This window comes from Thalassophryne amazonica, chromosome 6 (genome assembly GCF_902500255.1).
Source record: "Thalassophryne amazonica chromosome 6, fThaAma1.1, whole genome shotgun sequence".
Lineage (NCBI taxonomy): Eukaryota > Metazoa > Chordata > Actinopteri > Batrachoidiformes > Batrachoididae > Thalassophryne > Thalassophryne amazonica.
This window is the reverse complement of record NC_047108.1, coordinates 102644984-102789162: the sequence shown is the minus strand read 5'-3', so window position 1 is coordinate 102789162 and position 144179 is coordinate 102644984. Positions and strand designations below refer to the sequence as shown.

The 144179-nt window shown below is 42.9% G+C and overlaps 2 protein-coding genes across 4 annotated transcripts; one reads left to right on the top strand and one right to left on the bottom strand.

Moving 5' to 3' along the window:
- The first annotated feature begins 43422 nt into the window (after positions 1-43422).
- nol4la (nucleolar protein 4-like a) lies at positions 43423-112476 on the top strand. The gene is made up of 11 exons (XM_034173016.1): positions 43423-44417; positions 82009-82164; positions 86650-86761; positions 91950-92059; positions 96008-96149; positions 96873-97165; positions 97992-98177; positions 103007-103195; positions 103289-103408; positions 103492-103681; positions 111969-112476. The coding sequence occupies exons 1-11, from the start codon at positions 44088-44090 to the stop codon at positions 112184-112186; spliced, it is 2046 nt and encodes a 681-aa protein (XP_034028907.1). The 5' UTR covers positions 43423-44087; the 3' UTR covers positions 112187-112476.
- A 20877-nt stretch (positions 112477-133353) lies between these two features.
- LOC117512795 (pancreatic progenitor cell differentiation and proliferation factor A-like) lies at positions 133354-141002 on the bottom strand. Of its 3 annotated transcripts, none has more exons than XM_034173014.1 (5): positions 140857-141002; positions 135226-135303; positions 135024-135101; positions 133883-133976; positions 133354-133784 (listed from the first exon to the last, which is right to left on the bottom strand). In XM_034173014.1, exons 2-5 carry the CDS (start codon positions 135278-135280, stop codon positions 133652-133654), a joined length of 360 nt encoding a protein of 119 aa, XP_034028905.1. In that variant the 5' UTR covers positions 135281-135303; positions 140857-141002; the 3' UTR covers positions 133354-133651. The 3 variants fall into 3 exon arrangements, with proteins under 3 accessions (XP_034028905.1, XP_034028906.1, XP_034028904.1); XM_034173015.1 differs by having other exon boundaries at positions 135226-135295; XM_034173013.1 differs by having other exon boundaries at positions 133355-133784; positions 135226-135323.
- Positions 141003-144179: the final 3177 nt, after the last annotated feature.

Sequence of the window (144179 nt, the reverse complement as noted above, 5' to 3'; positions counted from 1 at the left end):
TAAGCATCACATATCACAAGGCCATAATTTCACAATGGTCAAAACAACCTACAGTTCTTTTACTCCCAGTTCAGACTGACCCCAGCATGCTAAAACAAAGTTGAATAACAAATACATTCTCAGGGTTACTTTTAAGACAGGTGCATAACAGCACAATAACGTTTTCATAAGGAAGAAGACAAAGGTACAAATGTTTAACAGTGATAACATATATATATATATAACATAACATACATATATATAACACAGAGCAAAAAGAGAAAGAAACACTCAGTGCATCATGGGAACCCCCCAGCAGTCTAAGTCTATAGCAGCATAACTAAGGGATGGTTCAGGGTCACCTGATCCAGCCCTAACTATAAGCTTTAGCAAAAAGGAAAGTTTTAAGCCTAATCTTAAAAGTAGAGAGGGTGTCTGTCTCCCTGATCTGAATTGGGAGCTGGTTCCACAGGAGAGGAGCCTGAAAGCTGAAGGCTCTGCCTCCCATTCTACTCTTACAAACCCTAGGAACTACAAGTAAGCCTGCAGTCTGAGAGCGAAGCCCTCTATTGGGGTGATATGGTACTACGAGGTCCCTAAGATAAGATGGGACCTGATTATTCAAAACCTTATAAGTAAGAAGAAGAATTTTAAATTCTATTCTAGAATTAACAGGAAGCCAATGAAGAGAGGCCAATATGGGTGAGATATGCTCTCTCCTTCTAGTCCCCGTTAGTACTCTAGCTGCAGCATTTTGAATTAACTCAAGGCTTTTCAGGGAACTTTTAGGACAACCTGATAATAATGAATTACAATAGTCCAGCCTAGAGGAAATAAATGCATGAATTAGTTTTTCAGTATCACTCTGAGACAAGACCTTTCTAATTTTAGAGATATTGCGCAAATGCAAAAAAGCAGTCCTACATATTTGTTTAATATGCGCATTGAATGACATATCCTGATCAAAAATGACTCCAAGATTTCTCACAGTATTACTAGAGGTCAGGGTAATGCCATCCAGAGTAAGGATCTGGTTAGACACCATGCTTCTAAGATTTGTGGGGCCAAGTGCAATAACTTCAGTTTTATCTGAGTTTAAAAGCAGGAAATTAGAGGTCATCCATGTCTTTATGTCTGTAAGACAATCCTGCAGTTTAGCTAATTGGTGTGTGTCCTCTGGCTTCATGGATAGATAAAGCTGGTTATCATCTGTGTAACAATGCAAATTTAAGCAATGCCGTCTAATAATACTGCCTAAGGGAAACATGTATAAAGTGAATAAAATTGGTCCTAGCACAGAACCTTGTGGAACTCCATAATTAACCTTAGTCTGTGAAGAAGATTTCCCATTTACATGAACAAATTGTAATCTATTAGATAAATATGATTCAAACCACCGCAGGGCAGTGCCTTTAATACCTATGGCATGCTCTAATCTCTGTAATAAAATTTTATGGTCAACAGTATCAAAAGCAGCACTGAGGTCTAACAGAACAAGCACAGAGATGAGTCCACTGTCTGAGGCCATAAGAAGATCATTTGTAACCTTCACTAATGCTGTTTCTGTACTATGATGAATTCTAAAACCTGACTGAAACTCTTCAAATAGACCATTCCTCTGCAGATGATCAGTTAGCTGTTTTACAACTACCCTTTCAGGAATTTTTGAGAGAAAAGGAAGGTTGGAGATTGGCCTATAATTAGCTAAGATAGCTGGGTCAAGTGATGGCTTTTGAAGTAATGGTTTAATTACTGCCACCTTAAAAGCCTGTGGTACATAGCCAACTAATATAGATAGATTGATCATATTTAAGATCGAAGCATTAATTAATGGTAGGGCTTCCTTGAGCAGCCTGGTAGGAATGGGGTCTAATAAACATGTTGATGGTTTGGAGGAAGTAACTAATGAAAATAACTCAGACAGAACAATCTGAGAGAAAGAGTCTAACCAAATACCGGCATCACTGAAAGCAGCCAAAGATAACGATACGTCTTTGGGATGGTTATGAGTAATTTTTTCTCTAATAGTTAAAATTTTATTAGCAAAGAAAGTCATGAAGTCATTACTAGTTAAAGTTAAATGAATACTCGGCTCAATAGAGCTCTGACTCTTTGTCAGCCTGGCTACAGTGCTGAAAAGAAACCTGGGGTTGTTCTTATTTCTTCAATTAGTGATGAGTAGTAAGATGTCCTAGCTTTACGGAGGGCTTTTTTATAGAGCAACAGACTCTTTTTCCAGGCTAAGTGAAGATCTTCTAAATTAGTGAGACGCCATTTCCTCTCCAACTTACGGGTTATCTGCTTTAAGCTGCGAGTTTGTGAGTTATACCATGGAGTCAGGCACTTCTGATTTAAAGCTCTCTTTTTCAGAGGAGCTACAGCATCCAAAGTTGTCTTCAATGAGGATGTAAAACTATTGACGAGATACTCTATCTCACTTACAGAGTTTAGGTAGCTACTCTGCACTGTGTTGATATATGGCATTAGAGAACATAAAGAAGGAATCATATCCTTAAACCTAGTTACAGCGCTTTCTGAAAGACTTCTAGTGTAATGAAACTTATTCCCCACTGCTGGGTAGTCCATCAGAGTAAATGTAAATGTTATTAAGAAATGATCAGACAGAAGGGAGTTTTCAGGGAATACTGTTAAGTATGAACGGGTTGGCGGTGTACACGGGGCTTCTGTTTAGGGCTACGCTTCCTCCTTACAGTCACCCAGTCGGCCTGCTTTCCGGCTGCTCGGGATCTGCTGGAAGGGAACTAACGGCGGCTAAGCTACCTTGGTCCGCACCGACTACAGGGGCCTGGCTAGCTGTAGAATTTTCCACGGTGCAGAGCCGAGTCTCCAATTCGCCCAGCCTGGCCTCCAAAGCTACGAATAAGCTACACTTATTACAAGTACCATTACTGCTAAAGGAGGCCGAGGAATAACTAAACATTTCACACCCAAAGCGGAAAAGTGCAGGAGAGACAGGAGAAGCCGCCATGCTAAATCGGCTAAGAACTAGTAGCTGCGCTAAGCTAGCGGATTCCTAAAAACACACAAAGTGAATAATGTTTAAATAATTTAGAGGTGATTCAGCAGAGGGAGTGCTTTAGTTAAGGCACGTGAAGATTACACTGTGAAACAAATCGTTATCTAGATCAATCTAACTGCGCAGATTAAACAGCTAACAGATACAGCAAAACACCGCTGTGCTCCGGAACAGGAAGTGATACAATACCGCAGTGAGAGCCAACCACCAGTAGAGGCAAGCAAGAGGCCCTGTTTATGACACCTGTTTTAGAAAACAACAACAACCAGGACCAAATAAAGTCACAGTGTGCTTGAATAATTATCAATAGCTGCAACAAAACCATATAATAATAATAATAATAATAATAATAATGACAAGAAGCATAATTTTATATTGGTTAGCTAGACTGCTGGTTTGCGTGTGCAAAGATGGCGCCATTGTGTGTGGCTGCTCGTGTGTTGCTCTGTAGTCTGTTTGTTATTTTATTATTTTTAACTTGTGCTGTTTTTGAGTCACTGCGGATTTATGATCGCCAAACATTGCTGGATCTCCAGCCCCTGGTCCAGGGTGTGGTGCGTTTATTGGCGGGTGGACAGAAGTTTCTTCCCCCATTTTGATCGGAGGTTCCATTTTTTTTGTGCTGGGCTCCTGTGCTGCCTTTCGGCCAAAAGCACAGTCGCGGAAGATGAAGTGGGTGGCTGATGAAGTTGAAGTTCCGTTTGGCTCACTGTTTGGTGTCTGGACGTTCTGTGCACAGAATTTTGGTGGGATCTGTGCTGCCCTGGTGCCTTGTGAATCCGGTCAAAGCCTGCATGGTTCCGGTGGTTGGCTCCGAAGATTGTCGACCCAGCTGTCCACATCTTCGCCAGATTGATTTACACCAGCAGCGCTCTCGGAACCTGGGTTTACTTCGCTGGGTTCCTTGGCAGGCTGAAGTTGACGGTCCAGTTCCAGTCCCAGCTTTGGGACTGGAAATGGACAAATCTGGGTGTGGAATCCATTAGTTTAACAGGGAAATTGGTGCAGAAAAGCCACTGTGGTGATAATAGTTTTTCAGGGAGGGTTACTTATCATGTTGAGACTGTGGCGTATTTTCACAGATGTGTCCTTAGTTATCATAGACGGATATGTTTTGAAAACTTGGTACCCATTACTACACTGGATGACATTGAAATTGAGGATGGCCCGTTGGCTATTCCAGTAATATTAAATATTTTGTGTCTGCAACCTAAAATCCGTGCGAAATGTCTCAAACCTAAGCCCACTTCCAGGCACCTTGTGTATGTTACTCTGGAACCACCCTTAAATCCGAGCAGTCAGACTGTCAACCCCACTGAGGTCCTTACTTTGGGTCTCATTAACATCAGATCACTGTCCTCAAAATCTAATTATGGATCATCACTTGGATATGATTGGGTTATGTGAAACCTGGCTCAAACCCACAGCTGTCCTTCCTTTGAATGAATCCTGCTCACTGGCGTACACATTTAATCACATGTCTCCTGGTGCAAAGCAAGGTGGGGGTGTTGCTTTTATTTATAAATCTAGGTTTACCTTATTAGCTGTTGGGAGTCATAAATATAATTCGTTTGAGCATCTGATTCTCTGCTCTGCCCACGATGCTAAGTATTGTCAGGGTCAGAAGAATGGAAAGCAGTCGTGTTATTTTGTCACTGTTTATAGGCCTCCTGGCCCATATTCTGAATTCTTAGATTAATTTTGTGCATTCACCTCTAGCTTGTCAGCTAGTGCAGATAACATTTTGATTATTGGTGACTTTAACATTCATATAAATAAGCCCTCTGATCCCCTTTGCAAATCATTTATGGAACTTGTGGATGCATTAGGATACCAGCAATGCATTCGAGACTTGACACACATTAGTGGAAATACCCTGGATTTGGTTCTCGCATATGGCCCTGCTGTCACGAACATTGACATTTTGCCTCTTGCCTCGGTGGTCTCTGACCACTCATTAGGTTTACATTTATGTTGCTGCGTTTAGTGGAGCAACAACCTTGTCTACTACTGTGGCGACACATTAAACCCTCAACTATGACTGAACTCGAAGCTAGACTGCCTGAAATTTTAACTTCAAGTTTGGAGAATGCTCAACCAATAGACAGTATTGTGGATATAGCTTAAATTCAGCGCTCAAAACTACACTTGATAACATTCCGCCTCCTCTATTAAGACCAAGCCTTCCTAAGGCACAGTCGCCTTGGTTCAATGGTTACTTGCGTGACCTCAGGCAGAAGGCTAGAGGTTTGGAACGGAAATGGCGTAGTTCCAAATTAGAGGTGTTTCACCTTGCGTGGCGTGATGCTATCGTAGATTATAAGCAGGCACTACTGGCTACAAAGCAGGCCTATTATTCTGATTTGATCAGTAAAAACATGCATATCTCAAAGTTTTTCTTTGTCACAGTAGCATTTCTCATTCATGGACAGCCACCTGTTAGTCGTTCTCCCTTTTCAGCACAGGACTTATTGGATTATTTTGAGAAGAAAATAGAAGACATTAAAGGTTGAGCATATCTCAGCATGCCTTGGCCCAGCCACTGCACCCTGCTCTGGAGGTGGGTGCTACCACTGAGATGTTACTTAGATTTACAGAATTTGATAGTATTTCCCTCAGCATGCTGATGAAACTCGAGACGTCTACAAAAAGCACAACCTGCTTATTTGTTCCCATACCAACAAAACTGTTTAAGGCCCTATATGGCCCATTCTGTTATGTTTCGGACGCGGTCGGAGCACCGACCCAGCGTTTGAAAGGACCCAGCATAAAATAAGCAGAGCACAGTTCAAAGGATAACAGAATTTAATAAACATAACAGTGAGTGACGTGCTAAACAACTAAAAAGTCCACGGTCTGGTGAGGTGGAAACACGGTGCGCTCTCAACAGCGCAAACGGTCCGGAGCCACAGCAGTTCGGACCCAAGGACCCCGCCGACACCCCTCAGGTGGCCGCGACAAACCAAGTCTGTGAAGAAAGAAAACATGAGGTGAGTCCAACTCCACACAGAGAGACACAACTCAAAGGTGCACGCAATCAGCAAACACTTCCTGGCTTAAATCTATACATCAGCTTCTTACCCTGTAGGCACAGAACAACTCAGTTCAAATCTCCACTGCAGCAGAAGCTGATTAGACAATTAGCATAACGTGACAGCTCACTAACACAAGGTGTGAGGGACACCAAATCCACTGTCATTACTTCATAAAAGTCACCAAAAACCAAATTACCTCAGGAAGTGTGCTGAAGAGCGTGAGACCTCACCCAATCCTCCTTCACAGACTGTGGCGTCAAACCTGGAGCGATCTCTGCGTCCGTGATGTTGAGATTGTTCTCCTGACGTCGATCTCACACGTCTGCTCACAAGGTCGAGTCTCTGGCAATCACACACTGTGCATTCAAGGTTTAAATGCAGCAATCTCTGATTAAGACAAAATACACCACAGCTGTGAGTCCTGATGACCTGCATGTGAAAACAAGCCTCAGGTGTTCAGGGTGAGGTCCTAATGCTCAGCCACTCAGTCCTGAATGCATACCACCTGGTGGGAGAAACAGAAAACAAAAACCAAGCCAGCCAAACACCCCAGCCCACAACACATTCTTGGGCCGACTGTGCTGGAAATTGACTAATGTCTGGATCTGTTCCTAAATGTTTTAAATCTGCAGTGATTAAACCATTACTTAAGAAATCTAATCTTGACCCTAGTGTATTGAAAAATTATAGGCCGATATCAAATCTATAATTTTGTGCTAAAATTCTGGAAAAAGTGGTTTCACGGCAGCTCATGGATCACCTCACTGAGAATAATCTTTTTGAGCCATTGCAGTCTGCTTTTAGAAAATATCACTCCACAGAGACAGCACTCACTAAAATAGTGAATGACCTTCTGCGAGCAATGGACTCGGACACCACTACGGTTTCGGTGCTGTTAGATCTTAGTGCTGCGTTTGATACCATGGATCATCATATTTTTCTCAGTAGGCTGGAGAATTTTTTAGGGATTACTGGAAGTGCCCTTGCGTGGTTGACGTCATACCTGTCCAGTCGTTGTCAATGTGTTTTGTATAATAACGCTACCTCTAACCTTAGTGACATGAAATTTGGGGTTCCACTGGGATCCGTTTTTCACCCTGCTTTTCTCCCTTTATGTAGCACCCCTTGGGCATATACGGCAGCGTTTTGAGATTGCCTTTCATTGTTATGCTGATGATACTCTTGAGAATGATGATATACTTGTGCATGCCGATAGCTGCAGGAAAATCTCACTCCCATAAAATCTCTGGAGGACTGCCTTGCATCAGTGAGAGGCTGGATGTCTACTAACTTCTTACCTTTAAATTCTGATAACACTGAAATGATGGTTCTTGGTCCAGCGAGACATCGGAATCAATTTGACCAACTAGCGCTCAGCCTGGGTTTGTGTGTCATATATCATATGAACAAAGTGAGGAACCTTGGGGTAATTTTTAACCCCACATTGTCCTTTGACCTCCATATTAGGGATATTACCAGGACTGCTTTTTTCCATCTGCAAAATATAGTGAGGATTCACTCCATCCTATCTATGGGTAACGCTGAGACCCCGATTCATGCTTTTGTTTTTTCTAGATTGGATTATTGTAATGTCCTATTTTCAGGGTTGCTGCAGTCCAACATTAGGGGTCCAACTGGTTCAGAATGCTGCTGCCAGACTTTGGACACAACACAGAAGGTTTGAATATATTACATCCATTCTGACATCTTTGCACTGGCTTCCTGACTCTGTAAGAGCAGATTTTAAGGTCTCGCTGCTAACCTATAAAACTGTACATGGACTGGCGCTTTCTTACCTGGCCAGTTTGGTGAAACCCTACGTACCGGCCAGGGTTTTGCGGTCACAGGCTGTGGTTCCTAGGGTGAAGAAGAAGCCAGTGGGTCAAACAGCCTTCTCTTATCGTGTACCAGCCCTATGGAACAGTCTCCCTGCGACTGTGAGGCAGTCAGATTCAGTGGGCATTTTTAAGTCAAGACTAAAAATATATTTTTGCTCCCTTTCTTATGAATAGCTTTTGTTTTTTTTAATTTTGTTTTATACTTTTACTTGTGTCTTTTAATTGTGTATTCCAATCTTTTAATTTACTCACTCTTTTTAATTTTGATTTTGAACTGTTTTGTGTGAGGTGCCTTGAGGCAACTTTTGTTATGAGTTGGCACGTTATAAATTGAATAAATTGAAAAAAAAAAAGACTGCTAGCTTTAATTCAAGGTGTTCAAGGTGCCTACAAAGGGCATAACTAACTGGACAACTGAATACAACCTGGTTTCTTTTGATAAGTTAAAAGATGGATGAACCCAACACAGTCATGGAATTTATTTATATCCATCATTAATAACTACAAATGTGCTAAATCTGCCTGGAGTGTAGAAGAAGACTAGTGAGGGAAGCCAGCAAGAGACCTATAACAACTCTGAAGGACTTATTGTCTGTAGGTGTGATTGGAGAAATGACTAGTCGCCACTTTGTGGTGGGACAGAGAAGAATTTTCACAAAAGAGAACTGAATGTCTAGGCCTGAGTGTCTGTGTGTCTGCTGGTAAATTTTATTTAACCCATTGAGTCTTCTGGTAGAAATTCCTTCTCTGTGCAACTGCATGCTGAAGTTGTATAAGTAGTATATAAAAGATATACAGTTTCTGACATTATATCCTCAGAGGCCTATAACTCCTTCAGAGTTGCTGTGGGTGCCTTGGTGGCTTCCCTCACCTGTCTCCTTGCATCATCACTCTGTTTTAGAGAATTGCTCAGTCCAAGCAGATTTTCCATACACTCCCAAATATAATTTTTGCACTGTTGCCCACTGTGCATAGGTACAAATCTTTATTCAGTAGGACTTCCAACTATAAACAGTTGACAGAGAACTAAAATAACCCTTAAATGCAGTGCTAGTTAACAAGTCATCAGTAGATGACACATCCCCCCGTTTCCCAGAAATCAGTAACACAAAGTGTCGGGGGATCACCCAAGCACACACTTATGCTAAATATGAATGAAACTGGTCAACTGGTTATTGAAATATCACATGAACAAGGGTGGCAATAACAATATCTTGAATATCTCACTGTGACCTTGAAATTTACCCCAAGGTCACTGTAATCGACTGATGTTGGGGATCATCCAAATACCCGCTTATGCAAACTATGAATGAAACTCGCCAACTGGCCCTTGAAATATGTTGTTAGGTATTCAGGTAAGAAATGTTTCTAAAAATTGTTGCTTGTTGCAACTCCTGTTGAACTATGACTCAAATAAGAGAAACCATCACACACAGATTTTTAATTCTAACTTTTAAAATAGCTGAGTGTTCCATTTTGACATGAAAATTCAGTAAGTATATCTTATATATTATATTCCAGTTCTAAGGTGGAACTATGCTAGTATATAAAGGTATATCTAAATATCTAAAAAGGAAGAGTAAAATAGGAGAATAGAAAAGAGTAGAGTAGAGCCAAGCTTTTTTATCCCATGGGAACTCTTCCTACCCACCTAAGCGGCTCAAGAAAAAAGTATATATAATAGCATTTTTATAAAAGCATTTTTTTTATTACTTTGTAAATAAACCTTAGACTGGTGTTGCCCCATCTGCTACAAATTTTACTACAGGAACAGCAGCTTACAGAGGGGTCACAGGGGTCACAGGCTTTGTTTAACTGGAACTTCACGTGCCCCTCCTCCCAAAGAGGAGTGTTGTCAAAGTAGTGACGAAGAATGTCACAACAGATTTTCACTTTCTGCATGTGGCTGCGTAAAAAAAAAATGTAACAAGTAATAGCAATGTACTTATTGGTTGTAAATGTGTAGCCAAAGCAGAAAAAATGATCAGCATTCACTTACTTGAGTAGCGATGGCTAATATACAACAAAAACAGTTTTTCAAATGTTAACTCTTGACAAAGGTATCACATCAACTAAATGGGCAAGAATGTACACCTCCTTCATGGTCTAAAAACAATGCACTATCTGGCACTGTTTAAAAAACTTTAGCTTTTTTTGTGGCTCTGCCCTAGAATTCAATGGTTTATACTCCAGATTACTCAATGCTCAATTTTTCACCAAGTTATGTGAAAAGTAAAGCTTTTGTAAAACTAGTCATGTCTGGAAGCATGTACTGGTGCTGTGCTTTGCCGCCATGACACCCCACCCTGGGGTCCTAAATGGCAACCACCCAGGCACACAACTGGTCCATCTCCACATTCAGAAAATAATCATCTATCTGCCACAGCCAAGTGATAGATGGGTGTCCCCTTGGCCTTTTCCAGCCTCAATACTCAGGCACCTGTGTGTTTGGTCATGCACAGAGAAACACCCACATGGCCAAAATATTGAAGCTGGTGCTCCCTCATCTTAGCCTTCCTAACCACCAGTGTTGCCACAGTTACTTTGAAAAAGTAATCCAATTACTGATTACTGATTACTCCTTGAAAAAGTAACTTAGTTACTTTACTGATTACTCAATTGTATAAGTAACTAAGTTAGATTACTAGTTACTTTTTTAGTTACTTTTCCCAGCTGCCAACAACAACCCTCTGCCACCTCAACATGACAATGATACCTGTTTTGCCAAAACTCACTTTATAGTCACCCTTTCTTGACTTCAATGAAAACAAATACTTGTTTTATAAGAAGTAAAATAAAGACCTCTTTCTTGACCTCATATTTAACTGTTGACAGCACTGTAACAGTAAAACTTGCAATTTCAAACCTACATTGTTTATAAATGTAACTATTAAATTCTAACATTTTTCTAACATTTAAATTCTCTAAACATTTTACTTGTCGAAATTATTATTATTTTAAGCAGTATTAGTAGTTGTAGTACAAAACGGCTTCAAAACTGGACCTTTAATCTAGGGGTGTTGTGAGGGGGGCACATCCTTGCCCCATGCCCCCATTCCATCTGGATTCGCCCCTGCTTTGGCGTTTGAGCACAACGAATGGATAACATTTATTTATGCAGAAAACAGGACCAGATTTACAGGTAAGAAAGTTTTATTGCGTTTTCACATCATGTGGTCCTCAGAAAGAGAGTTTAGGTGCATTTGAGTGGAAAATAGTGTTAGTTGTTGACGCGTCGCGGAGGATCAGCTGTTTTTAACGAGACGATACGAAGCGGCTCAGCTCAGAATTCTAAATAAAGGAGGAAAAACAGTATAAAAATGTCTTTGTAAAGCTCAGTGCAGGTGTGCTGATCACCGCGCTTTAAGAGGTGAGGACGAGTCGAGCAGCTGCAAAAAAACGCGGATTAAAAGCTCACAGCTCACTTAAAGTGGGCAGTTCAGTCGAACCCCGACCTCCTGCCCACGGACCAAGTTTAATGCTGCTATCGACCCACAATGAAAAATAATAGTAAAGCACAGTGACATGGAGAAGTAACTTTAATCTGATTACTGATTTGGAAAGATTAACGCGTTAGATTACTCGTTACTAAAAAAAAGTGGTCAGATTAGAGTAATGCGTTACTTAGACCACTAATCTGACCCGGCATCACTGCTAACCACTCATAAGACACAAAGTCATTCCAATGGAACCCAAGGATCCTCCAAAGAGACCTAGTACCAAAGACATCCAAATGTTGCTTTAGGTCACTGGTTAACATCTTAAGCCTGATTTATGCTTCTGCAACTCTGTTACTTCATGGCCACGCAATCACGTAGACGTGGTTCTCTGTCATTTTGGTAGGTGTCACATTGCAGTTTACTGCCGGAATAGTAGAGAACAAGGCAGAGACTTTCTTTCCGCCTGTACCGCCACTGCTGCTGGTCATTCCCCCCCCCCCCCCCCCTTTTTTTTTCTGGTCCAATTTGTCCCTCAACAACCCCCACTTCTTAACACAATCCTCAACCTCCAAACGGTTACATACAATTTCCCTCCATGAATTGCAGGTCATTTGAGTGTCTTTGTAGTTTTTTGACTCAGTGTTGTATAGTTGGTCATATTTGCAGACTTCTTCTGACAAATGTTCCTCTGATTCATGAGTGAAATTTAATCGGCGTGTGGAAAAAACCTTTTAATCATGCTTTAAATATGACGGGAGAGGAAAGAGTGAAACCAGAAAAGAGATCAATCACAGCCCTTGCAGTCTCTGTTGTTTCGATGTGTAGTTTAAATTTTTGGGAGGTGCACGTCAGGCTACAGAGAGGCGCTCAGAGCCACAGAAACATAAATCAGGCTCATGTCTCACAACCATACACCAAGCCAGGCAGCGCCAGGACCTTAAAGACTTGGACCTTCGTTCTCCTGTAAAGATATCGGCATTGCCAAACATCTCTGTCCAGTGACCTCATGACTCCATAAGCTCTTCCTAAGTGTGTCTTATTCTCAAAGGCAGAGGACACAGAAGCATGAATGTCACTTTAGAGATAAGTGAATGTGTCTACAAGTTCATCACTTTCACCACACATAGAGACACACTTCTGATGGTTGAGTGCAGAAAATCATTAAAAGCCTGGATCTTAGATTTGATCCAGGACACACACAAACCCAGACAATATGACTTCTTACTCAGCTTCTCAAGTGCTGCAGTCAGGTATCCACTGATTCTGCAAAGATCACAGCATTGTCCCTAAAGTCATCCCTGGCATCCTGACAAACACCAGTCTTCTCTGGGATAAACTCTGAGTCTCTGCCTCCACTTTGTACAGTGCTCACAGTATCTGTATAGGCTGGCTATGATGTCCAGCAACCTCTTGAGGATCTCACAAATTCTCAGGCTTTCTAGTGGGCAGCCTGATCAACTGAATTGAATGCTTTGCAAAAATTAGGCTGTGAAGACGCGCTGCAGATATTTATGCTTGCGTTCTATGAGTAGACGAAGGACTGAAATGGGATCAGTGGTTGACTTCTTGGACGTGAAGCCAGACTGCTGTGGTCACAGCAGTAGCTGGAACGGAATCTTGTTAAGAATAAGTCTTACAAATACTGAAAGCATTATAGTTGTTGCAATCCATGCAATCACCCTTTCTTTTCCAGACTAGGACAACAAGTCTTTTCTTCCAGTCTGTAGCAATGAGACCCATCTTTTAATTTGAAACAAAGGCTATTTGCAATGTTGGGATAACACCACCTCCACCCACCTGGAGGAGCTAAAACTCCATTGCCACAGATCCATAGGGCTTTCTCTTCCCTCAGCTGTTTCCTGGCCTTTGTGATCTCACCAACATTTGGTGGTTGAAAACTGACTGGAGAATCAGCCACAAGGACCTGGCACTGCAGATGTCCAACATCCCAGCAGGAGGATCAGCCTTATACAACTGCTCAAAGTAGCTAGCTCAGTAAGACATTGTCAGGACCGAACCATCTTCTATGCATCTACAAAGTGCTTTGATTCCTCTATAACCAGGCCAAGGGTCACTAGACCACAGATGGTAAGTCACCTGTTCATAACTTCTTCTAACAAATGTCTTCTTGTCCTCTCAAATGGGTACAGTGTTTTACACATTCCTAAAATGCCTTATTTGAAATGTTATTTATTTCATTTTACCATATTTTATTTTTGAATTCTTCAGATGTAAATTTAGTTGGTCTATGTTGCACTTTTCACAGACCAGTGGTCACAAAGTGCTTTACAGTCAGGAATAAATAAAAGCAGTAGTTTAAAAAACAAACAAACCTAAAACAGATAAACACACAACAAAATAATTAAATAACAATTAAGTTGCATGTTTATTTACCTTTTCATGTTGGAACAAGATAATCTCTGGCAAAATATGTTGGTATGGATTCCAAAATAGACTTTAATTTGTAGTTGTATGGAAATGTATTGTCTTAATTTGCTGTAGTTTGGAATTAGAATTATTTAAAATTTTAATTTCCTTGCTTCTGTTCAAGACCAGATTTTCCACAAAGTTTTTGCAGAAATGTGATCATTAGTAAAAACCTTTCTGCAGTGGAACCTAAACAAAGTGAACAACCAGGCAGAAACCTCCCATATTTTGTGGAAATGGCTTCATTAGTTTTTTGAGCCATCCTGCTGCTGTCCAACTAAAAACAGAAAGCAGCCAAAAAGCATCATCTCCTCCTTGGAGGGAGAATTTTTAACCACTTTCTTGGGTGTTGTGTGGTGTAGAGGGAAGAATTACAAGTGGCCTAGGAAGAGGGACAAAAAGTCAGGAAAGGGGAAGAAAACAGACAAGGATCAGTAGCAGCATTTAGGGGATAAGGCTTAGAGGACGGAGCCTGACAGGTGCAATCAGATGTACAACACAGCCGTGGCAGAGAGCATGTCAGCGCAGCTGTGGGGGGGCTACTACAAGCATGTCGCCACCAATCAGGACTCTAAAACTCCAGCTGCAGAGTGGTTTGGGCAGTGGGGAGTGTTTGTGTGTCTCTGCAGTAAGCCCATTACAGCTGCCGAGCATGAATAGCATTGGCAAGATTGAGGAGATGATGCCGACATACACAGGTGGCACTGACATATGCCAGGCCTGCATCAAAATAGCACTGTGCAAATGAGCTAATTTTCAATAAACAGATGTGCTAAAATGGTAATGTTTGTTTGGAGTAACAGCGAGCTCTCTGTGGGCTTTTACTTTATTCCTTCTGTGGGATAATTGATACCTTCTTGTCGTACCTTCTGAACACTTCCGGTCCATGAGTGCGGTTTTGAACAGATGTTTAGTTCAAGATAAAAAAATTTTTTAGCTATGACTTGTGCTTAAGGCAGCAGGGACAGATACACAATCTGCCTTTGTGTGGGAATAATGGGTTTCCTCTGGGCCTCGGCATCTCGGGTTACAGCGGGTGTGGAGTGGAGGAGTGGCCAGTTAGGCGAGGAGTCGAACGGAAACAGTTTAGCCGCCTAGTAAAAAATCTAGTTAGCACAAGCGCTCTGAGAATTCTTATCATCTCGCCCCTAACCATCTCCCCACATGCGTGTTGTGATTATAGCAAGCGATGAAAGTGGCAGCGATGAAAAATTATTATGGGGCTGATCACAAAAAATCACATTGAAAAGAAGTGAGCAAATACTCTTTTTTATAAACAGACGTGTACATTCCACAATTAAACAGATAAGGTTTATTGGTCATTGGTCACTACACGCTAAAAATATTTTCAGGTTGAAAGAATAAGGTTTTTGCATGATAATTCAGTAAGGTATATGTTCTATTATACATTCCAAATCTAAGGTGGAACTCTACTAGTGTATGCTAAGGTACTCCAAATTATATAACCGCAATTTCAGTAGTGCTGGGTTGAAAAGATCGATTCGCCGATTCTTCTCATTTGAATTACCACAGACCGATTCATACATCCAAAGATCGATTTAATATATACGAGGTCTATTAGAAAAGAAACCAACCTTTTTATTTTTTCAAAAACTATATGGATTTGAATCACGTGTGATTACATCAGACAAGCTTGAACCCTCATGCACATGTGTGAATTTTTTCACGCCTGTCGGTTGAGTCATTCGCCTGTGGGCAGGCTTTGAGTGAGCACTGGTCCACCCCCCTCGTTGGAATTCCTTTGTCTGACTTCTTCCTGAGAGACTGGCGCTTTGCTTGATCAAAATTTTTTCAGAAACTGTAAGGCACATCCAAGTGGACACCATTCAAGAAATTCAGACGGTTTTCAGTGAAAATTTTAACAGCTGATGAGAGATTATGGAGTGTTACTGTCGCTTTAAGGACTGCCCACGAAGCCGGATGGCGCGCCGCGCCCCGAGGTGCCGTCGTCAGCCTGTTTCGAGCTGAAAACTTCCAAATTTAAGCCTCTGTTGACCCAGGACGTCGTGAGATAACAGAGAAGTTTCAGAAGAGGTCGGGATCAGCAGTTTATCCGGACATTCCACTGTTAAAGGAGATTTTGTAATGAAAGACGTGCGGACGGATTCGCGCGTCGGCACCCAGCCGCTCATCGTGCGGCGCCACAGCAAAACACCTCCGTAGGAAGCATTACAGGACAAGTTTGAACATGCCCAGCTGTTAAACAATTTCTCAGATACTCACTCGACTGAAAGCCATTGAAAACCGCCAGAATCTTACGAATGGTTATCAACACGGAGGTGTTTTTCTGTGGCGCTGCGCCATGAGCGGCTGGGTGCCGACGCGCAAATCTGTCCGCATGTCTTTCATTACAAAATCTCCTTTAACAGTGGAATGTCCAGATAAACTGCTGATCCTGACCTCTTCTGAAACTTCTCTGCTCTCTCACGACGTCCTGTGTCAACAGAGGCTTAAATTTGGAAGTTTTCAGCTCGAAACAGGCTGATGACGGCGGCTCGGGGCGCGGCGCGCCGTCCGGCTCTGTGGGCAGTCCTTAAAGTGACAGTAACACTCCATAATCTCTCATCAGCCGTTAAAATTTTCACCAAAAACCGTCTGAATTTCTTGAATGGTGTCCACTTGGATGTGCCTTACAGTTTCTGAAAAAACTTTGATCAAGCAAAGTGCCAGTCTCTCAGGAAGAAGTCAGACAAAGGAATTCCGACGAGGGGGGTGGACCAGTGCTCACTCAAAGCCTGCCCACAGGCGAATGACGCAACCGACAGGCGTGAAAAAACTCACGCATGCACACAAGGGTTCAAGCTTGTCTGACGTAATCGCACGTGATTCAAATCCATATAGTTTTTTAAAAAAATAAAAAGGTTAGTTTCTTTTCTAATAGACCTCGTATTGCCACCAATTCCAGTGAAGTTGGGAAGTTGTGTGAAATGTAAATAAAAACAGAATACAGTGATTTGCAAATCCTCTTCAACCTATATTCAACTGAATACACCACAAAGACAAGATACCTGCAACATGTTTAAAAAAAAAGTTGGGACAGTGGCAACAAAAGATTGGGAAAGTTGATGAATGCTCAAAGAACACCTGTTTGGAACATTCCACAGGTGAACAGGTTAACTGGAAACAGGTGAGTGTCACGATTGGGTATAAAAGGAGCATCCCCAAAAGGCTCAGCCGTTCACAAGCAAAGATGGAACAAGGATCACCACTTTGTGAACAACTGCTTGAAAAAATAGTCCAACAGTATAAGAACAATGTTTCTCAATGTTCAATTGCAAGGAATTTAGGGATTCCACCATCTACAGTCCATAATATAATCAGAAGATTCAGAGAATCTGGAGAATTTTCTACAGGTAAGCGGCAAGGCCGAAAACCAACACTGGATGCCCGTGACCTTGAATCCGTCAGGCGGCACTGCATCAAAAATCAACATCATTGTGTAAAGGATCTTACCACGTGGGCTCAGGAACACTTCAGAAAACCATTGTTAGTTAACACAGTTCGTCGCTACATCTACAAGTGCAAGTTAAAACTCTACCATGCAAAGCAAAGCCATACATCAACAACATCCAGAAACGTCACCGCCTTCTCTGGGCCCAAGCTCATTTGAAATGGACAGACATGAAGTGGAAAAGTGTGCTGTGGTCTGATGAGTCCACATTTCAACTTGTTTTTGGAAATCATGGACATCGTGTCCTCTGGACAAAAGAGGAGAAAGACCATCCAGATTGTTACCAGCGCAAAGTTTAAAAGCCAGCATCTGTGATGGTATGGAGGGTGTGTTAGTGCCCATGGCATGGGCACCTTACACATCTGTGATGGCACCATCAATGCTGAAAGGTACATCCAGGTTTTGGAGCAACACATGCTGCCATCCAAGCAATGTCTTTTTCAGAGACGTCCCTGCTTATTTCAGCAAGACAATGCCAAGCCACATTCTGCACGTTACAACAGCGTGGCTTCATAGTAAAAGAGTGCGGTTACTAGACTGGCCTGCCTGCAGTCCAGACCTGTCACCCATTGAAAATGTGTGACGCATTTTGAAGCGCAAAATACGACAACAGAGACCCCGGACTGTTGAACAGCTGAAGTCATACATCAAGCAAGAATGGGAAAGAATTCCACCTACAAAGCTTCAACAATTAGTGTCCTCAGTTTCCATACACTTATTGAGTGTTGTTAGAAAGAAAGGTGATGTAACACAGTGGTAAACATACCACTGTCCCAGCTTTTTTTGAAACGTGTTGCAGGTATCTATTTCTAAATGAGCAAATATTTGCACAAAAACAATAAAGTTTATCAGTTTGAACATTAAATATCTTGTCTTTGTGGTGTATTCAATTGAATCTAGGTTGAAGAGGATTTGCAAATCATTGTATTCTGTTTTTATTTACATTTTACACAACGTCCCAACTTCATTGGAATTGGGGTTGTATTAAAAAAGAGCAGAGCCACTTAGGTGCCTGGACTTGAGAACCAGGGATGGTAGGTTGAAAAGCTTTTTTACTCTCCCTACCCACTCAAGCGGCTCAAGAATATGGACAGCATGTATATAAGTGACATTTACACAATCAGTGCAACAATGTACGAGGTCTGTTAGAAAAGTATCAGACCTTTTTATTTTTTCAAAAACCTGATGGATTTGAATCACGTGTGCTTGCATGAGTCAACCTTGAACCTTTGTGCGCATGCGTGAATTTTTCCACCATTTTCCACATTTTCCACCATTCGGAAGATTCAGATGGCTTTCGGTGGCTTTTCAGTCGTGTGACTATCTGAGAAATTGTGGACGAGGTGGGCATGTCACAACATGTCCTGTGAGGCTTCAACACGAAGGCACTTTTGCTGTGCCATCAGCTTCGTGCCGATGAATTTCGCCGCCACTCTTTTCATGGCAAAATCTTCTGTCACAGTGGAATGTGCCGAAAAAGTGCTGATGTCCACCTCTTCTGCAATTTCTCGGATAGTCACACGACGGTCCCACATCACCACAGCATTCACTTTGGAAATGATCCGGTCATTTCAGCATGTTGATGGCTGCCCGGAGCGCGGCGCTCTCTCCATGGTTGTGCGGCCGTCTTTAAACCAGTTGTACCGCTCCGTAATCTGTGTGATGCCCAAAGCATTGTCACCGAAAGCTGTCTGAATAATCCAAATGGTTTCCACCTGGCTGTCGCCCAGTTTCTGGCAAAATTTGATGCAGTTGCGCTGCTCCAGTCGTTCCGCCATTTCCTTACAAAGAAAAAACGATGAGAGACTCCACCCATCCTCACACAAAGGCTGCTTACAAGCAAATAACGCAACCGACAGGCGTGAAAAAATTCACGCATGCACACGAAGGTTCAAGGTTGGCTCATGCAAGCACACGTGATTCAAATCCATCAGGTTTTTGAAAAAAATAAGAAGGTCTGATACTTTTCTAACAGACCTCGTATACAAGAAATATAGTTACTACATAATATTATAGGAATTAGCTCCTGAAACCTAAGTGTTCATACAGGAGAAGATTGTAGTGTACGTATACCTAGCCTGTAGACTTGTTGTAAAACTAAATTATAGCTAGTAGGCTAAGCTATAAATCTGATTATGTAATTATAGAAACAGAAGCTATGATGTAATATGTTTTAGGTTTCTATCTAAAGTTCACCCTGCTAGCTAGGTTATGGATTGCTACTATAGGAAGACAGATTCCGTACACTACATGCTTTCTAATGGAAACCCCAAAGTTAGATACAATTTATTGATATCTATTAAACCGTTTAAACTGAAGAACCATTAAAAATCTACACCATGTAAAATAAAAGTGTAAATCCCGAAAGTAGGCTAGCTATAACCAGATGAGCTACCGTTATGTAGTATGTTCACATTTTCGTAAGTTGATAACGTACTTGATTCCACACACTCTGATACAGTAGGTAGCGGTATGCCCCTCTATAGCTAGTTTGTGATCCACTGATAGACACAAAGGAGAAGTTTCATTTATCAATATGTAGGGCAGCACAGTCTCGTTTGAACCCCTGCGTGATATTGCGGGATTTGACTGCTTCGAGGAGACAGCCTGCTAGTGCACAACACAAACACAGCATCACTTCACACAGAAAAATGGAGTACTGTTTGTCTTACGAATGGTTATCAACACGGAGGTGTTTTTCTGTGGCGCTGCGCCATGAGCGGCTGGGTGCCGACGCGCAAATCTGTCCGCATGTCTTTCATTACAAAATCTCCTTTAACAGTGGAATGTCCAGATAAACTGCTGATCCTGACCTCTTCTGAAACTTCTCTGCTCTCTCACGACGTCCTGTGTCAACAGAGGCTTAAATTTGGAAGTTTTCAGCTCGAAACAGGCTGATGACGGCGGCTCGGGGCGCGGCGCGCCGTCCGGCTCTGTGGGCAGTCCTTAAAGTGACAGTAACACTCCATAATCTCTCATCAGCCGTTAAAATTTTCACCAAAAACCGTCTGAATTTCTTGAATGGTGTCCACTTGGATGTGCCTTACAGTTTCTGAAAAAATTTTGATCAAGCAAAGTGCCAGTCTCTCAGGAAGAAGTCAGACAAAGGAATTCCGACGAGGGGGGTGGACCAGTGCTCACTCAAAGCCTGCCCACAGGCGAATGACGCAACCGACAGGCGTGAAAAAACTCACGCATGCACACAAGGGTTCAAGCTTGTCTGACGTAATCGCACGTGATTCAAATCCATATAGTTTTTAAAAAAAATAAAAAGGTTAGTTTCTTTTCTAATAGACCTCGTATTGCCACCAATTCCAGTGAAGTTGGGAAGTTGTGTGAAATGTAAATAAAAACAGAATACAGTGATTTGCAAATCCTCTTCAACCTATATTCAACTGAATACACCACAAAGACAAGATACCTGCAACATGTTTCAAAAAAAGTTGGGACAGTGGCAACAAAAGATTGGGAAAGTTGATGAATGCTCAAAGAACACCTGTTTGGAACATTCCACAGGTGAACAGGTTAACTGGAAACAGGTGAGTGTCACGATTGGGTATAAAAGGAGCATCCCCAAAAGGCTCAGCCGTTCACAAGCAAAGATGGAACAAGGATCACCACTTTGTGAACAACTGCTTGAAAAAATAGTCCAGCAGTATAAGAACAATGTTTCTCAATGTTCAATTGCAAGGAATTTAGGGATTCCACCATCTACAGTCCATAATATAATCAGAAGATTCAGAGAATCTGGAGAATTTTCTACAGGTAAGCGGCAAGGCCGAAAACCAACACTGGATGCCCGTGACCTTGAATCCGTCAGGCGGCACTGCATCAAAAATCAACATCATTGTGTAAAGGATCTTACCACGTGGGCTCAGGAACACTTCAGAAAACCATTGTTAGTTAACACAGTTCGTCGCTACATCTACAAGTGCAAGTTAAAACTCTACCATGCAAAGCAAAGCCATACATCAACAACATCCAGAAACGTCACCGCCTTCTCTGGGCCCAAGCTCATTTGAAATGGACAGACATGAAGTGGAAAAGTGTGCTGTGGTCTGATGAGTCCACATTTCAACTTGTTTTTGGAAATCATGGACATCGTGTCCTCTGGACAAAAGAGGAGAAAGACCATCCAGATTGTTACCAGCGCAAAGTTTAAAAGCCAGCATCTGTGATGGTATGGAGGGTGTGTTAGTGCCCATGGCATGGGCACCTTACACATCTGTGATGGCACCATCAATGCTGAAAGGTACATCCAGGTTTTGGAGCAACACATGCTGCCATCCAAGCAATGTCTTTTTCAGAGACGTCCCTGCTTATTTCAGCAAGACAATGCCAAGCCACATTCTGCACGTTACAACAGCGTGGCTTCATAGTAAAAGAGTGCGGTTACTAGACTGGCCTGCCTGCAGTCCAGACCTGTCACCCATTGAAAATGTGTGACGCATTTTGAAGCGCAAAATACGACAACAGCGACCCCGGACTGTTGAACAGCTGAAGTCATACATCAAGCAAGAATGGGAAAGAATTCCACCTACAAAGCTTCAACAATTAGTGTCCTCAGTTTCCATACACTTATTGAGTGTTGTTAGAAAGAAAGGTGATGTAACACAGTGGTAAACATACCACTGTCCCAGCTTTTTTTGAAACGTGTTGCAGGTATCTATTTCTAAATGAGCAAATATTTGCACAAAAACAATAATGTTTATCAGTTTGAACATTAAATATCTTGTCTTTGTGGTGTATTCAATTGAATCTAGGTTGAAGAGGATTTGCAAATCATTGTATTCTGTTTTTATTTACATTTTACACAACGTCCCAACTTCATTGGAATTGGGGTTGTATTAAAAAAGAGCAGAGCCACTTAGGTGCCTGGACTTGAGAACCAGGGATGGTAGGTTGAAAAGCTTTTTTACTCTCCCTACCCACTCAAGCGGCTCAAGAATATGGACAGCATGTATATAAGTGACATTTACACAATCAGTGCAACAATGTACGAGGTCTGTTAGAAAAGTATCAGACCTTTTTATTTTTTCAAAAACCTGATGGATTTGAATCACGTGTGCTTGCATGAGTCAACCTTGAACCTTTGTGCGCATGCGTGAATTTTTCCACCATTTTCCACATTTTCCACCATTCGGAAGATTCAGATGGCTTTCGGTGGCTTTTCAGTCGTGTGACTATCTGAGAAATTGTGGACGAGGTGGGCATGTCACAACATGTCCTGTGAGGCTTCAACACAAAGGCACTTTTGCTGTGCCATCAGCTTCGTGCCGATGAATTTCGCCGCCACTCTTTTCATGGCAAAATCTTCTGTCACAGTGGAATGTGCCGAAAAAGTGCTGATGTCCACCTCTTCTGCAATTTCTCGGATAGTCACACGACGGTCCCACATCACCACAGCATTCACTTTGGAAATGATCCGGTCATTTCAGCATGTTGATGGCTGCCCGGAGCGCGGCGCTCTCTCCATGGTTGTGCGGCCGTCTTTAAACCAGTTGTACCGCTCCGTAATCTGTGTGATGCCCAAAGCATTGTCACCGAAAGCTGTCTGAATAATCCAAATGGTTTCCACCTGGCTGTCGCCCAGTTTCTGGCAAAATTTGGTGCAGTTGCGCTGCTCCAGTCGTTCCGCCATTTCCTTGCAAAGAAAAAACGATGAGAGACTCCACCCATCCTCACACAAAGGCTGCTTACAAGCAAATAACGCAACCGACAGGCGTGAAAAAATTCACGCATGCACACGAAGGTTCAAGGTTGGCTCATGCAAGCACACGTGATTCAAATCCATCAGGTTTTTGAAAAAAATAAGAAGGTCTGATACTTTTCTAACAGACCTCGTATACAAGAAATATAGTTACTACATAATATTATAGGAATTAGCTCCTGAAACCTAAGTGTTCATACAGGAGAAGATTGTAGTGTACGTATACCTAGCCTGTAGACTTGTTGTAAAACTAAATTATAGCTAGTAGGCTAAGCTATAAATCTGATTATGTAATTATAGAAACAGAAGCTATGATGTAATATGTTTTAGGTTTCTATCTAAAGTTCACCCTGCTAGCTAGGTTATGGATTGCTACTATAGGAAGACAGATTCCGTACACTACATGCTTTCTAATGGAAACCCCAAAGTTAGATACAATTTATTGATATCTATTAAACCGTTTAAACTGAAGAACCATTAAAAATCTACACCATGTAAAATAAAAGTGTAAATCCCGAAAGTAGGCTAGCTATAACCAGATGAGCTACCGTTATGTAGTATGTTCACATTTTCGTAAGTTGATAACGTACTTGATTCCACACACTCTGATACAGTAGGTAGCGGTATGCCCCTCTATAGCTAGTTTGTGATCCACTGATAGACACAAAGGAGAAGTTTCATTTATCAATATGTAGGGCAGCACAGTCTCGTTTGAACCCCTGCGTGATATTGCGGGATTTGACTGCTTCGAGGAGACAGCCTGCTAGTGCACAACACAAACACAGCATCACTTCACACAGAAAAATGGAGTACTGTTTTGTTTTCGTCTGCAATCACCAAAGCAGTCGCGAAAAGTGCAGTTCTTTCAGTTCCCAGTGGAGAAGGGAAGACAAGGCAAATGGGAGAGGTTGTGTCAGCACGTATTAGCGAGATTTAATATGATTGAAGCAGCAGGACCTTCGTGGCCTGGACGACAGTGGGGATCGAACCCACGCGACTCACACAAAAGACCGTTCCGCTACCAGGTCAGCCAAAGGGGAACTCCCCATTAGCCAAGCTAGCGGGAACGTCTTTTCAATTGGGACCTGGGACTTTCATCCTGCTACACATCTCCCCACCATTTTTGACTTTGTCCCGAAGTCACAGGTGCATGTTAGCATACTCTATGATCCACATCCTGTTTGTGACGCCAGATTGAAGCAGCAGGACCTTCGTGGCCGGGATGATGGTGGGGGATCGAACCCACGCGGCTCGCACCAAAAGACCGTTCCTCTACCAGGTCAGCCAAAGGGGAACTCCCCGTTAGCCAAGCTAGCGGGAACGTCTTTTTTTTCAATTGGGACCCGGGACTTTCATCCCGCTACATGAATAATGAGGAGTTGAAGGTGGACAGAGTAGCTGCGGTCTCTTGTTGATGCCTACACAATCGCCTCGACATGGTTGAGCTCCGGGTCATAAACAAACCGCAACACGTGTCCACTTTCCACCGCGTCGTCACTTTTTCTTTGCATTTTCACTTTGTTTTCCATGTAATTTATCCAAAAACTCAAAGAAAGTGCCATGTTTCTGACAGATGAATGAATCGGCGATAAAGAGGCTGTCCCCGGAATTATATTTTTTGCGTCATATCCTCTTTCATTTAGCCCCTTTATCTCCCACCCTCAAACGAGACTACAGTGCCCAATTAAAAGCCAAGTGGTCTCTGTGTAGGTGCAGCTTCAATCATGGAGAAACTGGGAGCAGCTGACATTTGCTGTTTGGTATTTCAGTCAAGGATGAACGCTGCGAAAACGGAAAGTTGATAGGATTAATATTTTTTGGAGAAATTAGCGATATTAGCTAACAACAGTGGAAAGGGGCATTGATAATTAAATTCTGGACTTGCACACCATTCCAATGAAAATAAATGAAGTTGGCATCATCACAGCAATCACTATGATTTTTAGCTCACTTTCACGCTGAACTTAAAGGCTTTACGCCTTTAAATATGTCGGCCCACTGGTTCCCGTGCTTATCTCTATATTATGTAGCATGAAGTGGAAGGCTGGTTCCCAGTTATAAGTGAGATAATGTAGATGAAGTGTCTTGTCATCAAGGGCGCAATTTAGAACTTGAAATTGGGGGGTCAAAGTGCGAGGCCCGCATGGTTTCTAGATAAGCTCAGATGCATTCTGAGCATCCAGAACAGTAATTTTAATGTTTTGAGAAGACCATAAAGTGGACACCATTTGACTTATGCAATTTGAAACTGTGGATATAAGTACTTTATTCTGAGAGTAGCCAGCATTGATTTTATTAACATCCTGGTGTAAATAAGGAATCACCACATGTTTGGAACTCAAAAAGAATGATAGGTTGCGTTCTCATTAAAAAAACAACTGCAATGTGGTAAAATGTATTCATAAATATGAAAGAACAGGCTCTTAATAATTATTAACTATCGCATACTGTATTTTTTTTCTCAAGATTTGTTTTTGCATAAGTTTGAAAAAACAACAGATCATAAGTTTAAGATAAATTACTTATCATGAATTTAATTTTCGAAGTGGCACTAATGACAACACTCATACTGAACATAATTTCACTTGCATAGACTGATTTTGGAGATCATGCAATAATTGCAGATGGGCTTTCTGAGGTCCTGGATAGCTTTTCTGATTTCCTTTTCTAACTTTCAGAATTTAGTAAATTAGCATATGTCCATTGATACTTATGTGTAGACACTAGTCCCTAGAGGCAACTATTTTTGGTTTCAAATCTGGGCAAATGCAGTCCCAGAAAATTCTGAATGTGACAAACAAGAAACAGGTGTTGTAAACAAGTCAATGCTGCTAAAAATACAAACTTGCAGAAACAAAGATACTATTCTGACATGGTTTGCACATAAGACTGACATGGTTTGCACATAAGACTGGCATAGCATGTTTCAAGCACACACATATATGTCAGAAGGTGGGGGGGGGGCATACCATATTCTGTCCCCCCTGGTTCAAAAGGTGAGGGGGGGCATGTCCCCCCTATCCCCCACCAAACTGCGCCCATGCTTGTCAACAAACATATACAGGTAAACATGACCAAGAATCAAACTTAGGTCTGCATTTTGGTAGGCCTTCTCTTTATCCCACTGACCAACCCTCTCTACAATACTGTTGTATGTTTTGCCTCCAGGTGTCATTTATTCTATGCTTGTACAGACCACAAAGGTAAGCGGTCTCTTCAGATATTCATTTCATCATAGATTATCTGTTCAAACCAATTTGAATTGTTCAGACTTTTATGGCAGAACAGATGACCAATCACTTTTCAACCGATTTGCTACCTGTATAGTCCAGGTCATTATAGGGAGCATAGATTGGCACAATAGTTCATCCAACCCAGTCTCACAGCATGTCATGATTCAGCAGCACACAATATACATTAATCTATTGGTTTGTGATATTGTCACGAAAAGTGCAAAATGTTCGTAGTGGGAGCACAAACTTATTCTAATACATTCTGTGATGGCTGTGGTTATAAGGTTAGGGTTGGAGTTAGGGGTAGGGTTACAGTGAGTAAAAAAAAAAAACCCCGTCACGAAAATTTTAATCATTTTGTGATGGGAGCATGAAAAAAAGGTGAGGATATGCTCACCGCAATTAAGGCAATCCAGTGCCTTAATTGGCAAACCACCAGTCTCTCCACACCATGCTGTCAGTAGTCCTCTACCTGCTGCTACAAAACATTGATGGATGAGGGCTCAGGACCCTTCAATACTTGGACATTCATTCTCCTGCAGAGATATCACCAAACACCTGTGTCCATTGACCTCATGACTCCATAAGTTGCTCCCAGATGTCTCTCAGCCTCCTAGGCTGAGGTCCCCAGAGACACAACTGTCACTGATAAGTGGATCTCTCAAGAAGTTTGACACTTTCACTACATAGAGATACACTGCTGATGGCCGAGTTCAGGATGTCATTGAAAGCCTGGGCCCTCATTTATCACTGCTGCTTGTACAGGATGTACAGACCCTGCACTGACTCCAGCCATTCAGTCACTTGTGTTTTATTATGTTTCAATGCCAGAGGGGAAAATATGTTTCAGATCAGGTGGTGACATGTGATATGTTTCTTTAGATATGGGCTCCAGTAATAAATTCCGAAGCACAGGCTAGAGGTGGGCGGATCGATCCTAATATCGATAATATCGATACCAGCTGGTATTGATATTGAACAATCCTCGTGTAAAAAGATCAATACCAAGTTTTTTTTCTTTCCCGCACGCACTGACTGCTGCGCACGCAAATTCATCAAAGTCTAGTCTCTGTCTGTAAGAGCAGCGCTGCGCTGTGTCACACAACACAGAGTAGCGCACCCTTGTATTGTGGTTTGTCAGCCCTCTACCTGTGATATTTTTTTAAACAAAAATGTTGATTGTGATAAAGTATTTTGTTGTCACGTACAATGTTGTTATTCATTCGGCTGCTCCCGGTTTTGTTCAGGGTCGCCACAGCGGATACAGCCAGATCCGCATTGGTAATTGGCACAAGTTTTACACCGGATGCTCTTCCTGACACAACTCCAGTTGTTCCAAAGAGGTCTCCCATCCAAGTACTAACCAGATCCTACTCTGCTTAGCTTCTGAGATCTGCAGCAGAACGACTGCTTTGTTGTCACGTACAATGTTTGGTGAAATTCTATCCTAGGTCTTTTGGATCCTTTGGATCTATGAAACTTAACTATGAAAAAGTATCGGTATCGATATCGGCAATACTGGGCCTCTGTTTACTTGGTATCAAATCAATACCAAAACTCCCGGTATCGCCCACCTCTTGCACAGGCATTCCAAAGGTTTCATTTGATAATAGTATTCTGCATTTGCCATCACTAATTTGCAGCACATGGTGTAAAACCTGTGTGAAATCCTGATGGTGAGCTGTGCTGGATCCACTGTGGTGACCCTGAATAAAATGCCACAAGGCCAACAACATCACTAATTTGCAGTACTGATGAGAAGTCTTGGTATCACCCCCAGCAATGAGTTTTATCCCTTCTTAGATTGCATTTGTACTTTACCATTCTGTTTTATATTTCACACCATATTTATCATATTTATCCCAGTGGTTTGTACTCATTAGCTGATGATGTGAAAACAGGCACTGGGGGTGGAGAGCACCAGTGAACACACAACGTGCCCAATGTTCAACAGGTGGCAGACAAACTACATGCAAGTTCAACCATAGCTGTTCATAGTTTTTAATTTTTTTATATAATACATTCCAGCATCCACTAACCATCCATTAGGTGGCAAACATGTCTGTGGGATGACAGACAAAATGATGTTGCTTTTTTCATGTGACCTACTGCAGTGTTTTGTCCTCATTCAATTTTTTATTTTTTGTTTTTAAATTAAAAAAAGAAAAAAGTTTTGTTTTCATTTAGTGACTTAAAACATGATAGCATTTATACTTTTAGAGTTATTAGGCGCACATCTGATAGACTAACTCACTTATCCACTCATCTACAACCCCAAATCAGGAAAATATGGACAATATGGAAAATGCAAATTAAAACAAAAGGATAGTGAATTCTTAAATTGACTTTGGTGTCTATTTAATTGCAGACTGTATCAAACAAAGATGTTTCATGTTTTGTGTGGTCAATTTCATTTCATTTGTTAATATATCCATTCCTGCATTTAAGTCCTGCAGCTTATATTATTATTATATATTATTGTACATTTTGATCATTTTATTTTTCATTTTATTGTTTATTGTATCAACTTTGAATAATCACTGCCATTATTCTACACACTCCGAAACAGTAGGTGGCAGTATGCACCTCTAAATCTAGTATGTATTCTGCTAAGAAACACACAGAAGAAGAAGCAGATTTATTTTTGTTATTAATTGATGTGTTCTGTTTACTTTCAGATTGTGGATGGTGTAAGACTGTCTGACTGTGATTGCTCCTTTCTGCAAAAAAAACCAAACAAAAACAAAAACAAAAAACCAAAACAAAACAAACAAACAACAACAACAACAACAACAAAAAAACTAGACATAAGTATGTCAACCATACTGATCACTCACGGTCCAGGAAACGTTAGCAGGGACCAAAACAATTGTAGCGGAACAGATGAGGCCTTAGAAATACATAACAGAAAGAAATCGAACCATGGTTGACAGTAGCACAAAATTTCAACTCGACAAGATCCAATCAGGAAGGGCGTGATAATAATCCACCCCATGACAGAGTGTCAGTGGAACTGTTGTTGGAATCTGTACAAACAACACAAACTATAGGTCGGATATGAGGAATAACTTATTAATTTTACAGCCAGTTTTCTTGAGACAGGCGATGAATACATGAACATTTCCAAGTCACTGAATATGTGCTGGACTTAATTTAAATCAATCATTAAGAAATAAAAACTCCTACACCCAACCAAGTCACAAGCCCCCCTTCACAGGAAGCTGGATCCACCCTTACTGGAGCAGTGTCAGGAAAGGCATGTGGCGAGAAACTTGTGCCAGATCATCATCATCTGGCACCGTAATGGAGCCACTATGGCAACCCTGAGCAAAACTTTAAATATTAACTGCATACAAATTGATATAAAAAAAAGTGAAAATTGAATAGGGGAAACCGGGGCACGGTGAATCAGTCTAGAAAGTGATTTACTAAGCCCCGGGATCAAGTGGATGACAAATATTACTTGCTGAAGCTTATATGAGTACATTTATTTTTCCATGAATTATTTCTAAACTACATATATTTTTGCAGCAGTTATACCATATTTTTTATCCATAAAGACATCCCCCTTATAAATGAGTGTTTTGTTTTTGGATACATTAAGGGTAAAACTAAGTGGCAAGTGAAGTCAGTTTTTTCCTATCAAAAGTAAATTTTGTGGATGTCAGTGTCTTTGTATTTATTTCTCACAACAGAGGAAAGGTGACCCAAAAAATTGTTATTAGTTAGAAGACTACAACCATCCAACTGATAAGCATGTGTTATGTCTTCTCCAGACTATCAGCTGTTTGATAACATGACTCATGTGTGTCACATGCACCCGGAGCACAGTGAATCAGTCTAGAAAGTGATTTACTAAGCCCCGGGATCAAGTGGATGACAAATATTACTTGCTGAAGCTTATATGAGTACATTTATTTTTCCATGAATTATTTCTATAACTTGTGTATACGAGGTCTGTCAATAAAGTATGAAAGATGTGCGGATGGATTGCAGCGTTGGCTCGCAGCCGCTGCGACGCTCCGCCACAGGAAAAACACCTCTGTTGGAAGCCTTAAGGACAAGTTGGAACATGTCCAGCTGTTAAACAATTTCTCAGATACTCACACCACTGAAAGCCATCAACAGCCGCCTGGATTTTACAAATGGTTATCAACACGGAGGTGTTTTTCCTGTGCCGCCGCACCGTGCCGGCTGCGTCCCGACGCGCGGACCCCTCCGCACGTCTTTCATTAAAAAAATCTCCTTTAACAGTGGAATATCCGGATAAAATGCTGAAACCGACTTCTTCTGAAACTTCTCTGTTCTCTCACGACGTCCTGGATCAATAGAGCCTGAAATGTGGAGATTTTCAGCTTGAAACAGGCTGACGACGGCGCCTGAGAGCGCTGCGCGACGTCTCACACTGTGGGAAGTCCTTAAAGCAACAGTATCACCTCAAAACCTCTCATCAGCCGTTAAAATTTTCACTGAAAACCAGCTTAATTTTTTGAACCGTGTCCACTTCGATGTGTCTCACAGGTTTAGAAAAAATTTTGATCAAACAAAGCGCCAGTCTCTCAGCAACTTCTCAGACAAAGGAATTCCGACGAGGGGCTGGACGACTCCTCCCACAAGGAGTGCTCACAGGCGAATGACGTCACCGACAGGCGTGGAAAAACTCACGCATGCGCAGGAGGGTTCAAGCATGTCTGACGTAAAAACATATGAATGAAATCCATATAGTTTTTGAAAAAAAATAAAAAGGACCTATACTTTATTGACAGCCCTCGTATAAATAACTGTTTTCACATTTGAACAGAAATGATAACAGTTTCTAAAGGACTCATATCACTATATAAGACACTCACACATTACATAGCTGGTTTGCTGGATTATAGTTTGTATATGCATCAGCATATATTTAATAATTTTGAAGAAATCTTTATAATCATGTGTTTTTTTTTTCTAATTCATGGGACATAGTGAATCAAAAATTTAAACACCTGTAAATTACACTTGGGGAGAAATAAATAACACACCCTTATAAACAATAACTTGCTGTATTAAATCCACAATAGAATGACCTCAACCTATGCACAATTTGTTCAAGGGCGCAATTTAGAACTAGAAATTGGGGGGACAAAGTGTGAGGCCCGCAGGGCGGAAGCCCATAGGCCGGGGGTCTAGGGGCCGCTTTAGGCACCCAGAAGCCAACGGTTTCTCGATAAGCTCAGATGCATTTTGAGCATCCAGAACAGTAATTTTAATGTTTTGAGAAGACCATAAAGTGGACAAAATTTTAAGTTATGTTTAAGTACTTTATTCTGAGAGTAGCCATCATTGATTTTATTAACATCCTGGTGTAAATAAGGTATCACCACATGTGTAGAACTCAAAAAAGAATGATAGGTTGAGTTCTCATTAAAAAAACAACTGCAATGTGGTAAAATGTATTCATAAATATGAAAGAACAGGCTCTTAATAATTATTAACTATCGCATACTGTATTTTTTTCTCTCAAGATTTGTTCTTGCATAAGTTTGAAAAAAACAACAGATCATAAGTTTAGGATAAATTACTTATCATGAATTTAATTTCTGAAGTGGCACTAATGACAACTCATACTGAACATAATTTCACTTGCATAGACTGATTTTGGAGATCAAGCAATAATTGCAGATGGGCTTTCTGAGGTCCTGGATAGCTTTTCTGATTTCCTTTTCTAACTTTCAGAATTTAGTAAATTAGCATATGGTCCATTGATACTTATGTGTAGACACTAGTCCCTAGAGGCAACTATTTTTGGTTTCAAATCTGGGCAAATGCAGTCCCAGAAAATTCAGAATGTGACAAACAAGAAACAGGTGTTGTAAACAAGTCAATGCTGCTAAAAATACAAACTTGCAGAAACAAAGATACTATTCTGACATGGTTTGCACATAAGACTGACATAACATGTTTCAAGTACACACATATATGTCAGAAGGTTGGGGGGGAGGAGGGGGGCATATCATATTCTGTCCCCCCTGGTTGAAAAGGTGGGAAGGGGACATTTCCCCCCCCCCCCCATCCCCCACCAAACTGTGCTCATGAATGTGTTTATGCTGCCACAAAACAATGTTTCTGATCCACTGTGCCCCGGCTTCCCCTACTGGTATGTTTAGATAAATTCCACTCAGAATATATTTTTGATCAAATCTCTAACTTTTTTGTCATGTTAACTGGGAAAATCAAACAAGCACAATGGCATATTTCTGTCTTTTCGATCACAGTTTGGTGATATATGATTGACGGGTCCCGTGTGGGCAGCAGGCCGGAACAAACTGGAGAGTTCATTGTGATGAACGTGTTTGAAGTACACTGTCACTAAAAGTGTTTCCTGAACATTACTTCCTTGTGGCTGTCAACGGTAGCTTCCTCTGTGTCGTGCTGTTGAGGCCACCCCAAACACACAGCTGAGCATGTAACATGGGCCCACGTGCACACGCACAGGCAGACACACAAAGGTTCGTTTTCATGGCTGCACTCCAGCTCGTACCCCCTCTCTTTGCAGTGTGTGTGCTCATTTACAAGGAAAAGAAGGGTGGAGGCTGCCTCTCCAGCTCATGCTGACATTAATCCGGTGTCAATTCATTACACGTGGGGAGTCAATGAGCTCACATTTTCGAGGCGAGAGGCGCTGCTGTGTGCCGCTGCTCTGGCCTGTACCCGTCGTCGCCGTCTCTCCATTCGATCTCCCTCCTCTTCGTGATTAACCAGACTCATCACCCTCTATGGTCTGTCGTTTCCTGTTACTTAGTTACCAGTTGCCACGATTTGCCTGGGCCGCTTGTGTTTCCATGGTGACTGTGCCCATTCTGTCGTCTCCTGGCTGCCTCTCAGCTGTGCCGTCCCAATGGTCTGTAGCCGCCCCGGACCCTGACCTACAGCTCTCTGCATCCCTGCCTCTGTGTGTCACGCTCCCATCAGGCTGTCAGTGTGGCTTCACATTGCGGCGTGATGCTGGACTGGAAGTTGAACTTCTGGCTGGTCCATTTTCTGTCAGATTGAGCAGACAAAGAAAGAGTTCATATGACACTAAAAATGTACTCAGTGTCACCATTTCAGCACACGTCAAACAGCAAGTTCATGAAATTTTCAACGCACACACCTCATCAAAACATACGCAGATTCTTTGGCGTTATGTGTGACATGTCTGCGTCCACATGAACACAGTGGATGTGAATGAAAAACATATTAGATTTGAAGGGCAAACATCTGTTGCAGAAACCATCCCCTGCTCAGGATCATTTACAGACGGCGCTGTGCACGTCTGCCAGTGGAATCATTTTCTTGAAAGAAAACCAGTAGTGGGACTAGGTTATGAAAAGTACATTAATCTACGTTTTGGGAGAGTACATACTTACGATATGGTTATGGTTAGAGTTAAGAGAAGAGGAAGATTATACATAGCAAAATAAAAAAAAAAACGTGTCATGAAAAAACGGGCGCTTATCGTGACGGGGGCATGAATACAAAATGTGAGACCGTTCTGGCTGACCATAGGTGGGATAAAATATGGGAAAAGTCTTGCATGAGCAAAGGTTGGTTGATGAATGCTGGTGCATGCAGCGCTCAGCTCACGTGACTGAAATCACTGTCCTCAGAAGACTGACAGTGTTCAGAACAATAGTAGAGATGCTTGAATCTTTGACTGGACTGGGTTGCTTGACGCAAGGATGTTTCACTTCAAATCGCAGAAGCTTCCTCAGCTAAAATTCTTGCTCTGATAGTCTGACTTCTGTCTTGACTCTTGTAGAGAAGAATGACAGAAGCCACAAAAGCTGGAGTTTTAAACCTAACCAGACCCCTCCTACCAAGAGGCAGACTGCTATAGACTAGTGACTAAACAAATTGCTCTAATTAGCACCTATTGTGCTCTAGTTAGCACCCTCCTAATGACAGGGTAGCTGTCCCTCCTAAGGATGGGACTGACGCCTCTCCTGATGGCTCTCCTGACGACTCTTTTGATGATATGTGAATGACTCATTACCATGAACAAAAGACTGAAACTGCTTTGACCTGAGTACCCCATTGTAAACAAGGGACAAAGTGTGTCTCAGACCCCCTCCCGGATTAAGGCTGGGTTTCAACTGTTTCACATACAATGCCTCCTTAAGTCCTCTCTCAAACCATTTCCTTTCTCTGGCTAAGATTTTAACTTCCTTGTCCTAAAATGTGTGGTTAGTGTCTTTAAGGTGGAGATGAACTGCAGACTGAGGTCCACTGGTGCCCTCTCTGCGGTGCTGGTATAGCTTTTGTGTAACAGCTGCTTAGTGTCACCTATGTATTGTTTAGTCACTAGACTATAGCAGTCTGCCTCTCGGTAGGAGGGGTCTGGTTAGGTTTAAAACTCTAGCTTTTGTGGCTTCTGTTATTCTTCTCTACAAGAGTCAAGACAGAAGTCAGACTACCAGAGCAAGAATTTTAGCCGAGGAAGCTTCTGCGATTTGAAGTGAAACAATGACTAGAGAGTCAGTCAGTACTTAGCTTCTCAGATTGCTTTAAGCCCTTCTCACGCAGAAAGCATGTGCATAGTGTGTTAGTGGCAACCACCGGTGTGCTATACTCACCAGCACTTTCCGACAAACCTGTGACTGCCAGTGTTGCCGACCGAACGGTCCGCCCTGCCTTCATTCTGCATGCGTCTGAGACTGACTCTCTGAGTCTGACTCTCTACAACGGAGGGCAACTTTTTCCAGAAAGGGCCAAGATGATGCAGGTTTTCTTTGCAGCCAATGATTCCACCAGGTGATATCACTGATTAATATCATTTTGAGCAGATGGAATCAGTTAATCAGTGAAATCACCTGGCAGTGGCTGCAACGTAAACTTGCACCATCTTGGCCCTTTCTGGACAAGTTGCCCTCCGCTGCTCTACACCTAAAGCGATCAAAGGGAATAATGTGATTATTAACCGTCATATGACAAATTAAAATCTCTTAAATCATTCTAAAGTCAGTTTTAAGCAGAAACGAGGTCATTTTAAGCAGAAATGGGGCGATAATGGGAGAATTGCTGCTGCTGCTCTGAAATGACGTAGGCGCAGCTGCACGTCAGACTCAGACGTGCTGCTGTGGCGCTCCAATCGCTTCCCCAATCTTTTGTTATGAAATAATGTTGAATTTATGTGGAAATGTTTTTTGTACAAAAGCTTCAGATATCTGTCGCTGAGATAGATGATGACTGGAGTGCAGTTTGAAGCAGAATTGTGGCTATAATCAGTGAATCGCTGCTGATGCTCAGAAATGACGCATGCACAGTGAAGGCAGGGGGACCAATTTTTAGGGTGGGCGTTCAGTCGGCGACATCGGGCGTGTGCATTTCATGTGAGTGGGGTTCAGTGGCATTTAACGCATGCATCATCTGCTGCTTCCTAGCCAGTGTTTTATCAAATTTGTCTATTTTATTTTTAAGCTTCACAGTCGGTCACACACACACATGGCGTGTTAGGGGTGTGTAGGGTGTGCCTGCACAAGTGAAGCTGAGTGGTGAGTGTTTTCAACATGACCAAAACCCTTGCCACACCCAGGTGAGTACCAGCAACTGTATGGTGTGATGTGTCTGTGGTGGATCGTGATGAGTTGCGTGGAGAGTCTCCTGCACCTCCAAATGCCACGGTCATGTTGTCTATGTCAGCGAAGCTTTAAAATGGAGGAAAAAGGCTCAATTTTTTTTTTTCGGGTAGAGGGGCGAGGAGGGCATCCCCTGCACACACACACACCCCCCCCCACCCCACCTCCACCACACACACACACACACACACACACACACACACACACACACACACACACACACACACACACACACACACACACACACACACACACACACACACACCTGCAGCTTGAATGACACCTTAAAACCCCAGTGACAAATAATGAGGTCTGTTAACTATAATGAGTATTTCAGGTATATTTTCTAGAAAGAGATGTTGGCAGATCAATTTCAAGGGAATATGTTACAAAAAAATCTAATCAATCCAAATATTTATGCCTGACTTTGTGGTACAAAGGATGAAATGTGCTTCTTCGTGTGGTTTGAGTTACGTTAGCTAATATACAAGAGAAACACATGCTGTAAAATGATTGTAATTCAGTATATGCAACCCTGCAGCCCTCCTGTTCTGTGCACCGGCAAAATTTCCTGTATATTTGTTTTGTAAATTGTTTTGTCAATTGTGCCGCTAGCATGGCCCAAGCAGAGGGTCACCTCTTTGAATCTGGTCTGCTTGAAGTTTCTTCCTCAAATCATCAGAGGGAGTTTTTCCTTACCACTGTCACCTGTGTGCTTGCTCTAGGGGTTGGTAAGGTTAGACTTTACCTGTGTGAAGCGCCTTGAGGCAACTTTGTTGTGATTTGACGCTATATAAATGAAAATAAATTGAAAAATTTAAATAAAGTGAAATTATGTCAGTATAACAATATAGATTCACACCTTTACTATTTAATCATTCCAAGAAAAAAGCTCCAATGATGTGTGCACCTGTGTAGTAGGACTGGTCCGGACAGGATGGGTGACACAAAGGAGGTGTAGTTTTCAGATCCACCATCAGGAGGCAGCACTGTTAAATTGATAATCAGACTTTATCACACATAAACCTCAAGAGTCGAGCAGGATGAAGTTGTCACTGACTGAGGCTGATTCACCATCACTCCCCCACAGTGTGTCTGCCTCTCGTACACTTATTCAGTCTAACACTCACTGCTCTGTCACTCTCACCCTTTCATCACCCCCCCCCCTTTCTGTTCACTGTCTGAACCCTGCTTCTTTACATGCCCCCACCCTTGAGCCTGTTTAAGTTTGTGCACCCCCCTCCAAGATATAGTTTGTTTGTTTTGCACAGATACAACCAGGATTCCCTTCTCGGAAGATCTGCACTTTCTGTTAGCAGCGTAAATATCCCACAGGTGAAACTTTGATTCTGGTTGCTACCATAAGAACATGTTCTGCACCTTATCAAGAGACAGATTTGCTCTGAGGCACAGAGATGATAGAATGTTTGGATAAGGAAGATGCTCCACTGTGAAGAAGAACTAAATCCTGTATAGGCCCTGAGGGCTTTGCTTGGTGCTGAATCATTGGATACAGTTGCATGAAGCAAATGAGAATCTACAATGCTCCCTGGATGGGACGCCAGTCCATCACAGGACACAGGTGATCTGACCAGGAATTGAACCTACAGTGCATCCGGAAAGTATTCACAGTGCTCCTCTTTTTCCACATTTTGCTATTTTTCAGCCTTATTCCAAAATGGAGTAAATACATTTTTTTCATCACAAACGTCTACTCACAACACCCCATAATGACAACATGAAAAAGTTTTTTTTTAACTTTTGCTCATTTATTAAAAAAAAAACAACAACAAAAAACTAAGAAATCACGCGTACATAAGTCTTCACACCCTTTGCTCAATACTTTGTTGATGCACCTTTGGCAGCAATTACAGCCTCACGTTTTCTCAAATATGATACCACAAGCTTGGTGCACCTATCTTTGGGCAGCTTTTCCTCTTTGCAGCACCTCTCAAGCTCCATCAGGTTGGAAGGTGAGCATCAGTGCACAGCTATTTTCAGATCTTTCCAAAGATGTTCAGTCAGAGTCAGGTCTGGACTCTTGCTGGGCCACTCAAGGACATTCACAGAGTTGTCCTGAAGCCACTCCTTTGATATCTTGGCTGTGTACATAGGGTCATTGTCCTGCTGAAAAATGAATCTTCACTCCAGTCTGAGGTCAAGAGCGCTCTGGAACAGTTTTTCATCCAGGATGTCTCTGTACATTGCTGCAGTCATCGTTCCCTCAATCCTGACTAGTCTCCCAGTTCCTGCCGCTGAAAAACATCCCCACAGCATGATGCTGCCTCCACCATGCTTCACTGTAGGGATGGTGCCTGGTTTCCTCCAAACATGACACTTGACATTCACGCCAAAGAGTTCAATCTTTGTCTCATCAGACCAGAGAATTTTGTTTCTCATGGTCTGAGAGTCCTTCATGTGCCTTTTGGCAAACTCCAGGTGGGCTGTCATGTACCTTTTACTAAGGAGTGGCTTTCGTCTGGCCACTCTACCATACAGGCTTGATTGGTGGATTGCTACAGAGATGTTTGTCCCTCTGGAAGGTTCTCCTCTCTCCACAGAGAAATGCTGGAGCTCTGAAAGAATGACCATCAGGTTCTTGGTCAACTCCCTGACTAAGGCCTTTCTCCCCTGATTGCTCAGTTTAGGTGGGTAGGAAGAGTCTTGGTGGATTTGAACTTTTTCCATTTGTGGATGATAGAGGCCACTGTGCTCATTTGGCTCTTCAAAGCAGCAGAAAAGTTTATGTACCCTTCCCCAGATTTGTGCCTTCAGACAATCCTGTCTCAGAGGTCTACAGACAATTCCTTTGACTTGGTTCGTTCTCTAACATGCACTGTCAACTGTGGGACCGTATATGTAGACAGGTGTATGCCTTTTCAAATGATGTCCAATCAACTGAATTTACCCTAGGTGGACTCCAGTTAAACTGTTGAACCATCCCAAGGATGATCAGTGGAAACAGGAGGCACCTGAGCTTAATTTTGAGCTTCATGGCAAAGGCTGTGAATGCTTATGTATGTGATTTCTTAGTTTTTTCTTTTTAATACATTTACAAAAAACAAAACAAAATAAAACTTGTTTCACATTGTCATTATGGGGTACTGTGTGTAGAATTTTGAGGAAAAATGAATTTACTCCATTTTGGAATAAGGCTGTCAAAACAAAATGTGGAAAAAGTGAAGTGCCATGAATACTTTAATGCACTGGAAGTCTACATATTGGTAGTCCAACTATAACTGATCTACCTCTTCTGAATATTGAGAACAAGGTAAAAATGGCTTCACCAAGTTTGTGTTTTGAAATGAATGGGTTTTATTTCTGATCATTGGACTTCTCCGCCTCACAGCAATACTTGAGTCCGGTCTTGATCTCTCAAGACCACCTTTTCACTTAGTTGCGTCTAGGAATTGAAAGCAGTACTGTTTAATCTGGGGTCTGTCTCGGACTACAATAAGTGTACACATTAATTAAACATGATGACAAAATGAATAAATAAATTCACACTGTGTTGATTGGCGTTATATTTGATTGTAGATTGCAAAGTGCAACAATCTCTTCAATCAGCTGGTCCCACTGAGTGCTGTTGTTAAATTTGTTTTCATCAATCACCACAACTTCATTTGCGCATGAATTTCCCAAAGAAGCAAAGTGCAGAGTGTATGTTTTGTAAATTCAGATTTTTGTTTTTTACGTCTCAATCTCAGCTCATTCTTGTCTCTTCCGCAGACTCTGTTTCGACCACTCCAAAGTCTTGGCCTGACTCTCACTCGACTCTTTCAGGTCTTGGTCTTGTCTCTGTCTCCACGTCACGGTGAAGGCATCACTCTCATTGTGAGTGTAATTACAACAGATTGCCTCATTAGGAAGGAGTTGGCGTGACCCTGCCTACAGGTCCAACAGCTGAACCTCACAGACGGTGCCACTGAATTGATTTAGTCACTTTGGACAGCGGTTGTGAGCGATCTCTGCAGTATGAGACAGCAAGCTTAGCATGTACTGGAATCGACATTTCAACAAACTGTGCATGAATAATTTTTTCTTTTTTTATCTGACAGCAGGATAAACCTGACACAGCGAGAGGCCTGAGATGTTTCCTCCTCTGAGGACTGGGCTGCCCATGAGCTCATCCTGCATGTAGGCCAGTCCTGAGTAGACACACAACAAGACCAAATGATGAAATAGATCGAAACAGTCTGCGAGACCCTTGGCCATTCACCATGCACGCCACACACACCAGACACACATACACGACACACGTGCGCGCTTGAGTTGTCTTTATTTGATGAGCTACTAATGGAGTGTTGAGCTGTTCATCATTCGGCCGGGGTGTGGCTTCTGTCCAGCATTCCTCTGTCTGAGTCAGGATGGAGAGATGAGGACGGGGCATCCCACTCACCCTCTGCACGGCCGGAGACACTGCTGCGCTGCTGTCATGGCAACAGCAGCAGTCACCACCACCATCACCACCACGGGCCTATAATGCACAGGCCAGGAGCAGTCAAACACAGGCTACAAACACACAACGAGAGGAGGCAGACAACTCCACGTTCAAGACCACCTTAAAGTCCAATCCGTGGGTTCCTATTCAGTCATCTGTGCATGGGACAGTTTTACATTTTGTTTCATGAATTGCGAATATTTATTTATTTATTTGAGTGTCTTGTCCTTGCTGCTTTTATACATAACTAATGGAGAAATACTCACAATCTGGCTTAGTGGTTAGTGGTTAGCACTGTTGCCTCCCAGCGAGAAGGTCATGGGTTCAATTCCCACCTGTGGCCTTTCTGTGTGGAGTTTGCATGTTCTCCCCGTGTTTGCGTGGGTTTCCTCCGGGTGCTCCAGTTTCCTCCCACATCCAAAGACATGTGGGTTAGGTGGACAGGGATTGGAATCTTTAAATTGTCTGTAGGTGTGCAAGTGAGTGTGACTGTGTTTCTTTGTCTATATGTGGCCCTGTGACAGACTGGCGTCCTGTGGTGTGCCCCGCCTCGCGCTCTATGACTGCTGGGATTGGCTCCAGCCCCCTGTGACCCTTAATTGGACTAAGCGGTTGACGATGAGTGAGTGTATTTCATGAGCACATATGTCATTAATATCTTAGAATTTATTGTCATGTCAGAACTGAGAGTTAGTTCTGAAGGGCAAGATGCTTAGAAAAAGTTGGTTTTAACGTGTTATTTTTCCAGAGTATAAATTACACCAGAGCATACCTTGTGTGTGTATGTGTGTGTGTGTGTGTGGAGCTCACTTTGTAGCAAATGTGCACTCCACAGCATGTGCTGTTACTTAACGCAACAATTTTAATCTTCCCAAAATAAACAGGATGGACAAACAAATGTGCGATGGACAACGTACAGTGACTGATGTTATTTGATGCAATTTGAACAACAGAAAACATCAAATGGACACGAATGGTAAAGTGAACAGTGGACTTATTTCAGGAAGCCTTCAGCTTGCGGTGTGTGTGTGTGTGTGTGTGTGTGTGCCAAAAGGACTTTAAAGGTTCAATAATAAGCAAGATGGGTGAATATACATGCGATGGACACCATAATTAATTTATGTTATTTAATGCAGTTAAACACAGATTGCTGACCCACACAAATGGAAATGCTACAATAAAATGGGAGTCCATTTTTTCAACATCTCTTTAATTTGGGATTTTTGTGCATTGTTGTAGCATATTTTTATTATTATTATTGATGTTTCTTTTGTTTAGTGTGTTGATTCCTGTGAAAGCCTTTTAGAAATCGTTATTGTTGTTATTATTATGAATGAATAAAAAAAAAAAAAAAAAAAAATTTCAGTATATAACTCACAGTGGAATATAACCTCTCAAACTAGTAAAAACCAAAAAGGGTCACCAGCTGCCTTGAAAACAGACATTTAAACCTGTTAGATTTAATGGAAAACAACTGCTGCTTCTTTTGAGGGGTGATCTCCATCTCAATTTCAATTAAATTTATTTCAGTTTATTTTCATTTATATACCACCAAATCACAAAAAGGTTGCCTCAAGGCGCTTCACACAAGTAAGGTCTAACCTTACCAACCCCCAGAGCAACAGTGGTAAGGAAAAACTCCTTCTGAGGAAGAAACCTCAAGCAGACCAGACTCAAAGAGGTGACCCTCTGCTTGGGCCATGCTACAGACACAAATGACAGAACAATTCACAAAACGAACATACAGGAAATGTTTCCGGTGCACAGGACGGTTTATGGAACAGACACCACACCCATCACTGGATGGAGCTAGAGGTGGGCGGATCAATCCTAATATTGATAATATCGATAGCAGCGCTCGTATTGTTATTGAACGATCCTCATGTAAAAAGATCAATACTCAAGCTTTTTTTCTCTCCTGCACGCACTGACTGCTGCGCACGCAGATTCATCAAAGTCTACTCTCTGTCTGTAAGAGCAGCGCTGCGCTGTGTCACACAACACGGAGCAGCGCACCCTTGTATTGTGGTTTGTCAGCCCTCTACCTGTGATATTTTTTTAAACAAAATTGTTGAGTGTGATAATAAATTATTTTGTTGTCACGTACGTTTGACAAAATTCTATCCTCTGTATTTGGATCCTTTGGATCTCTGAAGATTAAATATGAAAAAGTATCAGTATCGGTATCGATATTGGCAATACTGGGCCTGTATTTACTTGGTATCGAATCAATACCAAAACTCCCGGTATCGCCCACCTCTAGATGGAGCTGCACCTCAGACAGAGAGAAAAGAAAAAAGCAGAATCAAGCATCAGAAAGACAAAAACAGTGTAATTTGTCAGCATTAAGCAACAAGAAAAACAGAAGAAATACTATGGTGATCGTCGGCCACTAGCCCTAAGCTTCACTAAAAGACCCAGAATTTAGATAAAGTTGAGGCCGCGGCCTGTCTCCTATACATACCAGGTGGGCATGTTGCACAGACTGGATCAGCGGGTGTGCACATAACACTAATAAAAGTCCAGATATGGACTTCTGTGTCATGTGTCAGACAGATCTAAAACAAGCCATTTCAGTCCAACAGTGTGCTGACAGCAAAGTAACTTGAGAACAGTCAGAAAACTGTTGGAATTTAATGATATTTAACATGGAACTTCAACACATTTAACTGTAATTATGAGCTTAGATAAAAGAAAATTTGCACAGCATAGGATCATCCATCAAAGCTATTTTTGAACGCATAAATCTATCAAAATATAATGTTGTTTTTAAAGGACCTTTAAATAAAGTAAGTCCCTTCGGCTGCTTCCTTGTTTGCACTCGGGGTTGCCACAGCAAATCCAAGGTGGATCTGCATATTGAATTGGCACAGGTTTTACGCCGGATGCCCTTCCTGACGCAACTCCACATTACATGGAGAAATGTGGCAGGGGTGGGATTTGAACCCTGAGCCTTCTGAAACCAAGCATTTGGTTATTTATGCAAACAGGCAATCACGCGATTGACAGCGTTCAAACACAATTCAAATTGCAATAAATAAATAAATACACAAATAAATAAATAAATGGATCAGTGTTTGTTAATGTATTCTGTAAAACAGAATAAATTCTCCCTTCGCCAGCCTCACACCTTGTCTCCAAATCGGACAAACTCTCTCGACCGAGCAGCACACTGGATTATTTGGCGTTGTGATCCATAAAATTGCGTCTTTGCAGACGGGATAGGCCGCACAATGTACAGTGCAAGCGCAAATCCCATTCAAACAGGTGTGCGGAGCCCGAGCAGCATTCCCAGGTGGCGCATGTTGAGCGGATGTGTGGCCGCGCATCGGAGCAGACTGTCAGCATCTTTACGCCTTTTTTTCTTTTTTTTTTTTTTTTGAAGGCTCGAGCAACAACCCACACCCGAAAATAGTGATGGCTGTTAGAAAGTAGGTCGATAGGAACCGAGAGCAACGTTTTTGTTTCCACGCTTTTGTCTGTGTTCTTTGTTGTTAGCAGGGACTGTGGGCTTTTTCCCCCTCTGCCTCTATACCCTTTGGTGAGGAACGTTTTACGCACAGGTGGGAGAGACCCGCTCGGCGTGTAGGACAGCCCCCCCCCCCCCCCCCCCACCTCTCTGCTCCTCAACGGATGACGTGAGGAAGTGACATTTTTCACCGCTGCGGTTCGGGACAACGCTGCAAACAGGTGTGCTGCTGTCCGGATCACTTTTTATTATCATCATTTGGCGCGCTGGAAACAACAAGGAGGCGCCGTCCCAAATCCCGAACCGAGCCAACCTCGACGCGGGACAGAGAAAGGACCGTCGAAGTGTGTTCTTGATTAGCCTGGACTGTTTGAACGGCTTCAGACGGCGAGGAGCGGACAGAGGGCGCGATGGCAACGAAAAAGGCGTACGTGGATGCGCCCAAAAGGAGCCGGAGTCCGGTCGTGTTGGAGGCGGAGATGTTCAGTGAATTTCAAGACTGGTGCCTCCGGACTTATGGAGACTCCGGTAAAACAAAGACGGTCACCCGGCGAAAATATAACAAAATCATGCAGACACTGTTGCAGAACGACGACTCGGACGGCAACAGCCACATCAACGCCAAATTCAAATTCTGGGTCAAGTCCAAAGGATTCCAAGTCGGCACCAACGTTCTGGGAGAGCACAACAAGAAAGGAGCACCGGGGAAACCCGTTCTATATGTCCCGGTCAAGTCAACGGTAAAGAGTGTGCGTGTGTGTTTGTGTGCGCGCACGAGCTGTCCCGTTGTTCCAACCGTTTGCCACGGGGCGCACGCGCCTGTCACGCGAATGAAGTGACAAGTTTTTAATGTTGCCCCGGTTCGCGCTCATCCTTCTCCATTAAAGCTTCACTTTGTCCAGATCCCAGCCAGCGCAGCCCTACTCTCATCCCTGCTGCCATAGCAACGCCGGTGCCTCCTGGCGACTGTGGAAGGTATCATGCGTAGCCATCTCTCCAGCGAGGCTGAAGTCCCGTCAAGCTGCCGGCTTGCGAATCACAGGATCATTGATCGACAATATTTGCTTTGGATCGTGCAATCAGGTCTCGATCAGTGGTGATTTTTGCGCACACGCGTCATGCTCGCGGATCGGGCGGTTCTCCCATGCATGTGCCCCCCTGTGAGTGACTAAAACAGTATTAACACCCATCTTGAGGAGTCGGGTTCCGTCTGTCTGCGCGCGGGTGTGTTTGGATTCGTCTGAACACGTGCGCCCTCGTCCCAGCTCAGCGCTCGCTGCGTGGTTCGATTTATTTTATATGGACGTGCAAATGCAAAATTGTCTGGGTGAAATGTGGCCGCGAGTCTGAGTGTTTGCACCCCACTTTTCATTGTCCTGTGAAGAAGCTGGATGCGGATCAGCTCTCAGGCACCCGTTGCTCTGGCAACACCTGTGCAGTCCAGGATAGTCTGCATCTGCCGCAGCTTATTGTGCAGGTATACCGACAATGAACTGCACAGAAAAGCTTTTAAAAATAAATATTTTAGGGGGGGTGGCTGCTGTGCGTAACTGGTGACCACGCGAGGGGCCGTGGCGGAAACAAAAGAGTCTGTTTGGGACTGATAAGGACGCGCGCCCGCAGTTATAGCGCTCAGACTTCACTTCGAAATGTCTCCGGATGACGGGGCAGGGGAGTGATATTTCTTCAATAGAGTGGAAGTTCACGAGATCGCAATAGGACACGCGTGACGAGCCAACAGTGAGGTGCGCACGCATTCTGCCTTCTATTTTTATTGATTGCTATACGATCAAGACGCGCATCCACTGACTGATCACCAGTGCCCCGGCGAGTCTGCGCGTGTGCGCCCACGTCCAAGTATGGTCTGTGCCAGCAAGGAGACACACCACCATTTTAAATACATGCCTCTAGGGAATAAGATGCACCCCCATGCACCCCATCATGAGCTCTCAAAGAGCAGAAACATAAATTGTGCTAAACCGCTGCAGGTTTATTTTGCAGAGTTCTTTGGATTTTTTTCCCTTTCTTTTCACTGATCCCTCCACAGGTGTTATACCTGTGTGAATGCACAATTTAGATTTAGGCCAACTGCCCACAAAAGTGCTCTAATCTCCACTCGCTATCATGTTCCCCCTCTGGGCAAAAGGGCAGGTGTGATTTCTCTGGGCAGGTGCAGATGAGGTCTGAAATTTGCGTTTCTTTATACGACAGTAATGCGCTTATGTGGCCTGTTTTTAAATATATATATATATATATATATATATATATATATATATATATATATATATTGTCAGTCAGTCTTTGCTGCTGATTTTCTTTCAGTCAAAATGGTTAAGCCTATTTCTTGGAGACCATGTTCCACTATTCAGGCATAACATAAGGTTAAAGATACAGTGTGTAGGATTTAGTGTCATCTAGTGGTGGGATTGCAGATTGCATTATTGCATCACTAGTCACGATTTTGTTATCCCTTCATGTTTTCACCTCTTTGGTGACTGGGCTTCATGCTCCCTTACCTTCTCTTCTGATAAGCAATAGACTGTTTTGCAACATCCCATAACACCCTGCACACACACTGGTTCCGCAGATGAAGATGATCAGTTAAAAAAAAAAAAAAAAAAAAAAACAGATTTGAGAGAGGATAATAAAGAGAATATTAGAAATTGTTTTTAAAAAGTGACTTTTTTTTTTTTTTTTTTTGAACCAGTGCAGCATTTCACAAATTAAATGTTTCACATAAGGAAAGAAGGAAACTTTCTACAGATTTCCTGGTCATGAGCAACGAAACAAAGCAATGCATCCAAATCACATTTTATTTTTTAAAGAAGCAGCGATTACTCCTGTTTCAGACTCAGTAGAAAAAAAATTAAACTGACATACTGAATTTGAAATTAAATCAAACCAGGTTAAACAAGTTCAACAAAAAACATTTTGTGTCTAACTGTGTCTGAAAATGAAACAATGACACAAGTTTAACGGGTGTGTGTGGGGGGGATAACAGTACTAACTGTACTGACTGTAATATATATATATATATATATATATATATATATATATAACTGCTTATCTAAGATCAGATCGCAGGGGTTGGGGTTTATCCCAGCAGTCACAGGGCATGAGGCTGGGTGCACCCTGGACAGGACGCCATTCTGTTGCAGGGCCACACACACATTTGCACCTGCACAAACACATCCAGACCCGCACGCACACCTATGGACAATTAAAAGTTTCCAGTCCACCTAACCTGCATGTCTTTGGATGTGGGAGGAAGCTGGAGCACCAGAAGGGAACCCACGCAAACACGGCGAGAACATGCAAACACCACACAGAAAGGGCACAGGTGGGAATCGATCCCATCGTGTGTTACCTGTGCTGCTCCACAGCCTGTTCAGTGGATTTTTATTTTATTTTTTAGCACTGTTGTCGTGTGTTACCTGTGCTGCTCCACAGCCTGCCTAGTGGATTTTTATTTTATTTTAGCACTGTTGTCGTGTGTTACTTGTGCTGCTTCATGGCCTGTCTGGTGCCTTAACTAAAGCACTCCTTCTGCTGAATCACCTCTGGATTATTTGCACATTGTTCACTTTGCGTGTTTTTAGGAATCCACTAGGTTGCGTAGCTACTAGCTTTTAGCTGATTTAGCATGGCGGCTTCTCCTGTCTCTCCCGCACTTTTCTGCTCTGGTTGTGAAATGTTTAGTTATTCCTCGGCCTCCTTTAGCAGTAATGGTACTTGTAATAAGTGCAGCTTATTCGTAGCTTTGGAGGCCAGGCTGGGCGAATTGGAGACTCGGCTCCGCACCGTGGAAAATTCTACAGCTAACCAGGCCCCTGTAGTCGGTGCGGACCAAGGTGGCTTAGCCACCGTTAGTTCCCCCCTGGCGGATCCCGGGCAGTCGGGAAAGCAGGCTGACTGGGTGACTGTGAGGAGGAAGCGTAGCCCTAAACAGAAGCCCCGTGTACACCGTCAACCCGTGCACATCTCTAACCGTTTTTCCCCACTCGACGATACACTCGCCGAGGATCAAACTCTGGTTATTGGCGACTCTGTTTTGAGAAATGTGAAGTTAGCGACACCAGCAACCATTGTCAATTGTCTTCCGGGGGCCAGAGCAGGCGACATTGAAGGAAATTTGAAATTGCTGGCTAAGGCTAAGCGTAAATTTGGTAAGATTGTAATTCACGTCGGCAGTAATGACACTCGGTTACGCCAATCGGAGGTCACTAAAATTAACATTAAATCGGTGTGTAACTTTGCAAAAACAATGTCGGACTCTGTTGTTTTCTCTGGGCCCCTCCCCAATCAGACCGGGAGTGACATGTTTAGCCGCATGTTCTCCTTGAATTGCTGGCTGTCTGAGTGGTGTCCAAAAAATGAGGTGGGCTTCATTGATAATTGGCAAAGCTTCTGGGGAAAACCTGGTCTTGTTAGGAGAGACGGCATCCATCCCACTTTAGATGGAGCAGCTCTCATTTCTAGAAATCTGGCCAATTTTCTTGGATCCTCCAAACTGTGACTGTCTAGCGTTGGGACCAGGAGGCAGAGGTGTGGTCTTATACACCTCTCTGCAGCTTCTCTCCCCCTGCCATCCCCTCATTACCCCATCCCCGTAGAGACGGTGCCTGCTTCCAGACCACCAATAACCAGCAAAAATCTATTTAAGCAAAAAAATTCAAAAAGAAAAAATAATATAGCACCTTCAACTGCACCACAGACTAAAACAGTTAAATGTGGTCTATTAAACATTAGGTCTCTCTCTTCTAAGTCCCTGTTGGTAAATGATATAATAATTGATCAACGTATTGATTTATTCTGCCTAACAGAAACCTGGTTACAGCAGGATGAATATGTTAGTTTAAATGAGTCAACACCCCCGAGTCACACTAACTGTCAGAATGCTCGTAGTACGGGCCGGGGCGGAGGATTAGCAGCAATCTTCCATTCCAGCTTATTAATTAATCAAAAACCTAGACAGAGCTTTAATTCATTTGAAAGCTTGTCTCTTAGTCTTTTCCATCCAAATTGGAAGTCCCAAAAACCAGTTTTATTTGTTATTATCTATCGTCCACCTGGTCATTACTGTGAGTTTCTCTGTGAATTTTCAGACCTTCTGTCTGACTTAGTGCTTAGCTCAGATAAGATACTTATAGTGGGCGATTTTAACATCCACACAGATGCTGAGAATGACAGCCTCAACACTGCATTTAATCTATTATTAGACTCTATTGGCTTTGCTCAAAAAGTAAATGAGTCCACCCACCACTTTAATCATATCTTAGATCTTGTTTTGACTTATGGTATGGAAATAGAAGACTTAACAGTATTCCCTGAAAACTCCCTTCTGTCTGATCATTTTTTAATAACATTTACATTTACCCTGATGGACTACCCTGCAGTGGGGAATAAGTTTCATTACACTAGAAGTCTTTCAGAAAGCGCTGTAACTATGTTTAAGGATATGATTCCTTCTTTATGTTCTCTATTGTCATATACCAACACAGAGCAGAGTAGCTACCTAAACTCTGTAAGGGAGTTAGAGTATCTCGTCAATAGTTCTACATCCTCATTGAAGACAACTTTGGATGCTGTAGCTCCTCTGAAAAAGAGAGCTTTAAATCAGAAGTGTCTGACTCCGTGGTATAACTCACAAACTCGTAGCTTAAAGCAGATAACCCGTAAGTTGGAGAGGAAATGGCGTCTCACTAATTTAGAAGATCTTCACTTAGCCTGGAAAAAGAGTTTGTTGCTCTATAAAAAAGCCCTCCGTAAAGCTAGGACATCTTTCTACTCATCACTAATTGAAGAAAATAAGAACAACCCCAGGTTTCTTTTCAGCACTGTAGCCAGGCTGACAAAGAGTCAGAGCTCTATTGAGCTGAGTATTCCATTAACTTTAACTAGTAATGACTTCATGACTTTCTTTGCTAACAAAATTTTGACTATTAGAGAAAAAATTACTCATAACCATCCCAAAGATGTATCGTTATCTTTGGCTGCTTTCAGTGATGCCGGTATTTGGTTAGACTCTTTCTCTCCGATTGTTCTGTCTGAGTTATTTTCATTAGTTACTTCATCCAAACCATCAACATGTTTATTAGACCCCATTCCTGCCAGGCTACTCAAGGAAGTCCTACCATTATTTAATGCTTCAATCTTAAATATGATCAACTTATCTTTGTTAGTTGGCTATGTACCACAGGCTTTTAAGGTGGCAGTAATTAAACCATTACTTAAAAAGCCATCACTTGACCCAGCTATTTTAGCTAATTATAGGCCAATCTCCAACCTTCCTTTTCTCTCAAAGATTCTTGAGAGGGTAGTTGTAAAACAGCTAACTGATCACCTGCAGAGGAATGGTCTATTTGAAGAGGTTCAGTCAGGTTTTAGAATTCATCATAGTACAGAAACAGCATTAGTGAAGGTTACAAATGATCTTCTTATGGCTTCGGACAGTGGACTTATCTCTGTGCTTGTTCTGTTGGACCTCAGTGCTGCTTTTGATACTGTTGACCATAAAATTTTATTACAGAGATTAGAGCATGTCATAGGTATTAAAGGCACTGCGCTGCGGTGGTTTGAATCATATTTGTCTAATAGATTACAGTTTGTTCATGTAAATGGGGAATCTTCTTCACAGACTAAAGTTAATTATGGAGTTCCACAAGGTTCTGTGCTAGGACCAATTTTATTCACTTTATACATGCTTTCCTTAGGCAGTATTATTAGACGGTATTGCTTAAATTTTCATTGTTACGCAGATGATACCCAGCTTTATCTATCCATGAAGCCAGAGGACACACACCAATTAGCTAAACTGCAGGATTGTCTTACAGACATAAAGACATGGATGACCTCTAATTTCCTGCTTTTAAACTCAGATAAAACTGAAGTTATTGTACTTGGCCCCACAAATCTTAGAAGCATGGTGTCTAACCAGATCTTTACTCTGGATGGCATTTCCCTGACCTCTAGTAATACTGTGAGAAATCTTGGAGTCATTTTTGATCAGGATATGTCATTCAAAGCGCATATTAAACAAATATGTAGGACTGCCTTTTTGCATTTACGCAATATCTCTAAAATCAGAAAGGTCTTGTCTCAGAGTGATGCTGAAAAACTAATTCATGCATTTATTTCCTCTAGGCTGGACTATTGTAATTCTTTATTATCAGGTTGTCCTAAAAGTTCCCTAAAAAGCCTTCAGTTAATTCAAAATGCTGCAGCTAGAGTACTGACGGGGACTAGCAGGAGAGAGCATATCTCACCCGTGTTGGCCTCTCTTCATTGGCTTCCTGTTAATTCTAGAATAGAATTTAAAATTCTTCTTCTTACTTATAAGGTTTTGAATAATCAGGTCCCATCTTATCTTAGGGACCTCGTAGTACCATATCACCCTAATAGAGCGCTTCGCTCTCAGACTGCAGGCTTACTTGTAATTCCTGCTGCTTTAGACGTAGACTGTGGGGGGGTTCCCATGATGCACTGTTTCTTTCTCTTTTTGCTCTGTATGCATCACTCCGCATTTAATCATTGGTGATTGATCTCTGCCCCCCTCCACAGCATGTCTTTTTCCTGGTTCTTTCCCTCAGCCCCAACCAGTCTCAGCAGAAGACTGCCCCTCCCTGAGCCTGGTTCTGCTGGAGGTTTCTTCCTGTTAAGAGGGAGTTTTTCCTTCCCACTGTTGCCAAGTGCTTGCTCACAGGGGGTCGTTTTGACCGTTGGGGTTTTTCATAATTATTGTATGGCCTTGCCTTACAATATAAAGCGCCTTGGGGCAACTGTTTGTTGTGATTTGGCGCTATATAAAAAAAAAGTTGATTGATTGATTGATAAGCCACTTAACCTCAGTTCGGGTGTTTATTAAATCATATTTTTGGGGACTGCACAGTGGTTCTCCTAACAGTTTTCTTTGTTGTGGACATTAAAAGTTATGAGCGATGTATTTTCTCAATAATCATACATTAAGTGGACCTAACGAGTGAAGCTACCGATTTAATGACAGTTTTGCTCAGCGCAAATTATTAAAATATCTTAAACTAAGAAGTTAGAAAAAATTCGTCCCCTGCTGCCCCCTCTGTAACAGATGACATGGAGGAAGAAACTGTTGAAAGAGACCAAAACCATTTTTTGACCAGGCTGTAAACATGTTTATTTCTGCTCTAAAGTTGGACATTTTAACACAGAATCCTGTGGTAAAGTGCTCTGTTTTGGAGCCAGCCTCAAGTGGCCAGTCAAGGTACTACACTTCTGCATCAACCTCATTTCTAGCGGGCTCAGGCTGCCGCTTGGGTGCTAACTGTAATGCCGCAAAAAAAATAAAATAAAATAAATAAATAAATAAATAAATGACTGTAACTTACCTATATCATCACATTTCTTCACCATCCTTTTTGTTGCCATTTGTCTAACGTGGTGTCTTTTGTCCATCTGTTTAGGTTTTTCCACACTATCTGCTAGCTGTTTGACGCTGGCGGCAAATAGTGGACTTTTCAGGTTCTGCAGTCAGAAATAGAAATAGCACAATCTTGCATAAGAAGTTTTTCAACGTGTTAAATTCCATGTGATAAAGTAAACCGTAAGATTTTTCTCTCGAACCATAGGTTCAGAACTACTGCATGCGCAGAACATGATGAGAAGTTGTGGAATGACCTATATGTACTCGTATAATCCTTAATTTCAAAATTAGGGTTCCCACATTTGTTACCCTGCACAGGGTGTATGTTAGTTTGCCCCTTTTGGGCTCCTGTATCAACATGGCAGTGCAACATGGTGGTCTCCATGAGGGGGCCCACTCCCCTGTAGCTATTAAGTGCTCATTCTTTGCAGATGAAAACGCCTCTATTCATTGTTGCAGGTAATTATTATGCAAATAATGAATGTTTACAAGTTGAATGGTACAGATATTTCATGAGGTGAAAGATGGAACGTTCCATCTTTCACCTCATGAAATATTTGTAACATTGAAAAAAATGAAAAACATTCATTATTTGTTTTATATAACAGCTAAAATAGATCCTTTTCATTTGATATTTTATTAATTTATAAACAACAGAAAAGGGACTTGCATTTTGGTGTGTGTCACTGGTGCTTTGACATCAACAATCCAACACGAACTTTAAGTAGGAGTCCAAAATTGCTCTCAGTCAACTTGGAAAAACAGTTAGATAGTTCAAAAATAATTCGGATGATGTAATCCGTGATGTCGTATGCTAGTTGGTGTACTTAAAAAAAACAACAAAAAAAAAAAACATCATGAAAAATCATCAAAAATCACATCAAAGATTAGTCCAGCTCTTCATCCTAACTTCATCCTCTTCATCCTAACAGCTCTTCGTACCCCCAGACAGCTTACAGCATAGTGGATGTTTGTGTGTGTGTGTTCGAAGAATTAGCACCGTCAATTAGCTCCTTCAAATCATCGTCTGTCAGCAAAAAAACTATGCCATGTTTAGCTAAACTCTGCCCCCACTAGTGGGCGGTGGTTGCATCGTGCAATGGCATGAAACGTACAGGAACCAAATTTACACGCTATATGGAACCAAATTTGCACGCTATATGCAACATAACACAAATGGCAGGAATAATCCGTGTCACGTCACATACAAAGCACCAGTCAAATGACAAGGATCCACTCAGCCGTTATATACACACTAATAAACAGATGGTTATAAATTCTATATTCACACTGTAGCTTTAAGACAGACACAGTCTTCCTGTATTAGTTGTTAAGTTAATATCCTAATGCATTAAGAGAACCTCTCCTGACTCAGATCCACTTGGGAAATTTAAACAAGCAAAATATCAACCAAAAGGTCTTCTTCTAATGATGCTGGATAAGTAACAAATCAGACTATTGATACAAATTTGATTTTTAAAATACTAGACTTTGTATTCAGCTTTGCTTTATAAAAAAAAAAAAAAACTATCCTGTCCTGGGCCGTAGAAGTGACACATTATGCACATTGTGGTCATTGCCTCTCCGTATAAGCTGCAGGGCCCAGGGGGTGTGTCTGTGGAACTCCAGCTTTGGAAGCCCTGCTGCAGCTGCTCCCAGGGTGTGCCAAGTTTCTGTACAGAGGCAGGCATGGGGCTAAGTGACGGGAGGCTGGATGGGGGTAGGGATAGATGGTAGCTGATGTGCAGACAGAGAAGGTCTCTTCTGTCTGTCAGTGAAGCATACAAGGCCGCTACAGTGTTTGACGGGACAGAAAAGAAGAACACTGCAAAGACTCAGCTTCGACGCTCCTTTTGAAACAGTCAGCCAAGCACATGGAATTACTGTCGCTCTCTGTTTTCTGTCCATCTATGTCCTTCGCCCGATGTTGTCTCAAGCTCTTACTGCGCAACCCAGAGCTTGCCCAGTGCTCGGAGAATTCAGCGGCCTTCAGTGCAGAGATGCAACCTCGTTTAGCTCTCATTATGTTCTGATTAGAGGATGCTACAGAAAAGGAGGGGAACAGGAGCAGAAACAGACACTTCGATGCATCACACAATTGCACGCTATGTAAGCACAAGCATTTCCAGAGATGAAGAGTGCTCCCAATTTCAAAAGAGACACTTAAAAAGCCTCATGCATTTCCTTTTAGCTGACATGAGCATTGTACTGAAATTTGTTGCAATAAGACGAGCTGTTGCCTTTTGATACCCTGCAAACTGTAAACTCGGCACCTCTCTGTTCGTTTATTGTAAGTGGGCTTACTGGACTCTTGCAAACATGCACAGTTACACAAACATTTTAACAGTACTAACTGTGGATGCTTGGAAAAATGACATAAATTTTGAATACTATTAACATAATCTTGGTCAAACATTTATCTTTTTACCTGTCTGCTCAGTTGAAAATCGACAATGTAATTTACTCTGGTGAGAAAGGTTTTCCAAAATGTACATTTGAAGGTGTGGCCCTTTCTGATTGTTCAAAAAATTTTATTTGTGTTGAAATCTAATTTGATTAATTTGATTTATTTTATTTGTATAGCACCAAATCACAACAAAGCTGCCTCAAGGCACTTCACATGAGTAAGGTCTAACTTTACCAACCCCTGGAGCAAGCACACAGGTGACAGTGGTAAGGAAAAACACCTTCTTGTGATAATGAGGAAGAAACCTCAAGCAGACCAGACCCAGAGGGGTGACTCACTGCTTAGGCCAGTCTAACAGGTGCAAGGTTTTTACAATACTAAGTCTCTTCAGCTGCTCCCTTGTTTGCACTCCGGGTCTCCACAGCAAATCCAAGCTGGATCTGCATGTTGAACTGGCACAGGTTTTACACTGAATGCCCTTCCTGATGCAACTCCACATTACATGGAGAAAAGTGGCAGGGGTGGGATTTGAACCCGGAACCTTCTGAACTGAAACAAAGCGCATGAACCACTTGGCCACCACCTCCAGGTACAAGGTTTTTACAGATTATACAAATTTTGTTTACAAACAGACGAAACACAAGAGCAACAAAAACACAGTCCTTAATTGAAAATACAGTAGAGTCCATCTTGGGTCTCTAATATATAATGTCCAACACCGGTAGACTGCAGGCCAGGATCTTTAATCAGTGGTGGAAGAGCTGTGGCATCCCGAGGTTAGTCCGGCGCCTTGGTGGTGCTGGTCCAGGATCAGTCAGTGGTATTGTCAGTGCCCCGGACAGAGAGAAAAAGAGCAGAATCAGTCGGCTGGAAAAACTGCACTAAAGCTATGAATTCGCCAGCAGTAAACTGACAGGGAAGCAGAGAGAATACTGAGGTCATCACGGGCATCTAGCCCAGAACTTCACTAACAGACCCAGAATTTAGATGAAGTGAGGTCGAGCCCTGTTCTGCTGCTAATAAGATGAGTTAAAGGGATAGGAAGCATAGTTCCATACTGTGCGAGTATGCTAGCCACATGAGAGGGAGAATAGATGCGCCTTAAGTCTGGACATGAATGTCTCTACTGAATCTGTTTGATCTCTGCAGGGAGATCATTCCACAAAACAAAGGCATGATAAGAGAAGGCTCTGTGATCCATAGACTTTTTATTTACCATAGGGACACAAAGTAGTCTTGCGCCCTAAGGACGCAGAGCCCGGGTCGGTACGTAGGGTGTAATTAGGTCATCTAAGTAGGGACGTGCTACTTCGTGATTAGACTGGAAGCCAGTGAAGAGATACCAAAATCAGTTTAATGTGGTCAAACTTTCTGCTTCTTGTCAAAACTCTGGCAGCAGCATTTTGAACCAGCTGGAGACCCCTAATGCTGGACTGCGGTTGACCAGAGAACAGAACATTGCAGTAGTCCAATCTAGAAGAGACAAATGCATGGATCAGAGTCTCTGCATCAGCCATAGACTGGATGCTACGAATCTTCACTATGTTTTGTAGGTGGCAGAAAGCAGTCCTCATGATATCTCTAATGTGCAGGTCAAAGGACAGCATGACTGTATGAAATAGTGACCAAACCTGACTGCATCTTGAAAATGTGATGCACTTCATGATGGTATCATGAAAAAACAAGCAAATGTAAAACAGGGCTGACATGCCCCTATCTCAGATTTACCAAATCTTGTTATTTGAAAGTACTTCTGTTTCTATGGCATAGACATAGACTGTATATAAAGTGGAAAAATCTCCACGTCACCCAACAGTTTTCTGAAGACCTGGAAGAGTCCTTTAGAAGCTCAGAAACTGCTGCTCTCTGGGTGTCGCCATATTGGCAGTGCTTATTCCCGCCAACCAACTGAAAAAGAAGAGGAGCTTGGTGAGATTGCATGACCTGGGTGGGATGAATGAAGCCCGAACATGCCCTAACCCATTCATATGGCAACAACTTGATGGTGTCATGAAAATTGATTTAATGTAGTAGTTTGTGATACTGTGACGTATCACAAAATTTGGGGTGACATGGGGTGGCGGTGGCGTTGGGGCTATGGCTATGGTTAGGGTTAAAAATAGTGACCGAAACTTGACTGGATCTTGAAAATGTGACACATTTCTTGATGGTATCATGAAACAACAAACAAACGTGAAACAGGGCTGACATGCTCCAATCTCCGACTGACCAACCCAGCTATCTAACACACTAACCTTGGTTTGGGCGGTATATTACTGTAATTTCCGGACTATAAGCCGCTACTTTTTTCACACGCTGTAAACAATGATGTGACTAATTTATGGATTTTTACAGGCTTTCTCTTAGGTCAAAATACGTCAATTGATGCTGTCCATTAATTGGCTGAAAGCTGCGGTCCTAATGCTGCGTAAATTCACACACACAATAAATATAAAGTCTTACCTATTAATTTTAGTAGATTCATCAACACATCCTGAAGAAAACGACATCTGAAAATACTTTGATTCCTTGTCGTGACTGATGAAAAGTCTGTCTCGGGCACTTTGTGCCACAGTTGCGCCTCCATCAGATCAGTCAGCGGAAGCCGTCTCTCTCCCCCCACCCCCCCACTGGGTCTCTGTCTTTGCGCCACAAGTTGAAAAAGTCACAGCGCCTCATTAACGTCTCATTTACCACAGACACCAGGGGATCCTGGCTGCATGCAATGGAATTATCTCATGATCCACAAAGAAAAAAAAAGCAAAATTACTCAGTTCTCCGTGTGGAACAGAGAAGTCGTGTGACACAGTGTACACGTTGGATGACTTGCTCGTCAATATTTACATGTAACACCTTCAGGGGCTAAAAAAGCACTTATGGTACGTATTTAAATAAAAGTATATTTTTTTTTCTGTCTAACATCTTTCAGTGTAAATATCTCATGTTGCAACATGGAGACCTGCAGCCTATAGACAAGTGCAGCCTATTTATATACAATTTATTTATTTTTTTTTAATTGGTGGGTGTGGCTTATATTCAGGTGCACTCTATAGTCCAGAAATTATGGTAACTCATCTTTTTGTGGACTGAGTGGTGGTTTTTATAACAGGTGGCTTGGCTGTGGGTATTAAAAATTTTTATCAAAACTTTACTTCCTCAGTAATCATCAATTAATTGGTCCTAACATAATCAAGCTATTGATAGCTGCTAAAAGTGCTAATGTTGCTAACATATAAAATTAAATAACACAAAATTTTACTGGACAGAAATACTACAGCACAGATGTCATAAATGATGCCCTTGGACAATTAATCACACAGCAAAGCATATTATTACAGATATTTGTAATAAAATGCTCAGAAAGGCCAGATATGATCCTCCACAACAACTAGCAGCCACAGTGAGTGGCATCTGTGCTACCGGAGCTCTGAGTTCCGCTAAAACATCTTAAACCTATGAGTTATAAAAAAAAGAAATTACCCCTGTATAGTTGTCATGGAGGGGCAACAAGCTGTAGCCGACTAAAACCTTTTTGTACCAGGTTGCAAGCATGATTTTTTTTTAACTCTAAAGTTGGATATTTTAACATGGGCTTCTATGGCCCACTTTTGCAGGTTGCTTCATTTGTGACAGCTGGAGGTTGGGACATGGTGTATATAGTATAATTACAGCTACATTTACTGCTGAATTAGTATTTATACTGGGGGGATTCTGTGGCAGATATAGTGATTTACTTGGATGTTGACCCATTGGGAACCACAGGGTTCTAGATCTGGTCATTTGCACTATATACGGAGGGCAGCTGACTTTTGGGGAAAATCAGTTTTCAGTTATGCTACATTTTGTAAGTATTGACATAGAAAATTTCTTGGCCTTTATGAAAGTTTGGATCGAAGGTTTAATCTGTTTTCAGTTGTGTTCAGTTTTCTAAAATAAATTTTTGTCATCAATAAGCTTTTCTGAAGCTGCTTAATCAGTACAATATTCCATGTAAAGATATTAGGGATAACTGAAGTTTTATATTTGCACTGTGACTGTGTTCACATTAGATAAAAAAAATGTCTTTTATTATTATTATTATTATTATTATTATTATTATTATTATTATTATTATTATTATTATTATTATTATTATTATTATTATTATTATTATTTTGCCCGTGTCACTATCAAGACACAATTCTACTGTTTTGTCCGGAGTGTGAACATGTTAATTCTGGGTTTGGGGTCACATGCAAACAGAAAATGTCCAGATTTGAGTCTGCTGTCTGGGATGTTCGAGGATGGACACACTGATGAATTCTGTCAAGTCTGCAGCAACCTCACAGGCCTTTATTTTGAAATACAGGCTCTTATTGTGGAAGTGCGACATAAATAGGTTTGATTACTGAAAATGACTGATTTCTCAAAATATACTGGTCTGATCGCATTGCTCTTTTCACAATCCTCATGAAAAAAAAAACCACATAAGTATGCCAAAGGAGGAAAGTCACTTCTTTCTGGATTTCAATTGATGCTCCGGAAACAGAAGGAGGAAGTGTAGAAACATGAAAGAGGAAGTGCACGCACAAGGCCACGCTACTTTAGATGGAAATTGGGAACATGGAATTTCTCACTTACAACTAGGAAAAAGACTCCCGACTGATACATTTTGTTAAACTAAGCAAAAATGTTATTGAAATTAATGTTAGCATTGACAACTGACACCTACGAGTGTTGTCTTCTTTCCTGTTGTGTGGCTATCCAGCAAAAACTTTGCATGAAATTTGTCCAGCTTTCGTCTGGAGTTCTTCCCAGCAGGATCTCTAATGGTCTGTGTTTATCAGCTGTATCCTTTGATATCTTTCTCTTTTATATTTTAAAATTTTTTTGGCACTTTCAGTCAGAATTGAAGGTTGACTTCATTTCTGCTAACACTAGCGAATGTAGCGTAGCATGTTGAGAAAATGAGTTTTCCAGTTTGTGTGGCATTTTATTAACCCACATGTGTCAAAATCCTAAATTGTTCCAAGAAAAGGCATATCTTTTATCATATTGGCAATATAAGCTTGTGAATCATTTACGTAAAAAAAAAAAAAAGAAGTAAAAAACCCTGATGATTTAATAATACTAACAAAATTAAGGTCATTGTTTGGACGTCTCCTTCTCAAGACAAAATCTGGGATAAACCCTCATCCTCAATCTGTGCTTTAAAAATGGGCTCTAAATATTTGTGCCTCGCCTTTAGCTGGAAAGAGGAACATCATCATTATTATCTGATTAATTAGTCTGCATTTCCCCTGAGAGCTCCTCTTTTGTGAAAAGGCCACAGAGTCAAAAGAAAACTGCCCTTATTATTCTTATTCCATTTAAATTAATGCTATTTTATTTTTTCCCAGCGTTTTGTGTTTTTGTTTCCGCTCTCTCTCTCTCGCAGCACGTATGTTGGTCAACACATGGGTTCACACTCCTGAGTTCAGATATGAAAACCTCAGGAGCCTCTTCTAACATTTCGCTCTCATATTTAGTCATCACGGCTAAAGGTGTGTAAGAATTTAATCACAGGCTTACACTTACACCCAAATAAGCACTTTTATTTACGCTTTGTTATGCCAATATTTGTGTATTTCCTAATCTCTGATTTCAGCTTGTCAACAGATGATGTATTGTGAACAAGTGATGAAATACATACTACATGTACCGTACGTGGTAGCTCGTGCACGTGTTTGTACAAAGAGGGGGTCGCTGATCGCACGCTCTGTGTTTCCTCCCTTCAGCACCCTCTCTGTTGCCATGGAGAGACCGTTCTTTGCTTTCCCATAGGAGGAGAAATTAACACCATTTTTAACTGGCCCGGGGGCCTCCCCCCTGTGTGGGAGATAGACTGAGTTTCGTTGCACGTGTACGCAAAGTCTTTAAGAAGGCAATAATCTTCCTACCACACCGCCACTGTCATTTTAATACCTTTGCAAGGCCAATGTTTGTCAAAGCGGGACCGTATGCTAATAGCGTTAAAATGTTGGAATGGAATCTGCGATGAAATGATGTATGTGAGAGTCATTTGCATACTGTTTTGAGTCGGCGCCGCTCTTTGGGCCAGTCCATGTGGTGGACTCTTGGATATTGGGGATGTCAGACTCTCTACGGAATAATGCTCATCATGACGGAGGAGCACAGGCGTCGGACAGAGGGGTAGAGAACAGAGCACCTAATGTGGATTTAATGACGGGGCCTTTATGGATTGAGTCACAGAGGCGTAAAGAAAAGAGGGAGGGATCAAGGAACAGACAAGGATGGTCAAAAAACAGGGAACACTTAACAGTTAATAGGGCTTTTATTACAGATTTCCTCCCTATAAATAATGATCTTTGACAGTCAAATCCTCAGAATGCACATCAGCACACATGCACACACAGAAGCATTTTCCCTTTTACGTGTCCATTAGCCAGCTGATAGATTTACCAAGAGACAGCAGCGCTTGAAAAGATGACCTGTTGTCACATCTGCAGTGAGATAATCTGAGTCATGAGCAGTGTTGACATAGCCATCTTCACTCCCACTATGCCCTCCTTGCTGAGTGGACACAAACACACAAAATATCCCAGCATGCAGCACTGCTACCACAGTGTAGTATGCAAGCCCCAAGAATGGCAGCTTGAGGCTGTCTCCAAAAGTGAGCAGATTCCCACAGAAGCACATGTTAAAATGTTCAGCTTTAGAGCACTGACTCTGATCACTCACTTATTAGGTTTTCGCTGCTGTGTTTAGTGGAACAACAACCTTATTTATCACTGCGGCGACGCATCAACTCCTCAACTATGACTGAACTCGAAACTAGACTGACTGATATCTTAGCTTCACGTTTGGCACATGCCCAATCAGTAGACAGTCTTGTGAATAGTTTAAACTCAGTGCTCAAAACTACACTCGACATGATTGCACCACCTTTGTTAAAACCACACCCCCCCCCAAACCAAACACAGTCACCTTGGTTCAGTGATAACTTGCGTGACCTCATGTAGAAGGTTAGAGGTCTAGAATGGAAATGGCATAGTTCAAAATTAGAAGTATTCCACCTTGCGTGGTTGATGCTATCTTAGACTATAAGCATGCATTCCTGGCTACAAAGCGAACCTATTACTCTGATGTGATCAACAAAAACAAGCGTAACTCAAAGTTCTTGTTCAACACGGTGGCAACACTTGGGGCATACAATTGGGGCATACAACCCCAATTCTAATGAAGTTGGGACATTGTGTAAAATGTAAATAAAAACAGAATACAGTGATTTGCAAATCATCTTCAACCTATATTCAATTGAATACACCACAAACACAAGATATTTAATATTCAAACTTATAAATTTTGTTGTTTTGCTCATTTTGAAATGGATGCCTGCAACACATTTCAAAAAATTTGGGACAGGGCAACAAAAGACTGGGAAAGGTGATGAATGCTCAAAGAACACATAATTGGAAACAGGTGAGTGTCATGATTGGGTATAATAGGAGCATCCCCAAAAGGCTCAGCCGTTCACAAGCAAAGATGGGGTGAGGATCACCACTTTGTGAACAACTGTGTGAAAAAAATAGTTCAACAGTTTAAGAACAATGTTTCTCAACATTCAATTGCAAGGGATTCCATCATCTACAGTCCATAATATTAATTGAATGAATAGAAGATTCAGAGAATCTGGAGAACTTTCTACACATAAGCGGCAAGGCTGAAAGCTTGGCCCAAGCAGAGGGTCACCTGATTGAGTCTGGTCTGCTAGAGATTTCTTCTTCAGAAGGAGTTTTTCCTTACCACTGTCGCCTGTGTGCTTGCTCTGGGGGTTGGCAAGATTAGACCTTACTTGAGTGAAGTGCCTTGAGGCAACTTTGTTGTGATTTGGCTCTATACCCTGTTCCTGGAGGGCCGCTGCCCTGCATGTTTTCTATCTCTCCCTGTTACACTCTGGGGTAATTAACTCTATCAGGTGTGCTTAGCCAATCAAGAGCTGGAAGACACCACTTTTAAAAAATCAGGTGTGAGTAGGTAGACGTGGAAAACTTCCAGGGCAGCTGGCCTCCAAGAACAGGGTTGGGCAGAGCTTCATTTCATAATTACCAGCCAAAGTCCTCTGCTGTCCTTAGAGTTATGTACGAGTAAATGAAATGAAAATGAAAATAAATTAAATGAAAACGTAAATGAAAATAAATAGAGCAGCATGTTTATACAGCCTGATACAAAAAGTATAACTAGTTTCCTCTTCCATGACACCTGTGTGAGGGACGTTAAGAACTCATGAGTTAAAGACATTTGAAGACATGAATGGGACAGCGCAGTCTCCTTTGAACCTTGCGTGATATCGTGGGATTTGACCACTTTTGGGGACAGGTGCTCTCATTGCGCAATACTAAAACAGCATAACTTCACACATAAAAATGGTGTACTGTCTTGTTTTTGGCTGCAATCTATATATATGTTTATTTGAAATGGGACAATGCATATTAATGAACATTGTTACATGTAAATATGCCAGATTATAGCAGGATGCTAATTTCCATCCATAACCGAAGTAGTTGTGAAAAGTGCAGGTTTTTTCGGTTCCCAGTGGAGAAGGGAAGACAAGGCAAATGGGAGAGGTCATGTTGATAAGTGTTAGCCTACACAGCTAACCAGAGTAGCTCCGTTCTCTCACCTGCAGAACCGCCTCAACATGTTTGAGCTCCAGGTCATAAACAAACCATAGCACCATTTTCCACCACATCGTCACTTTTTCTTTGCATTTTCACTTTGTTTGCTGTGTAATTTGCCCAAAAACTCAGAGAGGGCTGATGGAGGATTATTGCATCATATGCGTCACATTTTAACCGTTTAGTGCCCACCCTCAAATGAGACTGCGCTGCCCAGTTTATACATAATTAGTGGCGTGGTCACTTTGACTGACTGTTAGTGTGCAGGGAAACATGATTCTTTACTGTGCATATGACAATAAAGCTTGACTTGAGTGTGTGCCTTCGCTAGCTGTGGCTGCTAATTGTTGTGGAGGACCGTGTCTGTCGTTTGTGAGCATTTTATAAGAAATATTTGTAATGATATGACTTGTGCAGTTAGCATCTATGCTTATTTATTTTTGTATGCTTACACTGTTCCTACTTTTAGCATCTATCGGTAACTTGATGACATTAGGTCCAGTTTATCCAATGCTAATTTTAATGCTCGAACCAAGGCTACTTGTTATGAAAACCATTTGATTTCATGAACACCAAAACCAAGGTTAGAGCCTGGTAGCTTAGCTTGTTTGGTAACTCGGGTGTAGTGGCTGCATTCTGCGTTGTGTTGTTATGTCTCCGCCCATTCGCTCCCCTCGGGACGCAAACTCACAATCTCCGGCATGGGAGTCGGACTCTCTAACCAGAAGGCTAAAACCCAGGGCTCTGGCCTTGTGACCAGAGAATCCTTTTGAGCTATTGGGAGTGAGGTTTACTAACTACATCTGCACAGCAACACTTGCTGGCCTCCGTTACACGGGCATATCTATATCTACTTATATATAAGTAGATATAGTATATCTTATACTTATACTTAGTATACAACCCCTGGCAAAAATTATGGAATCACCGGCCTCAGAGGATGTTCATTCAGTTGTTTAATTTTGTAGAAAAATAGCAGATCACAGACATGACACAAAACTAAAGTCATTTCAAATGGCAACTTTCTGGCTTTAAGAAACACTATAAGAATCAGGAAAAAAAGATTGTGGCAGTCAGTAACGGTTACCTTTTTTAGACCAAGCAGAGGAAAAAAATATGGAATCACTCAATTCTGAGGAAAAAATTATGGAATCACCCTGTAAATTTTCATCCCCCAAATTAACACCTGCATCAAATCAGATCTGCTCATTGACATTGACCCTATGTGTCTTTTTGCAAGGAATGTTTTTGCAGTTTTTGCTCTATGGCAAGATGCATTATCATCTTGAAAAATGATTTCATCATCCCCAAACATCCTTTCAATTGTCCAAATATCAACATAAACTTGTGCATTTATTGATGATGTAATGACAGCCATCTCCCCAGTGCCTTTACCTGACATGCAGCCCCATATCATCAATGACTGTGGAAATTTACATGTTCTCTTCAGGCAGTCATCTTTATAAATCTCATTGGAAAGGCACCAAACAAAAGTTCCAGCATCATCACCTTGCCCAATGCAGATTCGAGATTCATCACTGAATATGACTTTCATCCAGTCATCCACAGTCCACAATTGCTTTTCCTTAGCCCATTGTAACCTTGTTTTTTTCTGTTTAGGTGTTAATGATGCCTTTCGTTTAGCTTTTCTGTATGTAAATCCCATTTCCTTTAGGCGGTTTCTTACAGTTCGGTCACAGACGTTGACTCCAGTTTCCTCCCATTCGTTCGTCATTTGTTTTGTTGTACATTTTTCGATTTTTGAGACATATTGCTTTAAGTTTTCTGTCTTGACGCTTTGATGTCTTCCTTGGTCTACCAGTATGTTTGCCTTTAACAACCTTCCCACGTTGTTTGTATTTGGTCCAGAGTTTAGACACAGCTGACTGTGAACAACCAACATCTTTTGCAACATTGCGTGATGATTTACTCTCTTTTAAGAGTTTGATAATCCTCTCCTTTGTTTCAATTGACATCTCTCGTGTTGGAGCCATGATTCATGTCAGTCCACTTGGTGCAACAGCTCTCCAAGGTGTGATCACTCCTTTTTAGATGCAGACTAACGAGCAGATCTGATATGATGCAGGTGTTAGTTTTGGGGATGAAAATTTACAGGGTGATTCCATAATTTTTTCCTCAGAATTGAGTGATTCCATATTTTTTTCCTCTGCTTGGTCTAAAAAAGTAACCGTTACTGACTGCCACAATCTTTTTTTCTTGATTTCTTATAGTGTTTCTTAAAGCCAGAAAGTTGCCATTTGAAATGACTTTAGTTTTGTGTCATGTCTGTGATCTGCTTTTTTTCTACAAAATTAAACAACTGAATGAACATCCTCCGAGGCCGGTGATGCATCATGCAAGATATTAGCTATTAGCGCCACAGGTGAACACAGAAACATATATATATATATATATATATATATATATATATATACTTATACAACCCCTGGCAAAAATTATGGTCTTCGTGACCCAGCTGCTGCCCGTGAACTCCCCCTCCTGACCTGCCTGTGTGCAGTACCGATTCGGTCTCCCCACAGCGACTCCCTGCCAGTGTGTGTGTGTGTGTGTGTGTGTGTGTGTGTGTGTGTGTGTGGGAGACTGCCAGCGGGGGTGGGGGCAGCCGGCTTAACCCCTCCAGTCTCCTAGCAACAGAGCGGTTTGGTGCGGGACGGGGTGGAGGGTGTGAGTGTGCAGGCGATGGGGGCTGGCGTACAGTGGCTGGGGAGAGCAAAGTCCTTTAGGATTAGAAAGATAGAGAGAAGGAGAAAGAGGGATTGAGAGAGCAAAAAAAAAAGAAAAAAAAAGAAAGAGGGCAAGAGTTTTGTGGTGTAGCGTTCATGGTGTGTTGTTGCCAGTTAGGGATGCTGACATGTCTCCTTTGCTCTTTAAAACGCTATCCTGCTGAAGGGACAAAATATCTCCAGTCCTATTCAACAGCTGTTCTCCTCGGAGAAGCCTTTGCTACGAGCTCTGTGTTCTGCTTGGTAGACTAGTAGTGCACCTAAAGGCACACAAATACACACACTCAAAGCAAATTGTGTTGAGAGGTGAATGTTTAACTCCCTCTTGACTTGTGCGTGGAAGCTAAAGAGTGTATTTGGCAAACTACAGCTGCGCAGGGCGACCCAAGGCCTTCAGGCTGTGGGACATGATGTGACTAATTTCTGGAAGAATGAAAATGCAGCCTCAGCTCTCAACTCAACAAGTCAAGTTAAATCTGGGAGCATGTGCTGGTGTCACACATCCATGGCACCACAGAACCACCATGGGTCTTGGATGGCAACCATCCAGGCAGACATCCGCTAACACAACACAGTCACAAAAATCTTCCAAATGCCCATTTTTATTTGAGAATGTGAGCGGATGTAAGAACACTGTAAATATTGGTCTTAGATTCAAATTCCTGAGATACAATTATGCCCTAACCTCCAGGCATCAAAAACGAAGCCACCTGGAAGAAGGAATAAAGCAGCAATTGCGTGAATGTCTACTTCAGGCTTCCTCCAAAAGGTATCAGATTGCCGTTGAAGCCCATGTTAAAATGTGCAACTTTAGATGTGAAATAAACATGTTTACACCACTCCACAACAATAAATAAATAAATAAAAACAAAAAGGTTTTGGTCTTTGTCGCTCGTTTCACCATCCAGGCATAATTGGGGCGTGGTTGTTGTGAAGGTGTCGTAGCACGGACCCACAACAGGGGGCGCAAATGAACGGACAATGACTAAACCAAAAGGTAACAATTTAATGTTGTGACGCTACACAACGAAAAGACACAGAAAATATGCACAGTCAATTAGCACCAGGTGACGTGTGGCAGGCTCGAAGATAGGAGACCCCCCCCGACGAGAGAGAAGCCGTACTCCACACGGATTCCACCACCAACGGTCTGAAGAACACCGGAGCCGCCAAGTCCCGTGTCCCCAGGTGGCCTCTGTTCCCGGCTGTCGACCCTGGCACTGCTGGCAGAAAGCAAAAACAGGATGTGTGAGTGTGAGTCCGCACACTCAGTAATACACAGTCCAACACTGATGGGAGGGAGCACCTCCAATCATACACTCAAGCAGCTCCTGTCAGTCACTTATCTGGAGGGAGTGGGAGGCGAAGACGTCGCGGTTCCCACAACACGCCACTCCGACAAAACTGTCCCACAGGAATAAACGGCTGCAAACAGAGATCAAAACGTGGATTAATCCAAATACTGCAGAGAAGGATTACCTCAGGAATGGTAGTCGATTTCTCGGCGAGGAGGTGGAGTTGCAGTCCGGCTTTTATGGTGGTGATGATGATGAACGAGTGACAGCTGGGGCAGGGGATGAACAGCTGTCACTTCTTCTAGGTCTGGCGCCCTCTCGTGCTTGGAGCCCGCACTCCAAGCAGGGCGCCCTCTGGTGGTGGTGGGCCAGCAGTACCTCCTCTTCAGCGGCCCACACAACAGGACCCCCCCCTCAACGGGCGCCTCCTGGCGTCCGACCAGGCTTGTCCGGATGTCTTGCGTAGAAATCGGCCAGGAGGGCCGGGTCCAGGATGAAGCTCCTCTTCACCCAGGAGCGTTCCTCAGGTCCATACCCCTCCCAGTCCACCAGATATTGGAAACCCCGGCCCTTACGACGGACGTCCAGGAGCCTGCGCACTGTCCAAGCAGGCTCCCCGTCGATGAGCCGGGCAGGAGGCGGCGGTGGTCCCGGAGTACAGAGGGGCGAGGTGTGGTGTGGCTTGAGACGGGAAACATGAAAGACGGGGTGAATCCGCAGTGAAGCCGGGAGTCGAAGCTTCACTGCGGCCGGGTTGATGATCTTGAGGATCTTAAATGGTCCGATGAATCTGTCTTTCAATTTAGGGGAGGCGACAGACAGAGGGATGTCCTTGGTCGAAAGCCACACCTCCTGCCCAGGCTGGTATGTGGGGGCCGGGGAACGCCGGCGGTCCGCATGGGCCTTAGCCCTCGTCCGGGCCTTTACCAATGCAGAGCGGGCGGCCCGCCACACCCGGCGGCACCTCCTGAGGTGGGCCTGGACCGAGGGCACACCGACCTCTCCCTCCACCAACGGGAACAACGGGGGCTGGTACCCCAAACATGCCTCAAAAGGGGAGAGGCCGGTAGCAGACGAAACTTGGCTGTTGTGGGCATATTCGATCCAGGCCAGATGGTGACTCCAGGCCGCCGGATGCGCGGAGGTGACACATCGGAGGACTTGCTCTAACTCCTGATTAGCCCGCTCTGCCTGGCCGTTGGTCTGGGGGTGGTACCCGGACGAGAGACTTACGGTGGCCCCCAGCTCCTTACAGAAACTCTTCCACACCTGTGAAGAGAACTGGGGGCCCCGATCCGAGACGACGTCCGACGGTATCCCATGCAGCCGCATGACGTGGTGGACCAGGAGGTCTGCTGTCTCCTGGGCCGTCGGGAGCTTCGGGAGGGCCACGAAGTGGGCCGCCTTGGAGAACCGGTCCACTATCGTGAGAATCACGGTTTTGCCCTGGGACGTCGGGAGGCCCGTGATGAAGTCCAGGCTGATGTGAGACCAGGGGCGATGAGGCACTGGCAGGGGATGGAGGAGTCCCGTCATCCTCCGGTGGTCCGCCTTACCCCTGGCGCAGATGGTACAGGCCTGGACGTAGTCCCGGACGTCTGTTTCCAGGGACGCCCACCAGAAGCGCTGCTGGACTACTGCCACGGTCCTGCGTACTCCGGGATGACAGGACAGCTTGGACCCGTGACAGAAGTCCAAGACGGCAGCTCTTGCCTCTGGTGGGACGTAGAGTCTGTTCTTGGGGCCGGTCCCCGGGTCCGGGCTTCTTGTCAGGGCCTCCCGGACGGTCTTCTCCACGTCCAGGTGAGGGTCTGGCCACGACAGTGGACTCGGGGATGATGGTCTCGGTGGGGTTCAACAACTCTGCTTTGGCTTCTTCTTCATGCACCCGGGACAATGCATCTGGTTTTGGTTCTTGGTCCCGGGGCGGTACGGATCTGGAAGTCAAAGCGCCCGAAGAACAGAGACCAGCGGGTCTTGCCTGGGGTTCAGCCGCTTGGCGGTCCGGATGTACTCCAGGTTCTGATGGTCCGTGAAACCGTGAAGGGCAACGCGCCCCCTCCAGCAGGTGTCTCCACTCTTCAAGAGCCTCCTTCACCACGAGGAGTTCCTGATTGCCGACGTCACTAGTTTCCGTGTCAGCTGGGGTCAACCTGCGGGAAAAAAAGGCACAAGGATGGAGAACCTTATCAGCCTCCACGCTCTGGACAGCACGGCTCCTATCCCTGAGTCAGAGGCGTCCACTTCAAACTACGTACTGGCGATCAGGATCAGGCTGCACCAGAACTGGTGCAGTCGAGAACCGGCGTTTCAACTCCTGGAACGCGGCTTTGCACCGATCCGACCAGGTGAAGGGGACTTTGGTGGAGGTCAGGGCAGTCAGGGGGCTAACTACCTGACTGTAACCTTTGATGAACCTCCTATAGAAATTTGCAAAGCCGAGGAACTGCTGTAGTTTCCTACGGCTTATCGGTTGGGGCCAATCTCTCACCGCCGCAACCTTGGCCGGATCAGGGGCGACGGAGTTGGAGGAGATTATGAACCCCAAGAAAGACAAAGAAGTGCGGTGGAACTCGCACTTCTTGCCCTTCACAAACAGCCGATTCTCCAACAACCGCTGTAGGACCTGACGTACATGCTGGACATGGGTCTCAGGGTCCAGGGAGAAGATGAGTATATCGTCCAGATATACGAAGACGAACCGATGCAGGAAGTCCCGCAAGACGTCGTTTACCAAAGCTTGGAACGTCGCGGGGGCATTGGTGAGGCCGAACGGCATGACCAGGTACTCAAAGTGACCTAACGGGGTGTTAAACGCCGTCTTCCATTCGTCTCCCTCCCGGATCCGAACCAGGTGGTACGCGTTTCTAAGATCCAATTTAGTGAAAATTTGGGCTCCATGCAGGGGCGTAAACACAGAATCCAACAGGGGCAACGGGTATCGGTTGCGAACCGTGATCTCGTTCAGCCCTCTGTAATCAATGCATGGACGGAGTCCGCCGTCTTTCTTGCCCACAAAAAAGAAACCAGCACCCATCGGGGAGGTGGAGTTTCGGATCAGCCCGGCAGCTAAGGAGTCCCGGATGTAGGTCTCCATTGATTCGCGTTCCGGACGTGAGAGGTTGTACAGCCTGCTGGACGGGTACTCAGCGCCCGGGACCAAATCGATGGCACAATCATACGGTCGGTGCGGGGGAAGAGTGAGCGCCAGATCTTTGCTGAAAACGTCAGCAAGATCATGGTACTCCTTTGGCACCGCCGATAGATTGGGGGGGACTTTGACCTCCTCATTAGCCGTAGTGCCGGGAGGAACCGAGGATCCTAGGCACTCCCGGTGGCAGGTTTCGCTCCACTGCGTCACAACCCCAGACGGCCAATCAATCCGGGGATTGTGCTTCACCATCCATGGAAAGCCCAAAATCACTCGGGAAGTAGATGGTGTGACGTGGAACACTATCTCCTCCCTGTGATTCCCAGACACAACCAAAGTCATTGGTTGAGTCTGATGTGTGATTAATGGAAGCAGGGTGCCGTCTAGTGCTCGCACCTGCAATGGTGCCGGCAGAGCCACCAGGGGGAGCCCTACTTCCTTTGCCCATCTGCTGTCCAGCAGATTCCCTTCCGACCCTGTGTCTAATAGTGCTGGGGCATGAAGGGTTAAATCCCCACTCAGGATTGTTACTGGGATTCGTGCAGATTTGCGGGGTTTTCCTGCGTGCGTATTATGGCCCACCCTTAGCCCAGTTTCTAAGGACGGGCGTTGTAGTTTGACCGTTTAGGGCAGTCCCTCTGCATGTGCTCACATGAGCCGCAGATAAAACACTCCCCGCGGGCCAGTCTCCTTTGTCTGATGTTTGTTTTTACTTTGGCCCTGCTCGTGTCCATAGCCTCCTCAGCAGGGGGAGCTGTAGCCACACGGAGCTCTCTGGCAGTGAAGCGTGGGGACGACGTCACTTTGTCGGAACCGGAAGGAGGAGGGACGGCTCGTGCCCGGTCACGCCCCCCGGCCTGCTCCCGACGATGCTCGTTTAAGCGGTTGTCTAAGTGTATAACTAAATCAATAAGCCCGTCAAAATCCTGCGGTTCCTCCTTAGCCAGTAGGTGCTCCTTGAGGACCGGTGACAGTCCATTTACAAAGGCGGCGCGGAGCGCAATGTTATTCCAGCCGGACCTCGCTGCCGTGATGCGGAAGTCGACTGCATACTCGGCTGCGCTACGGCGCCCCTGTCTCATCGACAGCAGAACGTTCGAAGCGGTCTCGCCTCTGTTGGGATGATCAAACACTTGTTTGAACTCCGTACAAAACCCAGTATAAGACGTTAGGAGCCGTGAATTCTGCTCCCAAAGCGCCGTAGCCCATGCGCGTGCCTCTCCTCGAAGCAAATTGATCACATAAGCCACCCGGCTAGCGTCTGATGCGTACATGACAGGGTGCTGTGAAAAGACGAGCGAACACTGCATGAGGAAGTCCGCGCACGTCTCGACACAGCCCCCGTACGGTTCCCAGAGGCTTATGTATGCTTCAGGGTGACGGTGGGGGGGTTCGTTGAACGACCAGTGGAACGTCTGATACAGGCCCAGGACCAGCCAGAGGAGCGGCTGCAGCAGCGCCCTGCTCGTGCGCTTCCACCCTGGCGGTGAGAGCCTCCACCCTCCGATTAAGGAGGACATTCTGCTCGGTCACTAAGTCTAACCGAGCCGTGAAGGCGGTTAAGATCTGCTGCAGCTCACTCAACACGCCTCCTGCTGACGCCTGTGCTCCTGGTTCTTCCATTGGCCGTTCAAGCTCGGGTTGACGCCCCTCGGAGTCCATGACGATGGCCGAGAAATCCTGTTGTGAAGGTGTCGTAGCACGGACCCACAACAGGGGGCGCAAATGAACGGACAATGACTAAACCAAAAGGTAACAATTTAATGTTGTGACGCTACACAAGGAAAAGACACAGAAAATATGCACAGTCAATTAGCACCAGGTGACGTGTGGCAGGCTCGAAGATAGGAGACCCCCCCGACGAGAGAGAAGCCGTACTCCACACGGCTTCCACCACCAACGGTCTGAAGAACACCGGAGCCGCCAAGTCCCGAGTCCCCAGGTGGCCTCTGTTCCCGGCTGTCGACCCTGGCACTGCTGGCAGAAAGCAAAAACAGGATGTGTGAGTGTGAGTCCGCACACTCAGTAATACACAGTCCAACACTGATGGGAGGGAGCACCTCCACCTCCAATCATACACTCAAGCAGCTCCTGTCAGTCACTTATCTGGAGGGAGTGGGAGGCGAAGACGTCGCGGTTCCCACAACACGCCACTCCGACAAAACTGTCCCACAGGAATAAACGGCTGCAAACAGAGATCAAAACGTGGATTAATCCAAATACTGCAGAGAAGGATTACCTCAGGAATGGTAGTCGATTTCTCGGCGAGGAGGTGGAGTTGCAGTCCGGCTTTTATGGTGGTGATGATGATGAACGAGTGACAGCTGGGGCAGGGGATGAATGACAGCTGTCACTTCTTCTAGGTCTGGCGCCCTCTCGTGCTTGGAGCCCGCACTCCAAGCAGGGCGCCCTCTGGTGGTGGTGGGCCAGCAGTACCTCCTCTTCAGCGGCCCACACAACAGTGGTCACTTTAAGTGATAGCTAGTGCCTGCCATTGAGCAAAGTTCAGAGTCAGAGTCAGTGGCTACGTTTACATGCCGTTAATATTCAGGATAAGGTCGATATTCCTGAATCATTAGGCATAACCCGTTACATGCTTAAGCAGACAGAGTTACTCCTGTATACGTGGTCATTGGTATAATTTGGAATATCCCCATCTATACAGCGACGCACGTCTTCCACCGGTGCTTGATTTGGTCTGGCGTTTGTGCAAATCCTGCTTCGCATAACTTTTCGGCCACCTTCTTGTAAATGTCGCTATCGGTACTTTCTACCGTCAATAAAAGACATTATATTCATGTCTTTCATGATACTAATGAAGTACTCGGTTTCCTCCCTCGCTCCAAAAGTGTGGTCTGTGCTGCCACCTCTGGATTTCCCTATGCTTGTTTACCTCTGCTTCTGTGGTGTCCGGTGGGTTGCGCGCACCGCATACAGTAGTTGCTGTACTCAAAAGACCAAGATTCCTTGCAGATAGGACATGTGCAGAACACAAAATAATGTTCCTTTCTATGGGGATATCCAATGCGCGTTTATATGACCTGATATTCGGGTTAGAAAAGGAGTAACCCAGGGGTCATATTCGGGTTTTTAAAAACCGGAATATGAGCATATTCGGGTGTTTACATGGCCGTGCGCAACCGGGTTATTGCTAATATTCCGGTTATGAAAGGGTTATGAAAGGGTTATTGGCTGCATGTAAACGTAGTCTGCAGCAGACACCGCCAGCTGTAGCTGCTAGTTGTTGTGGAGGACTGTGTCTGTCCTTTCAGAACATTTTATTTCAATACCTAAAAAATATGGCTTATTGCACAGTTAATTGTGATATCAGATCATCTAAGAAGTCTGTACCCTGGTATTTGCATTGAGTGCAATGTTTGTGTTGTTTAATTTTGTATGCTAGCAACATTAGCACTTTTAGCAGCTATTGGTAGCTTGATGATGTTAGGTCCAGTATTCCACAATTACTGAGGAAATAAGATGTTCATAACTTTTAATATCCACTCACAAGCAAACTGTCTTGAAAGCCACCACCCAGTCCCACAAAAATATGCTTTAATAAAACACCCTAGTCATAGTTAACCTGTTAGCTTTTAGTTCAGTAACTCTGAGATGGAGGTGTGTTCAGGCTTCATTCATCCTGCCCAGGTCATGTGCAGGGTCTCGGCCATGGCCCACATCTTTACCGATTCATGGCTGGAATGTAGATGGAGTTTGCACTGCCAACATCACAACACCCAGAACAGCAGTTTATGAGCTTCTGAACAGCTCTTTCAGGTCTCTGTAGAAACCCTCTGAGTGACATCACAGAGGGCTTGTCCAGTATCTATCTATCTATCTATCTATCTATCTATCTATCTATCTATCTATCTATCTATCTATCTATCTATCTATCTATCTATCTATCTATCTATCTATCTATCTATCTATCTATCTATCTATCTATCTATCTATCTATCTATCTATCTATCTATCTATCTATCTATCTATCTATCTATCTATCTATCTATCTATCTATCTATCTATCTATCTATCTAATGAAAATCACTTGTACCATCAGGTACCATCAGTCATCAACTCGTCGACTAGTCGGCGACTAAATGTGACATTGAATGAATTAAGCCAATTTCATATCTTCATTGTGAAACTCAAATGTGACATTTGACATTTATTTTAACAAATATAAGCACAAAATCACAAATACAAAAACAAACAAAAAGCATTAGCATGAAGACAATACCTGCATTCATTTGCTCGGCACAGACAACCCGTTTGAGCTGAATATTTACCTGCTAAGGTTCACACACTTTCTTCATTGAGTGAGGGGAGTGGTGGCAGCTCCAGTAGACCTATTCTTTTAAGGGTTAAATGAACATAATGAATGGCTTTTTACTAGACTAGTCAACTAATAAAAAAATAGTTGACTAGTCAGATGTTAGCTAGTCATAGTCGACTATTAGGACTTGTCATCCCATCCCTAGTACGTATATATGTATGTATTTGAACATTCATTCATTCATTAATTTTCAGCCACTTAATCTGGGTCTGGGTCATGGTGGCAGCAGAGCAAGCAGCTCATCCCACACTTCCCTATCCTCAGCAAAGTCCTGTAAATCTTCTTGGAGGATCTCAAGGCGCTCCCAAGCCAGCTGGGAAATATAATCTCTCCAGCGTGTCCTGGGTCATCACTGGAACCTCCTCCTGGTTGAACATGCCTGGAAGACCTCTTTAGGGAAGTGACCAGGGGGCATCCTCATCAGATGGCCAAACCACCTGAAATGGCTCCTTTCGATGCGAAGATGTAGTGGCTCTACTCCGAGTCCCTCCCGGATAATCGGACTTCTCACCCTGTCCAGGAGTATAAACCCAGGTGCCCAGCAGAGGAATTTCATTTCTGCCGCTTGCATGCATGATCTTATTATTTCAGTCATTCTTATTCTTATTCTTACCCAAAGCTCATGACCATAGGTGAAGATAGGAGTGTAAAGTGATTGGTAAATTGAGAGCCTCACCTTCCAGCTCAGCTCCTTCTTTACCACGATGGTCTGGTATAACGTCTGTAAAATTTCAGATGCCACCCCAATCCGTCTATTGATCCCCCTGCTCCAATTTAACCTCACTCGTGAACAAGACCCCGAGATACTTAAACTCCTCCACTTGGGGCATTAACTCTCCCATGACCCATAGGGGACAATCCACTGTTTCCCAACAGAGGACCATAGTCTCAGATTAAGATGTGCTGATTCTCATCCCAGTTGCTTCACACTTGGCCTCAAACCTGCTCAGAGAGTATCAGAGGCCATCGCCTGATGAAGCCAACAGAACCACATCATCCGCAAAAAGCAGAAATGCAGCTCTGAGGTCATCAATCTGTACACCTTTGAGTCCCTGAATGTGGCTTGAAATCCTGTCTGTGAACATCACAAACAGGATTGGTGACAAGCAGCAGCCACTCACTGTATTTGAACAGTGAGCATTTTTGCAATGTTGCCACTTACATCATCATAACGAAGTTGACATGAAACAATCAAGATGTGTTTGTTGCGTTTCAGTTTTAGTTCTCTGGATTTAAAGGTCTCTTACACAGAACGGTGTCTTTTAAGAGTATCCTTGTGCATCTATAAAAACTGCCAGGTCACTCAAGGTACGCCAAAAACACCATTCCGCGTAAGTGTGCCAACATTCCTTGTGCATTATTTCAGCATTGTAAACACCAACTTTCTTGGCAAGCTATGCATTTACCGAGCATCCTCTGTGCTTCCTCTGTGCCTCCTCCGTGCGACCATCAGCGACCATGGAGTCTTGTGTGTCCACTGAGCTTTCTTTGTGCTTCCTCTATGCCACACTTCGGGGACCGAGATGCTCTTTGTGCATCTATTCAGCTATGGAATCCAGGTATAACCATCGGCACTAAGAGGCCTCAAGTCCTAAGGGCGAAGGGCATGGCCGGGCGTGAGCCGTCCCTCTTCCTTCCTGGTCCGAAAGGGTGCTGCCGTCCCCACGCTCCACAGTCGGAGAGCTCCGTGTGGCAACAGCTCCCCCTGCTGACGAAGCTATGGACACGAGCAGGGCTAAAGTAAAATCAAATGACAGACAACGGAGGCTGGCTCGCAGAGAATGTTTTTTCTGTGGCTCGAGTGAGCACATACAAAGAAACTGCCCCAAGCGGTTAAACTTCAACGCCCGCCCTTAGAGACTGGGTTAAGGGTGGGCCATAACATTCACGCGGGGAAATCCCGTAGATCCGCACGCATCCCAGTGACGATCCTGAGTGGGATCTTACCCTTCACGCCCCAGCACTGGTGGACACGGGGTCGGAAGGGAATCTGCTGGATAGCAGATGGGCTAGGGAGGTAGGGCTCCCTCTAGTGGCTCTACCTTCACCATTGAAGGTACGAGCACTAGATGGCACCCTTCTCCCGTTAATCACACACCAGACACCACCCATGACTTTGGTGGTGTCTGGGAATCACAGGGAGGAGATTGTGTTCTATGTAACACCCTCTACCTCCCGAGTGATTTTGGGATTTCCATGGATGGTTAAGCACAATCCCCGGATTGATTGGCCGTCTGGGGTAGTGATGCAGTGGAGCAAAACCTGCCACCGGGAATGCTTAGGATCCACGGTTCCACCCGGTGTGACAGCTAACGAGGAGGTTAAAGTTCCCCCCAATCTGTTGGCGGTGCCTGAGGAGTACCATGATCTTGCTGATGTCTTCAGCAAAGATCTGGCACTCACTCTTCCCCCACACCGTCCGTACGATTGTGCCATTGATTTGATCCCGGGCGCTGAGTACCCGTCCAGCAGGTTGTACAATCTCTCACGTCTTGAGCGCGAATCAATGGAGACCTACATCCGGGACTCCTTAGCTGCCGGGTTGATCCGGAACTCCGCCTCCCCGATGGGTGCAGGTTTCTTTTTTGTGGGAAAGAAGGACGGCGGACTCCGTCCATGCATTGACTACAGAGGGCTGAACGAAGTCACGGTTCGCAATCGATACCCGCTGCCTCTGTTAGATTCAGTGTTCACGCCCTTGCATGGAGCCCAAATTTTCACCAAGTTGGATCTTAGGAATGTGTATCACCTGGTTCGGATCCGGAAGGGAGACGAGTGGAAGATGGCGTTTAACACCCCGTTAGGTCACTTTGAGTACCTGGTCATGCCGTTCGGCCTCACCAATGCGCCCGCGACGTTCCAAGCGTTGGTTAATGATGTATTGCGGGACTTCCTGCACCGGTTCGTCTTTGTATACCTGGACGATATCCTCATCTTCTCCCCGGATCCTGAGACTCATGTGCAGCATGTACGTCAGGTCCTGCAGCGGATGTTGGAGAACCAGCTGTTTGTGAAGGGCGAGAAGTGCGAGTTCCACCGCACTTCTTTGTCCTTCCTGGGGTTCATAATCTCCTCCAACTCTGTCGCCCCTGATCCGGCCAAGGTTGCGGCGGTGAGAGATTGGCCCCAACCGACAAGCCGTAGGAAATTGCAGCAGTTCCTCGGCTTTGCAAATTTCTACCGGAGGTTCATAAAGGGCTATAGCCAGGTAGTTAGCCCCCTGACGGCCCTAACCTACACCAAAGTCCCCTTCACCTTGTCGGATCGGTGCGAAGCCGCGTTTAGGGAGTTGAAACGCCGGTTCTCGACTGCACCCGTTCTGGTGCAGCCCGATCCCAATCGCCAGTTTGTAGTCGAAGTGGATGCCTCTGACTCAGGGATAGGAGCCATGCTGTCCCAGAGCAGGGAGTCCGATAAGGTTCTCCACCCTTGTGCCTATTTTTCCCGTAGGTTGACCCCGGCAGAGCGGAACTATGACATCGGCAATTGGGAATTCCTAGCGGTGAAAGAGGCTCTTGAGGAGTGGAGACACCTGTTGGAGGGAGCGACGGTACCATTCACGGTTTTCACGGACCATCGGAACCTGGAGTACATCCGGACCACCAAGCGTCTGAACCCCAGGCAAGCCCGCTGGTCACTGTTCTTCTGGCGTTTTGACTTCCGGATCACCTACCGCCCTGGGACCAAGAACCAGCGATCACCCTGTCCCGGGTCCACGAAGAGGAAGTCAAGGCCGAGCTGTCAGATCCACCGGAATCCATCATCCCCGAGTCCACTATCTTGGCCACCCTCACCTGGGACATGGAGAAGACCGTCCGGGAGGCCCTGGCATGGAACCCGGACCCGGGGACCGGCCCAAAGAACAGACTTTACGTCCCACCAGAAGCCAGAGCTGCATTCCTGGACTTCTGTCATGGTTCCAAGCTCTCCTGTCACCCAGGGGTGCGAAGAACCGTGGCAGTGGTCTGGCAGCGCTTCTGGTGGGCGTCGATGGAAGCCGACATCCGGGAGTACGTCCAGGCCTGCACCACCTGCGCCAGGGGAAAAGCGGACCACCAACGGGCACAGCGACTCCTCCAGCCGTTACCTGTGCCTCACCGCCCCTGGTCCCACATCGGCCTGGACTTCGTCACGGGCCTCGCGCCATTCCAGGGCATGACCACCATCTTCACGACAGTGGACCGGTTGTCCAAGGCGGCCCACTTCGTGGCCCTCCGAAGCTCCCAACGGCCCAGGAGACCGCAGACCTCCTGGTCCACCATGTCGTACGTCTGCATGGGATTCCATCCGACATCATCTCAGACCATGGTCCCCAGTTCTCCTCGCAAGTCTGGAGGAGTTTTTGTAGAGAACTGGGGGCCACTGTGAGCCTCTCGTCCGGGTACCATCCCCAGACGAACGGACAGGCAGAGCGTGCCAACCAGGAATTGAAGCAGGCCCTCCGCTGCGTGACTTCTGCGCACCCGACAGCCTGGAGCAACCATCTGGCCTGGTTCGAGTACGCACACAACAGTCAAGTTTCATCTGCCACCGGCCTCTCCCCGTTTGAAGTATGTTTGGGGTACCAGCCCCCATTGTTTCCGCTTGTGGAGGGAGAGGTCGGGGTGCCCTTGGTCCAGGCCCATCTGAGGAGGTGCCGTCGGGTGTGGCGCACTGCCTGCTTTGCCCTACTCAAAGCCCGGACGAGGGCCAAGGCCCATGCAGACCGCCGGCGTTCCCCGGCCCCTGCATACCAGACCGGGCAGGAGGTTTGGCTGTCAACAAAGGACATCCCGTTACAGGTGGAATCCCAAAAACTGAAAGACCGTTACATTGGCCCATTCTCCATCCTCAAGGTCCTCAGCCCGGCCGCAGTGAAGCTGAAGCTGCCAGCTTCACTGCGGATTCACCCAGTCTTCCATGTCTCCCACATCAAGCCGTACCTCACCTCTTCCCTCTGCACTCCCGGACCGGCGCCGCCTCCTGTCCGGATCATTGATGGGGAGCCTGCTTGGACTGTGCGCAGGCTCCTGGACGTCCGTCGACGGGGCCGTGGTTTCCAGTATCTGGTGGACTGGGAGGGTTATGGACCCGAAGAGCGCTCCTGGGTGAAGAGGAGCTTCATCCTGGACCCGGCCCTCCTGGCCGACTTCTACACCCGTCACCCAGACAAGCCTGTTCGGGTGCCAGGAGGCGCCCATTGGGGGGGGGGTCCTGTTGTGTGGGCCGCTGAAGAGGAGGTACTGCTGGCCCACCACCAGAGGGCGCCCTGCCTGATGTGCGGGCTTCAGGCACGAGAGGGCGCCGGAGCAACCGGGAGTGACAGCTGTCACTCATCAACAGCACCAGCTGTCATTCATCTTCACCTCAAACCACTTCACCATAAAAGCCGGGCAGCATCTTCACCTCGTCTACCTGTCAGGTAAACCGCTCAGCCTGAGTAAACGCAACAGTAGTAACGTCTTTGCTTCTGTGTGTAACATTACTTTTGCAGACGAACCTGTTTGTACGTAAGGAGTAGTCGTGTGTTGGGGAGTTGGCGTACTCCGCTCCTCGGTTGGGGACTACTAAGTATACCAACAGGATCTGCACTTAATTCTGGAATATTGTGATTAAGAGGTGGAGGTGTTTCCCACCCCCTTCTGACTGTTTGCTGGGTGTTCACGCACCCACCATCACCTGTCTGTTCTTCCTGCCAGCAGTACCAGATCTGACAGCCGGAGGCAGTGGCCACCTGGGGACTCAGCGCTTGGTGGCTCCGGGGTGCTCCAGATCCGCTGGCAGTGGAAAGCGTGTGGGATCCTGCTCTTCTCTGGACAGGCGTCTTCTATCCTCGAGCCTGCCCACACGTCACCTTGAATTATTGACTGCTGTTCTAAATTGTGTTGTCTGTTGTGCACATTCACAACATTAAATTGTTGTATTTTGGCTTATTCCATTGTCCGTTCATTTACGCCCCCTGTTGTGGGTCCGTGTCCCTACACTTTCACAACAGTAAATCCAGCAGAATTCCCCAAGCACATGTACAGTACATGCGTTTCTTCTTGTTGGATTTGTGGTCCACAAACAAAAGCCATACTGATGACGGAATATCCTGCACGGCAGATGTTTTTTGGGGGCAGGATTCAGCGGAGGATGCAGCCCTGCAGTGGGTAGACTGCACACCCCACAGTTGTATGAGATTACTTAAATCCAGTGTGAATGGACCTGACACTCTTGTCCCGAGCGGCAGCGGGGATGTCACCGGGCAAATGATGACACCTCAAGCACCATAGATTTAAGCTGCCATGATGAGGTGGGGGGGGAATCACCATTATTTCATTTATTATCAATACATTTATCCCATCCTGACAGGGAGAGCGGAAAGACAGAGTGCGAGAGAAGGGCCGGATTAAAGCAAACCCGCTCAGTGAGCTGGTTTTAGTTGCCATGGCAACGATCATTACCTCGCACTTGGGAGAGCAGGAGCAAGGAAGAAGGAACGGGACGGAGGTAGGGTATGAAGACGGAGGCATGAGAGGGACACGGGAGAAAATTAAATGTCAGATCCCAGGAACGGTGTAGAAATGTCAGGAAGGGAGAAAAGTGTGACTCCTCAACACCAGGGGACAACTTCTTGAGCTTTGGACTTTCGTCACGTTCTCATAAGAAAATACCTTTTTTTTTTTTTTGTACCTAGAGACAAATCTCCAGGAAATGAAGAATTAGACTCATTTCATATGTGAAAAACCTAATTAAATGCCCCATGTGGTTTGTTCCAGTGAGGGCTGCTGGAACACTGATGTGCGTATTTAAACATCCGTGAGTGCAGAAATGAAGTGCAACGGGGCAGTGAAACAATGAGAGTCCAGCAGGAGGTGGAGGAGAGAAAGCCCCGTGTGGTACTGCAGAAGGCTGGTTGTTGTCCTGGCGATCACTTCTACAGTGTCACATGACCTTTTGCCCAGCACACCTGCCTGAGAGAAATCAGTTTCTATGGTGACAGGGTCAGCAGTACGGGAAGCAGAATGTCTGCCGGAGGTGGTGGTAGGATGGGACGGATCGTCTTGTACAGTATTATTTTTAAACCATGCAGAGATGAGGCTGTGGTTTGGCTGACCCTCAGACGAGGTCGCAGCATCTCCACCTGAAACTGCAGAAAGACATTTAAAGAGATCTGGCACAGGACTGACCCAAATGAGGCGGTGTGTTTGACAGTCTCTGTACACATGACTCACCTGCCTGGAAGATCTGTCCCGCTCACAGTCACGTCACGTGGCTGCAGCAATCTCAGCCAAGATTTTCCACTGAAGATGCATCATTCCCTTTACGTCTGTGATCCTGATGTGGGATATTAAAGTAAACTTGAGCCTCTGTTTCTGTTTCAGTGTTCAGATGGGGGTTCAGCCCAAGACAACTCCTCCCTGAAACGTGTAGCTGTGGTTGAAGATTTCTTTGACATCATTTACGCCATGCATGTGGAGATGGGTGCTGACCCTGGCAGAGCGCCCAAGCATGCAGGCCAAAAAAAGACCTACAAAGCGGTGAGTAAACTCAGCCACACACACACAAAAATAAACAGCAACCCAGCTCTCATGTTTTTAAAATGTAACATTGAATTGACATAACAAGAAGAAGAAGATATATGGATTTATTTACTTTTTTTTTTTTGTCAAACTTTAAAACACCAGTGTGAACCAAGTGGACAAAACAAAAACAACAACAAAAAAAAGAAAGCAAAAATAAACAAACAAAACATCCCCCTCCCCCCACACACACCAAAAGAATAAATTTCGGATTCATATCAATTCAGATTATGACAGGGCTAACAGTAACATTTTGCTTGGAAGAAGTGTAGAGGTCATAATTCAAAGTCAAGGATTCACAGCACTTCACTTTTTCCACATTTTATTATGTTACAGCCTTATTCCTAAATGGAGTGCATTCATTTTTTTCCCTCAAAATTCTACTTACAACATCCCATAATGACAACATTAATATTTTTTTAAATTTTTGCAAATTTATTTAAAATAAAAAAAAATCTAAGAAATCACATGTACGTTAGTATTCATTCAATACTTTGTTGATGCACCTTTGGCAGTAATTGGGCACCGCAGTCTCATTTGGGGGTGGGCACTAAGGGAGTAAAATATGACACATATGACGTAATTTCTCTACTTCCAGGGGAAAAATACAGCATTTTCTATGAGTTTTTGGACAGTTTACGTGCAAACAAAGTTAAAATGCAAAGAAAAAGTGACGATGCGGTGGGAAAGTGGACATGTGTTGTGGTTTGTTTATGACCTGGTATGTTTATGCTGTGTATACTGCACAACGAGAGTGGAGGTCCTGTAAGTGGTCAAATTCCACACTATCACACAGGGTTCAAACGAGACTGCAGTGTCCTATTACAGCCTCAAGTCTTCTTGAATATGATGCCACAAGCTTGGTGCACCTATATTTGGGCAGTTTTGTCCATTCCTCTTTGCAGCACCTCTCAAGCTCCAACAGGTTGGATGGGGAGCATCGGTGCACAGACATTTTCAGATCTCTCCAGAGATGTTCAATCAGATTCAGTTCTGGGTTCTGACTGCGCCACTCAAGAACATTCACAGAGTTGTCCTGAGGCCACTCCTTTGATATCTTGGCTGTGTGCTTAGGGTTAATGTCCTGCTGAAAGATGAACCGTTGCCCCAGTCAGAGGTCAAGAGCGCTCTGGAGCAGGTTTTCATCCAGGATGTCTCTGTATATTGCTGCATTCACCTTTCCCTCAATCCTGACTAGTCTCCCAGTTCCTGCCACTGAAAAACATCCCCACAGCATGATGCTGCCGCCATCATGCTTCACTGTAGGGATGGTGCCTGGTTTCCTCCAAACATGATGCCTGGCATTCACACCAAAGTATTCACCAAAGGTCCAAATCATGTCCAATCAACTGAATTTATCCCATGTGGACAATTAATCTGTAGAAACATCTCAAGGTTGATCAGTGGAAACAGGATGAACCTGAGCTCAATTTTGAGCTAAATGGCAAAGGCTGTGAATAAATATATATATACGTGATTTTTATAAATTTGAAAAAAAATATCAAAAAACCTTTTTTTTTTTCACATTGTAATTATGGGATTATTGTGTGCAGAATGTTGAGGGAAAATGAATTTCATCCATTTTGGAATAATGCTGTAACACACACACACACACACACATGAAAAAAGTAAAGCACTGTGAATACTTTTCAGATGCGCTGTACCAATACATTGTGTGCACTTGATACTTACACTGTAGGTAACCCCTGGGGAATGATTTTTAAAGTGACTTGTATGTGTGTGTGTGTGTGTGTGTGTGTGTGTGTGTGTGTGTGTGTGTGTGTGTGTGTGTGTGTGTGTGTGTGTGTGTGTGAACACAATAACCCATTGACTTACATCACCATCCTTATCACATTATTGGGAGGTGCAAAGTTGGGTAGGATTACTTTGAAAGAATACATGTGGATTACATGTACGTATGTACATACATTTGGATTACTTGTAATCTGATTACTTTTGGATTACATTTCAAAGTAATCCTCCCCAACCCTGGGGAGGTGATGGTCAAGTGGTTAGAGGTGGACTTGTGACCAGAGGATCCGAGTTACTCTCAGTGTGTAGTGAGAGCCTTACATGGCAGCATCCTGACATCAGTGTGTATGTGTGTGAATGGGTGAAAGTAAGGCATGGTTAAGTGCTTTGACCATGAAGGCAGTCCAATTACTGGTATATAGTCAGCCCTTGACACGTCCACCACAGATTGCGAGGAGAAAAATTTTGAAGTTATTTTTTTTCCCCTTGTAAACATGATAACTTACCACTTTCACCTACAGTATCTGTGGGGACTGATTTTCGAAGTGTTTTTTTTTTTTTTCTTGTGACTCCTCAATAACGCATTGAGTGCACATAAGCACTTGATACTTACCCCTTAGGTAACCGCTGGGGAGGGATATTTGAAATGATCTATTAAGTGATTTTTGTGCTTGTGCACATGTCAAACTTTGAAGCAGAAGTGTGAAAGCAGCAGCAGCAGCAGCAGCATTAGACCATTACAGGTGCCACCTATCAGTGAAGATCAGGAGCATGGACAATTGGAAAACATGGCAAGGTCACATGGGGGAGGTGATGGTCTAGTGGTTAAGGTGTTTGGCTTGAGACCAGAAGATCCTCGGTTCAAATTCCCGCCTGACTGGAAAATCACTTTAGGGCCCTTGGGCAAGGTCCTTAATCCCCTATTGCTCCCGGTGTGTAGTGAGTGCCTTGTATGGCAGCACCCTGACATTGGGGTGGATGTGAGGCATAATTGTAAAGCGCTTTGAGCGTCTGATGCAGATGGAAAAGCTCTCTATAAATGCAGTCCATTTACCATTTTATTTCACAATTTGGCATAGGCAACATAGAAGCATGCAACACATCCTGCGTTGCATCACATCAACAGTTCAGGCTGTTGGTGGGGATAATGATGATCTGCTATCATCTCACTACGGACCAAAATGTTGCAGAAACATTTTCAGAAGCTTGTTGAGTGTATGTCACAAAGAATGAAGCTAGTTCTAAAAGTAAAAGGTGTTCAAACCTGGTGCAGGTAAGGTGTTCCTAATAAAGTGGCCATTAAGTGTATTGCTACAATGCTTTATGATTCTCATCAGGTAAACACAGAACTTTCAGTAGAGATATATGTTCTGTACAGTGGTGGGCACAGCTAACATGAAAGTTAGCTTTGACAACCTCTATTCTGCTAAACAAATAAACTGCTAAATCATTTAGCTGAAGCTGCTGCTAACCACTAACTTTTACTATATGACTTTAGCTTTGCCTTGGTTGTTTTTGCTCTAAAACCTGGAAAAAACAGACCTAAAAAACTTAAATTTTTATACGATGAAACATACGTGGAGCTTGCTAAAAAGGTTTAGCATACCAAGCTAAGCTGATGGTCAAGATGCTAGCCAATAATTAAGTGAACAAATGAAATTAAGCAGTAGTTTCCATTCAACATAGTTTTTTTTTTTAACAGTACACTAAACTTTATTCAAAAAAATTTTAGCTGAAAATTTAGTGGAACTAAATTTTACGGAAGATAATTGGTCCGCTAATGGTTTTCAAAGGTTGCTGAAAAGCTAATCAGCTAAAAAAAAAAAAAGCTAGCATCAGTTAGCTGTTAGCTGAATAGTTAATTGTGCCTACCACTGGCATTGTATATTTGTTTTGATCATATGACGGGCATCTGAAGCAAACACCCGTTGGAGTTGATATTTTTAAAGTGAGGTGGGTTGAACTGATCAGTTGGAGCAGGATCGGCAATGAGTTCCGAGGCAGCGTGATGCTCCCCTGTGCGCTTTCCTCCCCCCAAGTACTGAAAAAACCCCATAAAAAACAAAAACATAGAGCCATTTCCTCCTTGTGCCCCTGCCCTGTAGGGAGGTCCTGTCACGTCTCATACAGCGAAGCATTTTGAGAAGACGGCATCATCATCGGGGCAGGGCATAATGTGGAACTGCCTCTGTGGCCTTCTGGGAGGTGCACATTCCCCTGTGTGGCCTTTCTCTCTCAGCTGCCTCAAGGGGGCATGAGGGGTGGGGTGGGGTGGGGGGTAGGCTGGGTTGGGCGACGGGGATGGGCCTTGGTGGGCGAGAGGGGGCGGGCACCCCTGCTGACTCTCCATGGTCACGTGAAGGTTGCCTTTACAGGGAAACGCCAGAGGGGGGTGAAGTGGGTAGGATGGCACAGCACTCGAAATAAATGGGGAAGGAAGGGTGAGAAGACAGAGGTTGCTGTACCTGGAGAGCAAGAGTGATGGACTCCATACATGGTTTCAAACATAAAAGTAGAAATTTGTACAAGTCTGTGAGCTTGAGAATGGGAATCGTATGCTGAGATAACGCATAATCACTAAGAGCCAGAAAAACACCTGCACACGGTCTGATTTCAGCCTGAGCACATCCCTCCCTGCCACGTTTGTTGTCGTCATGCCGTCGTCTCCTGTGCTCTCTCTCTCCGACACAGATAGCAGAGACCTACGCCTTCCTGCCCAGAGAGGCGGTGACTCGTTTCCTAATGAGCTGTGGAGAGTGCCAGAAGAGGATGCACATCAACCCCAACACTGCAGAGTTCAAAGGTAAACACACGCATCTGACCTGTGGCTGCTGTAATCTTTCTGAAGGTGATGGCATTTAAGAGACCGAATGCCGCTCAGAAATAGTTGTGGAGCGTCTCTAATCTCACCAGACATTGTGGCAAATCACTGGACACATCTCTGATATCACTTTATAATAAGACTCTATCTATCTATCTATCTATCTATCTATCTATCTATCTATCTATCTATCTATCTATCTATCTATCTATCTATCTATCTATCTATCTATCTATCTATCTGTCTGTCTGTCTGTCTGTCTGTCTGTCTGTCTGTCTGTCTGTCTGTCTGTCTGTCTGTCTGTCTATCTATCTACTGCTCAAAAAGTTAAAGGAACACTGAAAACACATCAGATGTTAATGGGGGGGGGGATCACGCTGTATATGTTTCCTGATATGGACTGGGTAATGTGTTAGGAATGAAAGGATGCCACATTGTTTGATGGAAATGAAAATTGTCAACCTACAGAGGGCAGAATTCAAAGACATTCCAAAAATCCAAGTGAAAAAATGATGCAGGCAGGTCCATTTTGCCAAATTTCATTGCACCAACTCAGTATGGTACTCAGTAGTTTATATGGCCCCCACGGGCTTGTATGAATGCCTGATGACATTGGGGCATGCTCCTAATGAGATGATGGATGGTGTCCTGTGGGATCTCCTCCCAAGTCTGGACCAGGACATCACTTAGCCAGGCCAGGTTGCACCTCAGATTGTCCAGGAGCTGGATGGACCAAAATATTAATGTCCCAGAGGTGTTCTACTGGATTTAGATCAGGCGAGCATGGGGGCCAGTCAATGGTACCAGTGCCTGCATACTCTTGCCACAGAGGTCGGGCATTGCTGTGCATCAGGATGAACCCAGGACCCACTGCACCAGTGTAGGGTCTGATAATGGGTGCAAGGATGTCATTCCGATACCTAATAGCAGTCAAGGTGCTGTTGTTTAGCCTGTATAGGTCTGTGCGTTCTTCCAGGGATATGCCTCCCCAGACCATCACTGACCCACCACCAAACCGGCCATGCTGAATGATGTTGCAGGCAGCATAATGTTCTCCACGGTGTCTCCAGGCCCTTTCACGTCTGTCACATGTGCTTGAGTCGAACATGCTGTCATCTGTGAAAAGTGAAGGGCAGCAGTGGTGGACCTGCCAATTCTGGTGTTCTATGGGAAGTGCCAATCGAGCTCCATGGTGCCAGCCGCTGACCACAGTGCCCACTACAGGACGTCGGGCCATCTGGCCACCCTCATGAAATCTGTTCCTAATTGTTTGGTCAGAGACATTGTGTAAGGCTCTGGCAGTGCTCATCCTATTATTCCTTGCACAAAGGAGCAGATACTGGTCCTGCTGATGGGTGAAGGACCTTCTACAGCCCTGTCTAGCTCTCGCTGAGCAACTGCCTGTCTCCTGGAATCTCCTCCATGTTCCTAAGACTGTGCTGGGAGACACAGCAAGCCTTCTGGCAAATGGCACATGTTGATGTGCCATCATGGAGGAGGACCAGGTACTGCTCCATTGAAAAATCAGTCAGAAAAGATTGTGAAGGAAAAAATGTCTGTGGCTTCCACCTGTAAAACCATTCTTGTTTTGGGTGCCGTGTCATTGCTGGCCCTCTAGTACACCTGTTATTAATTTCATTAACACGAAAGCACCTGAGACTGATTAACACCCCCCTCTGCTACTTATCTGATCAGATCAATATACCGGAAGTTGAATCGTTTTGATGCTATACTCTGATTCTGGACAGACACTTTAAATGTTGCCTCTTCTTTCTGCTGTAGCCATTCTCCCAGTGTGTAGGTCACAGCCCAGAGACCACCTAATGCCACTGGGATCACTGTGGCCTTTACCTTTTACATCTTTTCTAGTTCTTCCTTCAGTTCCTTCCTTCCTTACTTCCTTGTCGATGTCACTTGGACGTGGGACTTCTTGATCTTCGCATGCTCTTACTTTCTGATGTCACTATCCCTTGGAAATGCCACATCTGGACCCTCCCTCTTGCTGATTGTACAGATTGCTTGAATCTTACTTCTACTCCTGAGCTGGGTTCTTAGTACTTGCCTAACTCTCTGGAGGTATTTCGGTGTGGCTGTCCTCCTGGCTGTCATCATGGCTTTCATTAGCCTGTGGAATACCGCAGTATTTGTAATTGTCCTGTATACAGTGGGGCAAAAAAGTATTTAGTCAGTCTCTGATTGTGCAAGTTCTCCTACTTAGAAAGATGAGAGAGGTCTGTAATTTTCATCATAGGTACACTTCAACTATGAGAGACAAAATTAGAAAAAAAATGCAGGAAATCACATTGTAGGATTTTTAAATAATTTATTTGTAAATTATGGTGGAAAATAAGTATTTGGTCAATAACAAAAGTTCAACTCAATACTTTGTAACATAATCTTTGTTGGCAATGGCAGAGGTCAAACGTTTCCTGTAAGTCTTCACCAGGTCTGTACACAGTGTAGCTGGTATTTTGGCCCATTCCTCCATGCAGATCTCCTCTAGAGCAGTGATGTTTTGGGGCTGTCGCTGGGCAACATGGACTTTCAACTCCCTCAACAAATTTTCTATGGGGTTGAGGTCTGGAGACTGGCTCAGCCACTCCAGGACCTTGAAATGCTTTTTACGGAGCCACTCCTTCTTTGCCCGATCAGTGTGTTTGGGATCATTATCATGCTGGAAGACCCAGCCACGTTGCAGCTTCAGTGCTCTCACTGAAGGAAGGAGATTTTGGCTTAAAATCTCATGATACATGGCCATGTTCATTCTTCCCTTAACACGGATCAGTCGTCCTGTCCCCTTTGCAGATAAACAGCCGATGTTTCCACCCCCATGCTTCACAGTAGATATGGTGTTCTTGGAATGCAACTCAGCATTCTTCTTCCTCCAAACGCAATGAGTTGAGTTTTTACCAAAATGTTCTATTTTGGTTTCATTTGACCACAAGATATTCTCCCAATCCTCTTCTGGATCATCCATATGCTCTCTGGCAAACTTCAGACGGGCCTGGACACGTACTGGCTTAAGCAGGGGGACACGCCTAACACTACAGGATCTGAGTCCCTCTCTGCGTACTGTGTAGCCTTTGTTACTTTGGCCCCAGCTCTCTGCAGGTCATTCATCAGGTCCCTCTGTGTAGTTCTGGGATTTTTGCTCACTGTTCTCATGATCATTTTGACCAGACAGGATGAGATCATGCATGGAGCCCAGATCGAGGGAGATTATCAATGGTCTTGTATGTCTTCCATTTTCTTACAATTGCTCTCACAGTTGATTTATTCACACCAACCTGCTTGACTATTGTAGATTCACTCTTCCCAGCCTGGTGCACATCTACAATTTTCTTCCTTTTTGTCCTTCGACAGCTCTTTGGTCTTGGTCGTGGTTGGGTTTGGAGTCTGACTGTTTGAGGCTGTGGATAGGTGTCTTTTATACAAATAATGAGTTCCAGAAGATGCCATTAATACAGTTAACAGGTTGAGGACAGAAGAGCTTCTCAAAGAAGAAGTTACAGGTCTGTGAGAGCCAGAAATCTTGGTTGTTTGTGGGTGACCAAATACTTATTTTCCACCATAATTTACAAATAAATTATTTAAAAATCCTACAATGTGATTTTCTGGATTTTCTTTATCATTTTGTCTCTCATAGTTGAAGTGTACCTATGTTGAAAAATTACAGAACCTCTCTCATCTTTCTAAGTAGGAGAACTTGCACCATCAGGGGCGGACTAAATACGTTTTTACCCCACTGTATCTGCAATCCTGCCTTAAGGTAACTCCACTCCCTCTGTTTTAATCATCTTCCTCTGACTGATTGATTATTGATGATGGATTATACTTTGAATCATATAAATTCTGTCTTTTTGTTATGCACAAAATGTGGCATAATTTCATTTTAGTTCATAAATTAAACGTATGTATTTATGTCAGTGACATGATGTAACAAAGACTCAAGAGGGTCACATTTCTGGGATTGGACAGGTCTAACAAAAATGATCACAGAGTTCCTCTAGTGGCCAATTTGTAGACTGCAGATGCTCTTGGCCACATTGTTTTAACTCAGGTGTTACAAACTAGCTGAATTGAATTAAAACTGCCTTTTCAGATTAATTAAGACTATATGTGTTTCTCTAATGTCATCCTACTAAAAAAAAAAAAAAAAAAATTCCATAAGATTCCTCTAAGAATCCTATGAGGAAAGTCATTCCAATTTCTAACAGAGATACTATAGGATTCCTTTTTATTTTCTGAGTCCCATATAGACCCAGAGGCCTACTGATGCTAGTGCTTATCCATGGATACTGTGGTGTGAGGGAGATTCCAACATAAACCATTCTAACATAGATTACTTTCCCAGTCTGGGCCAGCAGTATGGACTGGGACATAGTGTCTTGTCCAAGGAGGACACTATGTTGAACCCAGGCTTCCATATTGGTAGGTCAACTCTTATCCCTGCAACTGTGTATAGGATTCCATACAACTGGATTATTGTTGAAAAACCCACATGGGATTCCTACAAGATACCTGTAGCACTTTCTGAGTAGTGCACAGACTTAAAGTATCTAATCATCCATCCATTTTCTATACCCACTTACTCCAGTTGAGTGTCATGGGTTGGGGGGGGGGGGGGGGGGGGGGCTGGGGCTGGGGCTGGAAGCCTATCCCAGCAGTCATGGGGTGTAAGGCGGGGTACACCCTGAACAGGACACCAGTCTGTCGCAGGGCCACATATAGACAAACAAACACATAGACAGACACATTCAAACCAAGCTGGTAACATCTCTGCACACTCCTCACACCCTGGACACACATTGTTTAAACCCCTCCCCTCTGGTCAACGTTACAGAGCTCTGTATGTCAAAACAATCAGACACAGGAACAGTTTCTTCCCACAGGCCATCACACTGATGAACAATTGAACCTGCTGGAATAACTCACAAATTCATATACCTCATGTACAACTTAACACGTTTATGCATTATTCTCTTATTGCACATTTTATTTTATTTTACTTGTAGGATTTATATATATATATAATATTATATATATATATATATATATATATATATATATATAATATATATATATATTATATATGTATATATATATATATATAGTTTCAGAATGCTGCAGTAATTTTGTTATTGATCTTTTTTCCTTTTTCCTCTTCCAGAAAATGACAGACCAACCTCACTGGTCCCAGACCTCATTGATTACAACATGCCTCTTACTGCCACCTACCTGAAACAAATGAAACTGCAGTGCATGACAGCCACTGAAAGGGTGAGTGTGTCCATGAATGAAAGGTGTCAGGGTGATTTAAATGAAAGCACATTATTATGATCTCATTATCTGCAATAATTTTATGAACCACGCTGAGGCCCCCTTGTTCACTTCATACGGTTCCCATCAGTTGAAGCTGTGGGGGAAAAACCTCTTTGTGCAGACAGAATAGGACACTTCCTCTTCACTATTAAAGCACCGCCCCCACTGGGAGGAGGAGCTGAGTGTGAAATGGGGATTAGCAAACCCAGTGATGAGAGTGACGTCATCTGGCAAACTGCGCCCATCACTCTGACAGAGACTGATGGAGAAACACACAGACAGAAGCCACCATCACTAAAGTGAAGGAGGCAGTACTGCTTGACCTCACGCATAATTAAGATTACCCAGAACAATGAGCGAGATTCGTGGGTGAGTACAAATCAAGCAAAGCTCAAGCGTGTTGGCATCATATGTTTGCAGCCTGAGAATGAGCAGGCTGACAGTTCTTGTGTTGGAGCAGACTGGTAGTAATTTGTTCCATATCTCTGATTCTGCAGAACTGCTTGAGAGCAGTTTGCTCAAGATTTACAGGCAGTTCAAAAATGCAGTAGGCTTTTGTAGCCCAGAAGATCAGAGCTTAAATCAGTTTGTGTTGCAGCAGCTTCGATTCCCTGCCTGCTATTTTAAGAAATTTTGCAGAACTTTTGGGGATTTGCTCATTATACAAACATGACTAGACTCTCTTTTGTTTTTGTGTGTGCATTGTGGGAAATGAACAAAACACTGTGCTTCTCATGACGAGTGATGAAACCTGTGTTTAGATTTATTTTCCTCACAGCTGCTCATTATCATTTAGCTAAAATCATCACTGCCCTTATATGCCTGTTATGATTTAAAAATATCTTGATAGTTAAAATGGGCACTTGGACTTAAAGCCCACTTTATCAATTATATATTTTCCTAAAGTATAGAAATTAATGATGCTGTATATTCAGCTGTTTCAAAGTGTAGTCTCCCGCTGTAATGATACACGGCTCACTTGGTACCTAATAGAGCTGTCACTGAGCATTTTGGTCTACCTCAATCCCCTCACAGAGGAGATGGATGTGCATTCCCATGAGAACAGGCCTACTTGTATGCTCATGTGGGGGCAATGAGATGATGCAAAGTAATTCAGCCCCGAGCTGTCATACAGAACTTTTCTCATTCAGCAAACGGACAGTGAGGTACCAAATGCGAACAAGCCATAGAGAAATCATCATGAACAGCATCATCACAGGAACTGCCAGATGTTGTCGGGAAAAAAAAATTGTTCACGCTTACACGATTTTTGACTATGACGCCACCATGACTATCAAATTTTTGTGGGTTCTGGGGATGGCTTGGTGGTTTCTTAGTGATTCTTAATAAGTCCTGATGGTACAAGATGCCACCACAACAGTTTTAAACACAATTGTGGAGGTTTTACAGATCCTCTTGCTGTTGTTGGACTGCAGTCTTACTTTGTCTTGGTGCCATTGGGAGGCATTTCTAGCTTTGTAGTACTATAAGCAACAGGTTAATTGTTGTGTCCCCATTGTCATGTACTCATTGTTCTTGAAATGGAGCAATATGTCCACCTGGTGGACACTTACCATTAATGCAGGTGTGACGGAGGCCAGCAGGAGTCGTAGTGCATGTGGTAGACATTAAATCTCACTCCCCAACAGCGAAAAAGGACTCTCTGGCCACAAGGCCAGAGACTGGGCTTTGGCTGACTGGTCACAGTGTCCACCTCAGATGACAGAGATCATGACTTCGTGTCCCAAGTGGAGCAAGTGGGAGGAGTCAATCACAACACAACACAATGCAGAAGCAAAGAGAGTCCAAGCCACTATGCAGGTACACCAACATTTCACCAAGAGCTCCAGTTCTTGGATATTCATCAGTCTTGATGGTAACTACCTTAATCAAACCAGGGGCCCAACCTGCCTGCCACAAGTTCAAGACCATCCAGCCCTTTGTGCTTCAGGACAAACTCATTTGGATCTGGTCATTTGGATCTCCAGCTACCGCAGTATGCCAGGCTGAGGGACACCACATCTGACACTGTGATCAGCAGCACTGGAGCACCCCAGGGCACCATGCTGGCCCCTCTTCTCTTCACTCTGTACACCTCGGACTTCTGCTACAACTCTGAGCTGTGTCAAATCCAGATGTTCGCAGATGACACAGCCATTATTGAATGCATCAAAGATGGTAGAGAGGAAGAATACAGGAGCCAAGTGAAGGACTTTGCTGTTTGGTGTCACACAAACCATCTACAGCTCAACACCTCAAAGACAAAGGAGCTGTTCATTGACTTTGGGAAGTCCAGACTAAGCCTGGGACCAGTTCTGATAGAGGGAGTTGAGGTGGAGGCTGTGGATTCCTACATTTACCTCAGGCTGTGGCTGGACAGCAAACTGGACTGGACAACCCACACCAACCACCTGTACAAGAAGGGACTGGCACAATTTTTTTCGGTGCAACGTCCCATCTCCTCACATTATGAATACTCATGACAGTGTGGCCTAGGTCTTATACAAACTTATTAGAGTCTTGATGGAGTCTTGAAGGTGCTGAACTAAATCATGGTAGTTTTTGATTCACTTGTGATGAATTGTGTCATACCTCGTAATTATGTTATGGTGTTGTATGTGATGGGAGATGGCCCAGATTCATCGTCGCAACTTTGAAGTCATGTATTCCCAGACAGTCAAGGTCACAATTGGGAGCGGGGCTTCAACAGTTGTTTTCATGTAGTTTGGACCTAAAGCTTAGAACAGATCGTGAGAGCATTTTTGGTTCTTAGCTCCATGGTTTACTCATGTTTGTTTGAGTTCTTTATGTAGCAGTTAAAAATAGCTCTGCTCTGAGAGACTTGCCATTTAAAAGAGACACTGTTTCTTCTTCCTGCTGCTGTCAATGACCAAATGAAGGAAAGGTGGATCTGAATGATGGAGATGAGGCAGTAGACATGATCTGACCTGGCAGAATTAATCAGCAAAAAAAGACAGCAAACATACATAAATACCTTTATGGAACATCTCATAAATTTTACTGTAGATGTTGTAATTTACAAACGTTTTTACATTTTAAAGCAGTAAATCCAACACCTTTTTTCTTCCTAATTTAACAGTACCATGTTGTTTATAAAGTAATTTTTTTCTGTAGAATTTAAACATTTTTCAATGGAATCCCATTCAATAGAACTGAATTTTGTTGTGCTGCACCCATTTTTGTCAGGGCCACCACAGGAGGTTTGTCATGGAAACCACATGTTAATCTGTTTTTTCCAACACAAGTCCAGCTGCATGAGATGAATGGGGCTTTGGTAGCCTTGAACCTGGGACATTTTGTTTTGGAGGCAAGCGTGCTAACTGTTTGTACCACTACACTGTCACACTATAGAAACTACTCTGAAAATATAATGAATCGTACATCATATTGCCATATTAACACATTTTTGCTGTGTTTGTACACAGTATGTTATATGAAGATTTCCACCAGAATCATAGCTGTTTAGAATTTAGTAGGTTATATATAATATGATAAAACACATTCTGCAGTTCATTACATTTTCAGACTAATTCATGTGACAGAATGGTGGAGCAAGCAGTTATTGTGCTTACCCTAGTCTCCTCTTAGGTTTTCTTTTCTGCAAATTACAACTATGTTGCACTGTAAAATTTCCAGTATTTTCTTTAAAGGTATTTATACATTTTATTATATATTTTACAAAATTATTCTGGCAACCACAGCTGCCAGTTTTCTGTCTGATTTTTTCCCCTCTCTATAAAAACAATGTTTTTGTTGTTTTTAATTTTTTATATATACACATTTTTACATATTCAGGTTTACATAATATCAGTTTTACATATTAAGGATTCCTCAAATTAATTCTATATTCTGGTTTAAACCTTCTCACGTACTGTGTCCCTTTAGGATGACACTTCAGTGAGTAGTGAGGACATGAACAGCACTGAGCCCACATGGGTTGCAGCTGAGCAGCCGCCAGCGCTGGAGTCCAGTCCACCTAATGGCGAGCGAGTCAGCAACCCAACAGCCACCATTAAAGAAGAGGATGGTGAGACTCCTCAAACCGTACACTGGGTGTTATTTGAATGATTTTGGTTGTACGTCTATTTTTTCACATTTAAGAAAAAAAACTCATGCCTCATTAGTACCTAATAGTATGTTTTATTTTATAGAACGAATACATAACAGGGTTGTCTTAGTGGAGTAATCCAAATAAATCCACTCCTCCACCCCGCCCCAATCCGCTGTGTACCCCTCTCACTCAAGATAGACGGCTTAGACAAGCCAGACAAAGGCCAACATTAACCTTCACAGATGAGACATTTACACAAAAAAGACTGCAATTGGGACAAACCATTGAAAGCCTAAATTGCTCTGCTTAGTTGTGCACGTGATACGTGTAGAAATCCTCACAATCATTAATGTACGCTAAACTGGGTTAAAAGCTGTCATTTGCACATGGAGAATGGAGCCTCCCCTCCTCCACTAGTCCCTCTTCATCCTCATCACATTCCCGTTTTGGTGTTAAAATTCTCAAGATTACCCTAACTTTGATTTATTCTGACAGCTGACCCCGAAACCCAATTCCTCAGTGAATTCATAAGGTGCAGCACAAGGCAGGAAGTCTCATCCTCCATTCATGAACATACACGCACAATAAAAGTATTGCTTACAGTCGTAAACAAGGATATTAATGTGGAACGCTGAGAAACATCCGTCCGCACAGCTCTCACCTCTTCCCTCTCTCCTCCTTTTCCTTCTCATCTGCCAGACGACGAGTCATCAGAGAGCGGTAGCGCCAATGGGCTGCCGGCCCTGACCTCCCCGGAAGCGTTGGCTGTGGGTGGGAACCCCCCAGATAGCGGGGTTCCTTTCGGGGAGGTGACAGAGAACGGGTTGAGTGCTCCACTGGATTTCAGCACCACATCATCGTCCTCCTCCTCAGAGGATCAACAGCCGGTCAGTCTGTGTGACAGACCGCTGCCTGTGGGGAGTTCACCTCTAAATTCTTACCCTGCTGACCCCAACAAGAGACACACCATCAAAATGGAGTACACCAACAAGGTAGGAATCACATTAATCAGCATTTTTGGTTGTTTTTACTGGCTTGTGTGCACATGTGTGTTTCTCTGGACAAGATAACTCAAAAATGGACAGATGGATTTCCTTTAAATTTGGTGGAAATAATACTTGGAGACATATCAAGAGGTGATTAGATTTTGGAGTAGTTTGTTCTAACATCAAGGTCAAGGAAAACATGGTCTAAAAAAAAACAAATTTTTTTGATAAGTCAACAATCAAAAAGTCTAGATCAGTGATCTAAAGTAGTTTTTCTCAAAGAGTGGTCTGCGGATCTCCGGTGGACCTCTGGTGGTCTGCGGACCTCTGGTGGTCCATGACCGAGTGGCCCGTGAGTATACTGGTAAAATATCACATTTGAAATTAATATGATATTGTAACTTAAATGTTTGTCAAACTGTTTTAAAATGACCCCAAAGTCTAATAGATAGAAATATACTGCTGGAGTGGTAAGCAGACCTATTGCTTTTGGATATTTGAGGAGTTAGATGGTATGCAAAAAGAAAAAAAATGGTTAAGAGATCCCTGATCACTGATCTAACGCACATACTGATCAGCAAAATGTCTGATTGATATGGTATGAATGAGAGAAGTCATATGATGAAGTCATACAATCAAAAACACTATTTCAGATATACTGTATGTATATTTACGTGTACATTTATATTGTGGTGTGTGCAGTATACAGGCTATGCATCAGACCTCTGATGCCTTTCGTATTATTTTTAAATAATTCTTATATTTAGAAAACCAGATTTCTGTGGTGTGTTGTGAACCATGATGGTGCTTTTGTGAATTTGTGTATCTGCAGTCCCCTCCTTACAGCTCAGGTAGCTACGATTCTGTGAAAACTGAGCTGAGCATTAATGCAGAGGACCTGACTTCCGCTCGGCCACAGATTATTGATGATGATGACGACGACCATGACGACCATGATGACAGTGATAAGATCAATGATGCTGAGGGTTTGGACCCTGAGAGACTCAAAGCCTTCAATGTAAGTAAAGGTGCCCTGACACTTGCACGACTTTGATCCGCGCACTTGCACACATGTCGTCGTGATGATCCCACCCGCTGCATTCCCAGTTGGACGCAGTGCTTTGTTCCACTGGCTGTCACGCGCTGTGCGCTGGACGCTGCGTCGCTAAAATAATTATTTTGTAGCGGATTAATCATTTTCTCTTCGAGTTGGTTGTTGAAAACAGCTTGACTCGCTTCCTGAATCACAGAGGAGTGCTCCAGCCGCAACTTTTCTCGTGTGCGCATGCTGAACAAGGGGGAGAATGCATTTGGAGTCGTCTAAAAAGGTAATTATTTGTCATGTTTACATTGTCATGGCTTGGTAAAACAGTTGCATGTTCTTTCCTTCTTGTGTGCAGCTGCAAAAGTATGTTTGTGATGCAACCCTCGCACTGTTCACTTCTTCTTTACTCGACTTGACGAGCTGCACGTAGTGTTGGCGAGTAGATCACATTCACTACCACTTCATGTTTGTTGTACAACATTTATGTGTGAAAGATTTTTTGAACATTTCAAAATTCTCTTTGCGCAATTGCACGTACCGGCGCCCCTCTCACGTTCAGTCTACACCCGGTAACGACGGGTTTACCCTCCTGCACGACACAGTGCGTGCAAGTGCGTGCATCAAAGTCGTGCAAGTGTCAGGGGGCCTTAACCTTCTTAACTGTGTGTTTTGGTCATTATATCATTATTATTTTAGTTACTTGTTTGAGGCCATTCACTGTTATTATTCATGTCTGTTGATAAATTCAGTTAAACTTATTTAAACAGTAAAAGTCGCCCCGAGGTGCTATACATATGCAAGGTTTAAACTTTTCCCACCCCATGTGCAAGCACATTGGCAACAGTGGTGTGGGGAAAACTCCCTCAGGTGTTTCTTGGATTATATGAAGAAACCTCAAGCAGACCAGACTCAGTGGGGTGACCATCTGCTTTGATTATGCTACCAAAATAAAATAAAACAACATAACACAGAATTGTCAGATCATGTAGTGATAGAAATGTTGAAGCTAAGCAGCCATATATCATCCAGCTCACTCTTCCCCACAAAACTCTGTCATAATTATGTTTAGAAACCAGTCACCATTTGTTTTATTATACATCTGTGTAGTTAATAAATAAAATAATCTTCACAGATGATTCGCTCGCCGCGCACGTAAAAAAGAAGAAGAAAGAAACTCCACTCCCCCTCCTGCGGGGCTGCTGCTCACTCCAAAAACTCTGTCATAATTGTGTTTAGAAACCAGTCACCATTTGTTTTATTATACATCTGTGTAGTTAATAAGTAAAATACTCTTCATGGACGATTTGCCCGCGCACGCACGTAATAAAAAAAAAGAAAGAAACTCCGCTCCCGCTGCTGTGGGGCTGCTGCTTGCTCCAAAAACTCTGTCATAATTGTGAAATAAAGGACAAAAGAGACATAAGTCCTGCTCACAGGCTGCTACCAGAGACAGGACATGTTCACATCTTCAGTCAAACTCCAGACATCTCCACGTCACTACATATTCAGTCCCTGATTGGTCATTGCGGCGCGACAAGACGAAAAAGTTCAGATTTTTCAACTTGGGGAGGAGGGCAACGCAACGTGACGTGACGCAATATCGCGCTACAAACGCGCCAATCGCTCAAAATCGCTTCACTCGCGTCGCTTCATTCGTGTCCATCGTGTCACGCTGCGTGACTTGGCACCAAAATGCCTTGTTCCATAGGGATTACATGGCAACCTGTCGCTGCTGTCACTCACATCGCGCCCGGTGTGAACGCGGCATAAGAGGTGGACTCCCCAAACTAAGTGGAAATACTTGGTTAAAAGACAAACACATTTGACGTCCTTCATGTAGACTTTGTTTTGCAATCAAATTTATAACAAAATTACACACAAAAGGTAGGTAACAGTAAATTTAAATATCAATGAATCAAAATTGAGGTAGTGGTGTATTTTACTGTTATTGCATTGCAATTTTACAAACATAAAATGAATGTATTCAGACAGGAAGGCAAACTGGGTTGTACGGGACAGTCAGGTGTTTAGCAGTTGAGAACATAAAGTTGCTGAAGAAAAGAATTAAATAAACAGAGATGGCCAACACATATACAGGGCTGGAAATTTGAATCTGCCTGGTCATACCCACAGCCTCAGCCTAAGCTTGTTGTTGTTTTGCTGATTATGCTGTGGCTGTGCTGTGCTGAGTGTGCTGTAGAAAAGGATTAAATAAAAAGAGATGGCCAACACATATACAGGGCTGGAAATTTGAATCTGCCTGGTCATACCCACAGTCTGCTATTTTGGGGGTAATTTTCAGTTCAACTTTTAAAAAACTGGTACCAGTTTGTTCCGCATGTCATGATGATTCAGAATATATATAGTTTTTAGGGCTACATATTATAGTTTGGGTGGGGTGGAATTAGAATTGACCACTTTATACTTTTTTGTACTCAGGCTTTCTTGATGATATCATCAGGATGGTGGTGGTGGTGGGGGGTAATTAGAATTCTGACCACTTTTTAATTGTTGCACTCAGGCTTTCTTGATGACATCATCAGGATGGTGGTGTGTGTGTGTGTGTGTGTGTGTGTGGGGTGGGGGGGGGGATTAGAATTCTGAGCGCTTTATAATTTATGTACTCAGGCTTTCTTGATGACAGCATGAGGATGTGGGTTACACAAAAGGCTATTTCTTACATAAAAGGCTATTTTGGGGGTAACTTTCAGTTCAACTTTAAAAAAAAATGTTACCAGTTTGTTCCCCGTGTCATGAGGATTCAGAATATATATAGTTTTTAGGGCTACATATTATAGTTTGGGAGTTTATCCCGGACAGACAGACAGACAGACAGAATTAACCCTTTATGTATATATACTCAACAAAAATATAAACGCAACACTTTTGGTTTTGCTCCCATTTTGTATGAGATGAACTCAAAGATCTAAAACTTTTTCCACATACACAATATCACCATTTCCCTCAAATATTGTTCACAAACCGGTCGAAATCTGTGATAGTGAGCACTTCTCCTTTGCTGAGATAATCCATCCCACCTCACAGGTGTGCCATACCAAGATGCTGATTAGACACCATGATTAGTACACAGGTGTGCCTTAGACTGCCCACAATAAAAGGCCACTCTGAAAGGTGCAGTTTTGTTTTATTGGGGGGGGGGGGGGGGATACCAGTCAGTATCTGGTGTGACCACCATTTGCCTCATGCAGTGCAACACATCTCCTTCGCATCATCCATGAAGAGAACACCTCTCCAATGTGCCAAACGCCAGCGAATGTGAGCATTTGCCCACTCAAGTTGGTTACGACGACGAACTGGAGTCAGGTCGAGACCCCGATGAGGACGACGAGCATGCAGATGAGCTTCCCTGAGACGGTTTCTGACAGTTTGTGCAGAAATTCTTTGGTTATGCAAACCGATTGTTTCAGCAGCTGTCCGAGTGGCTGGTCTCAGACGATCTTGGAGGTGAACATGCTGGATGTGGAGGTCCTGGGCTGGTGTGGTTACACGTGGTCTGCGGTTGTGAGGCTGGTTGGATGTACTGCCAAATTCTCTGAAACAACTTTGGAGACGGCTTATGGTAGAGACATGAACATTCAATACACGAGCAACAGCTCTGGTTGACATTCCTGCTGTCAGCATGCCAATTGCACGCTCCCTCAAATCTTGCGACATCTGTGGCATTGTGCTGTGTGATAAAACTGCACCTTTCAGAATGGCCTTTTATTGTGGGCAGTCTAAGGCACACCTGTGCACTAATCATGGTGTCTAATCAGCATCTTGGTATGGCACACCTGTGAGGTGGGATGGATTATCTCAGCAAAGGAGAAGTGCTCACTATCACAGATTTAGACTGGTTTGTGAACAATATTTGAGAGAAATGGTGATATTGTGTATGTGGAAAAAGTTTTAGATCTTTGAGTTCATCTCATACAAAATGGGAGCAAAACCAAAAGTGTTGCGTTTATATTTTTGTTGAGTGTATGTAGATGAAGGAATAACAGTATAGTGCAGGGGTAGGCAACCTGTTCCAGAAAGAGCCATGAGGGTGCAGGTTTTCTTTGCAGCCACTGACTCCACCAGGTGATTTTACTGATTAATATCACTTTGAGCAGATGGAATCAGTTAATCAGTGAAATCACCTGGTGGAGTCAGTGGCTGCAAAGAAAACCTGCACCCTCATGGCTCTTTCTGGAACAGGTTGCCTACCCCTGGTATAGTGGGTGCTATGGAAAATGCTTCTTATAACTTAAATTGTAAAAAGGACAATCCAAAGGGACTACAGCTTTGAAGGAAATACATAAATAAATGGTACATGGACTGCATTTATATAGCGCTTTTCCATCTGCATCAGACGCTCAAAGTGCTTTACAATAATGCCTCACATTCACCCCGATGTCAGGGTGCTGCCATACAAGGCACTCACTACACACCGGGAGCAATAGGGGATTAAGGGCCTTGCCCAAGGGCCCTTAGTGATTTTCCAGTCAGGCCGGGATTTGAACCCATGATCTTCTGGACTCAAGCCCAACACCTTAACCACTAGACCATCACCTCCCCCCACATAAAACTGGGAAGATGTAAAAAAAAAAACAAAAACCTGCACGATTAGTGATTTAATTTCCATACGAGTATTTTGTGTTTTTTATATCCCTTTTACGATTTATCCTTTTTTCATTCGACATCCAATACTCACCCATCTCCTCATTACTGTTCTCTCTTTTTTGCTTCAAATTTGATGCACTTACTGTTTTCCCGCTTCACATCGCTTTCTTCCTCTCCTCCCTCTTTTTGTCTGCCAGATGTTTGTACGTCTCTTTGTGGATGAGAACCTGGACCGCATGGTGCCCATCTCTAAACAGCCCAAGGAGAAGATCCAGGCCATTATTGAGTCCTGTAGCCGGCAGTTTCCAGAGTTCCAGGAGCGCTCCCGCAAGCGCATCCGCACCTACCTCAAATCCTGCCGCCGCATGAAAAAAGGCGGTTTTGAGGTTTGTAGCATTTAAAACTGATGTTGTTTTATACATATATTGTTTCTTTTCAAATTCCTAATATGCCAAAATCCTGTAAACTCTTGTTGCCAGATACGGCCAACACCTCCTCACCTCACCTCTGCCATGGCTGAGAACATCCTTGCTGCTGCCTGTGACAGCGAAACCAGAAATGCTGCCAAGAGAATGCGGCTCGATGTCTACCAAGTGACGGTAAACACGAATCTAACCAGGAGAGACCTGAGAATGTGAATGTCTGTGCATCATTAACACCAAAAACACTGAATTTCCTGCAGGAAGAATCTGGGAATGTTGACAAGTCCAGCTCAAGAGACCCTCCGTCTGCCACGCCGTCAGGTTTCTCAATTTCCGCATCAGCTTTTGCCCAAGATCAGCTCTACACCAACGGCGGCCTCAGCTACAACCTGCGGGGATACGGCACAGTCAGCAACAACCAGCAGAACACTGATGCGGCACAAACAAACGGTGAGCCACTTTATCGATATTGCTGAAAATTTTTAATTATACTGCATATATTGGGATCCAAAGGTGGAACAAAGTCACCAGCAAGTCACTCTCAAGTCATGAATCGGCAAGTCACAAGTCAAGTCTCGTCATGAATCTGCAAGTTACAAGTATCAAGTCATGAATCAAGTCAAGGCCCAAGTCACTCTCAAGTTATGAATCGGCAAGTCACAAGTCTCAAGTCAATTCCCAAGTCACTCTCAAGTCATTAATCGACAAGTCACAAGTCTCAAGTCATGAATCTGCAAGTCACTAGTCTCAAGTCAAGTCCCAGTTCACTCTCAAGTCATGAATTGGCAAGTCACAAGTCTCAAGTAAATTCCCAAGTCACTCTCAAGTCATGAATCTGCAAGTCACAAGTATCAAGACAAGTATCAAGTCATAATGACCACCAATTGTTTGCAAGCTGACTTGAGCCTTGACTTGAGGCTTGAGAGTTGCTGATTCATGACTTGAGGATGACCTGACAGTGACTTCGTCCCACCTCTGTTTGGAGCTGTCAAAAACGATATTTTGGGGAAAAAAATAGATTCCTGCACACTACTTTTGCTAAAATTTATTACTTAAGTCCTGTGTCTTATAATTTCTAAAACAGTCTGCAGAGTGTAGAACACCAGGATTGTGTTAAATGTGGTTATTATGTGACGTATTGTTTGATATTTAATTGAACAATAAACAGAATAACTATGAAAATCTTTTACAAATGAATGTACATAGTAATCCATCAGTAATAGCTTAACCTCAAAGATGATTTATTAAATATCAACATAAAACATTAATTTATATACATAAAGGGCTAATTCTGTCTGTCTGAATGTGTGTCTGTGTGTCTGTCTGGGATAAACTCCCAAACTATAATATGTATCCCTAAAAACTATATACAGTGAGGAAAATAAGTATTTGAACACCCTGTGATTTTGCAAGTTCTCCTACTTAGAAATCATGGAGGGGTCTGAAATTTTCATCTTAGGTGCATGTCCACTGTGAGAGACATAATCTAAAAAAAAAATTCCGGAAATCACAATGTATGATTTTTTAAAATAATTTATTTGTATGTTACTGCTGCAAATAAGTATTTGAACACCTGTGAAAATCAATGTTAATATTTGGTACAGTTGCCTTTGTTTGCAATTACAGAGGTCAAACATTTCCTGTAGTTTTTCACCAGGTTTGCACACACTGCAGCAGGGATTTTGGTCCACTCCTCCATACAGATCTTCTCCAAATCTTTCAGGTTTGGAGTGTCAGCTCCCTCCAAAGAATTTCTATTGAGTTCAGGTCTGGAGACTGGCCAGGCCACTCCAGGACATTGAAATGCTTCTTACGGAGCCCCTCCTTAGTTACCCTGGCTGTGTGTTTGGGGTCATTGTCATGCTGGAAGACCCAGCCATGACCCATCTTCAATGCTCTTACTGAGGGAAGGATGTTGTTTACCAAAATCTCGCAATACATGACCCCATCCATCCTCCCTTCAATACGGTGCAGTCGTCCTGTCCCCTTTGCAGAAGAGCACCCCCAGAGTATGATGTAATTTCCACCCCCATGCTTCATGGTTGGGATGGTTTTCTTGGGGTTGTTCTCATCCTCTAAACATGATAAGTGGAGCTGATTCCAAAAAGCTCTATTTTGGTCTCACCTGACCACATGACCTTCTCCCATGCCTCCTCTGGATCATCCAGATGGTCACTGATGAACTTTAAACGGGCCTGGACATGTGCTGGCTTGAGCAGGGGGACCTTGCTGCCCTGCAGGATTTTAAACCATGACAGTATCATGTGTTACTAATGTAATCTTTGTGACTGTGGTCCCAGCTCTCTTCAGGTCATTGACCAGGTCCTCCTGTGTAGTTCTGACCTTTCTCAGAATCATCCTTACCACACAAAGTGAGATCTTGCATGGAATCCCAGACCGAGGGAGATTGACAGTCATCTTGTGTTTCTTCCACTTTCTAATAAATAATCATAACAGTTGTTTGTCTTCTACCAAGCTGCTTGCCTGTTGTCCTGTAGTCCACTCCAGCCTTGTGTAGGTCTACAGTTTTGTCCCTGGTGTCCTTAGACAGCTCTTTGGTCTTGGCTATGGTGGACAGGTTGGAGTGTGGTTGATTGAGTGTGTGAACAGGTGTCTTTTATACAGGTAACAAGTTCAAACAGGTGCAATTAATACAGGTAAAGAGTGCAAAATAAGAGGGCTTCTTAAAGAAAAATTAACAGGTCTGTGAGAGCCACAATTCTTGCTGGTTGGTAGGTGTTCAAATACTTATTTGCAGCAGTAACATACAAATTAATTATTAAAAAAAAATCATACATTGTGATTTTCGGATTTTTATTTTTATTTTTTTAGATTATGTCTCTCACAGTGGACATGCACCTAAGGGCCCTGTCCCACTGGGGAGAGGATCAACTGTGCATGAATTGAGTATATAAATGATGGGTGTTCGTTGTCGTCCACAACAAAAATGGCCCAAAATGCCAAATGTCCCAGTATGAATTACGGATATATTAATAATACGTATATAGCGAATATATGATGAACAATCACGGTTATATAACGCATGTAGTGAGGAAACTGATCCGACACATTGAGATTATCACGGCAGTATTACGGATGTATTATGAATGCATCGCGCACGTGTTGCGCGTGCACGGCATCTGCATTGCGGCCATAAAATAAGTGCACTCAGGACGTCGGCATCACTATTCACACCAACGATACGGCCTCTGGAGCAACTGCTGGACTTTACAAGTTGATCACAGAGTTAATGTTCATTTTGTTCTGCGAGGGTTAACTGTTCATGAGTTTGGGGAGCGGGAGGGGGGAAGCCACTCGGGGTGTGAGACGGTGTTTTTGGGGTTTTTTTGGTTTTTTTGAGAGTGTCACAGAAAACAGACTTCAGCGTCTTCCTTTTGTTGGTGTTAAATAAAAGTCCTGGAATGCAGCAGGTACGTCTTTGTGGATTTACACAGCCGGACCGGCACTGACTGGCAGGTATGTCGCTTTCTGCCACACATAGTACTTTGTGTTTACATGACATGTTTGTTATGCATTCACAGATTGTCCGCAAATCAGCTGCAAAGCAGATGTAATAAAAACGCTTTATTCGTGGCTAATATGTATGCATTCGCTGCAACATATTTTAGTTTGTGATGTGGACATGATGGGCACGATATATATCTGTTCTACACACTGTCCCGGTCCGCTACCAAGCCGCAAATCCCCGTCAGTTGCGGATATCAGCGGTTAACGGCAGATATACAGCGCATAGTAGGAGTATGTATTGTGTATGAATTGAGTATATATAGAGAATGTAAGGCGGATGTCATCCGCATCCAGATTTTTGAACAGCTCAAAAATCCTGGCTGCGGACATGCGTGCCTCTGCGGATGATCACGGACGTGTTCGGATGACGGCCGACTCATACAGACATGTTACATGGATATTGCGGATGTTTGGCGAATATGGGCCAATTTTGTGCGCAATTCATATGCAAATCCTCCTAAACACCTGTGGAACAGGGCCCTAAGATGACAATTTCAGACCCCTCCATGATTTCTAAGTGGGAGAACTTGCAAAATCGCAGGGTGTTCAAATACTTATTTTCCTCACTGTATATTCTGAATCCTCATGACATGGGGAACAAACTGGTACCATTTTTTAAAAGTTCTGGGCAACCAATAATTTAATTCTTTATTCTATTCTCTTTACCTATTTATCTACTATCTGGGGTACCCGGCGCTGCCTGGTTTAACCTGTTTTAGACATAGGTCAAATGCCAATCATTTTAATCAAAACAACTGCCCAACATTTGTTTTTGTAATGCTGATGTCTTACAAATGTAATATTTAATGGGCTAAGGTTTGTCCGGCAGAACTATAAGAGGTGGACTCCCCAAACTAAGTGGAAATACTTGGTTAAAAGACAAACACATTTGAAGTCCTTCATGCAGACTTTGTTTTGCAATCAAATTTATAAAAGAATTACACACAAAAGATAGGTAACAGTAAATGTAAATATCAATGAATCAAAACTGAGGCAGTGGTGTATTTCACTGTTTTTACATTGCAATTTTACAAACACAAATATTTCTTCATGAAATTCACTTAGTTTTTTCTGACCATTAGTTTTAAAGAGCCTCTTGATAGACAATGTTCCTTGTCATGCCACCTGGCGAGTGGATGTACAGCTGTTCTGGGTTACCAATCCTGGAGCAGCCGACATACAACTGGCCATGGGAGAACACAGGCTCTGCCAGTTTCAGTCCAACCACCTTAAGGGACTGTCCCTGGGCCTTCTTGATAGACATTGCAAAGCTGGGTTTGACTGGGAACTGCAGACACCTGAACTCAGATGGCATGTCTGATGGGATAAGTGCAATCCTTGTATAAAGACATCTTCTCCCTTGGCCTTGCCTGTCATTACTGTGGCCTCCAGGACTCTTGACATCAACTTCTTAATTGTGAGTCGCATTCCATTACAGAGCTTGGGTGGGTTGAGATTTCACAGGAGCATGACTGTGGTGCCAACTTTGAGCACCAAGCTGTATGGTGGGAGGCCTGCTGGTGCCAGGTTGTTAAGGAATTCAACTGGGTAGTTAACCACCTCATATGGATCGGGCACTGTGTCAATTGTCATGTAGCTGAAGGCCTGTCCTGGAAGCTAGGCCAGAAGCTTAGCATTGATATCATCCACTGCCATGTTCTTTGGAGCAAGGATAGTACGCTTGCTCAGCCAGTTGTGGTTCTGGTAGTTACGGGGGAGGTTTGGAAAGACTTTGGCCACCAACTCACATATGTCATGAACAGTGTGACCAAAGGGCAGCTTGACCTAGTCATCCAGAGTGTCAGGTTGCCCAGTAACCATAAAAGATAAATAGATAAAAAGAATAGATTAAAGCATTAAATTATTGGTTGCCCAGTAACCATAAAGAATTAAAGTGAAAGTTCTTTTTGTCTAAGATTTCTAGCAATAATGATTAAAGAAGAATTCTGTAAAAGATAAACAGATAAAGAGAATAGATTAAAACATTAATACAGTAACCACAAAGAATTAAAGTGAAAGTTCTTTTTGTCTAGGATTTCTAGCAGTAATGATTAAAGCAGAATTCTGTAACAGATAAACAGATAAAGAGAATAGATTAAAACATTAATACAGTAACCATGAAGAATTAAAGTGAAAGTTCTTGTTGTCTATTTCTAGCAATAATGATTAAAGCAGAATTCTGTAAGATAAATAGATAAAGAGAATAGATTAAAACATTAATACAGTAACCATAAAGAATTAAAGTGAAAGTTCTTTTTGTCTAAGATTTCTAGCAGTAATGATTAAAGATGAATTCTGTAATAGATAAAGAGAATAGATTAAGGCATTAAATTATTGGTTGACCTTAATTGTGTCTTTAGGAAGTAAAAGATGTCTTACCTTTAACCTTTATGTATCTTGCCAGCTCTTTCTGTCTTGTCATAAATGATGAAAATACAAAGTTTTCAGACAGCAAATCTTCAAACTGTACTGGGTTGTACACCAAAGGTAATTATATTTTACAGATTCAATATAATGTTATGTTGAATCAAATAACTTCTTTGGTTGATTGTATTCTGACAGGAAGGCAAACTGGGTTGTACAGGACAGTCAGGTGCTTAACAGTTGAGAACAGTTGAGAAACCACATGGTACAACACTGTATGGTTTATTTTGGTTGTAATTTTCAGTTCAACTTAAAAAAAAATGGTACCAGTTTGTTCCCCGTGTCATGAGGATTCAGAATATATATAGTTTTTAGGGCTACATATTATAGTTTGGGTGGGGTGGAATTAGAATAGACCACTTTATACTTTTTGTACTCAGGCTTTCTTGATGACATCATCAGGATGGGAGGGGGATTAGAATTCTGACCGCTTTATAATTTTTGTACTCAGGCTTTCTTGATGACATCAAGTAACCATAAAACATAAATAGATAAAGAGAATAGATTAAAGCATTAAATTATTGGTTGCCCAGAACTTAAAAAAATGGCATCAGTTTGTTCCCCATGTCATGAGGATTCAGAATATATATAATTTTTAGGGATACATATTATAGTTTGGGAGTTTATCCCGGACAGACAGACAGACAGACAGACAGAATTAACCCTTTATGTATATAGATTACAGAATTCAGATTCCCCCCCCCCCCCCCCACCACCACCACCACCATCTTGAGGATGTCATCAAGAAAGTCTGAGTACAAAAATTATAAAGCAGTCAGAATTATAATTCCACCCACCCCCCATCCTGAGGATGTCATCAAGACAGCCTGAATACAACAATTAGAAAGTGGTCAGAATTCTAATCCCCCTCCCATCCTGATGATGTCATCAAGTCCCCCCCCCCATCCTGATGATGTCATCAAGAAAGCCTGAGTACAAAAAGTATAAATTGGTCAATTCTAATTCCACCCCACCCAAACTACGTATAATATGTAGCCATAAAAACTATATATATTCTCAAACCTCATGACATGGGGAACAAACTGGTACCATTTTTTAAAAAGGTGAACTGAAAATTACCCCAAAATAGCCTTTTATGTAAGAAATAGCCTTTTATGTAAGGCCATACAATGTTGTACCATGTGCTTTTCATGCTGCCACTTCTGTCTGTCCAGGATAAACTCCCAAACTATAATATGTAGCCCTAAAAACTATATATATTCTGAATCCTCATGGCATGGGGAACAAACTGGTACCATTTTTTAAAAAGTTGAACTGAAAATTACCCCCAAAATAGCCGGCTATGAGTATGAAGGCATATTCAAATTTCCAGCCCTGTATATGTGTTGGCCATCTCTGTTTATTTAATCTCTTTCTACAGCACACTCAGCACAGCACAGCCACAGCACACTCAGCAAAACAACAACATCCTTAGACTCAGGCTGTGGGTATGAGCAGGCAGATTCAAATTTCCAGCCCTGTATATGTGTTGGCCATCTCTGTTTATTTAATCCCTTTCTTCAGCTACTTTATGTTCTCAACTGTTAAGCACCTGACTGTCCTGTACAACTCAAACAGTGAAATACACCACTGCCTCAATTTTGATTGATATTTACATTTACTGTTACCTACCTTTTGTGTGTAATTTTGTTATAAATTTGATTGCAAAACAAAGTCTGCATGAAGGACTTCAAATGTGTTTGTCTTTTAACCAAGTATTTCCCCTTAGTTTGGGGAGTCCACCTCTTATAGTTCTGCTGGACAAACTTTAGCCCATTAACTATTATATTTATAAGACATCAGCATTACAAATACAAATGTTGGGCAGTTGTTTTGATTAAAATGATTGACATTTGGCTTATGTCTAAAACAGGTTAACCCAGGCAGCGCCGGGTACCCCAGATAGTTAATTTTAATAGATTCATGAATAGCAGTGTCAAATGTACATCATTTTTTAAAAGGTAAAGTGGAATTTTTTTAGGTCTCTGTTCATTTTTATTAAAAACAGTATTTTTTGCCCCCCCCCCAAACCGTCAGTGTGTCAACAAAAAAATTGAACTGTCAAAACAATCTTATTTATTTATTTTTTAAAAAGAAAATCTTACACTGTTTCCATAAAAGGAACAAATCACTAATCCAATTTGTATTTATTTATTTGTAGGTATACAGGTATAATTTATATAAAATAAACTGCTGGACGCTCACCTAAAAGAAATGATATATTTTTAAAGGGAAAGAGTGGTTATTTATTTACTTATTGGTATTACATATTTAGCTACATTTTCATTATTTAAACATTGCAGGTGCAATGTCCTTTTGCACAGTGCTTTATATTATCGCTGAGTCACTGAAGTTATTTGAAAACAATTTCAAAAGTGCTTTAATTGTCTGAAATAAAATAGAAACCATTTAAAAATACAGATTAGAAATGAGAAATCGAACTTGGATTTCTGTTCTCCTTTTTACCATTTTCTTTTCCCTTTGCTATTCATTTCTGAAATTATTTATTATATCTCCCATTTGCCCATGTTGTGAAGAATGAGTGTCCGGAAGTGTTAAATAACCATTTTCAAATATTTTCAATATAAGGAGCATAATGTATCTGTATGTGATATATTAATTTTGAAAGTTAAAAAAAAATTTGTAGTTTAGACAATTTGGATACAAAATATGTGGAAAACTGAGAGATTTCTCTTGGTAACAAGGCTTTATGCTTTATATTTTACAGTCCCAAATGTACATCAAGTATTACATATTTCTTTAAATCATGGCATTATGTCCACAGGTCCCACAGATCTAAGTATGAAATCCGTGGGTCCAAACTCGTCCTCCTCCAGCTCCAACAGTCACGGACAGGGAGGCGGTGGTGGCGGTGCTTCGGCCCAGCTCAGCCCCCCAGAGGTCACAGCAGTGAGGCAGCTCATCGCAGGATACCGTGAGTCCGCCGCCTTTCTTCTCCGCTCAGCAGATGAGCTGGAAAACCTGATCCTACAACAGAACTGAGGCCCGTCTGGGGTGAACTGGACCAAACCGTGCCAAGACCTCCTCCTCGCCTGCCCGTCTTCTGTTGCGCTCCGTCAGACTGAAGTCGACACAAAGACACACACTGCAGCGTACAGTGAGTCCTTTACGTGTGGTTCCTTTGGTACCGTGATGTACTTGGAGGGATTAGAACATATCACAGGCTGATGTTTATTTATGCATTTGGTTCACTTTGACCTTAGTGCCCTGTTATCTGTAGCCACTCAACCCATTCATGTCATTTCACCACTGAAGCCTCCATTTGTCTCAGGAAGTGATTTAAAACAAACAAACAAACAAACAAAAAACCTGACTGCATTCAAACACAGGGTGACAAGTGAGTATCAGAGGTATTAACCTTAAATTAGTCCTGACCATGACTCTTTATCAACTCGTCTATGCTGATAAATGGATGTTTGATCGTTGCATAGCAGCAGTGGTGAGCACTAACCTAAAAATTAGCTTTGATAACCACTGGCCGTTAATCCGCTAATTGATAACAGTAAACCAATAAACTGCGGAAACATTTACCTGAAGCTAACTACTATCATTTATCATATGACTTTAGCTCTTTTTTGTTTGTTTATTTATGTTTTTAAAACCCTGAAAAACAAACTAAATTTTAACAGGTTGTAGTGTAATAATGGAGGTTCCCAAAAAGGCAAAGTGCACCAAGATCAGATGATCATTAAGAGTCACATAATTAAATGAACAAATTAAATTAAGCGGTACTTTACATTTGACATTCACTTTGTCCACATTACATTAAGTGTTAAACAAATAACAAATATTAAGAAATAAAAATACACATGGAAAATCATTTTAATAATGGAACTAATGCGTTTACTGTGGATCTACCTCCTGCTCCTCCACCTCCTTGAGGTGATGCGTGTTGTCTTCATGCAACATCACAATTTCGCTTATTAAATTAGTGTATAACCTCCAACAGGAACAAGCGTATGATTTGTAGGGCTAACAAAATGTTTTGACAGATGATGTTTATTCCAAAAAATGTTAGCTGACAAATTAGCGGAACTCAATTTCAAGGAAGCCAGTTGGTCTGCTAATGGTTGTCAGAGTTAGCTGAAAAACTAATCTGCTCGTGAAAAAGTTAGCTTTGCTAATTAGATGTTAGCTGATTAGCTGAGCTGTGCACACCACTGCATAGCAGTTACTTACTGCAATTACCTGCATTTTAGTTTGATGTAAAATATACTGTACAGAGGCATGATGTGATTGGGTTGTCTTAATCAGATTTTGACAAATCCTGTATTTCTAAATAATAATCCTTAAATTCTGTCCAAATTCACCTCAAACCTTTGGAACAGGACTTTGGGAACATCCACAGATGACTTGCTGCTGAAAGATGTGGCAGCGTGCAACTGACCTGTTAACCTCAACACTGTAGGACAGCTTGTTCATTGAAAAGACAAAAAAAAAAAAAAAAAGAGGAAATTACAAACAAGCGCAGAAGAAAAAAACATGAACTGTCAAATTCTGTCGTGAAAATTATACCTCCAACTTATCGTGTGAAGTGGTTTCCAGAGTTTTAGATGTGATTATTACAAGACTCAATGCCCAATGTGAATTTAATTTTAATTATTTTATAGCTAGTTTTTGTAATTACAGCAATTTAAAAGGAAGTGATTATAATAAAAGAAGTTTTTAAGGATCCCTAGTCTGCAAATTGAGGTTGCAGACAGCTGTCAGAGAAAAAAGGAGATTCATAAATTGCTTAGACACTTGATTTTAACCAGTGTGACTAGAAAAACGGAAAAAGGTGCAATATTAAAGATAATCAGTGATACTTACTGAAATGGCTTTGTCACAATTGCTTAAGTGTTTGGAGGCAAAGAAAAAGTACTTTACTACATCCCCATCCTGCTCTAAGTGTCACATTATAAAAAGAAAAGAAAGATAGAGAGAGAATTGATATCCCAAGCAGCATTGTAGCCACTTTCAATGTTGTTGTTTGTTGTGAATACTGATCTTTATTGCTAACCTCATAACTGAGGCACTTTACTAGGATCAGTCATCTACGAGTCATAAAAAGGAAATGGGACCTGGCAGAAAAATGAGACTAAATGTTGCACGTGTTTTTGCTTTCAAGTGATTTGGGGTCATTTTGTGCAGAAATTGTTCAGTGAGTATTCTGTTATTGTGAGTTAATGGGGTACACTGAGCTCGCATGCATTCCTTATTGGTACTCAGATGAATGTGGTGATATTTGGGGGTGACCTAGGCATCCATATGGCTTTTTTAAAATTAATTAATTTTTTTGTAGTGCAACAGCTGCCTGCTTCTCTTGGGGAAAAAAAAAAAAAAATCTCCTTCATCCATTTCACTTCTCCTGACCTCAGCTGTTTCCTTTTTTTGTGTTTCTCATCACTATTAGAAAAGCAGCAAAAGACAATCTTTGAAAAAGATGTAATTACATCACAGTTTACACTCCCAGCTTTCTGCTACGCCGTGTTTGTGTGCACGCTGACGGCACACGGACCAGATCTAGAGCACAGTCTCACGACAGTCACTTTTAATGGTGAGTCACTCAGCACAAAAGTAGTTTGTGTGTGAGTGTGTGGATTCTTTTTTAAAAATCCATTGTTTTCGATGTGAGCATTTGCGTGGATGGCAAACTTTTCTGTGGCTTCAGTTTGAGTATCAACCTGTGAAGATGTTCAGTAGGCTGAAACATTCCAAAATGATTCTTCAAGCAGCCAACTTGGCACCTTATTTATTTGTCAGAGATATATTTCTGTATTGATCATAGATTTGTCACATATATTGGTTATTTATCATGAAGTGGCAAGTGGTTGGTAGAGAACACGTTTCCATATTAAAACAATGGTAAATGCAGAAAAGACAAATACAAAAAACAAAAACAAAACAATAACATCTGCATCATTTCAACAGGTAATTTGCATGAAAAATTGCAAATAAAAAAAACTTGCAAACACAAATAGCACAAATATAGCACATGTAATAGTTTAATTTGATAACGTATCTTCTGCAATTTCACACAACATATTCAAAAACGCAATTCATAATTCATTTATTGTGTGAAGTATAAACATGTATAAAAATACAATAAAAGCACACATCATTAGTCATTTAAAAAATATTACAGTAAAATTAATAAATAAAAAACTCATAAGTAGCACAGTAAAAGTCATCATCAAAACCATAAAAAAAAAATCATCAATCACAATAAAAAAAATCAAACTCCATAAAAATCATCATAGTACTTTTTTTTTTTAAGTAATAGTATTTGGAGCATTTACCACATGACGAGGGAGGCTATTCCACAAAGTTACAACTCTGATAAAAAAGTTCTTAAGTCATATCTGCATCTTTGCACCTCAAACATGCAAGAGTGACTTCTCAAACCTAAATAAACTCTATTTTGTAAAAAATAAATAAATTAAATAAATAAATAAAATTCAGGCCTCATTAGATTAGATTAGATAGAACTTTATTAATCCCTTGGGAAAGCTCCCTCAGAGAAACTGAGGTTTCAGCAGCATTGTATAGCAGCACACAGGGTAAGAAGCACACAGAGTATCAGAAATAAAAATAAAAAATAATTTGCAAAATGTAAATACATATATAAATACCAGAAATACTGCTCACTACTGGCTTACTGGTTACTACTGTTCCTCTCCTTCCTGTCCTCTGTCTTCCTGTTACTCCTCCTCCCCCTGAGTGAGGACTTGTACAGTCTGACGCCTGAGGGACAAAGGAGTTTTTCAGTCTGCTGGTCCTGCACTTGGGAAGGAGCAGGCTGTGGCTGAAGAGGCTCCTCTGGTTGCTGATGACGGTGTGCAGAGGGCGATATTTTCAAAACTGTAAACTCTAAACCTCAATAAGGTCTCCATGAATCTCTCCTCATATGGTAAATTAACCAATTCTGGTACAATTTGTGTGGCCCTCCTCTGAACGTTTTCCAATACATTTGCACCACAAAGCTCCACAACACAACAGAAGTACTAACAACACAAAAAGAGGTTTGGACTCAAGTTCTTTGAGTCCAAACCTCTTTTTGTGTTTAACTGATGGACCATTCATCAGCTGAGCACATTTATTACACTGCACCCCAGCAAAATGTGCGTGTGTGTGCGTGTGTGCATGCATGTGAACAAGTTAACTAAAAAAAAAATGGCTGGGCAGATTTTAAATAAACTTGGTGGGAGTATTACTTGAAAACCTTTGGAGGAGACTGGCGTCATGATGAAGTCACATGGAAATCCGAAAAGGAAGCCGTGTTTGTTTAGAGCACACAGGATTTGCATCAGCCCTCTGATGCTTTTCATGATTATTTATTAATGATTTTATGCTTAACCTAACTATATTTTTATGTTTTATTATTTTACTTGCAATCCATTGAACAGTAGAGGTCAGTAAATGTCCTCCAGGCGGAAAACCTCTTTTTGTGTTTTGAGCTTCACAAAGCCGTTGTTTTTTTAAGGCGTGTTGTGTGAATTTGCAGCAGACATATTATTAAATTGCTGCATGTGTTACACGTGGTATTTGCATTCTTTATGTTTGCAAGAATTTTTGATGCAACCACCTGTTATTGAAGAGGTTGTTTATATTTTCTTCATTTACTAGTGTCTTAATTTGGAAATGTGGTCTTCTTCTCTTCCACCATATGAACGGTCATTTTATAGCATCAGTCACTGCTCAGCATGTCCACGTTGGACTCAAATATGCTAAATTAGGATTTTCCAGTTTATTATAACATGGCGAGCGGGCTGCATTACATTACAGCTATAAGTTCTAATATCTAATGCAAGTTTGGAAGCACTTTATAGCTCAGGATAAAGGTAACGTGAATGTGTCATTACCTCAGTTGGTATATCAGCTTCAGTTAAGACATGGTTCTGCTTTATTCATCACAATATTAAAAAAACAAACAAAAAGTCAAACCTGTGCCATTGATCTTGTGGGTTTGCATGATCTGTCCTTATATATTTGTGCAGGACCACAGACGTCTTCCTCCTGCGATCTGCTCGTTTTTTGTTGCGTAACCGTAGCAGCCACACAGATCCATTTGTAACTGATCACCCCAGATATTTGCTTGCAGGTTTGTATGCTGTCTTAAGTCTATGCTGTGTGACATTTTAGGTGTGTGCTGAAGTTACTGTGACCTGTGACAACCAATTTGTTGTCATGTAATTGCTTTTTAAAAAAAATTTATTTTATTTTTTTTTAATTCCCAATGGATTTTTCTCTTTGTATTAACTGGACAGTGTAATCTGTTGGTGTTGATTAAAAATGCCCTGGTAGCTTGTGGATTGCTAACGTGGTCAGATATATGTAATGTATAGCTGTACAAAGAGTGATTTAAAAAAAGAAGATGTTTTAAACCTTTCTTTTTCTGTGAGTACAGCACTGTTTTAAAAAACTGAAAAAAATCTTGGTGGTTTGAACCCTTGCCTGTTTTGAATTATCATTTGGTGGTGGTCTGTATTACTTCAATTGTTATTTATATGATTTCAGTCGTTGCCTCTCCTGCACTGCTGAGAGACTGTAGCTCAGTGCAGGAGGATGTACTGTATTCCCATGTGCAGTTTTGTACTTTACTCCCCTCTAGTTTTTGACTCAGTGAAAGTGTGATGTTTACATGTACAGTTTTTCAAAAGAGTTTTCGTTTCTTTGCATTTTAAGATCTATCCCACCCCACCCCACCCCTTCCCCTTCCCACCACACCCAAATCCCCAATCTGTGTACATTTGCCCAGATATTTGTTCTTTCATGACATCACGTGCAAACGTGACCTCTTTTGACGGCCGGTCACGTGGTCAGAGTGTGCCGTGGTTGTTGTGGTGTTGTGTTGACTTCCAGCTTTGAGAAAACCAATTTTGGGTCAGAGGGAGCTTCACAACATCTCAACGCAGACCACCAAAAGATATATTATGGAACAACAAAAGTTTAATCAGCTGTTTTAGAATAATACGATGGCCTAAGAGAAGAGCGGTGGGATGTACATTACAGTAACGCGTTCCAGGGAAAAGTGACAGGTACACTTTGACCTGTTGTAATATCTCCTCAGTAACATAAAAGCCATTCCCCTCTCCTGGCCTTTGAAGGGGAACCCATAAACCTCAGGAAATACTAAATCTCCAAGTTTAGTTTTTATCCACTGATTTCTTCTGAAATGACAGTTAAGTCTCTTACAAAAACCATTAGCATTTATATAAGATGCCTATTGTTTTGTACACTTATCATTGTGATTTAAAAGTGGAGCTTTTTCCAGTACCTGTGACTTTTTTCTTTTTTTTTTTTTTTTTGGAGTGTTTCTAGGTATGGATATTTATTATATGTGAAAATACACAAAAGAAAATGTTGAACTTGTTTCATTTGTATGTTTCATGCAAAACTGTCCAGGTGAGATTTGCTCTGCCTCTTACATATCATTAATGAGGGACCTGTGTTTGTTTGGAAATATTGCTTTTTTCAGTGTTGCATCAACGCTATGGAAAAAAAAACAAAAAAAACAAACCCATTGTGGTTTGCCAGCTGCAGAGTTGGCGCTCTTCTTCTCTTGAGATGTCAGTAATGGAATAAAACAGTGCGATGAGCTATCAAACTGAAATCAAGAATGTGATTCATTTATTTTGTCTGTAAACATTTTATTCTCAAAGGACAAAATAGCACCATATATTGTTTTTATTGCTTGATGATGAAAATGATTGTCCAGTAGAGAGCAGCAGATGTACTGCGAGCAGTGAAATTACAGGCCAGAGGTTTGCAGAAAGCATGATGCTTTTGGAGTGTTTGGAAGAATAACGACTAAAATTCCATGAAATATAAAAAAGCCAACTTATCAAAATTGAAAAACTGCACAAAAATCCTCCCCTCCCAGCATTAACAGAACAACCAACAGAAGTTGAGCACAGTTTTTGTGCTGTTTATACATTTCATTATTCAGATACAGCTTATACCTGCACATACAGTAGTGTTCAGAATAATAGTAGTGCTATGTGACTAAAAAGATTAATTCAGGTTTTGAGTATATTTCTTATTGTTACATGGGAAACAAGGTACCAGTAGATTCAGTAGATTCTCACAAATCCTACAAGACCAAGCATTCATGATATGCACACTCTTAAGGCTATGAAATTGGGCTATTAGTAAAAAAAAGTAGAAAAGGGGGTGTTTACAATAATAGTAGCATCTGCTATTGATGCTACAAACTCAAAACTATTATGTTCAAACTGCTTTTTTAGCAATCCTGTGAATCACTAAACTAGTATTTAGTTGTATAACCACAGTTTTTCATGATTTCTTCACATCTGCAAGGCATTAATTTTGTTGGTTTGGAACCAAGATTTTGCTCGTTTACTAGTGTGCTTGGGGTCATCGTCTTGTTGAAACACCCATTTCAAGGGCATGTCCTCTTCAGCGTAAGGCAACGTGACCTATTCAAGTATTTTGACATATCCAAACTGATCCATGATACCTGGTATGCGATATATAGGCCCAACACCATAGTAGGAGAAACATGCCCATATCATGATGCTTGCACCACCATGTTTCACTGTCTTCACTATGAACTGTGGCTTGAATTCAGAGTTTGGGGGTCGTCTCACAAACTGTCTGCAGCCCTTGGACCCAAAAAGAACAATTTTACTCTCATCAGTCCACAAAATATTCCTCCATTTCTCTTTAGGCCAGTTGATGTGTTCTTTGGCAAATTGTAACCTCTTCTGCACATGTCTTTTATTTAACAGAGGGACTTTGCGGGGGATTCTTGCAAATAAATTAGCTTCACACAGGTGTCTTCTAACTGTCACAGCACTTACAGGTAACTCCAGACTGTCTTTGATCATCCTGGAGCTAATCAATCGGTGAACCTCTTGTGTGGGCCGCCAGAAGAGGAGGTACTGCTGGCCCACCACCAGAGGGCGCCCTGCCTGAAGTGCGGGCTTCAGGCACGAGAGGGCGCTGCCGCCACAGACACAGCCGGGGGTGACAGCTGTCACTCATTCATGCTTCATCATCTCACTCCATAAAACCCGGACGTCATCTCCCCCTCATTGCCGAGATATCGTCGAACCGTTCAGGTAGTATTCTCAGCCTTAAAAGTAAACTGTATGTCAGTCTGAACTCTTATTTGCAGCCGTTTTCCTGTGGTGTTCCTTGTCTGTGAGACCGGCGTTCGGTATGACCAGCGACGGAGTCGCTTCACACCTCTACCAGATAAGTGTTTGAGACAGGAGCTGCACGAGTGTGTGTTAGAGGTGGAGGTGGACTCTCCACCATTGTTGCTACTGGGTGTGCACACACCCATATCTTATTGTCTCTGCTCCTTGCCAGCAGTACCAGATCCGACCGTCAAAGACGGTGGCCACCTGGGGACTCGGGACTTGGCGGCTCCAGTATTCTCCCGGTTCGGTGGCAGAGGAAATCGTGTGGTTCCGGTTCATCTCAGGACAGACGTCTTCTATCCTCGAGCCTGCCCACACGTCACCCTTGTGATTGACTGTAAATTTAACATTCCTCTGTGTTGTGCTCATTCACAACAGTAAAGTGTTCATATTTGACTCTTCCATTGTCCGTTCATTTACGCCCCCTGTTGTGGGTCCGTGTCACTACACTTTCACAACAGAACCTTTGCCATTCTGGTTATTCTTCTATCCATTTTGATGGTTGTTTTCCGTTTTCTTCCACACGTCTCTGTTTTTTTTGTCCATTTTAAAGCATTGGAGATCATTGTAGATGAACAGCCTATAATTTTTTGCACCTGCGTATAAGATTTCCCCTCTCCAACTGACTGACTGAATGCCACACTACTATTATTGTGAACACCCCCTTTTCTACTTTTTTTTTACTAATAGCCCAGTTTCATAGCCTTAAGAGTGTGCATATCATGAATGCTTGGTCTTGTTGGATTTGTGAGAATCTACTGAATCTACTGGTACCTTGTTTCCCATGTAACAATAAGAAATATACTCAAAACTTAGCTAAACTGCAGGATTGTCTTACAGACATAAAGACATGGATGACCGCTAATTTCCTGCTTTTAAACTCAGATAAAACTGAAGTTATTGTACTTGGCCCCACAAATCTTAGAAACATGGTGTCTAACCAGATCCTTACTCTGGATGGTATTACCCTGACCTCTAGTAATACTGTGAGAAATCTTGGAGTCATTTTTGATCAGGATATGTCATTCAAAGCGCATATTAAACAAATATGTAGGACTGCTTTTTTGCATTTACGCAATATCTCTAAAATTAGAAAGGTCTTGTCTCAGAGTGATGCTGAAAAACTAATTCATGCATTTATTTCCTCTAGGCTGGACTATTGTAATTCATTATTATCAGGTTGTCCTAAAAGTTCCCTAAAAAGCCTTCAGTTAATTCAAAATGCTGCAGCTAGAGTACTGACGGGGACTAGAAGGAGAGAGCATATCTCACCCATATTGGCCTCTCTTCATTGGCTTCCTGTTAATTCTAGAATAGAATTTAAAATTCTTCTTCTTACTTATAAGGTTTTGAATAATCAGGTCCCATCTTATCTTAGGGACCTCGTAGTACCATATCACCCCAATAGAGCGCTTTGCTCTCAGACTGCAGGCTTACTTGTAGTTCCTAGGGTTTGTAAGAGTAGAATGGGAGGCAGAGCCTTCAGCTTTCAGGCTCCTCTCCTGTGGAACCAGCTCCCAATTCAGATCAGGGAGACAGACACCCTCTCTACTTTTAAGATTAGGCTTAAAACTTTCCTTTTTGCTAAAGCTTATAGTTAGGGCTGGATCAGGTGACCCTGAACCATCCCTTAGTTATGCTGCTATAGACGTAGACTGCTGGGGGGTTCCCATGATGCACTGTTTCTTTCTCTTTTTGCTCTATATGCACCACTCTGCATTTAATCATTAGTGATCGATCTCTGCTCCCCTCCACAGCATGTCTTTTTCCTGGTTCTCTCCCTCAGCCCCAACCAGTCCCAGCAGAAGACTGCCCCTCCCTGAGCCTGGTTCTGCTGGAGGTTTCTTCCTGTTAAAAGGGAGATTTTCCTTCCCACTGTAGCCAAGTGCTTGCTCACAGGGGGTCGTTTTGACCGTTGGGGTTTTACATAATTATTGTATGGCCTTGCCTTACAATATAAAGTGCCTTGGGGCAACTGTTTGTTGTGATTTGGCGCTATATAAAAAATTGATTGATTGATTGATTGATTGAAAACCTGGATTCATCTTTTTAGTCACATAGCACTACTATTATTCTGAACACTACTGTACATGCTTGGTATCACTGCATGACACACCTCCACTGTATGCTTTTGGAGGCCAGTCAACACCTTGGTACCACCCAGTGCCGGTGTCGCAGACCGAACAGTCCCCCCCAAAAATTGGTCCGTCTGCCTTCACTACGCATGCGTCATTTCAGACCACAGCAGCAGGTCTGAGATGGAGCCTCTTCACCCAAAGCAATTAAATTGATTTAAATTGATTAATGGGATTATTAACCATCAAACGACAAGGTAAAACCTCTTAAATCATTCTAAAGTCAGTTTTAAGCAGAAATGAGGCTGTTTTAAGCAGAAACTCTGCAAAACTCCATGTCGTTGGAAATGACCGACGCACAGTGAATGCATCAGCTAGCAGCGCTCTGATCACTTCATCCATTTTTTTATGATGAAATAATGCTGAATTTATGTGGAAATGCTTGTTGTACAAAAGCTACAGATATCGCTGAGTGGAGTGGGGTTTTAAGCAGAAACGAGGTGATAATCCGTGAACTGTGGCTAATGACGCATACGCAGTGAAGGCAGGGTGGACTGATTTTTAGGGGGGACCATTTAGTCTGCGACACCGGCCCTAACCAACTTGGCTACTGAGGCAAGATTTTTAATGGCGCTCCCCAGCCCGGGCGCACACGCACAGACACACAAACACACACACTCCTCTTAGCGATCAAGGTATGTCAAAATGACGGGGAGAAACTCCACTCAAAGAATTTACCAACAATTCCCACCCCAACGAAACAGTTTATTTTGGGTAGGTCAGTTTAGACAAACGTCACCCTGAAATGCCTTAGGATTTAGCAAATCATGGATGAAGGTACATTAACACTGCTAGCTACATGATGCAATGCAAGGGAAAAAAAATTCATCATATTATTGTGCTGAGCTGCGGGGAAGAATAAAGACCAAGCCAGAGCTTTTGTCTTTTCTGCATTCTGCCACAAGGAGGTGTTTTTTATTTTTACACACAAAAACACAGAGACAATGTTGGAAGTCATCAAACACACTACACTTTACACGTATGGTAACAACAACATGACACTCAACCAAACTGACTAAATCAATTGAACTACAAAACACAACAAATCAATAACACCAACAACACTGTTAAACTAACTTGAACCACAATAACAAGACTTAAAACCCCAAAACCCCGAACTCCTATAATGCATTGCAGCACAACAATTTACAGTCTTAGCGACCGGCCCAGCGATCGCTTCATTGTTTTTACTGTCCCTGTCTTGGTCCCGTTGTTCTTCCTCTTCTTTTCTTTTTTCCTCCCCTCAGCACCAGACAGTTTGGGCCGTTCGACATTGTTATTAAGTTGTAATGATGTAATGACCCGGAAGGGCTCATCAGACACTTTAGAGGGGGGCGACGAGGAACCTATTGGCCCCTCGTTACGAATGCAGCTTGAATTCTGTTTGTTTTTCCAATTCGTGTGATTGATACAGCATTTGTGCTCTAATGTGACGGGGCCCTTAGAAAGTAAAATGAAACACTTAGAAATAACCAGACCAGAGAACATTTTGAAACAAGCCAATGCAGATTTTGCTTTTGCTGTCTTACGTTCCATAAAAATATGACTGAATTAGACTGCACTATCAAGAATACATGTGTAAAAGGTATGTATGAAAATGTATGTTCTTGTTCTTATCCTATTTGTTAATTTCATGTATTTACAGAGATTGAAGTTGCTCTCATAGTATTATGTAAACTTTGAACAGAGAAACCTGCAGGATGGCAGGCCCTCGCATCAGTGAAGACACGGGATAAAGGGATATCTTTAGATCTAAATGTCTCCCTGAGGTATTGCCAGGAATAGCGTCCGTTCACTGGTGGAGGAGTTTGAAAAATGAGAGATGTTTTGAATGCCCGTTGCAGCTTTAAGCTCCCGTCTGAATCATGCCTTTGGACCTTTAAATGCCAAAAATGTTCCTGTAATACATCACACAGTACTGTTTCATGTTGAAACATTAAGATCTGGACTGTGAACAAACTTTCTTCAGATTATTCTTAGATTTTGCAAACTGCAATATGTTCCCAACATATTTTTTTCGAAGAAAAGTTGATTCAGTGAATCACAAAGTAATGCTACTTGCACCACATGTTGTTTGAAGTAAAACATCAAGATTGCAGGATAAACCTGTATTTCATAGTAAGGATTCAATACAACATCAGCCATGTGCCTTCTAGCAAACTGTAGCAGAAAGTCACTTCTTCTTTTAAAGAAAATCCTTCTCTGTTCCTTTGGAGTTATTATGAGTCTCTTGTGGCTTCCCTCACTCGTCTCCTTCTTGTGCAGTCACTCACTTTTTGAGAACAGCCGACTCCAGACGAATTTATCATGTGATTCAATGATATAATATATGGTTCTGTGTGGCCTTGACATTTGATCAAACCTGCCAAAAAAAAAAAAAAAAAAAAAAAAAAAAACCCACTTTATAATCATGACCTCAGGACCTCCTTGAGTGTGACCTTTTAAGGCCATCCAAACTCAGAGGTCAAATGACCAAAAGAAAGAAAAGATAGAACTTCATATTAGTGTTTAATAGGAACTGGAGGTGTAATGATTTATCGTAAACTGTGATAATCATATCATGAAGCCTGTATAAATTTGCATTTTTAATTTTTTTTTATTTTTTAACCCGAGGCCATCAAAATATGGCCATCGGGTATTGTGAAGGCTTTGCGTCCATCTGTCCGTCTGCCCGTCTGTCTGTGCTCAATATAAGTCCAGTCCTCTTACTGCCAGGGTCTTCAAATTCACAGTGAACATTCTTGAGACACAGACCTTGGACAAGTTCTGGCTAACCTTGAAGTATTTTAAGAGATTTTCTTTAAAGAGGTTAAATAGTCACATTCTGTTTCATATTTTTATGCTATGAATCATGCAAATCCCTTTTTTTTGAGGGGTGGGGGTGACAGCCAATCAGAGTAGAGCGACACAGTGATGTCACTGGCAAGTCTCTCTCTGGTGCTCCAAAACCTTCATTTATGTGTAAATATAATGTGTTTCTCATATATTGTGTAAAAGCTAGCGAGAAATAAACACTTCTAAAACTGAAAACACTGTTTTTGGAACCTGATAACACCTCTGGAGTGATTTACAAGACATTTCATGGATGTTAGTGTGGTGATGTTACTGGCTGGTCTAGCTAGCTGCTAAGTCCATTTCATTTGTGTGTAAATATAACATCTTTCCCATATATTATGTCAAAGCTACCAACAAATAAACACTTCTAAAACTGAAAACACTGTTTTTGGAACCTGATAACACCTCTGGAGTGATTTACAAGACATTTCATGGATGTTAGTGTGGTGATGTTACTGGCTGGTCTAGCTTGCTGCTATGTCCATTTCGTTTGTGTGTAAATATAACATCTTTCTCATATATTATGTCAAAGCTACCAACAAATAAACACTTATAAAACTGAAAACACTGTTTTTGGAACCTGATAACGCCTCTGGAGTGATTTATAAGACATTTCATGGACGTTAGTGTGGCGATGTCATTGGCTGGTCTAGCTAGCTGCTAACTCCATTTCGTTTGTGTGTAAATATAACATTTATATTATGTAAAAGCTACCAACAAATAAACCCTTGTAAAACTGAAAATGCTGTTTTTGTAACCTGATAACACCTCTGGAGTGATTTACAAGACATTTCACAGATGTTAACATGCACACTAACGTCTGCTAACTCAAAGCTAACTTCCACTTTTGCCAAAAGCTCATGTATGCGCACACACGTCCTCCTGCAGACGCCATTAAAATGTAAGTAAAATACACTCAACAAAAATATAAACGCAACACTTTTGGTTTTGCTCCCATTTTGTATGAGATGAACTCAAAGATCTAAAACTTTTTCCACATACACAAAATCACCATTTCTCTCAAATATTGTTCACAAACCAGTCTAAATCTGTGATAGTGAGCACTTCTCCTTTGCTGAGATAATCCATCCCACCTCACAGGTGAGCCATATCAAGATGCTGATTAGACACCATGATTAGTGCACAGGTGTGCCTTAGACTGCCCACAATAAAAGGCCACTCTGAAAGGTGCAGTTTTATCACACAGCAAGATTTGAGGGAGCGTGCAATTGGCATGCCAACAGCAGGAATGTCAACCAGAGCTGTTGCTCGTGTATTGAATGTTCATGTCTCTACCATAAGCTGTCTCCAAAGGCGTTTCAGAGAATTTGGCAGTACATCCAACCAGCCTCACAACCGCAGACCACGTGTAACCACACCAGCCCAGGACCTCCACATCCATCATGTTCACCTCCAAGATCGTCTGAGACCAACCACTCGGACAGCTGCTGAAACAATCGGTTTACATAACCAAAGAATTTCTGCACAAACTGTCAGAAACCGTCTCAGGGAAGCTCATCTGCATGCTTGTCGTCCTCATCGGGGTCTCGACCTGACTCCAGTTCATCTTAACTGACTTGAGTGGGCAAATGCTCACATTCGCTGGCGTTTGGCACGTTGGAGAGGTGTTCTCTTCACGGATGAATCCCGGTTCACACTGTCCAGGGCAGATGGCAGACAGCGTGTGTGGCGTCGTGTGGGTGAGAGGTTTTCTGATGTCAATGTTGTGGATCGAGTGGCCCATGGTGGCGGTGGGGTTATGGTATGGGCAGGCGTCTGTTATGGACAAAGAACACAGGTGCATTTTATTGATGGCATTTTGAATGCACAGAGATACTGTGACGAGATCCTGAGGCCCATTGTTGTGCCATACATCCAAGAACATCACCTCATGTTGCAGCAGGATAATGCACGGCCCCATGTTGCAAGGATCTGTACACAATTCTTGGAAGTTGAAAATGTCCCAGTTCTTGCATGGCCGGCATACTCACCGGACATGTCACCCATTGAGCATGTTTGGGATGCTCTGGACCGGCGTATACGACAGCATTTACCAATTCCTGCCAATATCCAGAAACTTCACACAGCCATTGAAGAGGAGTGGACCAACATTCCACAGGCCACAACTGACAACCTGATCAACTCTATGCGAAGGAGATGTGTTGCACTGCATGAGGCAAATGGTGGTCACACCACATACTGACTGGTATCCCCCCCCCCAATAAAACAAAACTGCACCTTTCAGAGTGGCCTTTTATTGTGGACAGTCTAAGGCACACCTGTGCACTAATCATGGTGTCTAATCAGCATCTTGATATGGCACACCTGTGAGGTGGGATGGATTATCTCAGCAAAGGAGAAGTGCTCACTATCACAGATTTAGACTGGTTTGTGAACAATATTTGAGGGAAATGGTGATATTGTGTATGTGGAAAAAGTTTTAGATCTTTGAGTTGGTGGTTGGCTCTCACTTCGGTATTGTATCACTTCCTGTTCCGGAGCACAGTGGTGTTTTGCTGTATCTGTTAGCTGTTTAATCTGCGCAGTTAGATTGATCTAGTTATCTAGATAATGATTTGTTTCCCAGTGTAATCTTCACGTGCCTTAACTAAAGCACTCCTTCTGCTGAATCACCTCTAAATTATTTACACATTATTCACTTTGCGTGTTTTTAGGAATCCGCTAGCTTAGCGCAGCTACTAGCTCTTAGCCGATTTAGCATGGCGGCTTCTCCTGTCTCTCCCGCACTTTTCTGCTCTGGGTGTGAAATGTTTAGTTATTCCTCGGCCTCCTTTAGCAGTAACGGTACTTGTAATAAGTGTAGCTTATTCATAGCTTTGGAGGCCAGGCTGGGCGAATTGGAGACTCGGCTCCGCACCGTGGAAAATTCTACAGCTAGCCAGGCCCCTGTAGTCGGTGCGGACCAAGGTAGCTTAGCCGCCATTAGTTCCCCTCTGGCAGATCCCGAGCAGCCGGGAAAGCAGGCCGACTGGGTGACTGTGAGGAGGAAGCGTAGTTCTAAACAGAAGCCCCGTGTACACCGCCAACCCGTTCACATTTCTAACCGTTTTTCCCCACTCGACGACACACCCGCCGAGGATCAAACTCTGGTTATTGGCGACTCTGTTTTGAGAAATGTGAAGTTAGCGACACCAGCAACCATAGTCAATTGTCTTCCGGGGGCCAGAGCAGGCGACATTGAAGGAAATTTGAAACTGCTGGCTAAGGCTAAGCGTAAATTTGGTAAGATTGTAATTCACGTCGGCAGTAATGACACCCGGTTACGCCAATCGGAGGTCATTAAAATTAACATTGAATCGGTGTGTAACTTTGCAAAAACAATGTCGGACTCTGTAGTTTTCTCTGGGCCCCTCCCCAATCGGACCGGGAGTGACATGTTGAGTGGTGTCCAAAAAATGAGGTGGGCTTCATAGATAATTGGCAAAGCTTCTGGGGAAAACCTGGTCTTGTTAGGAGAGACGGCATCCATCCCACTTTGGATGGAGCAGCTCTCATTTCTAGAAATCTGGCCAATTTTCTTAAATCCTCCAAACCGTGACTATCCAGGGTTGGGACCAGGAAGGAGAGTTGTAGTCTTACACACCTCTCTGCAGCTTCTCTCCCCCTGCCATCCCCTCATTACCCCATCCCCGTAGAGACGGTGTCTGCTCCCAGACCACCAATAACCAGCAAAAATCTATTTAAGCATAAAAATTCAAAAAGAAAAAAATAATATAGCACCTTCAACTGCACCACAGACTAAAACAGTTAAATGTGGTCTATTAAACATTAGGTCTCTCTCTTCTAAGTCCCTGTTGGTAAATGATATAATAATTGATCAACATATTGATTTATTCTGCCTTACAGAAACCTGGTTACAGCAGGATGAATATGTTAGTTTAAATGAGTCAACACCCCCGAGTCACACTAACTGTCAGAATGCTCGTAGCACAGGCCGAGGCGGAGGATTAGCAGCAATCTTCCATTCCAGCTTATTAATTAATCAAAAACCCAGACAGAGCTTTAATTCATTTGAAAGCTTGACTCTTAGTCTTGTCCATCCAAATTGGAAGTCCCAAAAACCAAGTTTTATTTGTTATTATCTATCGTCCACCTGGTCGTTACTGTGAGTTTCTCTGTGAATTTTCAGACCTTTTGTCTGACTTAGTGCTTAGCTCAGATAAGATAATTATAGTGGGCAATTTTAACATCCACACAGATGCTGAGAATGACAGCCTCAACACTGCATTTAATCTATTATTAGACTCTATTGGCTTTGCTCAAAATGTAAATGAGTCCACCCACCACTTTAATCATATCTTAGATCTTGTTCTGACTTATGGTATGGAAATAGAAGACTTAACAGTATTCCCTGAAAACTCCCTTCTGTCTGATCATTTCTTAATAACATTTACATTTACTCTGATGGACTACCCAGCAGTGGGGAATAAGTTTCATTACACTAAACGTCTTTCAGAAAGCGCTGTAACTAGGTTTAAGGATATGATTCCTTCTTTATGTTCTCTAATGCCATATACCAACACAGTGCAGAGTAGCTACCTCTGTAAGTGAGATAGAGTATCTCGTCAATAGTTTTACATCCTCATTGAAGACAACTTTGGATGCTGTAGCTCCTCTGAAAAAGAGAGCTTTAAATCAGAAGTGCCTGACTCCGTGGTATAACTCACAAACTTGTAGCTTAAAGCAGATAACCCGTAAGTTGGAGAGGAAATGGCATCTCACTAATTTAGAAGATCTTCATTTAGCCTGGAAAAAGAGTCTGTTGCTCTATAAAAAAGCCCTCCGTAAAGCTAGGACATCTTTCTACTCATCACTAATTGAAGAAAATAAGAACAACCCCAGGTTTCTTTTCAGCACTGTAGCCAGGCTGACAAAGAGTCAGAGCTCTATTGAGCTGAGTATTCCATTAACTTTAACTAGTAATGACTTCATGACTTTCTTTGCTAACAAAATTTTAACTATTAGAGAAAAAATTACTCATAACCATCCCAAAGATGTATCGTTATCTTTGGCTGCATTCAGTGATGCCGGTATTTGGTTAGACTCTTTCTCTCCGATTGTTCTGTCTGAGTTATTTTCATTAGTTACTTCATCCAAACCATCAACATGTTTATTAGACCCCATTCCTACCAGGCTGCTCAAGGAAGCCCTACCATTATTTAATGCTTCGATCTTAAATATGATCAATCTATCTTTGTTAGTTGGCTATGTACCACAGGCTTTTAAGGTGGCAGTAATTAAACCATTACTTAAAAAGCCATCACTTGACCCAGCTATCTTAGCTAATTATAGGCCAATCTCCAACCTTCCTTTTCTCTCAAAATTCTTGAAAGGGTAGTTGTAAAACAGCTAACTGATCATCTGCAGAGGAATGGTCTATTTGAAGAGTTTCAGTCAGGTTTTAGAATTCATCATAGTACAGAAACAGCATTAGTGAAGGTTACAAATGATCTTCTTATGGCCTCGGACAGTGGACTCATCTCTGTGCTTGTTCTGTTAGACCTCAGTGCTGCTTTTGATACTGTTGACCATAAAATTTTATTACAGAGATTAGAGCATGCCATAGGTATTAAAGGCACTGCGCTGCGGTGGTTTGAATCATATTTATCTAATAGATTACAATTTGTTCATATAAATGGGGAATCTTCTTCACAGACTAAGGTTAATTATGGAGTTCCACAAGGTTCTGTGCTAGGACCAATTTTATTCACTTTATACATGCTTCCCTTAGGCAGTATTATTAGACGGTATTGCTTAAATTTTCATTGTTACGCAGATGATACCCAGCTTTATCTATCCATGAAGCCAGAGGACACACACCAATTAGCTAAACTGCAGGATTGTCTTACAGACATAACGACATGGATGACCTCTAATTTCCTGCTTTTAAACTCAGATAAAACTGAAGTTATTGTACTTGGCCCCACAAATCTTAGAAACATGGTGTCTAACCAGATCCTTACTCTGGATGGCATTACCCTGACCTCTAGTAATACTGTGAGAAATCTTGGAGTCATTTTTGATCAGGATATGTCATTCAAAGCGCATATTAAACAAATATGTAGGACTGCTTTTTTGCATTTACGCAATATCTCTAAAATTAGAAAGGTCTTGTCTCAGAGTGATGCTGAAAAACTAATTCATGCATTTATTTCCTCTAGGCTGGACTATTGTAATTCATTATTATCAGGTTGTCCTAAAAGTTCCCTAAAAAGCCTTCAGTTAATTCAAAATGCTGCAGCTAGAGTACTAACGGGGACTAGAAGGAGAGAGCATATCTCACCCATATTGGCCTCTCTTCATTGGCTTCCTGTTAATTCTAGAATAGAATTTAAAATTCTTCTTCTTACTTATAAGGTTTTGAATAATCAGGTCCCATCTTATCTTAGGGACCTCGTAGTACCATATCACCCAAATAGAGCGCTTCGCTCTCAGACTGCAGGCTTACTTGTAGTTCCTAGGGTTTGTAAGAGTAGAATGGGAGGCAGAGCCTTCAGCTTTCAGGCTCCTCTCCTGTGGAACCAGCTCCCAATTCAGATCAGGGAGACAGACACCCTCTCTACTTTTAAGATTAAGCTTAAAACTTTCCTTTCTGCTAAAGCTTATAGTTAGGGCTGGATCAGGTGACCCTGAACCATCCCTTAGTTATGCTGCTATAGACGTAGACTGCTGGGGGGTTCCCATGATGCACTGTTTCTTTCTCTTTTTGCCCTGTATGCACCACTCTGCATTTAATCATTAGTGATCGATCTCTGCTCCCCTCCACAGCATGTCTTTTTCCTGGTTCTCTCCCTCAGCCCCAACCAGTCCCAGCAGAAGACTGCCCCTCCCTGAGCCTGGTTCTGCTGGAGGTTTCTTCCTGTTAAAAGGGAGTTTTTCCTTCCCACTGTAGCTGTTTTGTCCGTTGGGGTTTTACATAATTATTGTATGGCCTTGCCTTACAATATAAAGCGCCTTGGGGCAACTGTTTGTTGTGATTTGGCGCTATATAAAAAAAAAAAAAAAATTGATTGAATTGATTGATTGATTGAGTTCATCTCATACAAAATGGGAGCAAAACCAAAAGTGTTGCGTTTATATTTTTGTTGTGTAGTTTGTATAGCCGCGGTGCTCTGATCACTTCCTCTGTCTTTTATGAGGAAATAATGCTGGATTTATTTTGAAATGATTGTTGTACAAAAGCTTCAGATATCTGTCGCTGAGAGATAGATGATGACTGGAGTGCAGTTTGAAACAGAAAGGAGGTGATAATCAGTGAACTGCGGCGAAGGCGGGGCAGACCGATTTTTAGGGGGGACCGTTCGGTCTGTGACACCGGCTTGCAAGGCCTCAACAAGAAATTGAAAGACTCAATTTTATTAACAAACTAGTTAAAACCAAATAAAACTAAAATGCAAGACCTAAAACCAGCGAGACAAATGCGTGGGCTCCTGTCTGCTCCCACTTTAGACATCTGCTGGACTTTGATTTTTAATTTTTATTTATTTAATGTTTTTTAGGTGGGGGGCAATTAGCCAGGTCTCTGGTATTTTTCAGCCTGAGCCTTAATTATGGAGATCCAACTTTTCAGCTCTGACACGTCCAAACAAAATCTGTCCAGAATTGAATTACAGTGTGAAATGTGACGTCATATTTATATACAGAGACACTTGGAAAAGGCTAAATGTGGTCAATTCATTATTATATTAACATGCTAATGAACAACAATATTGTGTGTAACTAACAAAAACGTGTCAACAAAAGAAAGATACGATTGTTTTTAATTGCAAAAGATGGGGGAAACAATTTTATTGTAATATTTACAAAACAGTATGCAGCCTATTGAATCACAATATTGTAATTTTATCTTGTGAAATTACAGGAATATAGGAAAGATGCCTGTTGCCAGGAATTTCCTGTCATTTTAACCTGTGAAATGATGCGAAATTCCTGGCAGCTCAGTTGCTGTAAAGATAAAATAAATGACACCATTTTACTGTTTACAAAAATCACATTAGTCCACTGTATCAAATTTACAGTAAAATTGTATATTACTGTCAATTTTCTGCAATTAGGTCTGACGAATTTCCTGTAAAAATACAAGAAATTTCTAACAGTGCTGAACACCTCACAAGTACACAATTATTTTACAGCAAAAGTCACACAGACAAAAACACTGAAAAATTTTTACACATTTGATTTCATATATCTTCAGTTATAATAATAAATGAAAACGAACTCAAGTCGTCACAATAACCCCATCTCTTCCATCTCCAGGATGACGATGGAAATTTGACAGGATGGGAAGGTGATGTTGGGAATAAAGTCTATGAGGATGTTGGTGGAGGTGTTGATGGCTCAAATGCTCCATTGTCACTGCTTTCACTGGTTTGTCTGTTTAAAACCATTTCCCTGGTGATGCAGCCCCCCTGCCCGCTGGTCACTGCGTAGGTTCTGTTCCTGAAGCATGAAGACAAGTCTCAGTTTGAAGCTATAGAACAGATAATTGCTCTGAAAAAAATCTGAATTTTCTCACAAAAATTTATCAAAGCACACACTTTTGAGAGTCAGATGCATTCTGGGTGCCAGGCTGGTTCTGTTTTGCAAAGAAAAATGAAGTCCACCAGTGACCAGAATCTTGCCTTGGAAGTCCTGTGTGAAACTATATATAGTTATATCTATCTATCATAACAATATCTGTAATTACATGCAGCATGCACAGTAATGCCTAAAACCTTTGAAAAAAAGTGATGATTAGCTCCATTTAATAGAAACAGATAGAACCCATCCATCTTCAACCACTTATCCAGGATTGGGTCGCGGGGGCAACAGCTCCAGCAGGGGACCTCAGACTTCCCTTTCCTGGGCCACATTGACCACCGTTGACTGGGGGATCCTGAGGCATTCCCAGGCCAGTGTGGAGATATAATCTCTCCACCTAGTCCTGGGTCTTCCCCGAGGTCTCCTCCCAGATGGACATGCCTGGAACACCTCCCTAGGGAGGCACACAGGGGACGGCATCCTTACCAGATGCCCGAACCACCTCAGCTGGCTCCTTTCAACGCAAAGTTGCAGCGGCTCTACTCCGAGCTCTCACCTTATCTCTAAGGGAAACACCAGCCACCCTCCTGAGGAAGCCCATTTCGGCCGCTTGTACCCACGATCTAGTTGTTTCGGTCATGATCCAACCCCCATGACCATAGGTGAGAGTAGGAACAAAGACTGACCAGTTGATCAAGAGCTTCGCCTTTTGGGTCAGCTCCCTTTTTTCTCACAACAGTATGGCAGAGTGAATGCAACACCTCCCCTGCTGCACCAGTCTCATGCTCCATGGTCCCCTCACTCATGAATGAGACCCTGAGGTACTCCTTTACTTGGGGCAAGACCTCATTCCCTACCCGGAGTAGGCAATCCATCGGTTTCCTGCAGATAGATCCCATTTAATAGAAACAGATAGATCCTGTTTCACATTAACAACATAATTCTTTATCAAGAGGTTTTGTCTAATTTATAATAAAATATGGTTGTATTTGACTTGGTTTTTCAAATCATATTATTATTATCTGCGACAGACTGGCGTCCTGTCCTGGGTGTACCCCGCCTTGCGCTCTATGACTGCTGGGATAGGCTCCAGCCCCCCGCGACCCATAACTGGACTAAGCTGTAGAAGATGAATGAATGAATATTATTATTATATACCTGGGTGGTGTGGAAGCGCCTCTCCTGTGTGTTCTGCGCTGCTGCAGGAGCTGCTGCTAGAGTTAGACCCTATCCGTCCTGAGCAAAAATAAATCGTTTAATGTAAAACTGATTAACTCAGATTGAAACAAGAACATGCATTCATCAAATCTAGAAAAAAAACCCCAAAACAAATTAAACCATGCAGTATGGTCTGACTCACTTCTGTAATAATCATGAGTGGCAGTGAAGGCGCCACCTGATGGAATCGCTGCCATTTTCTCTGACTTTAGGTGGAAAACCGAGATGGAAAACTGTGACCTTGAGGTAAGACAAGAACAAGATATATAGCAAATCATTTATTAAGCTGGAAACAAACTGTAAAATGTACATAACAGTTTTTACATTTCCTCCCATAGTTTTTATTTTTATGTCCTGATTTCCTGTTGTCACCCACCATAGTTTCCAGTTTTCCAAAAAGCAAGTACACAATTTTTCACAGGCTTAAAAATCTTATGTAGGTATATGGAGACAAAGTTAGAGGGCATTCACAGAAAACATAATTCTGGACTGTTTTCAGGGACACTTTGCTGCATAGTTTCATGTCCAGTCTGCAGGGCTCCAGTACAGAAAGTTAAAACACTAACACCTGCTTCTGCTGCTCAAATAGCCAGAATCAGTGGGCCGATTGGCACGTGGGTGAGAACACGTGCACTCACTCATGTGAGAACACGTGCACTCACTCGTGAACTCTGAATACGGTACATGAGCTGTCTGATTGACTGTGAAGGCAGCTGTCAAAAGATAACAGCTGTGCCGCGCCGCTGAGCGTGTTTCTACACATTGTTAAAGTCACAACCACAATAAGTTATGACAACAACGAAAACAATAGTTTTATACAAAAAATTTTATATACACGAGGTCTGTTAGAAAAATATCCGACCTTTTAATTTTTTTCAAAAACCATATGGATTTGAATCACGTGTGATTGCATCAGCCAAGCTTGAACCTTTGTGCGCATGCGTGAGTTTTTTCACGCCTGTCAGTTGCGTCATTCGCCTGTGAGCAGTGGTCCACCCCCTCATCGTTTTTTTATTGCGAATAAATGTCTGAACGATTTGGAGCTTTGCTGCATCAATTTTTTTCCAGAAACTGTAAGAGACCTCCAGGTGGACACCGTTCGGAAAATTAATATGGCTTTCAGGGACGATTTTATGGGGATTACACAGATTAAGGAGTGATTCAGACGGTTTAAAGACCGCCCACAACTGCTGAGAGCGCGCCGCGCTCCGAGCGCCAATTGACAGGCTCATACCCCGCTGAAACAACCAGATCATTTCCAACGTGAAGGCTTTGTTGATCAAAAAAAATTGATTGATTGATTGATTGATCAATCAATCAATCAATTTTATTTATATAGCGCCAAATCACAACAAACAGTTGCCCCAAGGCGCTTTATATTGTAAGGCAAAGCCATACAATAATTACGTAAAAACCCCAACGGTCAAAACGACCCCCTGTGAGCAAGCACTTGGCTACAGTGGGAAGGAAAAACTCCCTTTTAACAGGAAGAAACCTCCAGCAGAACCAGGCTCAGGGAGGGGCAGTCTTCTGCTGGGACTGGTTGGGGCTGAGGGAGAGAACCAGGAAAAAGACATGCTGTGGAGGGGAGCAGAGATCAATCACTAATGATTAAATGCAGAGTGGTGCATACAGAGCAAAAAGAGAAAGAAACACTCAGTGCATCATGGGAACCCCCCAGCAGTCTTTCGCCTCGCTCCCGACGGCGTTCCTCCAACCGATTGTCTAACCGTATAACGAGATCGATAAGCCCATCTAAATCCGCGGTTCCTCCTTAGCTACCAGCTGCTCCTTCAGAACCCACGACAGTCCGTTTATGAAGGCGGCGCGGAGCGCAACGTTATTCCAGCCGGACCTCGCAGCCGCGATGCGGAAGTTGACTGCATAAGCGGCTGCGCTCTCGCGTCCCTGTCTCATTGACAGCAGCACAGTTGAAGCGGTCTCTCCTCTGTTAGGGTGATCAAACACTGTTCTGAACTCCCCCACAAACCCAGTGTATGCTGATAACAACCGTGAGTTCTGTTCCCAGAGCGCCGTAGCCCAGGCGTGTGCTTTACCCCAAAGCAGAGCAATCACATAAGCTATTTTACTAGCATCTGACGCGTACATGACGGGACGTTGTGCGAAGACGAGCGAACACTGCATAAGAAAATCCGCGCACGTCTCCACACAACCTCCGTACGGCTCAGGAGGGCTTATGTATGCTTCAGGGGATGGTGGGAGGGGTTGTTGAACCACCACTGGAATGTTTATATCCTGCACAGGGTCGACAGGAGGACGAGCTGCAGCAGCGCCCTGAGCGCTCGCCGCCATCTGTGCGGAGAGAGCCTCCACCCTGTGGTTCAGGAGGATGTTTTGCTCGGTCATTTGATCCAACCGAGCCATAAAGGCGGTGAGAATGTGCTGCAGCTCACCAATCAAGTCTCCTGCAGACGCCTGCACTCCCTGCTCTCCCATTGGTTGTTCAACAGCCGGGTGACGCCCCTCGGAGTCCATGACGCTGGCCGAGATATCCTGTTGGGAAAGTGTAGTGACACGGACCCACAACAGGGGGCGCAAATGAACGGTCAATAGATGAGCCAAAAGGTAACAATTTAATGTTGTGAATGTGCACAACGAATATACAGACAATCTCAGAATATCATTACAGTCAATCCACAAAGGTGACGTGTGGGCAGGCTCGAGGATAGAAGACGTCTGTCCTGAGAAGAGCCGGAACCACACGATTTCCGCCGCCCCAGAACCTGGTGAATACTGGAGCCGCCAAGTCCCGAATTCCCAGGTGATCACCGTCCCCGACTGTCGGATCTGGTACTGCTGGCGAAGAACAAAGACAGTCAAGTGTGGGTTTGTGTACACCCAGTAACAACAACGGTGGGAATGCCACCTCCACCTCTCACTCAATATGGTGCAGAGTACCGCAGTGATTCCTCAGGGGAAAAGAGTGCCATCCTGCACTCACTCAGCCTCCACAGAAAAAGGAACCGGTACTCCTGCAAACACTCACAATATACAGATATATTGCAAAAAAACACAAACGGCTGAGGATATTACCTCCAATGAAGTATGATATCTCGGCAACGAGGTGGAGATGACGTCTGGTCTTTATGGAGTGAGATGATGTTGAGTAGATGGGTGACAGCTGTCAAGAGGTAATGAGTGACAGCTGTCACCCCCGGCTGTGTCCATGGCCGCAGCGCCCTCTCGTGCCTGAAGCCCGCACTTCAGGCAGGGCGCCCACTGGTGGTGGGCCAGCAGTACCTCCTCTTCCGGCGGCCCACACACAACAGCTATTGCGTAAATGCAAAAAAGCAGTCCTACATATTTGTTTAATATGCGCTTTGAATGACATATCCTGATCAAAAATGACTCCAAGATTTCTCACAGTATTACTAGAGGTCAGGGTAATGCCATCCAGAGTAAGGATCTGGTTAGACACCATGTTTCTAAGATTTGTGGGGCCAAGTACAATAACTTCAGTTTTATCTGAGTTTAAAAGCAGGAAATTAGAGGTCATCCATGTCTTTATGTCTATAAGACAATCCTGCAGTTTAGCTAATTGGTGTGTGTCCACTGGCTTCATGGATAGATAAAGCTGGGTATCATCTGCGTAACAATGAAAATTTAAGCAATACCGTCTAATAATACTGCCTAAGGGAAGCATGTATAAAGTGAATAAAATTGGTCCTAGCACAGAACCTTGTGGAACTCCATAATTAACCTTAGTCTGTGAAGAAGATTCCCCATTTACATGAACAAATTGTAATCTATTAGATAAATATGATTCAAACCACTGCAGCGCAGTGCCTTTAATACCTATGGCATGCTCTAATCTCTGTAATAAAATTTTATGGTCAACAGTATCAAAAGCAGCACTGAGGTCTAACAGAACAAGCACAGAGATGAGTCCACTGTCTGAGGCCATAAGAAGATCATTTGATCCGGGACATTCACTGTACTGTATGTGTGGACAAACATTTACTTAAATATATTCGCAAAATTTATCTTCAATATCAAGGTCAAGGTTACTTTATTTGTACCAAAAGGTAAATTTGGTTTGGCAGTGAGTCACTCCATTCATAACAATCACATAAATACAGATAAAAAATACCACAAATATAATAAAAATATAAAAATACAATGAGCAGTGCAAGTACAGGCCAATAGCATGGCACCCAGAAGAAAGTCACAAAGCGTGTGCCATCTCAATGCAAAATAGATAAATTAATTAAATATACATTCAGAGTCATCTGTTAAGTACACTAATAGCAGCAGGAATAAAAGTGCTCTTGTAGCGCTTAGTTCTGCAGAAAGGAGCTTTATACCTCCGTCCTGAAGGGAGCAGTTCAAACTGATCAAAAAGAGGATGTGAGGCGTCCTTTAGAACTGCCTCAACCAATCTCTGGACCTGCCTCATGTACAGAGAGGTTGGATACAGCTGAGACTCTCCTCCAATGATTTTGCTCGCCCATTTTACAATCTGATTCAGACTATTTTTGTTTTTAACTGACAAATTTCCAAACCATGACACCAAACAAAAGATACAACAGATTCGATATAACAACGATAAAACATTGTTAACAGTGATTTGTCAATGTGAAAGGATGCCAGTTTTCTAAGACAGAACAAGCGCTGGTTTTTTACACACCACTTCACAATTTGACTCAAAAGTGAGTTTGTCATCAATAACAGTACCCAGATATTTATAGGTGCTCACAGTTTCTACAGCCTGACCTTTTAGGAGAGTTACTCCATGTTTGTGGGAGCCCTTCCTAAAGTCAATGACCATATCTTTAGTCTTCAATACATTCATCTGTAGAAAAGACTTCTCGCACCAATCCAAGAAATCATCAACAACAGGACCGTGGCCAACCTCATTGTCCTGTAGCAAGCTGACAATAACAGTGTCATCTGCATACTTAAGAATAGTCCTCTCCTCCCTCCAACTTCTGCAGAGATCAGTGTATAAAATATACAAAAGTGGAGAGATAGCACTGCCTTGTGGTGTCCTGATGGAGGACTGGGTCTGATCAGACAAGACCCCATTTACTCTCACTTTTTGTGTCCTGTTAGTGAGGAAGCTCAGAATCCAGCCCACAAGATTACAACTTAGATTAAAATGATCTAAAAGTCTTGAGGCTAAAATGTGCGGCTGAACTGTGTTAAAAGCAGAAGAAAAGTCAATGAATAAAAGTCTGACATGTGCACCTTTCCCTTCAAGGTGTCTGAAAAGTAAGTTCATTAAAGTGACTGTGGCATCCTCAACCCCTCTATTTGGCCTATAGGCAAATTGCATAGGGTCCAAGTTGGCACCTACTTGATTAATAATTTCAGTTCTCACCAATTTCTCAAAGGTTTTCATGACAATGGACGTCAAAGCTATAGGCCTAAAGTCATTTAGAACCTTTGGAGTACAATTTTTGGTGGCAGGGACAACAACAGCGTCTTTCCACACATTTGGCACAGTTTGCATTTCCAGAGACATATTAAAAATAAATTGGAAAATAAGACTCAGCTCTTCTCAGTATAAGAAAAGCACTGTTATATAAACACAACTTTGCTTTACATCAGTTTTCTAGACTTCTGTCTATTTTGGAACAGGATTAATAATTACATTTTTTACTGTGTTCTCATTATTTTTATTAAAAAGTAACTGATTCTATTCTGTATTTGTCAATTCTTTGACAACTGTATCCTATATTAAATGTTTGGGCATTTGAATGTTGAAAATAATGACTCTGTTGATGCTGCAAAGCATGATGTTTTAACATACCTTTCAGATTAGGATGCAAATGCCAGCACCAGCTGCAGCTCAAAGTGAGGATGGCTTGAAGCTGAAGATGTACCAGATCTTTCACCGTCCCATCTGTTGTTACATTTTGCGTGGATCAGCCGGTCTCTGAGCTTCTGCTGTCTGTCACGCCACAGGATCACTTTTTATAGGCCCTCCTACACTGTGGGCGGGGCCTGTCACAGCTCAGGACACAGAACATGCACACGTTCCGTTTGGTCAACATGCAAACTCAATGACTCAAGACAAAAGGACACAGAAGAAGATATTCACTCACAGACCTAGAGTGATCTAACTTGGGGCCTAGAAATTCAATATAGAGTCAAAGGGCCCTATCTTTCAACCAGAGCAAAGTGCACAGTGCAGTGCAAGTGTTATTGCTAGTTTCCACTCAATGCCTGACGGTTTTCACAGGAAGCACCTACTTGCATTCATGGAACATCACTGTACTCTGGTACAGGCAAATGTACTCAAAGAACTTCTCACACAGCATGTGCTTGTTGTTCTGCTGCAGGGCTCTGATCCTCCGCTTCTGACTGTCATAACAGGTCAGGGCACACAGGTTTCTGCTGAGTTTCTGCCGGTGCCAGACAGGGCCCGGCCAACCTGCTGAGCCCAGCCACCCGATGCCACGTCTGGGAACATGTGCTGATGCCGTGCTTCACCATATCCACAACACTATGGAACTGCCTTGGGTTCTGGATGGCAACCACCCAGGTAGATACTGAGCACCCAGTGTGTTAGTCTAAAAGTATACTGTGGTCAGGTGCATAGCTGGTGCATTATTCATGAATGGCACCAGAAAGAGTTTGCTCCACAGTCCTGCAAAAACCTTCTCCGAAGTAAGTCCAAAGCAGTGTAGCTCCACGAGTCATGACATACAGTTCATGCACAGGGGTGCCCATTATCACATCACCCCTCGAAACAGAATAGGAAACAAAAAATGATTAAGCAAATAAAATTAACTACAAATACAAAGCTTTAATAACTCTGGCTGAGTGGTCACCACTATTATCTCACAGCAAGAAGGTCCAGGGTGGGCTTCCAGTCTGGACCTTTCTGTGTGCCGTTTGCATGTTCTCCCCATGTTCGGGTGCTCTGGCTTCCTCCCACATCCAAACAAACACATGCAGGTTTGTGAGAGGGAGTGTTGATGGGTTTATCTCTGTGTATCTTCTCTGCAGCCGACTGGCGTCCTGTCCTGTCTGTACCCCACCTGTTGCCCAGTGAATGCTGGAATAAGCCAGAGACAAAGAGGTGATGCATGCAGTGGAATCCCACATCCTCATCCCTCCAAAAAAAAAAAAAAAAAAAAGAGCATTATTTCATCTGTGTGGAAGGTGATGACCTCAGTTTTCTGGTATGCAAAGCAACAATGAATCCATGTCTGTTATTGCAACCTGTTTTAAATGATCAGGATTAAATTTTCTATACCGAGGTGAATCAAGTACAACACCACCATCGGAAGAAATGTGTTGACCTCAAAGGGGACAGTGTTAAAAATACATGGTGTCACACCACTGAAGCACCACAGTTAGCCTATGAACTTCTCAGCCAACGCTCGACCATAAAAACAGCACAATGATGTTTTATGAATTCACACACAACAGTCATGAAATGGTAAAAATGCATATGTAAGTGTTCTGTTGTCCATTTATCCCTTGTTCACAACACTTTAAACAAACACCACCTGCCTTTGTCAGACCAAGCAACTGATGACAGCGCTGTCAGGCCAGGAGGTTATAAACAGAACAAAGATCCTGCTTGAAAAAAATCCCATCATCTGTTCTTCAACAGACAAAGCTTCTGTTGCAGTGTCAGAATTATTTCACCTGCGTACATCTTAGAAAAAAATGTACATTTGAGATGATAAAACTATATATATATACGAGGGTAGGCTGAAAAGTTCTAAGGCTGACTATGATGCAGTTGTCGAATTGAACAAATTCAGAGTTATTTTTCTACATAGTCTCCCTGTAACGCCACAAACTTCTTTCAGCGCTGCTTGAGTGCTTCGATTCCCTTGGCATAGAAGTTTTCATCTTGAGAGTCAAAATAGTCCTCAACAGCAGCCATCACCTCATCATTGCTCCGATAGTGCTTCCCAGCCAAGTTTTTTTTCAGGTTTGGGAACAGATGAAAGTCCGAGGGTGCCAAGTCAGGGGAGTATGGTGGGTGATCTACCAGTTCGAATCCACACTCGTGGATAGTGGCCATGGCCACTGTTGACTTGTGAGCTGGGGCATTGTAATGATGGAACAGCACCCCTTTCGTCAGCTTTCCTGGTCGCTTCTTTTTGATAGTCTCGCGTAACTGTCTCAGTAGGTTAGAATAGTACTGTCCATTTATGGTTTGTCCCTTTTCAAGATAGTCCAAGAACACAATGCCCTTGGCATCCCAGAAAACTGAAACCATGACCTTCCCCGCAGACGAAACGACCTTGGCCTTCTTTGGAGGTGGTGACCTTGGGTGTTTCCACTGCATTGATTGTTTTTTTTGTCTCTGGTTCAAAGTGGTGAACCCAACACTCATCCTGGGTAAGAAAACATTCCATGTAATTGGCTGGATCCTCTTCAAATTGCGCCAAGTTTGCCTTCGACATGACTAGCCTGGTGCGTTTCTGATCAGGCGTCAGAAGACGTGGCACCCACCGAGCTGACACCTTTAACATTCCAAGTTCTTCATGCAGAATGTGTTCAATTCTCTCACGGGATATTCCCACAGCATCTGCTAGCTCATTAATCATTGATCGTCTGTCGTCCATCACCATTTCATGAACAAGGTCAATGTTTTTCTGGGTTGTGGCTGTTGCAGGCCGCCCAGACCTTGGGGTGTCTTCAAGGCTCTCTCTGCCCCTCTTAAATTCAGCTGCCCACTTCTGCACTGTAGATATGGAGGGAGCTTCATCCCCTAATGTAGCAACCATATCCGCATGAAGGTCCTTGGGCTTTAACCCCTTCATATGCAGGTACTTAATCACACCGTGATGCCAGATTTTGTCCATTTTTGCCGTTTCCCTCTACCATGAACTTTCAAACTTGGCTATGAACCACAAACTATCTCACAACCTGGAAGAAAACAACACAGTTAGTCATCAGAAGAGTTGAACTTAATGCATGCCAAGTTTTATTGAAATGGCATTTCTCAATTTCTTGGTGAGCCTTAGAACTTTTCAGCCTACCCTCTCGTATGTACAGTAGTGTTCAGAATAATAGTAGTGCTATGTGACTAAAAAGATTAATCCAGGTTTTGAGTATATTTCTTATTGTTACATGGGAAACAAGGTACCAGTAGATTCAGTAGAT

Coding starts and splice junctions, on each gene's coding strand:
- nol4la (XM_034173016.1), top strand. CDS start 44,088: ATGGCAACGAAAAAGGCGTACGTGGATGCGCCCAAAAGGAGCCGGAGT. Junction 97,166..97,991: donor AAATGGAGTACACCAACAAG/GTAGGAATCACA, acceptor GTGTATCTGCAG/TCCCCTCCTTACAGCTCAGG. Junction 98,178..103,006: donor AGAGACTCAAAGCCTTCAAT/GTAAGTAAAGGT, acceptor TTTGTCTGCCAG/ATGTTTGTACGTCTCTTTGT.
- LOC117512795 (XM_034173014.1), bottom strand. CDS start 135,280: ATGGCAGCGATTCCATCAGGTGGCGCCTTCACTGCCACTCATGATTAT. Junction 135,102..135,225: donor CACTCATGATTATTACAGAA/GTGAGTCAGACC, acceptor ATTTTTGCTCAG/GACGGATAGGGTCTAACTCT. Junction 133,977..135,023: donor GGCGCTTCCACACCACCCAG/GTATATAATAAT, acceptor AGTTTCACACAG/GACTTCCAAGGCAAGATTCT.